The following is a 144,179-nucleotide window of genomic DNA, read 5'->3' as shown; positions in this document are numbered from 1 at the left end:
TGACCAGCTTTATTAGATCCATCTGTCCAACTCTTTGCCTAACAGAACTGAAGCCTATTTTGTTAATGATCTCTTTAATCCTTTTTTCCTACAGAATGGACACAGATCTTCCCCCAGTGTAATGTTTAAAGCAGAGCATTACACCAGAGATATCACTAGGCTTGTATTGCAGCTCTTGTATGCAAACGCAAGACTGCGTTGCTGAATGTGTGAGTCTTTCAGAAGGATTTTATGTGCTGAACGCTTGTATAGCAAGACAAGCTAAAGAGAAGCCTGATGCAAACCTGGCTGCAGCATGTGGAAGGCTGTCAGGTGATTGCAATGGGTAGTATTCAATCTCAACTTCATTTATTTAAGTCCCTGGGATTTTGCAGCTGTCTTTATGGGCTCCTAGATTTTGGCTTTCCACACTTCGTCTATGAGGAGTCATGAGGCCTTCCTATGCTCTTGGCTTTGGTTTACTGAAGCTTCTTTACTGGAGCATCAGCTGTAATTGACCACGGAGTCCAGAGAAGAAAGATGTGGTAGTGCATTTTGGAAGAGCTGCAGTTTGGCTGTTCAGTATGACAACATGGGAAAGCATCATCACTGAGCTATTGCTATGCCAAGAACATAGAAGATATTAAGATAATGAATTCAAAATGTCCTGAATTTGTATTCGTTTCACTGAGATAATCTTGATTTTTGCAATAAGAACTTACTGAAAACACTGAAATAATAAATCCATGTCCATTTCCCAGTTGCATCAGATTTATTAACAACTAAATCTGCAAGATCCTAAGAAGATTTGTCCAGCAGAAAGCTGGCCACATTACAGCTTGTCATGGGAAAAGAGCCTATTGTGTCAGTCTTGCTCCAGAGGCATCCCACAGCTCTTCTGAGCAGCAGAGGTGGCAGAACGAAGAGGTCTCATCCTTGCACAGCTGGACACAGAGCATACAGAATTTATTCAGTTTTCCTTCCTTCTGCTGGCAAATACCAGCTGGGGAGGAATGTTGGGCCCAGTGCAGTGGGGGAAAAGCCTCCTCTGATTGGCAGGTGAGGTTGGAAAAGAGGGTTAGAAATGATTATTTGAATGCATGCGCTTCTTGGCAAAGTCAGTGCAGAAGATCCTCCTCCTCTTTGCTCTCAGCACACCTAACCCAGCTGGAACTGCAGTTTCTCAGACAGAGCTTTCATCACTCAGACTTTCAGACCAACCAAATTCACACTTGCCTGTGCTAAACTGTAGCCCTGAGCCCTGCATGGTAGTGTGGGAGGAGAGAAAAGCACCTCTATTTCTACAGCCTTTTCCCAGGCTTTTTAAATCCAGTTGTGGCCCCGGGTGTAGCTGTGCATCCAAGCTGCAAATTAAATCTTCAAAAGAAGCTGGTGTGAGCTAGTACCTGTCCAGTCAGGCAGCTGGGAAAGCCACAGTGCAGAAACATAAGCTGTTACAACAAGTAATCAGAATGCTTAGGGTTGCCTGAGTCATTGTCATACCTTCCTAATGAATGTACTGGGGACTCAGCTAGTGGCAGGCAAACTCCTTTGGAAGTCAAAATTCTACAGTCCTATATTGACTTGTGTATAGTTACTAGTTCTTCTCCAAACTTGAGATGAGTAGATGTGTGGACAAGATCACAACCATCTTGGGGCAAGCGTGTATGAAAACTCACAGGATTGACTGAATAGAAAGACTTTAAAGAGAGGCTACTGGCAAAGGATGCTAGGATGCTGCTGAGGTGTCCAAGCAAGATGCAAGAATTGAACTGGTTGGACTGAAACTCATTCTCCAGTGAGCCCACTCAGCTCCTGAACTTTATCTCCACATCACTTGATTTTTAGTCTCATCACAGAAACAGCATAAGAGACAGAGAGGCAAGAGTCCTGGTGTCTTAATGCTCTGCACCACACCTCCTCTTCTGTGCAGTGATTCTTCCATCCATGCCCACCTTCAGGCACCAGAGGAAGGAAGAGGCCCACAACATTGTACTTTGGAGTGTGGAGAGATGATAACTCCTTCCTCTCCATCTTGTGTGAGACCTTGCTACCCCAGTAGCAGTGGGTAATGGTTCTTCCCATGCAGCCCTGAGACAGGCAATAATTTCCCACAGGGAAACAAGAACACTGATATGTGCCTCTGTTCAGGATTTTTATCACTTATCAGCCGTGCTTTGAGTTTTTGTGGGTTAATCTGCTGAGTCACCAAGGTTTTCCTATGGGCCAAGAATCCCTGTTCAGGATTACTGAACTGGGACTGACTACTGGGCACAGATTCACAAAAGCTATCACAGAATCATAGACTGGTTCTGGTTGGCAAGGATCATTAAAGATCATCTAGTCCAATCGAGTGAATTTTTCAGGCATCTAAGCACTGCTTACAACGTCAGTCAACCTTTTTCTGCAGCCTTTGCCAGAAGTGCCTATCTGCAGGGTTTCTGCAGGCATCAGTCCAGATGGACCAATGCTGAACTTGTGTCAGATTGTTCTGGAATCAGTGCATCTTGCTACAGGAGTTATACATTGCCAGGAGGATGCTGACTCGTTGTCTCCTCAGCTGATGGGGAGCTGACCATAAATCAGCACGTATTTAGCATGATTCAGCTTCAAAGCCCTGCATAAATGTTAGCTGACAGCTCCCTGCCGTTCGTGCTCCTTATCTGAAGCGGGCAGGGTGAAGGTGTTTGCTTCATGTCTCCCAGTGAATCGGTGACAGAGCAGGGACGTGCACCAGGGGGCTCCGGCTGTCTGAGTCACTCACGGGCCTCCCTGCATCTCATGTTAACAGCTTCCATGCACCGTGAGCATTGCTGAGAGCTTGGAGTGAGTGTAAGAAAGTCGCCTGCTAGGAATCTTTGAAGGTTCAGAGAAGCCTCGTAAAGACAGGGCCTACAGGAAATGCCTGAGTGATGGGTTAACTGGCTGTGCTTACTGCATGTGGAGTTTGCTGGGTACTCATCACACGGATTATGCTAGCAGCATCTTTTGAAGAGAGGGCACTTTTACACCTCTTCATGCAGCTATGTGTCTGAAATGCACTTAACCAGGTAGAGCCACTTGCCTGCATTTACATCCAGATCAAAAGCTGTTCTGATATCTGCGCATATTCGAATCACAATTAAATGCAGCAGCTGGAGCAGTCGGGTTCTGAGTTCAGGCAAGTGAGTGGGAGTCAGAAAGTGCCTGAGAGCATGGGGCATAGAATCATAGGACAGTTTAGGTTGGAAGGGACCTTATAGATCATTGAGTTCCACCCCCCTGCCATGGGCTGGCTCCCACCCAGCAGCTCAGGCTGCCCAGGGGCCCTTCCATCCTGGCCTTCAATGCCTCCAGGGATGGGGCACCCACAGCTTCTCTGGGCAGCCTGTGCCAGGGCCTCACCATCCTCTTGAGTAAAGAATTTCTTTCTAATATCTAACCTAAATCTCCCCTCTCTTAGTTTAAATTCATTCCCTCTTACCCTATCACTGTTAGCCCACGTAAAAAATTGTACCCCTTCCTGCTTATAAGCTCCCTTCAAGTACTAGAAGTCTCATGCTCTTGTCTCTTCATATATATATATATCATATATATATATATATATATTTTTTTTTTTTGCTATACCTTTTAGTTTAAAAGAGCTTTTTGCCTTTTCTGTTTGACAAACTCTCTGTGTCCCACATGCTGCCTAGATGAGCTCCATGTGAAAGCCAGTGCTTTGTGTTTACAAACATCCTGTAGCTGAAGATGCAGTATTTGGGCCTCTTCTCTGATTTCTTAACAACGCGTTTCTGTGAAATGCAGTTGCTTTTTTATTATTTATTTATTTATTTATTTTTTCCTAAGATAGATAGGACTTGTGAAAGAACATGGGAAAACTCTTGGACGTAAGAGTTGATTGAGTTCAGCAGGGATCTGAGCTGTGCATCTTTGTGTGCCTGGGCATGTCAGTGTGCAGTGACCGCAATGCCAGGTTGCAGCCTGTAAATAAGAACCACAATAACAAAGTAGATATAAACAGCTCGTGAGATCAAAGAGAGACACTCTCAATACATGTGAAACGCAGTATCAGACAGCACTAAGTAGGATCAGCCTCAAAACTCCAACCACTCCTGTGCCAAGTCCATGGCTGGAATAACTTCACGGAGTTTAGTGGTGAACCAGGGATGAGTTTGGCATGTGTAAACTTTTTGTTCTCGGCTAAGTTGTGACATAACATTGAAGCTGTTGTTACTCAAGTATAGCTGCCTCAAATTAGCTGAGGCTCCAAGCAGGAGCTCGGTTGTTGGGAACGTAAACTGCCTGTAAAGTTAACCAAGGCTGGTTCAGACAGCCATTGCTTGCAGCTGATTAAAGTAAGATAACCATCCTGCTGAAAACCATAACTGAATTTCCACAGCCATTCCTGCTCACAAGGCTTCAATTAGACTACTGTGCATCCTTTCTCTGTGTTGGCAACCATGCTGCTCCTCTTGGAGCCACCTAGGAGCTTACATGGGCTGCATTTAGGGCACCCCTACTTCACTGCTGTGTCACCAGCACAAGTTGTACACATCATGGATGCTTTGCTGGAGCAGTGAGCAATGAACCTCAGGGCTTTCTGAGATCAGAGAAATGATCCGAAAAACAGAAGTACTGGCTCTAATATAAACAGACAGCTTTGGGCCCTGGGGAAAATGTAATGATTCAGAACCTCGCAAGAAACATAGCCCCGGACTCTGCTTATTTCTTTGTAAAACAACAAACCACTCCATTGCACATCCGAGTTTTGCAATGCATCCTGTTCCTTGGAATCCTCATCGAAGCAAGTACCAATGATCATAAGTTTTTGTTTGTTTGTTTGTTTTTCCTCTTAAGGTGAAAAGAAAACATCATCTCAGTAATAAGAGCTTGTTTATGGAAGAGGCTCCTAACCTAGCAGAGCTGTACAGATACAGTGCTGCAATTCCTCAGTGGGAACACACTGTGGAAAGGCTCTGCAAGGTTCCCCTCGTGGCAGGTACTCCTGGTGCCTGGCTGATTTATAGGCTGCCCTAAATAACTCTGCTTCCCCTTGCTGACAACAACAGTCTGCTTTCCTTAGTCCCACTGCAGCAGTCAGTGTCATCTGTGCTTCTGATGAGTGCTTACTTGTGGACTGACTGATAACACATCCTCCAACAAAGCCAATACTGACAAAACAGTAGTTTCTCTGCTGACAAAGTTATTTTAAATACAAAACAACAAGGTTATGTTACATATTATTGGATCTTACAAGAAGATGCGTGAGATCTAATTTCCATGGTGTACTTCATTGAACTTATTATTTCCTAACACTGCAGTGATTATGTCCCAGCTGTCTCCATTAGCTTCAGCTGAGTGCTTCGGCGTTATGTTGGTACTGAGCTGAGTCTCAGCATAGAGAACAGGAGATATGTGGCTTGTTGGTCATCCAGTGATGCACAGACTGGAAGAGGGAATGAAGGCTAAAGAGAGGTGCAGAGTATAAATAAAGGTGATGACAAAATATCCTGTTTTCAAGGCTTTTCTGGCAAAGTAAGGCTGCAAGATGTCACGTGAGTTTGTTCGTTTAATTTTGCATACAGACATACTGATTGCACACATGGCTCCCAGCTGAAAAGGGTTGGATTTTGGCACCTTCAGCAAGGAAGGTTTTCTCCCAACTAGGTTTAGAATCTGCCAATACTGCTAAAGAATTGCAGTGCTGTATTAAGTAATCTTTTGCTTTTTGGTAGCTTCCACTGCAATCTTTTGTTTCTTCAGTCATTTTGGTGTGGCAGTAGCCAACTGTATGTTGCTCTGAACAGGAGCTGTGGCAATGTATGGACAGAACTTTTGTCAGCATTTTGCTATGAACTGTTTGAGCATCCACATCATTTTTTTTCTCAAGAAGTACTAAAAAGGCCCTTTTTGTTTTTCTGCAGTTAAGGAAACTGCATTCTGCAATTAACATTAATCTTATTTTTCCTTACCCTGAACCATTTTAATTCATGCAGCTGCCATCTTTTTTTATATATATATTTTTCTGGGAAAGGTATTTGTGGAAGAAAATCCATTGATTTTTATCTTGGGTGCCATCTAAAAGAGATACGCATGGGTTTGCTCACGTCTGCTGTTAAACCGAAACGATAATTTGGAAGCCATATATTCAGAATGTAAATGACTCATCTTTAGGTGAAACTGACCCTAATTAGATCTAGATCAGCCATCATTTGACAGAGAGAAAGAAAATTCATTTTCTCTGAAATGTGGTAATGGCTAGGAAACTAGCCCCAGAACCTTAAATTAAAAGCAGGTTTTAACATGCTGGCTCCATGCCTGCCTTCAGTATCAGCCTCTGCCTGTTTTAGTTAAATAAATGGTAACAAAAGAAGACAGGCTGGGTGACGTTAAATAAAGAGAAATTTAAGAGAGTAATTATAGCATTAAGCAGGGCCAGAGGTGAGGAGCTGTAAACTTTGTGGAACAAAAATGCGGCATGGCAGTGTTTCTCCAGAACTCTATTTGCTAAAACCCATTTACTCCTGGTCACATGAAGGTGTCTGCCAGCTCAGGTGCCTATCCCCAGCATCACAGTGCACTCCTGGCATCAGTCTGCCCCATCTCCTGATGTGCAGCTGCCCCACATGGGTGGCTGTGAATATGAGATGGGAAATGATGGAGCAGTGGCTCTGGAGGGCAAGGAGAGGTCCTGGAGGGCTCAGGCATCCCCAGAACAGTGCCTCATGCTGCTTTGCTCTCCCATTTTTCACCACATTTTGATAGCACGCTGTTCTTCCCCTAACTGCTGGGTGAGTTTGGCTGGAGAATGGACTCTGCCTCCTACATCCAGATTTTGAAAGATCTGTGTTAAGGATGTACAGTGAAAGAACGGCTCATCTGAGTCCTGAAGAGTCCTACAAGAGCAGTGCGTGCCATCAGCTATTCTAATAAAACCAAAGATACCCCTGCAAAGCAATTGCTAAGAACATACAGCGGGGAGAGCTCAGAAGGTTGGGGCTTAATTCATATAAGCACCCAGGAGAGGTGCATGGAAGGGAACTGAATTAAAAAAATAAATAAAAATAAAATCATCTGTGCCTTTCTTGTCTTTGAAATGCGATGCTCTTGTTATGAATGAGGCTATGTAGGCATCTGTGCTCTGCGCGTGTGGGTGTGTATGTGGAGTGACACATAAGAAACATACTAATGGCCAGAAAAACACCATAGCCTGTTCTTGGGTGATTCAGAGGATAGAAAGACTGTTTCATGCTTCCTAAATGTTGCTGCAGGAGCTAGAGGAAAAGGCTTAAACATCCAGCAGGCTTTGGGTCTGCTGCAGGGTCCTGATCTTCCCCTTAACAGCCTCAGGTGCCCAGACTAACCCAGCTGTCAGACCTGCTGCTGGAGATGAAGTGAAGAGCAGATCTGTGCTCCAGAAGCAGGGATTGCCCAGTGCAGTACAGCTGTGCTTCCCTGTCCCAGTAAGCCCTGTCAGGGGACAGAGAAAGCATTCCCAGTCAGGCATTCCCACATCAGGAGCTGCACTCAAAACTCGGGAGTTTTCTGGCATTACCAGCTTCGATACAGCTTGCTGTTGCCTTCTGCTTTCATACTTTTTCAGCTGCAAGATTTCCAGCTTTTTGCTACATTTGGGAGTCTAAGAAAACAAAACTTGTCAATTAATTACATAAATTTGGGATCTAGGGATTTAGGAAAAAAAAAATGTATTAAGTACTGTGAGAGTTGGCAGTGTTTGGTGAAAGCTATTACAAGCTCCAAGAATCTAATGTCTATTTCAAGAATGTCCTGTGTAATACTAAGTTAATTTGTTGCTGGATACTGAACATGGTAAAAAGGAGAAGGGGGTAGAATATTTATTTCAGCATCTTTTTATGGAAACAAATACCTTTTCTTTTTTAGAGGAAAGTAAGTAAAAATGTCACCGTCGTTTTCTGATGATACTCTTTCATTCAGCACATTTCTCCGTGATCATTTACGCAAGGTATTACACTCAGTTTAAAATGAAATGTCAGTGGGAAACTACTGTATTTTCAGTGTGACTTTTAAAATCAGTTCCTTTGAAAGACTTGGAAGAAAGTATTCTAAATGTCAGAGTCTGATCATAATTTTTTTTATCATATGTTAAAGCCTGCACTTCAGCTGCCTACCAAGAAAGTCACAGTCAGCTTGCTTAGAGATCCCTGCAAAGGGAATACCTGCACCAAGGCCTCTGGTGGTTTCTGTTTCCCTTGTGTTTTTATGGTGACTTTTACAAATGCAGAACATGCTGAATTTTACAGAAGTCCTGCTGGTTTCTGGGTCCTGACACCTTTGGCTATCTGAAGTATTTGCATCTTAAAATATTCCAAGGAAGTGGAAGAGCAGATTTTATGGTCCTAGTGAGTTGTTCATGAATTTCAAAGTGTTGTTATCAGGATTAATGCATAGGTCTGGGGAAATGTCCCTTTTCCACCACCCAACAAAAGTGGAAGGAGAATATACATTGGATTCTTTAGGGAAAATGAAAGTGCTTGTGCTGATCTGATAAAGTTTCTTTGAACAAAGGAATAACTCTGTGCTCACTCAGTTGCACTGTCGTGGTGGGAACTTCTTCCCTCCTGACTCTAAGATTTCGCTCAGGAAATTCCATTTATTCCAGTCTGTGGTGTCACTTGACCGTAGGCAAAAGGAGACGTGTAGGTCAGCTTTTATGTGTTTGGGATTTTTATTTGTTATTTTTATTTTTTATTTTGGAGGGGGAGAGTGTCTTCCTTCAGTTTACAAAGATTTCTCAAATTGCTTCTATCATTTATTCCCATGAATCGGTCACTCACCCCATGGTTACATTGCTCCCTTTAGAGCTGTTGTCTTGAATTCCTGAACCAGCCTCTTGTTGCCCAAGTCGGCAGAACCTTCTGGTTTCCCAAGGCAGTGATGCTCAGAGACCGCTTCATCTTGCAGGTAAAGACTTGGAAGTCACCCACTTGCTTTGAAGAGTTTTGCCAAGTCCAGGCTCTTGATGTCTTAACTGGCATTTCTTGTTTTCATTGTTGTGAGGCAGTGCACTATAGGAGCTCTAAAAATCTGTTCCTTAGCTCAGCTGTAAGCAAGCCTTGTTCTTACTGCAGCTTGTTGTGTATAGCACTGTGAATCACAAGGAAGCCCTAGCTTGTAGGACTATGAGCTGTTGTTTCAGTTCTTATGTGCACAGATGTGACCAAGGCTTTCAGAGAATCATAGAGTCAAAGAATGGCTTAGGTTAGAAAGGACTTTAAAGACCATCCAGTTCCAACCCCCTGCTGTGGGCAGGGTTGCCAACCACTAGATCAGGCTTCGAGTCCAGTGTGTTGGTATATAGATAATGAAATGCAGACACAGTGTCAGATGCTACCCAAATAGCCAACAATTGCAAGGCAACTATGCCCTTGGCTGATGTCCCTGTGACACCATTTTCCTGCTCTGCACTGATGGGAGGTGGGAGACACAGTCTGGCTCTCATCCCCAGAGCTGCCTGGTGGCAGGTCCTGCTGTCTCACACTCTGGGCCCTGCCTTGGCACAGGCTTGTAAACTCTGCAGCATCTGTTGGCATGCTTCACTCCAGCCATGCTGCTGAGCACTCTGCAAGCTTAAGACTTTTGCTGCCCATCTAGGAGCTTCCTTAATTAAATGCTATCAGTTTTCATATGCGTATTCCATGAGTATGGGCATGTTCACTGTTCATTTGCAAACTACCAAGAACACAACTTTCTCTAACATTGAAACCAAAACTGTTTGAAAGGAGGGAGCTTGTGTGCTGGGGCAGTGATCTACAGAGCTTTTAATAGCAGCTTTTTTCTTTTATGATTTTACTGTATGCATCTGCTGGAGAAGTTGATGTTCTTATATAGCAAAGGACAGGATACATTAGCAGAAGCAAAGGGAATTAAATCTCTTGTTTATAGATATTAACAGTTCTTCTGGTACACGCACACTAAGAAGGGCAGCCATGTCAAGGTAATCTCCTTGTTGTTGTTGCTTTATGTATGTCAGCTCTTCCATGACTAATGTGTCCCATATTCTTATCATTCAAATCTTGACGTCAGATGGTTCTTTTTAGAGCGGGATGTGTGATTAAGGCACAGAGAGTTCGTGGATCAGCTTACACTCCTAAGTCCTCACTGCATTAAGGTAGCAGTGCCACTGCTCTTGTGGAGCACTAAAACTGAGAATTGAGTGCCAGCTTTCTTAGCCCACCCATTTTAGATTTATCTACAAGTCTTTGATGAAAAATTCTTATAGGGAGAAAATCCCATTTGTCATTTCTCTGTAGGACAAAATGCCAGGGATTTTTCATCTAAGAAGTGGGGTGAGCTTCAAAACCAAATGTAAGCAGGTTTTAAGGGATTAAATACTTTGGAAATGAAATGTTCCATTAGGAGTTAAATCAAAAGTTCCAGTCAGAGCCCTGGTTGCATTTGTCTTTTCCTGCTTTTTTTATTTTACTTTATTTTTATTATTATTATTATTATTATTATTATTATTATTTTTTTAATTCTACAATATTTTGTAGGTTATGTTTTTTATTTCAGCTTGTTTTTCTCATCAAGCAGAAACTGCAGTTTCTAGTCCAGTACTGGTGATAGCCCATGCTTGGATCAGTGCTGTACAAAAAGCAGCAGTGCTCTATCTGGACCGGAGTCTGGTGAATACTTCAGAAATGGCTTTGTTGGTTAGACTTTATTTCCACAGAAGTGATAACTGCAGATATTCCATTTTAAAAATCACAGTAAATCCCAGGAAGGAGCGGCTCGTAGTTAAACATCTCTGTTTCACTACTGCATTTACTGAAGTAGGAATGACTAACCAAAATGATGAGTGACACTCCATGCTCTAAACCATGTCCACTGTGCAACAGCAAACCTCAGAGCTACTGGGACATGCTCCCTTGGCTGTGCCTGCTTTGCTGCCAATCACCTGCCACTACAGAAATGTCTTTGCTTCATTGTTTTTCTGCTATGTGTTCAATCTTAGCTTGGATGTTCCCAGTTGTGAAGGTCCAGCTGTGACATGGCACTTTCGCATCTATCTCCTTTGCCTTTGCTTTGCTGTGGTTAGGTCAGGAGGTCCCTATTCAAACAGGCAGACCCCAGAAGGACACCAGTCCCTCCTGGGAGAGTTGGCTCAGCCACGCTGCTTTACCAGACTAAGCATGGGACACACTGCCTCTGCATCAGCTACTGGGTTCCCCTAAGGCTCTGATTGTCATCGTGATTTCTGAGCTGGAATATCTGTGAGGGTTTGGGGAATGGATTAAGAAAATAATAAGGTTGAACAATTGCAAACAGTCAGAAAGCACCACGTGGGAGGTATACATAGTCTGAGTTCAGCCCCTCTGCATCCCCGTGATGCCTGACACCCTGTAATTACAGGCTCATAGACATAACTTGTACTTAAAGTTTCACTTCAGTTATAGATCCACAGAGACAGCGCCTCTTTTTGGAGTTGCCATCCTTAATTTCATTGACCTAAGCTTCCCAACTGTCTTTTTTGACTTTGGCTTTTATTACAATTCACTCTTTTTTCTCTGTTTCCCAAATAGTCTGTGGAGCCAGACTAATCGCCACTCATCAAGTGCCCATTGTGTTTCAATTTCCCTGTCCCATGGTAACAGACACTTTTATTGTGATTATTCATCTGTTCTTTCATTAATGAAACATTTAGATTTCACTGCCCCAGGGGTTTTTCGATTGCCTTATAGCATAAATACTGTTTCAAATTGAAACCTTTTATTTTGTACTCTTAGCAATGAACTTGAGATTCTGTTCTAGCTTCTCCCTTGACCAGTAAGAGTAAGGAAAGTCCACTTCAGGAACTGATGTTCTCCGTTCTTTCTTAGGTGCACAAGTTTGCTGCATCCTTGATGCCCTTGAGCAGACAGCTCTAAGAAGAAGGACCACCCTTCTTAGCGTTCCTCCTACCCAGTGAACTTTAATAAGAGGATAAGTTTCCCACACTTTCAGGAACTACTGATTGACTCCGCTGGTAGGGTTACGTCAGTATTTGTTCTGCCCTGTGCCAGATTGTGAATATGTTGCCTGAAATGTCATTTAGATCGGCCTAGTATGAACATATGAGGAGTGTATTTATCAAGGGAATTCCTCTGCTGCCTCAGAATCAGGGCTGTCATCACTGCTGGGTCCCTGCTGGGCTCCAGGTGGACCAGGTGTTTTCCTGCCCAGCAGGCTGTGTGAAGATGAACTCTCCATACTCTTTGGATCAGTCTTTTCCTTTTAATTAAGACCAATCCTGTTATCTAGAACTGGAGAAAACAAAGACATGTTAGCCTTGCATTGAGTGTGTTTATGACCACTCTTGGTAGCATAAAAATGCCTTTTCCAGGAGGACTGTCTCCTGGGCTGCTTACCCTCAGGGACCATCTATTTTTATAGGTTTGTTCTGGGGGCTGAATGATTTTTACAGGTACAGCGTCTGCCGTATAGACTGAGTTATGGACTATGCCCTTTGCCTGAGTTATCTGAGGTCTGTAGTGATAACAGAAAAGGAAGAAAATCTACCTTTGGGCAGTACCCATTTTTATAGATCATATTCCTCAAAGGAAAAATTCCGTCAGTAGGGAGGTGATGATGGCAAGGTTGTTGTTTATTTTAAATTCTCTGAAAAGCTCTTCTCTGCTTAATCCTCTGAGCAGGATTCTGAGCCAGTCCCCCAATAAGTTCCTTGTGGTCTTCTGCTGTGTCTGTGTTGCACTGAGACCCTGGCAGTTTTCTGGCCTGGACTGTGCCCCTTCCTTCTGGATGGCTCCTGCATTACATCCAGTCTGTTGGGTGTAATAGCACTCGTAGTTCAGCCAGGTTCTCTGAGAGCCCAGGACTGCTCAGAGCAAGCAGGATGGCTGTTTTCTGCTTGTAACACAGCAGCACTTCCAAGCTCCCACTGCAGAGCAGGTCTCTCCTGACAAACATCTTCACAAGATGGTGCCTACCTGAAACTGCCTATAATTGGAGTGTAAGGTAAAAGACCATGAGAGAAACAACAGGTTCACAGCACACAAGAAACTAGTGAGGTAATAGGAAGGGAGTAAACTTACATAGTGAGATAATGAGCCTATGGTGAACTGTAATGAGATTATTCCCTAGAGGCTTGTCTTTATAAGAACCATAAGGTACAGTCAAGGCTTTAATCATGCTGCTGCTGCCCTGCAACAACCTGGCTGGTTGCTCATGGGTTTGCAGAGGATAAGAAAGAGTGAAAATTTAGAGCTTCGTGCAAGGAGTTTTGTGCAGTGTTTGTAGAGGATGCTGAGAGCAGTTCTCGAGGCAGCCATGGGGAGAATAAATTCAGGCTGCTTGGCTTGGGCAATAGCATTGCCTTTCAGAATTCAGTCTTTCAGCACAATTCTCACATTTTAGCCAGCTGACAGCCTGCTCTTTGAAAGGGCATCTGTGTAACTGTGTGAACATGGTCCTTTCAGATCCCCACACTGTTGTGCGCTGCCCTGTGAACTCAATACACCAAGGTGGGAGTTCACTCAGATCAGCACCTTTTGTAGATTTCACCAAGTGCATCAATTTCACTTTATAGCAAATCACCTGAATTTGACCTGAGTTGTTACAGCAAGGGATATTCTGCAAACTCGAGGCCAATAGATCTGCTTTCTAAAACAAATCTATGTTCTTCCCTAAGGCTTGCAGTTCCTTCCTCTGTACCCATAATATGAATTTCTGGTGGCATCAGCATGGCCTGTATAGAAAACATTTACTTTTGAAGATCTCAGTCTTGACTTTTCTCTACGCTGCTATCTCTGCATGGGATTTATGGCCAGAATGACTGCTCACAATTGTCCTTCTGGCTAAAGAAGTGTCTGCCCAAATACAGTATTTCTGGGGCATTTCTGGGGTTATTTGACATTGTTCCAGTTCTGAACTGTGAATAATGTGTGTGTGAGGGGCTGAAACGCTCTGGAGAGAGCAAGCAAATTTAAAAAACAAAGAGGGGAAAAAACAACATGAGAAAATCCTTGGTTGGTTACGAGCAGGGACCACGTGAACAGACTGGCACTGATGCTGTGATGGACCCACAGGAAAGAACTTCTGTATTTCTCAAATACTTCTTTTTTTAATTGTGGAAGCTACTTCACTCTCAGCAGTAGCTATTTATGAACAGATCAAACATATCATCACGTACTTTATCTGCATGATAATATGTGATATTTTAGTTTAACTTGGAGCTGTGTGTTGCAAGAGTATGCTTATTTAATTTGAGAAGAATATATTTCAATTTGTTGTCATCCTGCCCTGAGCTCACATGAAGTCAGATAGAAAAAGACCTGTCTCAGTGGATTGCTGAATTAACCACATGCTTTCAAAGCAACCCGTCCCATCGGGTGCTGTTCGTAAGGCAGTTTTGTAGGCATCTGTATCTGAGTTGGTCACCACTATGTGACTATCTGTAGTCAGTGAATCTGAGGCACAATTCCTTCCATCCTAAATAATATGAGTGAATGGTATTAGTTGAATTATATCATAAGAACTCTTCTCCTTTCCCATGGCTCCTAAGCAGAGATAAAGGAGACAAACTCAGCTGAAGATATCTAGGCTCCTAAACTGTAAACCCAGGTAATGCTCCCTGTTGTGCCCATGGTGAGCTGTTGGTCCTCTGCCCCAGGTGCTGGTGGGTCTATGTGGGGCTGAAGAAAATAACTTGGAGGGTTTGATTGCCGCTAATAGGCAGCATGAGCAATAGCCCCAGGAGGGGTGAGAGCAGGCAGAAAAGGAATGTAATGCTGAGCTGAAGTGAGGTTATCACTCTGACATTTCAGTTTGCTCTCATTGGGAGCACTTCTCTTCCCTGTTCATGATGTCCTATTCATAAAAATATAGAAAAGGACATTCCACTGGAGTAGTGCAATGTTCAAGTCACTGCTAGTTTTTAAAGTCTGTGAATTTTTCTCCTTGTTATTCATCCCCTTAAGAAAGAGAAATGATTAATAAAGCAAAATGGTTTCTGGATGTCTTTCAGATTAATAAAGAAAGCACCATTCTGGAACTTTTGGGAAAAGATGTGGTTCTGGATCTTACAGAACAGGGAATCCTGCAGCTCCTGCAAAACAATGTAAGGTCCAGTGTAGAGCACCACAGGTGAAAGAAACAATAAAAATCTGAGGCTCCGTGATAGAATTGTTTCCCAAATTCAATAACAAGCTCTAATTAAGTACTGAGAGAGCTTTTCAAGTTCCAAAGGCTTCTTAATGTTTAAATTATTTGGACATTCTCCTATTATCTGAGATATTAAGGTAGTGAAAGCCTGTCAAAAATGTGAACTATGTCTGCATAATTTGCATGGTGTTATCAGTTAATCCCAAGTCTGCTCAAGGAATCCAGTTCTTAGTCTGGGATTTAGAAAGATGACATTAATGTTCCTTTGCCTCCTACTCTGCATCCTTGCAACCCATTACATTTAATTACAGCCTCTTCCAGCTTGATTGCTGGAGATCTTTGCTCTTGTGCCTCCTGGCACTTGTTGTCTTCCCACCCACCACCCAGCTAACTCAGTCCTACACTCCTTGCAATTCTGCCATCTATTGCTCACCTGCTCTGGGCTCCTCTGCACAAAAACTCACCTGCAGCAGCTGAATGGTGCACCCTGATGTAACCCAACAAGCTGGAGGGGGTACTGTTTCCCTCACAATAGCCACCCCTCATTTCTCAGGCAGCAAATGGCAAGAAAATGTGGAGAAAAGAGGAAGAGGAGGAAAGGAAAGGAAAGGAAAGGAAAGGAAAGGAAAGGAAAGGAAAGGAAAGGAAAGGAAAGGAAAGGAAAGGAAAGGAAAGGAAAGGAAAGGAAAGGAAAGGAAAGGAAAGGAAAGGAAAGGAAAGGAAAGGAAAGGAAAGGAAAGGAAAGGAAAGGAAAGGCAAAATGTAAAGCAGTTCAGCTAAGATTAACATCAGCAACCAACTGGAAAGATACAAGTCTTATAGAATCTCAGAAATTTTGTTAAGGAAAAGGAAGAGAGAAAGAATAATCCAAAATCCTTAACAGTGTTTAGAATATTTTTGTAGTGTCAAAGAGGGAATGGAGGTGCCAGTTCACTGGGAAAGATAGAACAAGCCAGAATGGTTGTTGAAACTCAGCATCGCAACAGCTGGCAAGACAGAAACATGCAGCCTCTATGGAAGGAGAGCAATTGTTCAAGGCTGACTGAAGTAGAGGAACTGGGAGTAAGGAGATGAAACTGAACATCAGATTACTCATTACTGATTAAGTTTCATTGGAGTCACTACTTTTGTTAAGAGAAGAGAGGCCCCAGAGGTTGAAGGGCTTTACAAGGCAAAAATGGGCATCCTCTTCTGGAAGTGGCTGACAGGCATCATGAGATGATGACAAAGAGTCCTTTGGCGGGGCCTTGAACCAGCTTGCCCAGCACACCAGCAGATTTCCACATGCTGACAAAATGTCCACGACCTGAAGATATCTGTCAAGCTCAAAGGAAATGTACATGTTTGCAGTGGGGAACTTCTGTCTGCTTGTCATAGCAAAACACTATGCTTGTCTCTTGACACTTTCATACAACTATATGTACATATATATAAAGGAGTAATAGGATTAGCTGGCTAACTACATTGCTGAGACCAAAGCATAATTAATGATTCAAACTTATTCTACTTCTAGGTGAAATTCTTTGACCTGGTGTTGCTTCAAGGAAGATAAATCATTTCTAGGGGCTGGAAACTCTACATCTCTACTTTGATGTCTAACAGCAACCTCTCGTGGTGTCAGAGGAGCTTCCTGTGGAAGTTTTTTAAGATTGTATTCACCTCCAGATTCTTCAGTGTTGTAAACAAAGTTGCTTTACATAGTTATATGAAAAGAGCAAAATATACAGTGTTTTATTATCATTTAAAAGGGGAAGCTTTATTTATTTATTTATTTATTTTACATGGCAGGCTGGAACTCAGCTTCATTTAGTGACCTGAAGTGAGCAAACATCAGTTCTTACAATTATGCAGTCTAAACTTAAGACAGGCTTCAGTTGCACACACACAGTATTTCTGATGTTTTAAGGGAGAATGAAAAACTAAAATGAAAACAGACTCTAAATGTTGTTTTATATATTAAATATTTCTATTAAGAGCATTGCTTTGACTTGGCAGATCATAGTAATGCATTTGATGAATGCAATATGTGCAATACTTCCTGGTATTTCCTATTTCAAGATAGATCACAAGTATGATTGTTATCACTGTAGCCTATGAAGTCAGAGGCACAGTCCAAACATATTCTTCAACAGTATCTCGAAATGAGATCCTTTTGAAAGATACTTCTGCCAAGAGAAAAACTGGTTGAAGATTCTGCAGACTTTGTCAAGATAATACAATAATACTTAAGGTACATGGTCTTATCAAAGCGGCAGCAGCTTTAGCAGTTTGGAAAGAGGAATCACTGCAAATGAATATAAAACCACAAATACAGCATCTGGGATTCAGAGACTTGTTTTGAACCCTTATTACTCATACACAGTAGTACATAAGCTGTGCTCCCTGAATTCAACACCAATACTGGCAAAACTGCCTGCCATACATTTTCTGCTTAGCTTACCAGGAATGGCTCTTTGGCAGCTGGAGGAATTTGCCAGGGGCTGTCTTGGAGCTGCTGCTCACCCTGTCCTCTATTTCTGTGCCAGGCTGCAAAGCCCATCTGGGAGGTGGGATGATACCTATCTGCTGTTTTTTCCTGTGTTAAACTAAAATTCATAGAGCAAAACCAGTACAATTCTTGCATATGGCACGTGAGTTATTAAGCACAAATGACTGCCACAGAATGAATGTTATTAAACTTTGGTGATCGTCTCTCTAATTGCAATACCCCTGGATTATAGAGAGCACCAGTTGCATCAGAGAAGTCCAGGTTGATCAGCTTCTGAACTCAACTGGAAGAAATATGCAGTGGATCACCAGTAAACTTGTTCAACAGACCGTCTACCAAGGGGACAGAACATGGTTTAGAGATGTGTGTCAGGATTCCAGGAAGTAGGACAGTGCTGAACAAGAAGGTGTCATTGAAGCAAAGGACCCAAAGAATACCAGGGTGCCTACTGCTGAAGGACCCTTGATATACTTTTCTCTGCAACTACTGTTGCTTTGCCCTTTGAGACAGCAGTTTCAAACACATCACTTGAACTTCAGCCATGGGATGCATATTGTTTGAATTGATGAGGGAATATTTTCATGAGCTCTCTTATCAACAACGAACTGAATTATATATTTGTTTAACAGTCACTCTTGCATGAGATGGGATATTTTCCATTTCCTGTCTCTTGCCTATCTTCTTGTTTACAAACAGTATTCAATGAAAAGAAGATATTGCTCAAAGGAAGGATTTAATTATAACTGGTTTTTCATTGCTTTAGAGTGGAGTAAACTGCATTTTATCCTCTTGTGTCGGTTACTAGTCCAGATACTTTGATATTATTCCCAAATTAGTGATTTGGTAGTAAATAAATGAGTAGTGGTCTATGCTGCTATAGAGTGAAACAAGGTAATTTCAATTTAAATAATTGCACAGTTGATGATATTGTAAAACTGCATAATCCAGAAAAAAAATAAATTGATCACACAAACATTTTATTTGACTCATTATGAGATATCCCTTTACTTCTCATAAGACCTTTTAAATATAATATACTAGCTTTCAAAATGAAGTGGTTTGAAAGAAAAACACAGTTTCATTAACAATATCATAGAATCATAGAAGCAGTAAGTCATTAAGGTTGGGAAAACCTCAAAGCTCATCCAGTCCAACCATCAACCCATTCCCACCATGCCCACTATCCATGTCCCTCTGTGCCACATCCACATGGCTCTTGAACACCTACGGGGGTGGTGACTCCACTGGGGCAGACTGTGCCAATGCATCACTGCTCTTTCTGAGAACCAATTTTTCTTACAATCCAGGCTGGTTTAACTTCCAGCCATTATCTCTTATACTATCGCTAGTTATCTTCAACTTTCCCGATATTCTTTTTCTAATCTTCACTTCTGTCCAAAACTATTCATTTAATTGTATCCTGAAAGTGATCTGTTTCTCACTGAAGCACAGAGAATATTAACTGTACCGAAGAAAGGAAGCTGTGCATTGGAGTCCCTAGTCAAGACTCAGGATCCATGCACGTGACCTGATATCCAGCAGAGATAAAACTATTTTTGTACTGGGTTTGATGTTTCTTGATGAAGTTTATAAGTAGTTGAAGACTCCAGGTCCACATATGCTGTGCTGCTGTAGCACAGGTAATAGATTTGACAAGTTGATTCAGCATTAGGTTGTTTACTCCTGGTGCATAACAGCATGACCATACCACAGCTGAAGCAGAGGAAAGCACTCATGGATCCTTCTGTGAGAAAGCCTTGTGTGCACAAAGAACCCCTACACACCCAAATGAAATGAAAGTAACTCACAACTATCATGACATGTGTGGAATCAAAGACTAAAGACTCTTATCTACCAGCGTGCAATCATATTCAATTCCAAAAAGCCCCTTTTTTCTCCTTCTTCCTGTGCTGATTATTACCCAGAGCAGGATCATCCCACAGATTTTGATCCATATATGGTGATGGACTGACTGGAAGAACTTTCTGCAGTCTGCGTGTTGCTGACATTTGATTCATGCCCGCTAAGGCATTTCCCCAAGAGGAAGTCTTTTGGTTAATTTCTGTTGTGATGTCTTGAGGGCATTTTCCTTCTGTGATCTCACAACAAAACAGAGCCAAATATGTTTGGCATTTGGCTAGGAGACCTCATGGAAACCTGTAAGCGAGAACTGCATGAAGTTCTGCCAGTGAATCAGCAGGAGTGCTCTGTGTTGAGGCTATTGGTAAACAAATAACATAAATGTACATGAACATTTAAATGTATGCAAACATGGAGAGAAGCCAAATTATCTCTTTGCATCTCCAGAACCCTGTGCTTACTGTACTGTGGTGCTGCTGGAGTTGCTGCTGGACACATAACAGCGAGCTGGCAGATGCAACGAATGATCAGAAACTTGGGTGATGTTTGAAAATAATCTGGCTTCCAAGGTTGTACAGCCCTCAGCCTCAGCCTTAATGTTGTTCAAGGAGTGCCAGGATTTTTAATTTGCTTTATCATTAAATAACTCCTGCCAATTTGCACACAAGCAGACTAGAACCCCGTGGCGCATGTTGCCTGGGTTTGTGTGGCCTTGGTATCCAGGCTTAGATACGCTTCTGCCAGCAGAAATGAGACGCTCTCTCCAAAAAACCCCATTGTTGTACCCACACTAAAGAGTTAACAGGTCATGGAGCTTTCCTGTAACGGATTTAGAAAAGCAGAAACCAGGATTATTTACTGTTCCCACACTCTGCGCTCAGAGCAGTTTTAAATTGCTAGGTTAACTAGTCGTTCCTGAAAGAAATTTTCTGTGCCCCAATGTACTCTTTGTGGTTGAAGCAAAAATTACTTACAGACAGTGCAATGTTTCTTGCAAGGGAAGGCTTCGGCCAATGGAATATTTTAAAATTCAACTGTGATATTGGTTAGCTGCTTCCTGGCTGAGGGTTAATTCCTTCTGTACTTTTCATGCAGACATTTTGAAGAAATGTCCCACTTGCTGGGAGGCATCGCAGTGGAGATATGATGCAAAGTAGAACGTATTTAAAAATTGCCCCCAGTTCTATCCTAGTTACTGTTAATAGCACTGAGATGTAGTGTAAGCACACATCAAGCCAACTCCTGATGTCAATTACACCTATGGAAGCAAGATTAGAAATTGGCCCTAGTCTATAGGTTTAAACGTGACTGCCTTGAACTCCATTTTCAGGACAGATAATGTTTTCTAGGAAAACAATGCACTCGTTAATTTAACAGTTTTATCTCAGCACAGTTTGGCACCAGTTTTAATATATTCCTGGCATTTGGCTTTATTTTACTGTCATAGTTCCTGAGCATCAGCACAGCTCAAGAAGAGTAAGAAGAGATATTTCAATCAACAAAATACAGGTTTGAATTCGAAGGAAAAATAATGGGAGAAATGTAAACAACTGACATTGGTCATGATTTTCATATTATGTGAATGACTTATTTTCCTCTCTGGTAGGTCTGTATCAGGTCTGTTTCTATCCCATCTGGTATCCAATATTCGGGCTGCTTATTATTAGATGTAGAAATCAATAACACATTTCAAACAGATCAATGCTATCAGAAAACCCGCCATCATGCAGAAGTAAAACAATCCAACAAGATAAGAATGAATTTATTTTCTCTGGCAGCTGTAATCTTTTTGGATACCCAAAGAACAATGTTTCTTTGACCTCTTGATTGACTGATGTACTTAAAGAAGAGAAGCAACATTTGTCCTGCATTTGAAATATCTTAATACAAACCTGAATCTTCCCCAAGGAAAAATAGTAGGGACTGATACTGCTGAGGCCAGCAAAAGTCTTGGGTGACTTAAAGCTTCCCTTGTACCTTTCCTTTGAGCCTGGACAAGGGGCTTCTGTACTGGTCTGCAAGAAATGCATCATAGCTGATGTGAATGTTACTAAGCTAACCCAAAGTTCAGGCCAAAGATTTGGACTGACATGCCCATAACAGACAATATGAGAGTTTGCAAAGACCACTTTTAAAACAAAACGACAACAAAAAAAGGCAAGATTTCTTCACAGAATATGAAAGTTCTTAAAAAACAGTGTGCAAGAATTCTAGTCCAACCCAAGTCAACCAAGAGCAGGGAATGAACCAAGGAACATGAATATGCAGGAAAAGAAATGAAAGGTCTAATCACTAATAAGAAGCATTTACTCCTGTGCTCATTGGATTGTGTGGTGATCCTCATTCACTTTTTTTTTTTTTTTTCCCTTTTTTACTTTTTTTAAGTATTTTCTGTGCTATGATTCACAACAGCTGGAACTAGTTTGTGTGTATGTGTGCCTATGTGTATGTGCTGGACAAAAGAACATTACCAACTTGAAAAGGAAAAGGATAGGCACTGTTTCTGGAACTTGGCCGTGAAAGGGATAGGTAATGATATGAGAAAGATTAAGTAAGCGGAGGAGGCTGGGAGATCTTCAGGCCACAAGGCTGCTTGCAGTGTGGGTGGGCTCAGAAAGGGTCTCAGCACATCCTGTCCTACCAGTCCCTGACCCCAGCTCAGAGATTTTACAGCCCTGTGGTGTAAGAGGGTGGATATGATCACTGCAAAGCTTCCTCGGCCAAAATATCTCCAGGCTGAGGCCTGGCCAGTGACTGATATCTGCGAACAATATTTTCAATTTCTTTTACATAAACATAATGAGGCGTAGTTTATCATGGTCCCGAAAGCCTTGGAGATGAGATATTGGGAAAAACAAACGAAGAGAGAATCTATGAGCTCTATGAGAAGTAAATGATTCCTCTTGGCATGCTCTGACTGGCCATTTCATTTTAACTTTGCTGAGTCAGCTTGATGGGGAAAACTCAAAACTCATTGCCAAGGTCATATGGCAATTTTTCCTCACCACTGTGGTCATAAACAGATGCTGTTGTCATTTATCTTGGGAACCAAATATTCCTTGGGGTAGGTTTGTAGGATGTGCAGATTGCTCCAAAATCAGGGAAAGGTTGAGGGTTAGAGGTGTGCTCAGGGGAGGAGAGCATTTGTGCTTCACATCTAACATACGAGTTCAGTTGAAAGCTTACATGTGAAGGTGGCCAGTGAGACAACAGACCACATCAGCATCTATGTTAAATACAGCTCTGTGAGTGCTGGGTGGAGATGTGTGTCTCTGATTTTTATCTCATGAAATACCACAAGTGAGTGAGGTATGTCTAAATTAACCATTTCCCCTCCACTAGGGTGCTACAATACAAATCATCAGCTGGGTCCTAATGGAAGGAGTTGCAACAGGAAGTCCAGTTCTCAGAGTTAGCAGAGAGTTGGTCACAGCAGAAGCTACCAAGAGAATTCAGTGGTGTTCCTCCAAAGGGCTACCACCAAAGTCCCATTCTCAGCCGCAAAGGAAGGCAGAGGTTGTGTCCAAGGCCTTGCTTCAGCCTTTTTCTGAGGAACATAGTATCACCACAGGATAGTGTTCCTTGGGACAGATTCAGCGTGTATTATGTTAACTGAAACAAGAAACAAAGATGCGTGTTTTCAAGCATGATATTTTGAATTGCGTACAAATATGCCCTACTCAGTATTCAGAAGAGTGTGAAAGTATTTACTTGTACTTCTTTAAATGTAATCAAATATGGTGCTTGCATTTTACAACATCTTCACGTTGCTAAATGGGTCAGTATAAACCTCAAGAGGTACAAGAGCCACAGCAAATACAGGTGAGAAGTTGTTTATACTGGGATGTTCTTCTCATGATCACACATTAGAGCTCCTGGGATAAATTACCCAAGAAAAATATATGTCCAAACAATTGACTGGAGAGGAACCTCATAACAAACTTCACATCCTTTCCTGCCTGCTTAGCTTTGGCAAAAATCACCATCAGAAGCATACATTGCTGTCAATGTAATCTCTTTCTGCTCAGAAGGTATAAACACTTCTGCACTGACACCCTGACAATGGGCTATCTCAGCTATGCTGTACTAAGAGGCTGTATGGAAATCTTCCATAATGTCAAGGCATTAATTGGATCCTCCAAAATCTCTGCCATATCCTCTTATCCTGTGGTGTCCTGTAACCATTAACCCCCTGCACCTCAAATCAGCCCAGACTTCCTTTGCAATTGATGTTAGCTGCTTAGAATCAGTTGTCCCCACATCCAGAAGAGCTGTTTCCTACAGAAAACCCATAATGGGGATCATGGTTTCTGATTAATATATCCGTACATTCTTTATGCCTGAATGCATGCCATAATTTGTGAGTAACAACAAGGATGTGTTCTCCAAGGAAAGTAATACTTGACTAAATTGTTCTCTTGACGTAAACCTGTAATTTAAAAATTATATATATTTAGAGTGCAAGTCAAAACAGGAAGTGCATTCCCAAAGTGGATAAAGATATTTCTGAACCTAAATATCTAGTGATACAAAATTGCCACGAAATGCCTCTCTCTTCCCCGCCTAACAAAACCACCCCTTACCAAATAAGTGTGCTATTTACAGGATAGCTTTGCTGCACAGACAAGCTAGCTATTGCTGCCTTTTAGACTGGTGAGACAGAGCAGTTTCATAGTTTCAGGCTGTCCAAAGAGCATTCTGACACAGGAAAGTAAAAGCATATCTGTCAAAAGCAAAGGAAACGTGGCATCAAGAGAGCATTTATGAAAGATCAGATAAGAAAGACTGTATCTGGGAAAATCAATACAAATCATTGGCAGACAGCTGAATATCCAGTGGGAGATTCATCCAGCTGAATGCGGAGTTTTTCATCTTCCATCAGCTCCCTCCATATTCCATCGGGAGCCAGTCAGTCTGGGCAGCGGGGCCTGGGCTGGGACATGTCCTGTGTCCAAGCTGATATATAAAACTGGGGAGCAAGGAACATGCTCAGAAGCTGCCTGCAGACAGCCATGTGGGGAATACTAAAGTTAGATGCTGTGACACTGCTGCAGCTGTGAATCTGAACACCAGGTGAGAGGCATTAACAGGAAAATAAAATCTGAGTGTGGAAAATGAGATTAAACAGTGTCAGGCATCAGCTGAAAGGAAGCGGTTACTGTGCTATCTGACTCCCTTCCTCCACTTAAAGAGCAGAAGCCTGTGCCTGAGCCCCATCCCCTTTGGCAGGCAGGCATTGTGCCTGTGCAGCAAGTGACATGGTGAGATGCATGGATTCTCTCCATTACAGAGTTTCCTGCATGCAGCATGCACCACCAAAACAGAGTAGTCTATTTCTAGAAACATTTCCAGATTCATAAAGTAGCAAAGCTTATCATGTAGGTCTACACACACACACACACACACACACACACACACACACACACACACACACACGTATATATGTATATATTATGGGTTTTATTTATAACTTAAGGTATTGGTTAGGAACTCATATAGATGTTAGAGCAAGACCACATGAAACATACTCCAACAGAGAAGAGTCTGTATGGCACGATAGAGCTGGGTATGGTCACACCAGTTTTGCTAAAGCCCTGAGTCCCAGTGCAATTTCTGATTCACGATATTCAGATACATAATAGCTGAAGGAGTAACTTCAAAGAGTTAGAGCTGTTGCCTCAGTGTCATTTCCATTATTTCATGAGACATACAAGTTGGTGTGGAACTACAACCCGTAATTAATTCCATGGCAAATTCATATTATTATTGTGCTTTTCCATGCAATTGTAAAACAGCAGATTCTTTCAGCTGCATTTCCATGAAAACCATTTAGTCCAGGCATTGTTTCATGACTACAGGTTGTTTTCTTGGGTAGGCAGGGTGGAGAGCTCACTTCCTTTAAGACCTGAGCTCACCCTGAGTTCACCTTTGTTTCTCCAGAGATCTGTCCAGTGCATATCAGGCAGCATATGGGAGATGACATGGTCCAAGATCTGCCTTGGTAGCAGTTCCCCATAATTTCAGAGCCATTGTGCTTCATGTTTTAGGCTGTAGGGGCAGCATGGCAAGAACCAAGTCATTTTACACTTGTCTGTTTGCTCTCCAAAGCAGTGTTGCAAGAAATATTAAACATCCTCATCCATTTACAACTGCAGAGAAGATTTCAAAGATGCCCTATGCCAGCACCTGCTCTACAATTAGGTTGTGCTCTGTTGAAGAGGTTCAACTGTGTGCTCTGTACTGTTGTGGCCATGGATACACAAACCAGTCTGAAAGATCCTTCCTTGCAGGGCACATCTTCTTTAGTTTAAATGATGTGTAACCGAGACCATGCTAGTGCTGCTGGAGTGCTCTATTTATGCTAGCTTAAAATATCACCAACATCCTTAGTTACCACATTCTCAATGAAACACAGGGTTTAGTGTTCACTATCTCCTTTTGATTTTTGTTGTTGTCAGAAGAATATGTGCTATTTGAAGTTCCCTGCCTTCCTAACTGATGTTATTCATCCAATTGTACGTATTTTTTATTCATTTATTTATTTATTTATTTATTTATTTTTTCATGTAAGTCAACAGTATTTTGCTAACTGAAGTTACAGCATGTCTTCAGCATGCATCAGAAAGTAACCATTCAGGGGAATGCCAGAAAATAACAGAAAAGACTTCAGGCACTCTAATTAGTTGGATTTCACTTAAAAAAGCTTACACCCTTGTCTGATGGTTTTACAGCCCCATTGCACAATAACATGTTATTATGTGACTTTTTTACCATACTCACCTAAGGCAATAGGAGCTCTTATAATTGGAGTGAAACACTGAAGCAGTTTCCTACCAGCTGCACCATTATGAGGGATACTGATCTACAGCATTCTGTTTTTAGTTCTTTTGTAGGGGACAATAATAAAAGATTCCCACTAGCTTGATTAATGTGTATCATGAAACAGAAACACCAAAATCAAGGTCAAGAGTATGTGAGCATTTTAATTTCCCTGGTTCTAGCCCATAGTAAAACTCCTCAGGATATAGTCTCCTGGTCTCCTGCAAGTCATTATGCATTTAATTTTCTCCCTGTAAAGTGCTTTTCTTGAATGCAAAGTCTGTGTACTCTAGAGGTAAACGCATTAAGATAAAAGGTTCGTAGACTCTTTTTGTAAAGACATCTTAAAATGTCTCGTAAGCTTCCTTATGAAATTCTGAGGCAAACTCCAACCAGACTGTCTTCAAAAGACTTCCCAGTGCATTCTCTATATTTGCACAAAGGAAGGAAGGAAAATTAAAGGGAAGAAGGAGAGGAAAACTGTGGTGAATGTTATGGCCGTGCAGATTGCTGGAGTCAGACGCTTCGGAACCTTGGAGTGTAATGGACATGGTGGTGGGCATGGTGGTGATGGGTCAGTGGTTGGACTGGACAATCTTAATAGTCATTTCCAACATCACCAATGATTCTACAAAAGATATACTTGGCAGCGCACTGCATGGGATTTTGCCTGTAGCTACATGTCTTGGCTTCCAGGGCCTTTAGAGCACCTCACTCCTCACACTGCCATGCTGCCAGCTCCCCCAAGCACAGCACATCCATAGCACGTTTTTGGGTGACCTGCTGCTCCCTCCCATCGGGGTGGAGTCTCCAGTAGAAAAAGCCCAAAGCTCACCCACTCAAATCACTCTTTCACCAGCAGAGCTACCCTAAAAACTGCATTGGTGTGACGAGACTCCTGGCTGACGTGCTGCCCAAACCTGTCTTACTGGTTTCCCTTGCTGTCTCTCAATCTCCTTGTTTTATCTACCCATTATCCTCTGTTTTATTTTGAGGGCTCTTTGAGGAAGGGGTTGCCTTCACCTCCTGGAGCAATGAGCCCCAGGAAGAGGCACCCCAAAGTGCTGATGCCCTGGATGTCATAATAAATCTAAGTAGTCATGTGAGGAAGTTTAGCATTTAAGACTGTGGTAGGAAAGAGAAAGATGAGGTAGATAAAGGATATTGCAGCAACCAGATTTTCATGCAGTTTGGCTTTATTTTGTACAGGATTTTTGTGAGGCTTTAGGCAGCTCTGCCTGTGGAAGGGCTCACCAACCCCTCTGGTTAGGCAGGCTTGGTTACTCTGCAGCACTCAGAAAGTGGCAAAGGCATCCTTCCTAGAATTCTACTTTCTGCCAGGGCATTCTTGCACTCCCACGGACTGGCTTCTGCTCCAGGAAGGCTGCGCTTCCCCTCATACCTATGGCATAAGCAGTCAGTCCTGCTGAAGTGCAGTATAGGTTCAACATCTTCAACCTTGGCCCAGCACCAGATTAGTCCAAACAAGCTGCTCTCTGGGCACAAAGGAGTTGTTGGTGATTTTCTGAGCTAAAAGGGTGGTGAAGCACTTTAGGGATACAAAGGGCTGAGGGCCTTCCTCTGAAGGACCAGGTTGTCTTCTGTTGTCAGCAGGAGACTGTGCTAGCCTCAGGTGGTCACAGCATGGTGGCCCTGGCAGGGACAGGTTAATGCGGAATGCAACAGTCTTCCTGGCAGATGAACATGTGTGTGCTATAGACTGTGAGAAAATGACTCGAAAGTGACCTTTGTTTTACCTGCAGGTATACTGCCCTGCTCTGTGATCTTGTCAGATCTTGTCAAGCAATCAGTGCTAGGGCAATCTCAGATGATAAAAGCCAGGGAAGACCTCATTGCTGAGGGAGTTTGTGCCTGTAGGATCACAAAAAGTGGAACAGTGAGGCACCAGCATCCTTTATTTCTCTATTTTATGAAGAACTTTACAGGAGTCATTAACAGTGCATTACAGATGAGTTGCAAAGAGGCCCCACATTTGAGATCTTGCAGGAGAGAAACTTCTTGCTGAAAGCTGGGCTGAGCTAATTCACCTTATAAAAGCTGTTGTGTAGCATGCTTCTCCCTTTCCCCCCTTCTTTATTACCCTAGCTTTAATGGAAAACAGCGTACACTGTGCTAGAGTTTGCAGCTGTTTTCTGAAAGAGATTTTAGGATGGCTTTTTTAGCAGTGTTTTTGCTGTGCCTGTCTGTCCCTGCAATGCACTTCTGATGCTGTGCGGTGACCTCTGGATTCCTTACAGCTCAGCCTGGGGAGAAGGTCAGGAAGGCAGTGCGCCAGGATGTGCCTTCCTCCTAGAGCCAGGGGATGTTCCAGACAGTGGGAGCAAAAGAGACACAGACCTTGGAAGAGATGGAATATCAGTGTCGCCTCTCAGTATCACCACACTCGGCACCAGCAAGAAGAGTTTCTTTCCCAAAATTTTTGATAAGCAAAATTAAAAAAAATAATAATAATCAACAGAGATCTACGAAGTAATGGCCTCTGTGTGTGATGGTAGAGCACATCTGCTTGTGGAAAGAAGACCTGTAGGGATCCAACTGCCTTTCTGGAGGGGGAAATCCAAGTCACCTCACTTAGTTCAGTTAATCTCCACTAATTGATGGAATAAAAGCCAAAGCCCTGAGCACCGAGGTACTCCAGATTCCAGATGTTTTAAATATTCTTGGTGGCTATAAAGCTACCCTGATCCTTTAATACTGAATCCAAACAGTTATTTTCTATTCAAGCTTGAATGTTTGGAATTCACTAGGTTAGGGTTAATTACAGAACAACGGACAAGGAAATGTTGGTGAAACTTGGAAAGATACAGAACTGGATGTAAGTCTGAAATATCACATCCCAACTCTGCCTCTGGAATCTTTTGTTTAGAAGCCCTCAGTTCCAATACTCAGGGCACAACACCCTCAAGCTGAGTTCACACAGCCCATCTCCTCTTCAACCTGCTACCTGAGAGCAGAGAAACATGAACTCCAGTGGGGGGGTGAATGTGGGTGGATGGGGGTCCAAAGAAAGAGCACAGATCAGACCATGGGATAAAGCACTGCTAGTGAAGACAAAGGTGAAAGAAGGTCATTCATGTTTGTTGTAGATCCAGGCATAAATGGAAGAAACAGTACATATGACATTACCTTTGGAAACTGGGCAGAAGTGCAGATGTTGAAAATGCTGGAAGAGAGCGTCTATAAGATACCCATGTCAGATTTTCCTCCAGAAGCATTTCTAGTTACTGGAGTTTGGAAAATCAATTCATTTAGTTTGTGCCACGTTAGATTAGATGCTGTTCACACTGTCTGATGGTGCTGTGCAGTGAGCTAGTTTCTGATTTCTCCCTGTACAAACCCTGAGGAAAGGACCAGCTTGTCAGATGCTGATGTCAGCCCTGGGGACACATTACAGCAGGGCAGGATCTGTTCCACAAGGTTTTTCTGCAGCACTCTCTGAGTGCGTTGCAAGAAATGAGCTTGCCAGCAAAAGCTGCTCAGTACTGCTGAGTGTTCTCCAGCACTCAGCACTCCTTCTCCCACATCCCTGCTGTCGTGGTGAGGCAGCTCAGCCGGGAACAGGAGTCTGTGGGTCTGCTCCCTCATTCTCCTCTCTCCTCCCTACTGGAGGTGCATGAGACCCACACCCAAACTGAGCGGCATCTCTTTGCTCTCACTCAGTTTTGCACAAGCATCTGCACCACTTTTGTTGTTTACTGGTGCCGACTTCCCACATTTCTAATAGTTGTGCAAGGAACCTCCCTTAGAATAAAGCCTGAGCTTCAGAGGGTTGGGGTGGGGTTCTTAGGTGTAAGTTGAAATAAGAATTTCCATAGCTATTTTGGATTTCCAAACCAGCTTTCCTGTTCATAAATATCCAAGCAACTGAAAACGTGTCCTCCCTCCCTTCTTTCTCCCATGAGATGGTCCCAAGGCACCCGTGGAGCACATTCTCAACAACTTCTCTCCCCACTGCCCTTCTTGCATCACACAGCAACCACTGTGCGACAGCAGCTTAAAGTGGCTGGAAAAGCAGTGTCTGGCCTCTGGAAAAACAACCAACCCCAGGAGCTCCAGGGTGGAAGATGCTATTAGAGGTTTGCCTCTGGCCTCCTCTTGGCTCTGAAATGCTGAGATGGGATTTAAAGACAAAAAGGATTTTACAGCAATTGTGGATAATGGCCTTCTTGAGATGCTTTCACCTCCAGAGGGTCATATTCTCATCTTTCCCTATTACTGTCTTCTCCACAGACTGGCCAGGTGCCTGTTCCCGGGGAAGATCACCCTGTTGCTTCACCTCGTTGATGTACAGATGAACAGACACCCTTCCATATCCTGCCAAGATCCCACCTGCACACCACCGCAGCCCCCACTGCCACAGGCTGGGATCCCCAACACTCAGAAAGGGAAGGCTAACTGTGCTATTGGTGGTTCCACCACATTTTTCACAGTTAAGTGCATGAAGGAAAAAGCCCAGGGATTTTCCACTGAGTGCCGAGGTCTTGGTTTTGTGGGTGCTCGGGGCACCAGCTGTCAGCTAATCAATCGAGGCATCTCTGAATGTGGCTGTAGATAAACCAATTTTAGGTGTTGACATTTCACCTTTGACCTTTCCCTTATTAAAGTTACCCTAAATGAGGCCCCACAGACCAGATCTGAGTACTGCTGGCACTGGCTTTGGACACAGTGCATGCCATTTCATGGAAAAACGATCCCCATGAGGCAGGGCAGTGCTGCTTTCAGTGCTTTCACCTCTTGGTGGCCTTTGCAGTCTGTCCAAGTGTCTGCCGGGTGACTCCTCAGCTCCAGACACCCTTTCTCCAGTGTCTCGGAACTTTCCTGGTCACAGTCTTTTGAGCCAAATGAATAGAGGGAGGTTTTCATCATGGGAGCTATACCCTTTGATTATGGCTAAGAACTTCTTTATTAGTCACTTACCCATTTCAACTTCTTTCCAAGGCAGAAAATGAAGTAGGACAAAGTTCTAGAGACCAAAAAGCTCAAAGACAAGATTGGAAAACACATGTGTGTAAGAAAATCCCAAGGAAAGAAGCACCTAGAGCTTTAATTTAGATGTGTGATTTTTTTTAGCAGCTCCTTTTGTGGACAATTACAGAGAAACTGGGTCTTACAGAGACCCACAAGTGTGAGCAAATTGTCGGTTTAGTAAATCAGGATGGGAACAGCAGCCAGTGAATAAAGGCTACATAGAGAAAGGCCAAAAGAAAAGGCAACAAAAAGAAAGCAGGCAAGAAGATCAGTAGACTCAATTAGGAAGATGAGAGATGTGGGGAAAAGGTGGAATCCAAAACACAAATGCAAAGACGTGGGGTTTTCATGTAGAAAGGAGAACTACAGAGACTTTCAAAGACTGTAGATCAATCTGAGGTGAGTTCCTCCAGAAAGGAAATGATATCAGAATTTTCCCCTTGGTACCTGGCATCTAAATGCCAGCTCCAGCAAGACAGTTCAAGGCAGCACAGCCCTGAGCATCCCCAGGTGAACCGACAGTGGAAAACTGGCTCTGCACATTTGGACACAGCTGCAGTGACAAGGCTGCTCCAGCAGGCTCGTGTAGGCTGAAAGTCAGTGTGAAAACTAAGAGCGTGGAAGTGCTGACAGGATAAAGGCATCCTTGCAGCGTTTGAACCCAGTCCAAGACTAACATGAATGAAAACCTCTGTAGAAGCTGTTCTTGTTGAACTACAAGTTGCTTTCTTCCCCCTATTTAAATAAGGCCAAGCAGTTAAATTGAGGTGATAAGCATCTGAACTGCTTATCTGAAGCTTATCAGTGAATTCTACCTTTCAAAAATAGTTATTCAGATTCTTACTTCATCAGGTTTTAGGAGCTAATGGATTTAGAGAAATGAAATGTGAAAAAAAATCAATTTGAAGGTGCTTCATCTGCATGGCAATGAAATGTTCTTAAGAAAGGCGTTTACTTTTAATTAGTAATAAAGCAAATGCAAACCACCACAGGCCACATTTGAGAAAACACTCCAGTTCAAAGTGAGAAAAGACTCTTATTAAATGAAAGTGTTAGTGAGTACCATTAAACGAATGTCAACACAGCCATTAGAGTAATCTATCAACCAGCAAAAGAAAGCATAAAAAACACACATAACAGGGCAGGGCATAACAGGGCTATGACTGTATTTTTGCACTTTGACTCCAGAAGAGAGGTCTCCACAACAGAAAGCAAGTATCTCAAAGCCAACCCTAGCCCAAACCAGGAGGGGCTGGCTCCAACCTTGCACATGTTTGGAGATCCTTACTGCATGAGTTAGCACAGTGTGCATGGCCAGCTTGGTTAATTCCTGTTCTGGCATTGTATGAACCATCACCATGCTTTGAGCTCATGCCTCCACTAATGCCTATCCCTACAGAACACTGTTCCTTGTGAATCTGGCCACGGATAAGGTGCTGCAAAGAGCAAGGCTTGCTGATTCTGAGTCAGAAGGTGGACAGCTTCCATGTCACTCTTCATTTCTATTCTCCCTCCTGGAGCTAGAAGTTATTCCTCAGGTCCAGGGCTGTCCCTTCTTGAGTAGGGGAAAACCTGTAGTGTATCATGGGTGCTGCTAGCAGCCAATACACACAGTTATAAAACCAGCAGATTGCTGGGCCAGTTTCCAACCCCACTGCCCACATGCCTACACTTCTAGCACCACAACCCACACTATCACTGTAAACAAAGTTTTACCATGAACAAAATGAAAAGGAAAAGAATTGAAAGCGTGCCTGAGTGCACCCCTCCCTGCAGGAGGTGTTTAAATTTCTGAATTTAAGCTACATCGAGAGAGGAGGGGGGGGAGGGGAGGGAGAATGATGCTCGATCTCTTTACTTGCTGCTCTGTGCTCTCTTTCCATTTGCAAATTGAGATGATGGGAGCTGCTTTCTGGGAGGGGCAGGGAGTGTAGGCACTGCAGGAGGAAGTGCTGAATATAAGGGTGGCTAAATGGGAGCTTGGTGACCTCAACTCTGTGTGAAATGATAGGAAAAACAAGGGTTATGTTCAGCTCCACTGGGCTTGACAGCAAGGGCATGAAGTCCTCTGAGTGGGCTAAATGGCTCCAGCCCCAAAAAAAGACAGTGGAGTCACTGAGATTGCAGTTAATTGGCACTGTGGGAAGCCTGCCTCTCTGCAATGCAGCCCACACTGTCCCCTTGTACAAAGCCTTTTCATCTGCTACAGGAGATGTGTTGCCAAGCATCCCAGCAAATGCCAGTGCTGTAATGTCATCTCAGGAAGTAGAGGAGCCTGAAGCCACCAGGACAGTCTCACTGCCCTTGTGGTCCATGCCGGCCAACCCTACCCTGTCTTTTCCCACCTGGGACAATTCACCTCTGTTCCCCGTGCTCCAGCCCCAAGACAACCCCCAATGCCAGTGATAACATAGGTAACACTTTCATCTAGAGTAGGACTTGGGTCTGTCCTATAACATCATATCTCATATAATCATTTGTTCGGGATGCAGCCTGGCAGGGAAAGGCAGTGTTACAGCAAACAACTGAGGAGCAAGGCAGTGCAGACTGCATACCCAGAGCAGCTTTCTGCACAGCTATCACATACATTCAGCTTTTCTCTATCTGCTACACCATCAGTCTCAGCATGACCACCAGCCTCTGAAATCTTGGTCAGTTTTGCCACTGATATCCTCCACCTCTCAGTCACCAGAAACCCCCACACACCACATGCTCTGTATATGGACTGCAAAATCTGGAAATGTCAGTTAGGGGTTTAGGGCTTTGTGTTACTCTGAGAGACTGAGAGCAAAATAGGACTCTCATGTGATGTTGAGGTATTGAGATGGGTAAACAAAATCACTGTTTTTTCTTCCTGTACATGTTTACCAAGCCTAAAAACATCCATAGGTTTTTTTTGCAAGCTTTCTGTGTCTCTCATACACAGAGCAGGTTACTAATACAGGGTGTCTTGTGACAAGTGGAAAGTGGGCTAATAGAGAGGAGATTTAGACTGGATATAAAGAAGTTTTTTTACAATAAAGGGTGATGAGACACTGGCACAGGCTGCCACAGAGGTGGTGAATGTCCTGTCCTTGGAGACATCCACAGTCATGCTAGATGGGTCTTTGAGCACCTCATCTAATGTAGGTGTCCCTGTTCATTGCAGGGGAGCTGGTCCAGATGGCCTTTAAGGGTCCCTTCCCACTCAAGTGATACTGTGATTCTATGGTTCTATGATTCTATGATTCAATTGTAGGGCAGCAAATCAATCATTCCCTGAAATAGGCCCTGGACAGAGCTCACCTGCAGATGCTATCCAATAGACAGTGCAGGGGTCAAGCTTCCCATAGAATTTTTCACTTCCTGGCTTAACTTCTGCATGGGACAGTAGGAGCAGAAACTTGGCTGGGCCCCACTCGTGTATTCGCTTGTGTGACTTGAGTTGTATGAGTGCATGGACATATGCATCCTCTGTATATATGTGTCCAAATGTCTAATTTATATACAAAGTGCCAGTGAAGATCCCCCAGACAAATGAGAACACTTTGGGGTTGATGCATTTTTGGGGGGTTTCTTTTCTTTTCTTTTCTTTTCTTTTCTTTTCTTTTCTTTTCTTTTCTTTTCTTTTCTTTTCTTTTCTTTTCTTTTCTTTTCTTTTCTTTTCTTTTCTTTTCTTTTCTTTTCTTTTCTTTTCTTTTCTTTTCTTTTCTTTTCTTTTCTTCTCTTTTCTTTTCTTTTCTTTTTTTTCTTTTCTTTTTCTTTCCTTTTCTTTCCTTTTCTTTCCTTTTCTTTCCTTTTCTTTCCTTTTCTTTCCTTTTCTTTCCTTTTCTTTTCTCCTTCCTTCCTTCCTTCCTTCCTTCCTTCCTTCCTTCCTTCCTTCCTTCCTTCCTTCCTTCCTTCCTTCCTTCCTTCCTTCCTTCCTTCCTTCCTTCCTTCCTTCCTTCCTTCCTTCCTTCCTTCCTTCCTTCCTTCCTTCCTTCCTTCCTTCCTTCCTTCCTTCCTTCCTTCCTTCCTTCCTTCCTTCCTTCCTTTCTTCCTTTCTTTCATTCTGATCAGGCTTTTATGTGTGGAAGGTGTGGTACAGTTGATTTAGCAATTTTGTTCTCTGAAGGAACAATTTTACTTTTCTTGGTTTATTTTCTCAGCTTTGAAACCTGAACCTAAGCTCCTTTTTTCCTAACCATGCCTAGAAAATAAATGACTTACTTAGAGCCAAACGCTGAGTTGGGATATCCATAGGAACGCTTCATTTTGTTTCCTAAACGCTGCTTTTACTGACAGCCCACTCTGAGGATGGGCACAGCACAGCAAGTTCAACTGGGTTGCTTCCAGGGATCATTCTAGCTGAAATTCATGGTTTCACGAGGCCAGCTGGTGATACGGTTTTTCTCAAGGGAAGGAACTCTACTTCAGCTTCTCAATGGAGCTGGGAGCACTGGGCAGGTGCCTGGGCAGCCTAGGGAAGAGCCAGCATTCTGCAGCTGGGCCTGCAGACCCTACCACCAAGCAGGCCAAGGCCTAGAGCACCCAGTGGGGTTGGAACTGGTGGGATCCAGCAGGGAGAAAGGCAACATCTGGGGTTGTAGCTACCATGTATAAGTCATGGAAAACTTCCCTGAATTAAAGTACTAGCTGGGGTATGCAGCGGGTGGTGAGAGAAAAGGTCCTCAGAGCAGAGTACAAGAGCTCTTGGTCTTGCTCTGTTGTTTTTCAGCATTCTCACAACACTTGGTCTCTTGAGCTCAGCCTTGCAAGCTTCAAGGCACATCAACAAGTTCAAGCATGAACCTAATTCAAGCTCTGTATAAAACCCATACTTGACAACTTTAATTATTAGGCTGATGCGTCATATTTACATTAATTTGAGAACTACTTAGATTCAATTACAATAATTCTTCTATATATTCATTCCAAGAGATTTCAATGACTTAGCAGATAGCATATATCATCAAAGCCGAGCTAAAGAAACTGGTTTGCTTTCTACTGACAATTTTTTTCCTGTTTCTGGGTGCTGACTCCAGTATCCTGTTCATGTTCTTGCATCATAGAATCATAGAATCACAGCATGGCTTAGGTTGGAGGGGATCATCTAGTTCCAACCCCTTGCTGTGGGCAGGTTTTCCACCCAGCAGCTCAGGCTGCCCAGAGGCCCATCCAACCCAGCCTTGAACACCTCTAGGGATGGGACACCCACAGCTTCTCTGGGCAGCAGTGCCAGTGCCTCACCACCTTCTGAGTTAAAAATTTCTTCCAAACATCTAACTTAAATCTCTCTTCTTTTAATTTAATAGTTTAAATCCATTCCCCCTTGTCCTATCAGACCATATAAAATGTCAGATCCCCTTCTGCTTGTAAGTTCCCTTCAAGTACCGGAAAGCTGCAGTGATGTCACCTCAGAGCCTTCTCTTTTCCAGACTGCACAAGTCCAATTTCCTTAACTTTTCCTTACAGGATAGGTGCTCCAGCCCTTTGACCTCCTCTGGACCCGCTCCAAAACCTCTGCATTCCTTCTATACTGGGGGTGACAAAATACCTAACACTGTCTTGGCATTTTGAACACAAGTGAGCCAAAGGACAGGGACCAGAATGTCCATGAGTCTTGGCAGTGCTTCCAGGAACAAATCACAGTCCCTGCAATGGGCAATTTGGGTCCGTCTGGGTACATCTTGCATGTATTTTTGCAGTACTGCTGAATTCCCCTTTGGCTACTCATTGATCACCCTGCAGCAGTGCCCAGGACAGACATTTTTTTGTCATCAGCCAGCAAGAAGGCTTATTTCATGTGGGATGTTACTCATTCTCCTACCTCTTTCTCTGTGCCTCTTTCAGAAACCACACATTAGCCATGCTGTACTAGCAACTCTCTACACCATACCTCATTCCACTCTATACTCCAATGTAGAGCCTATGCTATCAGTGAATGATAAGGTGCATAATGACATGTTTTCCTCAAAGTGGGGAATCTGTTTCTTCCCTTCCCTCACCAACACTGCAGGACAGTATTCTCATACTCATGAGTGCAGTACAAAAGCTCCTACCCAGATGCTCCTGACCCTGATGTTTGGGTTTCTTCCACCTGATGGATACAGACAGTTGAGATGTATGGCAAGGAACTACTCTTCTCCCAGGCTTAGGAGATGAGAACAGACCATGAACAAACTACAGAATCATAAACATTGGAAAAGACCTCTAAGATTACTTCACTCAACCATCAGCCCATCACCAATACTGCCCACTAAACCGTGTCCCTTAACAGCACATCTACACATTTCTTGAACACCTCCAGTGACAGTGACTCCACCACCTCCCTGGGCAGCCTGTTCCAGTGCCTGACCTCTCTTTCAGAGAACAAGCATTTCCAAATATCCAAATCTTATAGTCCAAGCTCTGTTTAAAGACCTATGTCCTCCCAAAACTCCTCAGTATGTTGTTGTGGGACAAAAGCAGAAGGGACTGAGGTATGAACATAAATTTCATTCTCAAGGTAGGAGATAAGCAAATAGATTGAGTCTTCCCCAAAACTCAGCAAAACCTTTGCAAGTTGTGTAACTACTCTGTAGGACGTGGTGGTGGAAATTAGCCTCCTAAGCAGTCACCTGCCTTGAGGAACATCTTGATTTCCAGCGAAACAAGCTGTAGTTCTGAAAATCACTGCATTTCTGTGCCCCTTACTCCTGCCAAAACTTCTTTTTAACTGATCTGACCAAGCCCATTGTACCAGTGCACTGCAAACCCTCTGTCCCTGCAGAGTGGGGGACAGCGTGTCCTGAAAGGAACAAACACCCCCCTTTGCACCCACTGTCATCCCGCTGCAGTGGGGTGTTTGCTCCACTCGAGGGAGCTCCTGCTTTTGAGTAGCTGAACATCAAGCGTCGAAGCATCTCCAGGCAAAACCCAGTGGGTGACAAGTCCCCAGGGCCACGGGAAGAGGATGAACCCCAGTGAGATGCTGTCCCAGAGTTGGGCTTTTCCTGCCTGTGCTAAGGTCGCGTTTGAGCTCTGGCTGTTGCCACTAGTTCCGCTTTGTTTCACTCCCACGTGTCCCAGGTGAAGGTGTGGATCACAGGACATGCAGGACGGGGCAGGCTGATAAGGTTGAGGAGACCACAGAGCAGTTTTAAAAGTAGATTTCTGGAAGAAGACTTGCTTTTCTTGTTGCTTTATAAGCAGTCCTTGGTCTTACTGTGCCCTACACTGGGACTTGGCACAGCAGTCTGCATTTTCCCCAGGAAGTTGTCTGCTTGTAAAGGGAATGGCTGAGGGAGATCATTTTGCTCATGAAAAATCCTTATCTCGCATATCCGTGCCTTAAAACATAGAGGCAAAGCCAGGGCCCAGTCAAGTGCTTAGGAAGCATCTGCAGCTTTGTCAGGATAAGAAGGAAGGACTCCGCGTGGAAAGAGCTGCTCCTTGCACTCCTGTTCGGCAGGGACTCCCAGAAGTGCAGATGCTTTTGGAGAAGGCTGAAGGGCAAGACCCATCCCCGGCTCCAGCAGAGACAGTTAAACCTGATTCATCCTGTCTCCAGCCACTCCCTACCTTGTTTCCTGAGCACCAGGCACACCGAGGCGTTCCCCAGCCAGGGTCAGGTGTCAGAGACAGATCTACATAAAATTCAGCTTCTCCAATGAGCTGGTGTGAGTCAGAGGGTTTGGGAACCGCTCCAAGCTATTGGAAAAAAAACAGCTCCCAAATTAGCTGGGGTGGCTCCCAAGCGAATCCACCTCCGCAGGGAAGGAGGTGATCTAATGAAAGCGTGCGGTCAGAAATCAAAAGAGCCTGGAAAGCATTCCAAGCTGCATAATAAGATTTCACATTTCATATCTTCAAAGCATTAAGTGAACATTATCTAATTAATCCTCACAACACTCCTCAGAGATATTATCCCTATTTTACAGACGGAGAAACCAAGGCGCAAAGCTAAGTCACTTGCCTGGGGCAGGAGAAGGGAGTGTCAGGACTGGGATTAGAGTCCAGGAGTTCCTGGCGCCCAACTTTTTCCTCAGACTACTGGGTCATGTGTCTTCCCTGCAGGGAAGATAATAATGAGCCTATAATTACCCATACAAATTCCCAGTGACCAGGCTAACTTGTCTGTATACAGCTATTAGTAATTCCAATAAGCACGCCCACAATTTAGCTGCCTCTCCATGAACAACCAGGACTCTCCCAGCTGTAGGGAGACAGACCCAAAATAAGGGCTCTTTCTTTCCAGACCAAATCTCATCTCTGACCCATTGCATGGGCCAATGGAGAACATTTTCCTACTTGTACATCCCTGGTGTCCATCCACATATGGTAGGAACACTGCGGTAGGTGCAGTGGAAAGGCAAGTTTTGTGGGAAGAGGGAACAGAGTTACTAAAAATGGACGAGCCCTTTGGGCACACATGTCCTCTTCCAAGCCTGGCACAAAAACAAATACTTTGTGCTTCATACAGGCTGAGAACAGCTCCTTACTGTCAATTAAGAGGTTCTGTGATCAAATACATAGGTCAGCTTGATCAATCAGTCTCATAAAATGAATGACCATTCCACATTGCCAGCACAATACTTGGAACTGGCTCTGTGCAGACTCACTGCAGTGTCACTAGAAAAATCGTGGCACTCAAAGTGCCCACAAAAGTACCCACACCTTCAGCTCGTTCCCCTCTTGCTTGCTCTTGTTGCATCCCCGTTGCTTGAGCTCTTGTATACATCAACTCTCAGGCACCAGGTATGCCTGGACCTCATTCTGCTCTTACAACAGAATGAGTCTCTGTGATGATGCCACATGTGTGAATGTGTGCTCCTGTGCCTTCACTCTGTGATGCTGCATTCACCTTTCTACCGCTATCTTCTGAGAGCTGCCCCATGCTGCTGCTCTTCGAATCACAGAATCACAGAACCACCAGGGTTAGAAAAGACCTACAAGGTCATCCAGTCCAGCAGTCTGCCTGTTACCAATAGTTCTCACTAAGCCATGTCCCTCAACACATCTAAATGTTCCTTGAACACCTCCAGGGTTGGTGACTCCACCTTGGACAGCACATTCACTCTTTTGGAGAAGCACTATTTCCTAACAACCAACCTGAATCTCACCTGGCGCAACTTTAGGCCATACTTGCTCAACTTGCTCCTTACAGGAGTACAGTGAGAGCTCAGGAGGCAGTAAGGAAGCAAAGAGCAATGCTTGGATGCCAGAGATAGCCACCATATCCCTGCAGAGTAACTTTAAGGAGCCCTTCTTCCCCAGTGCCCCCCAACAAACATCCCTCCACACCAGACATCTTACCTCCAGCATCCATGCAATAACCCAAGGTCCCTCTCTTCCATGTGACACCAGTCTCCCAACCTCATGGAGCTCTCCTATTTGTCCCAGAATCTTGTAAATACCTGCTGTCCCACCCCAGAGTGTTGCCTTTTGGGACTCCAGAGATTAGTAGGGGCAAGGAAGAAGGAACAGCCCTTGGGGAGACACAGCAGCAATGAGGTTTGCTCCAAGTAGGGTTGGATGCCCTGTCTATCTAAGAGCTGTCCATAAGCTGGGGTGGCACCTTGTTATTGTGAAGAGGTGAACACAAGGACAATTCCATGACTTCTTAACAAACAAACAAACAAACAAACAAAAGAACAACCCCAAAAGCATGCCTGTTGATCCTCAGGATACCACATCACAACCCAGAAGGCTGTGGGACAGGGTTATAATGGAAAATGAGAAAACGCACAGCTCTTCTCAAGCCAAGACTTGTACAGCAGAGCTGGCTGCTGAGTGATGGAAGAGGGGCAGCTTGACACTTAGGGCCATATTTCTCAGAACTTGATCAGAACTTCTTATGGTCCCAGGCTGTTAGTGTACCTGGTTGTGGAGTCTCATTGCAATGTCTCTGCTTTCAAAGTACAGAGCAGTGGTTTCTGGTGGGGGCTAAGTGCTTTGGACAGAGAACTGTTTCTGTGCCATGCTGGAATGAGAGATGTTGCTCTTCGGAAAGTCTGTTTTTTCCTTAATTTTTCATTTTTCCTTTGATTTGTATAACCGCCTTTATTTGAATATCCAGAATCATCATTAAAAGAAATCAAAGCCATATTTTGTTTACTAAAATACTTTCATGCAATTTAAAAAAAAATATATATATATATATGGTAAACATCCACACACACATTTGAACTAACTCTTACATTTATGAGCAGACTTACTCTTGTGAAGAATCAAATTGCTTTTTCCTAACTTCTTTGATCTAACGACCGAGAACTCCTGTGCAATAACGTGTGTGATCAAGATATCAAGTGATAGAAATGTTTTCAGTGTAACAGTTACCAGAAGTTCAGAAGAATTTCCTGTGTGCTCATCGCCTACAGAGCTGTAAAGATAAAAACACACAAAACGTGGATGAATTTGTAGACCTTCCCCCACAAGTGAAGATTCTTTTTTGAAGATAGTTGACAATAAGTGCTGACAAACAGGAGTTACATTATTCCAGGAATACCAGTGGCTGTAACAATAAAACACTTTTCTTTTTTTGTGAATGGTGGGATTTATGATATAAAGCAGTAGTAATGAACTGGCGTGTAAGTGGCTCATTGCAGACTGACAGCATTGCAGGATGCTGCACTGAAAAATAAAAAAGGCATAAATGCAAAGACATCATTAAAGGAAGACATGAATGAACGGTTGAGACTGTCTGCACATCTAATTCATTGCCTGGTAACTGCTGAAGTATCGACTGATCAACACCTTCCAAATTCAATAAACTCAATATAGCAAGGGAAAGATCCTTGGGATCTGGGCCCACCGTCTCAAGTTACCCATTTTCCCTTAAATTCCCCAGCTTATGCGGCATGTGTTTTGTGAAAAGTGTTCATATGTTTGCCATGTGAGAAGTGGCCTCCAGTAATCAGTGTAACCACCTTCCCTCCTATCTCTTAATAGATGCAGTCTAGCAGACTTTTCACTCAACATGCTCAAGGATGGTTTTGGACATGAAGAGACCCTGGGCTGCAAAGGGAGACTCAAATATTTGCTGAGGATATCATGCAGTAACAGGGAAATACACATGGAGTCGATCACCCAGACTCCAGATGCAGCTACTGTTTGACATCTGCTTCTGCTGTTTCTAATTTTGTTTTTCCCAAAGCCGAATTGCTGTACCTTTGGTATCTGTGGCTCCCAGGTGTTGGCACACAGACAAGGAATGCAGGAGGAGGTGACCTGGTGGTATTTGTGTGCCAAATAACACAAAAAGATTAGAAAAGAAACAAGCCCAACCCAACCCCCAGCCTCCTACGCTGGAGCCATGAGCTGATCCGGTCTGGTTCCTAAATGGGGACACTGCTGATTCTATCGACCATGGCAAAACAGAGAATGCTAAAGCGGTGAGTGACCTCCAGGCCAAGATAGAATCTTTTCCTCCTCCTCTGCTGCAGCAAAACACTGCAAAATACCACTGCAAGCAGAACGTAGAGTTGCAATGTTCTGTGAAATGCTGTTACATTTCTAACAGGACTAAGGATTGAAAATGGGAGTGTCAACAAAAAGTCGCAGATGTAAAATCTTCCCTTTATCCTAAATTCCCAAATTCAACCATTCTTCAGTACCTTTTCATTAACAAATCTGCATTTTCCATCTCTGAAGGCATTAGAACCTGACACCTGGAAACTGGCCTGGCAATGAGCATCAGTGCAGATGTTCTCCTAATATTTCAACTACTTCAGTCTCTCAGGACAGAAAACCTGAAGGGAAAAAGTGTCTCTAGGGGAAACCTGATGAAATCTAGAGAATCTGGACAAGCAAATGCCATATGAAAAGGAAACTCAATCACTCTTGAAAGCAGGATGATTCTCAACGTTTAAAAGTCCAGCAGCAAAGTTAAATTCTTCAGCCTTGTATTTGTTGAGCATCATCTGAGCTGTACGTATGCTTGGAATGCCAAGTGATGCAAAATCAAATTACTTTACATGTCCTATGACCTAATCTGCAGATAAGCACAGACAACCCCTTCCTCAGCTGATCTGGTCTCAGCTGACATGGGAACACAGTGAGCTCTAGCAACATGATGGTTCAAGCCCATGAGGAGCTCCCTGTGGCTATCCTTTCACTTCAGTGGATTTTGGCTTGGGCATTGCTGAACTGTTGTATCCATACGATGTTTTTGACATGGAGACATAATTTTCCCTTTGCATTTAGTGTATTGCAGGAAGAAAGCCTAAACACATGAACACAGCAATTTTTGCTGTTTCCCATTTTCAGATGCTCTGTGGCTGATTGGGAAACAAAATAAAACCCCACGAAATTTTTCACCAAACACTTTTGCTCCTCAGCAGCAGTCCTGTTTCCAGCAGCCCGTTTACCCAAAGTCATCCTTCGACACATATGAAGTCTCCCTTCCTCCTGCCAACCCACAGGGAATTTTACGGGCAATTACTTGCTGCTTCTATCTTGAGCCTAGGACTCATAGAAAGATTTATTTCTGAGCAAACATAGGAAAGCTTCACCAATTGTGTCTAAATATTTATATTCGTGCCTACATGGTAAAAGATTGCATCTAGTATAAATGAAAGGTGTACAGACAAATAAAGGAAGCCGCGGTGACAAAGGAAAGTGATGAAAGCAGTCGATCAGTTGGAAGGTTAAACAAATGGTTCCTGAGTTGTGAGCTGCATTCCTGCTCAGATCATAAGACTGTAACTGCATTGTTAACATGGCTAATTGTGATTTTGCACAGTCTTCAGAGAGGTATTCTGCACAGCGCATCTTTCATAATTAAAAGGAAAATGATTGTCTCTTTTCCAAGTCAAATAAGCCTTGTTTATCTGGAGAGGTATGGGGAGTAAGTGCAGTGAGCTGCTCCAAGAGACAATTTTGAAACTTTAGATCCAGAGGAGTCTGAAAGTCTGAGTTGGGGACAAAGGACTCATCTGCAGCTTTCCATAAAAGGCCCTGGCACAGAAGGCTGTTGGGATCCTGGCTGTGAACACTTGGGGCATGTTGAAAGCCTAAAAACAATAGACCTGGCCCAGCACTGGAGAGCCAGAGGGCACTCGAGTAAACCCATAGTGCAGGATCACAGTGGAGGGAATGGAAGGCAATGCGAGCTGTCCCCACCTGTTGCCCTGCCATCACATCTCTGCTTGCGCAGCCTCCATGCTCACCCCTGAAGAGCTCTTTGGAGATATGGGAAGTTGTATTTTTTGTCTCATCTGATGGCCACGGAGAGGGAATGCACAGATCTGGTTGGATTTTGCAGTCCATTTCCATGCACTCAGCTGGAAGTCTCCCCTGGGCTCTCACTGCACTGCCACACACTGCACCTCACTGTGCTGAACATGGTCAAGGAGGAAAAAAGCTCCAAGCAACATTTTTGCCACCAAGAAGTCTTGCAATTATAAAGATGAGTTTTAAAAGCGGTGCTTCTGGTGATGCGCTTGATCTCCCTTCTTTCATGTGCTGGGCTCCAGCAGTAAGTCAGTAATTGTGGCCACTCACACAGTAAGAATGGCAGGTTCACAGTGCCAAGTGGCATTTATCTTTGGCGACGAGCAGCAAGGTTTGTGGCTGGATTTAGGCTAAGTCACTAGCAAATTCCAGTGCTGACTCCACTGGCAGACCTTCAGAGACACCCTCTGGGGCTGTTTTGGATTCAGGCAATTGCTGGTTTGGCCTCTCTCACATGTCTTCTTGGACATGGCTCCCCTTTGTCTTTCTCTCTGTGACATTTATCCCCTCTGGAACAATTAGGACCTTCACAAGCTCTTTGTTTCTAACTTGGGGCAGTTTAGCATGAAGTATATTTGTGCTAATTACATACTGAAAGTGCACTGGGCTCAGCTTGACTTTCCCTCAGCAGGACTTTTAAGAAGCTATTTTTTATTGCTATTGTCACACAGTTGGACCTAGATGATCCTAGTGGTCTCCCCCAACATTAATGATTCTGTGATTCCAAGGTGATGGCAGCAGAAGACTGAGTAAGGTTTGCAAAACCTGTCCCAGAAACAGTTTATAGAACCTGTGCTTCTGGCCTCGGTGATCTCCCAGCTGCTGCTTAGTGATGGAAGAGCTGGTGAACCCAAGCCTTCAAGCTCTGGCATCTGCAGCACAGCAATCATAGAATCATAAAATCACAGAATGGTGTGGGTTGAAAAGGGCCACAGTGATCATTGAGTTTCAACCCCCCTGCTGTGTGCAGGGTCGCCAGCCACCAGACCAGGCTGCCCAGAGCCACATCCAGCCCGGCCTTGAATGCATCCAGTGATGGGGCATCCACAGCCTCCTTGGGCAACCTGTTCCAGTGTGTCACCACCCTCTGAGTGAAAAACTTCCTCCTAATATCTAACCAAAACACCCCCTGTCTTAGTTTAAAACCAGTCCCCTTTGTCTTATCACTATCCACCAGCAGACGTACTCCCTCCTGTTTACATGCTCCCTTCAAGAACTGGAAGGCATCAATGAGGTCTCCCTGGAGCCTTCTCTTCTCCGAGCTAAACAAGCTCAGTTTCCTCAACCTTTCTTCATAAGAGAGGTGCTCAATCCCTCTGGTCATCTTAGTGGCCCTCCTCTGGACTTGCTCCAAAAGTTCCACTTCCTCCTTGCTCTGGGGGCCCCAGACCTGGACACAGTTCTACACATAAGTAATGAGTAAGTAATGCTCCACAAGTGCAATGTCTCAGATGTGTCTGTGGGCCAAGAACTGTAAAAGCTTTGTAGTCAGCTCTGGTCTTCCACTGAGTTTGGGATAGAAGCTAAACCACCTTTACCTCCACCACCACTCCCTGAGGGGCCTGATGGGCTGGGGTGGGATGGCATGAAGTCGGACATGCTGGCCCTAAGCTTAACTTAACTCAGTATCTGCAAGTTTTGCTTGTACTGGCTGATATGCTTTCAGCACTTCCAAGTGTGCCAGAAGGAGCAGAAAATGGCACTAGGATGGCCCTTTACACCTTAGGATTTCCTGTCAGTAGGCAAGTCAGTGGTTACATAGTTTTCTGTTGGCTTTACTCCCCAAAAAGTTGCAGTCATCATCCAGCCCAAATATTCCAGAGGTATTATATTCATTTCTCTTTTAGCTTAGACTATTTCAATTTCCCAAGCCACATTCAGCCTCATGAAAAGAAAAAAAAAAGGCACCTTGTAGCCCAAAAGGACTCGTTTGTTTGAAAAACTGAGTGGCAATGGGTGTGTGCTGCTGGATTTATGGCTGTGGAGGTAACGCATAAGGGCTGCCCTGCGCTTTGATAGCTTAGCACTTCTCTGATGTGTGAATGAAGTCCAGCAGGCCCGGGACCATGTTAATCTCCCAGTTTTGATCTCTGTCTGTAATGAAACGCCGACAGCCTGTACTTCAAAGCCTGCATTGATACAGATAATCTTGTGAAAGGTTCTCTGAATTTCCAGCCAGCTTGTATCAGGGATTACAGCAACAACGGGAGGAGATGATGGAAGAGGAGATGCTTGTTTGATGGCACTCCTTCAGTTTCTTTCTCATATTCCTTTTGTTTTTAATTAAGCTGGGGTTCCCCCATCCCCAGCTCAGACAGAGCTGTGGCTGTTGGGCAAGGGAGTAGCTGGGATGATCTGTGAAAGCTCGGCTGTACGGCACTGGGGCAGCAGATGCAGCACAGCCCTACAGACTTACAGCTGGAACAGGGACAGGGCAGCCTTAGAAACTGCATGGGCAGTGAAATGTAGCATTCCAGCATTGCGAGGTTCTTTCTTTCTCTGAACTGTTGCAAGAAAGTAGGGGAGAGGGTAAAGATGACAGGAGACCACAGGCTTTGAAAAGCATGTTATAAAGCAAAGTGAGCATTAGTTCCACATACACAATTATGCTTTATGTCGAAAGTATATAATTTTCAAGGCGTGTCTGACCAGGAAGCAGAACTGAAATATTTTCATGTTGACGAGCCCTACTGATCTAAGAGAAAAACGGTAAAAAAGAAACAATTGTAAACGTGTATCTTGCCTCCTTCTCCAGCAAGAGCACTTATAGAACACCAGGGCAAAAAAATAGACTGAATTTAATTGGAATAAATAAAAGTTAATGCTCAGGACCTTGGCACCAACCAGCTTGTTCTTAGAATCCTTGGTGAAGGCTACTCAAACATGTATTTAAGTACAGTTCAATAGATATTTTCCAGTCCTAAAAAGGTATGATGTGAACTGGGTCTATATTGCCTGTCTCATAAGGATGGCAGGACTGACTACAGGATGAGAAGAGAAATCAGAGAGGAAGCAAGAGCAGAAAAGCGGATATATTGAACAGATTTAATTACTCTGGTGTTCTTAAAGCATCATCCAAGAAGCTTGGATGCTGGGAATGGGTGTGAATGCTACATCCCACTGAGTCAGGTATAAAAACATAACAGGCCACTTAATGCCACAGGTACCAGAATCCTGAAGGCATCAAAGCCACTTCTGAACACTGCATCAACATACAGGGATCAAAATGCCTGACAGAAGTCTGTCTTTAAGACTACCATGGTGCCGAGGTAATGCAGTGCTAATGCTAAATGCAGTGCTCATGGAAGACAAGAAAAGGTCAGTGAATTCTTGGTGCCCACAGCCACTTGTAGCAGAGACTGGGAGATGCCCACACAGGAAACTTCCCCAAAACTTGGAAGCTTATGTGGAAGAAGCTATGATAGATATGATCTACCTGTGAAAAGTTAGAATGGCATCTGGAAATCCCGTTTCCAGTCTCTCAAAATGGATAACAAACATGGTGACAAAGGTCATCTAGTAAAGTTTCTCCCCCCAGACAGTTTAGGGAAACTGAGGATCTGGAAGGGAAAGCATCCTGGCATGGGGACTTGGCTGAAAGGAGCAGGAGAAATGGTTGGTTCTCTCAGTGGAGGAAAGATACCCACGGAAATTTCAGGGATCTGCAGTGAGGTCTGTTCTCTTCAGATTGCTCATAAATAATGTGGAAAGGGCACAGGCAGCGAGGGACAAAGGTCACACATGATACAAAGTTGTTTAAAGTAGTAAGGGCAGCTTGTGACAAATGGTGAAAGGATCTTATGCGACTAAATGAAATGTCAGGTAAAGTTTAACGTAGCTGAAGATAAAGCAATCACACACCCTGAAAGCCAGCCATAGTTTCACATGTCAAATTTTGGTCCTTGAGCTGACCATTTCCTATTGGGAAACAAAGTTTTGGGATGAGACAGTTCCATAAACACACAACTGCAATGCTGATCAGCAAAAGGCCTTCAGGAAAGAAGCAGAAGCAAAAAGTAAATAGAAAAAAATCATTATGCCATTGTAATGTTTCATCCACACCATTTTACTCAAGAATTTTTCAGCTGAATGCATCAACAGTAAGCAAAGTTTTGGACCAACTTCCATATGAGAGCTCTTTAGGCTGAAGAACAGCATTAGAGGGTTATGACAGAGGTCTACAAAATCATGAGTAATGTAAAAATGAAGGACAGCTCACTGTCTCATCTCACATGCAAACCAGAGGTCACCAAATGAAGATAGTAGTAGGCATGTTCAAAGCAAATCAAAAGACCTAATTTTCTTTATCTTGGATGGCAAAGCTGTGGAACTCCTTGCAGAAGAATGCATAGGACAGGAGTTGTCACAGGTTCAAGGGAAGACTGGACAAGTACTTGGTAGGAAATTCATTGCAAGTCACTTGACAAATCACAATGGGTTCAGAAAATCATCTGACATTAATCAGAGGCTAAAAGCAGGTTAGGGGGAACCACCATACTTGCTTGTCTTATTCATCTGCTTTCCAAGCCATTTATGACTGCTATTAGAGGCAAAACAGCAGGCTAGGGATATGTAATCTGGCCTTGGACATGGTATGAACCTAACACTGAGTTCTACTGAGTTTGTTCTGCTCTAGTCAATTCAACACTTCTGATGAGCTCCCTGCTCCTTCTGTTTGACCCTCCTAAATCTAAAAACCCCTTGAAAAGAGATTATCTTCACTAAGCCCGTTTTTCAGAGGAGAAGGTGAGTCTTATAGCCATCCCAGTCACACCTTGACTGAATGGGGAGAAAGCCCCATGCTTCCGCTTTCCTTCTGCCCCACAGACCATTCTGCCTTTGAGCACCTTATTTGTGTGGTTCTTGGGGGCCTCCTGGGAGGAGTGAAAACATTTATTAGCAGCTGAGAGACTATGGGACTGGGAGGAAAGAGGGACCAGGTGAAAATAAAGCAACGGTGCCTGCATGGAAGAACAGTTATACATAGCTGATATAGAGTAGCTGGGTTACTGCTTCTGTCTCGCACCACATACTTGTGGCATAGTTAATGTTAAAAACATGGCATGTCTGGAGCTGTATCTCACAAACCAGCGAGGGATTTTAAAACAATGGTATGAGATAATTGCTGCTCGTGAAGCCATATTTGAGGGCAATGAAACAAAGACTAGATGTATCCAGTAATTACAAGAGACAGAAGGGCATTTTTGTTCCCAGTGAAACTGCAGGTCTGTGCTGGGCACCAGTGAAAGGGGTTCAAGTGGGGCTTAGCTGGGAAGTGAACAGAAGTTGACTCATTGGGAGGTAAGTTGACTGGAGGAAGCCATGGCAGGAGGAGCAGCTGCCTGTGCACTGCAGATACAGGGACACTGGCAGATTGTCTGTTTCACTGTGGGAATCAAGCACAGTGATGGAGGCAAGGAGGTCTAGAAGGGAAGAGATCTGGGGGCAGTTACATTAGTATTGATACCTTAGTAAATATCTTGATGGGATTAGGCATGTTATATAAAATGGAAGAGAAAGTGAGTAAGAGGAGATGAGAAAGTATAAGCCCTTACGTGCAGAAGGCTTTGAAAAAGTACAAGAAGAAAAAAGAAAAACCTTTGGGAATATAAAGCCATCCAGCAAAATTAATAAATAAATAAATAAAGCTAACAAACAAACAACAACAGCAAATAAACAACAACAAAAACAACTAAACAACTACCAGGGTAAAAAAAGAAAAAGAAAGAAATAGGCCCTAGGAAAATGAAAGATTAGCTGTCACCCATGGAGTAAATCATGGCCATGGACGCAGAAGTGAGATGGATATACAGCTGAGGACAGACTGTATTTGTTTTCAGTGATGAGTTAGGACACATCTGCAGTACCTTACATAGAGCTATACATTAAGTCACTCTGCACATCAGACTCCTTTCCTTCTTCAGAAAGTTCTGCATGCATCCATGCCCCAGACACTTACCTGTGCTCACACAGGCACAAATACAACCCGACAAATCCCTCCCAAGGAAGGCTGCATATCCCTGTACAGGCAGCCTGGTGGGACTTGCTGGCACATTCACCCTCAGGCCTGATGTGCCCCAGTGCCCCAGGAGCCTCCCTAGAGGTGCAGATGGAGGAAAGACAAGAAACACGGAGAATATTTTTTTCCAAGTAGGGATGTCTCAGAAGCAGCTGTACTGTCAATATTAAACTGAGAAAAATACCAGAGGAATGCTGAGGTTCATAGTCTGTGATTATAGATACCCTAATTTATGCTTGCCTGTATCCAACGGATGTCTGCTACTCAGGGCTGAGCCTACCAGCTTTTGCTCAGAGAGCAAAAAAGAAGCAGATGCCATCAAAGCAATATACTGGCTTGGTTCATTAAAACCAGCAGCTGCCACAAAGAAAGTTTCCTGCAGGACCACAAGTCAAACAGCACCTCCTTTCAGGCAGCCCTGATGGGAAGATAAATCCCTGCTTGAGTGCCTCCCTTTGACTCAGCTTCCCTTGGACAAACCACGGGGCCTCCATGGAAAGGGGATGGGGTGGGAGGAGGGACAGCAGGAGGAAGCTGGAAGGGAAGCTCTCCCCTTTCTTCTCACTGTTCTGTTCCCCAGTGCCACCCTGCTACCAACGACTCCTGACCTCAGAGCAGCAATGGCTGGGGATGTGCCATAATCTCAGCAGCTAACCTTCCTCCTCCAAAGTGAAAAACTAAAACAGCAATGGGAGGTGCTTAACTATTTTTAAACTGAATTTCTTCAGATGTGAATAAAGAAAACAGATCATCAGAACTACTGTCTTCCACCTAGTCTGGTAAATGATCTTCAGTCCCATTTCAGTAGGGGCAGGAGTAAGGACTTGTTCTTTGGGAGTCAGCCAGATGTCTCTCCATTAAGCAGGACAAGAAAGGCAATGAGCTAAATGACCGTCTCTTGCTTCAGAAGAAATCAAATAACAATTTTTTATAGCACATAGTAAAGAGAATTTGTTTGTGTTGAGTATTATTGAATTCTATTTAAACTGCTTTCCAAATATATGCCTCCATCCTGTCCTGTGTTTCTGCAAGTTGTCTATTTATGTTAATTAATATACCTCCACAATCATAAAATGCTATCATTCTTACATCAAAGACTTTCTTGAGCCTTAACTGGAGATTTTCATTCAACATTTTACCTCACATAGATTTTATTGCACTGAAGTATCTTCAGAACTCTACAGAAATCTTTCTCCAAGCTTTTATTCTGTTGAAGCAAGCACCTGCAATATATACACACACAACTATTTTCCTAGGAGACAGGCTTATCACAACTTCAGCCAGAGGGAATCTGTGTTTTATCTCACCTGATGCAATACCTTATGTTAGTCTTAATTCACACTTCACTTCTGGTAACCTCTGGGGCACCTTTAATGGCTACTGGAAATCTCTTCTAGCAGGCTGTACATTTTGGGATTAAATTCCTTGACTGAAATCAATGGCTTCTGGCTTCTAAAAAGGGTTTTACTTCTTGTTTCCAGCTACTGCATACTTGGAAAGAGTCCCAAGTGCTTTCTAGCTGTGTAGTGGCTGTAGAAATGCAATTCAGCTTCCAGTGGTGCAGCCATAAAGCCAGCCTAAAATCTCAGCAGTCTTCATTCTCTCCTGCTTTATTTGCTTTGCATGCCACCCCATCCTGCTAGTATCATAAAGCATGCGCTTGCTGGCAAGGTAAAATGTCATACCTAATGTAAGAATGGAGAATCAATTTTGGCAGCCAACAAACAGGGTTCCTGCCCAGACAATGGTCTTGTAAGAGGTCCCACACTGTTGGCGTTTTGTGTAGAAACACCTATCTTCACAGTAGGCTCCTGCCAAAGGCATATTATATTTTCCATCAGGACCAGGAGTGTCTCCTCCATAGGAAAGCATGTCTGCACACTTGAATTTCATCCACATATGGAAGAATCCTCTCTATTTTGCAGGTGAAGGAGTATTAAAGCAAAAATCCAATACCTGTTCTGGATCAGAGTGGGTCAGTGCTAGAAACAAAGTCAGTTGTTCTGACTCTTCGCGCTATGGCCTTGTCTTGCTCTTCTTTTAGACCAAAAAGGCATTGCTAAACGAGAAGTAAGATGAGCCAGAGTTATATTACTATTGATCAACTCTTGAGGTCACTCCAGACAGAACAGAGGCAGCTATGAGGCAGTGAGGCTGCTCTGCCCATGTATGGACAGGCTCCACCAGCCCAGGGATAAGGGCAGCCCAGAGAGCGCCGAACCCTGTAAGATGGCAGGGCACAATTAGATGCATGTTTTACTACTGCTCAGAATGTTTTCTCAGTGCGCTTCTCACCTTTACAACTAAGGTTTTGTGGGGCCCATCTTTAGATGGATCCTAGGATTTAAAACACAAATAGAAAAGAAAAAAGCTGGAGCTTCTGGCCATGGATAAAGTAGATCAAAAACAGTATTCTGGTACATGGAAAATCCACATGGAATTTTCCTCACGTAATTAATTTGTGAAGCGGTACTGGTAAATCAGGGAAGATATTAGAAACTAATAGAGCAAATAATCCGACACATATGGGGAAAGTGAGAGATTTTCCTTCGGAGACTTCCATTCTTAAGAGAAATAGGGGATGTCTGTCAGCTCAGAAGTTTTCTATGTCTCTTTTCTGCATCATTAAAAAACAACCCTTTTGTGATCGGGGAAAATGGTCAGAGTTATTTAATTTCCAAATCTGCTACAGAAGATGGAAGAAAGTAAAGAATGTTCACTTTTTAGGCAAGCCATTAGCCAGTACTAGTGTAATTCTGAATGTAGGAGGTCTCCATCACAAACACCATTATCACACCTTTTGTCTGCCCTAAGATGTCTTGTCTGCATTTTAAACATATACCCATGCAGCCTTTTTGAGTGTCGAATTCTACCCTCTACAGCATTGCTGTTATCCCTCTGCATGCTTCCTGCACGTTCAGAAGCTCAGCAGAGCTCCTCACACCTTTTCCTGCCAGATGAGAAGGTGCTTGGTCTTGGCTTGCTTGTGAGTACCTAACACCACATCTTCTAATCTAAGACCTCCTTGTAGCATAGGGACAGGGTGGATCATATACTTGTACAGTGAAAGGATAAAGAAATAATGCCACGACTCAGATACACAATTGGAAAACAGTTGGGCAGAAGTGACTAATGAAGTCTGACCTGAAAGTCTCTATTTTCATCTCTGATTTTTTTTTCTTCTAATTTTATTTATTTATTTATTTATTTTCTGTGCTGTTATTTAGCCAGAATGGTGTTGCAGACACCAAACTGACACCTAAGGAGAAGAAAATACTTCTGATATGTGAATACAGACTGGCATTTAGCAAATATGAAGTGAAAAATTGCACTTAGATGTGCCCAGCTTACACAGGCAAATACTTGGGAATATGACATGGGCATTCTTGCCCAGGTGGCCAAGAAGGCCAATGGCATCCTGGTTTGCATCAGAAACAGTGTTGCCAGCAGGAACAGGGCAGTGATTGTCCCCCTATACTTAGCTCTGGTGAGGCCGTACCTCGAGTGCTGTGTGCAGTTTTGAGCCCCTCAATGCAAGAAAGACACTGAGGCCCTGGAGTGTGTTCAAAGAAGGGCCACAAAGCTGGCGAGGGGTCTGGAGCACAGGCCTTATGAGGAGCTGCTGAAGGAGCTGGGATTGTTCAGTCTGGAGAAGACTCAGGGTAAACCTCATTGCTCTCTGTAACTTCTATAACTAAGGGAGGTTGTAGTGAGCTGGGGGTGGCCTCTTATGTAAATGCTGGTAGGATTAGAGGGAATGGCTTCAAGATGCACCAGGAGAGATTCAGGCTGGACATTAGGAAATACTGCTTCTCTGAAAGAGTGGTCAGACAGTGGAATGGGCTGCCCAGGGAGGTGGTGGAGTCAAAGACCCTGGAGGTGTTCAAGGAATGTTTGGATGTTGTGTTGAGGGACATGGTCTAGTGAGAACTGTTGGTGGATGGTTGGACTGCATGATCTTGTAGGTCTTTTCCAACCTTGGTGATTCTGTGACTTTAGCAGGTGTGGCACAGATCCATACCTTCAGGTACTTCACTGAAGACTGAGTTTCTTACATATTCAGGTGCGTTTTCCCTTCACTATGTGCAATGTGGATGTTACAGCAGAATTTTCAGTTTTATGACATTTTGCATCTTACTGTGAGAATGAATCCTTATATCTAATGCAAAATAAATAAATAAATAAATAAATGAATAAATAAGGTTTGGTTTATTTGTAGTACTATTAGTTAATTCATATTTCAAAGATCTCTGGCTCATATGTGGAGTATTAGTAACCTAGAAAGGAGGAAACTGAGAAGTAGGAGTAGAGCACATTTGATCCAAGCTTGTGAATATGTATGATATCATCCATCACACCTAAACATCGATATCATCCATCACACCCAAATATAGCCATCCAAAATATAGGGTCTGGTTCATGAAGTTCCTGCTAGAGAAAGGGATCCACCAAAGGCTGAATTATCATCCTACAGCAGAATTCTGTGCAGTGGGTCCAGTTGGATGAGCATGGTCAAAAAGCCTCTTTCAACTGTTTATAAGTAGTACATTCTACCTCTTTTCTGGCAGATGCTGGTTTAGGAATCCCATTTTTCAGAGCAGAGTTCACTTTTCATTGAATGCCTTCTATGACCGTTACAAACCCAATATTTTAATTATCCCTCTGGAGATAATTGGAACTTAGCACAGCACATGATCACAAGACAGTACACAACTGCTTTCTCTCCACTTCATGTTTTGTATTTATTTATGTCTTTTTTTTTTTTTTCCTGGATTTTTAATTGCAATTTGTTGTTCTTTAATGAAAACACTCTGCTTTCTTTTTCATGCAGTGATGAAGAAATGCTAGAGTCATTGGATCAACCTTGTAGATTAAGCCTGTGCAGTTCTCGCACAGACAGAAATAGAAGTGCTCTCCATATAAGGCCAACACTCTGTGCCTGGAAGCAAGAAAATAAACTGGGAAACAAGATATCTGAAGCTGCAGAACCAAACAAAGCAAAATTATACTGACAGGATTTTATTTTATTTTATTTTATTTTATTTTTGAGCAGCTAGTTAAGGATGCTGGAATTTCCACATTGTTCTAGATCTTACTTTGGAACCATCTATTCAACACACAGTGTTTAATACTGCTAAAGCATCTCTCTCTAGAGCTGAATCAATAGTGGTTTCCTCTGGGACAACTCACTTCCAGTTGTGCTCAGAGCAGAGGCTGCTGTGCAGCTGGTGGTCTGCTTGCAGTCCGAAGTGTTGCTGCAGATCCTCCTGCACAAGGACACAGAGGTGGTATTAATACCAGTGCTACCAGAAACCGCAAGAAATTATTGTGGTTTGCAGTCTCATTCCAAGGTCTCAACTCAATCCAGATGTATGCTTCAGGTCTGCGGAGTTTTTCAGGAAAGTTGGCCAGAATTCTTAAAAAATTGAGTTACTTTGCAGTTTGTGGCAAAATAATAATAATAATAGAATTACAAAAGGAGGAAAAGCCTGGTGGGTATAGTCAGATTTTTGGTTTCTGTTTGCATTACACACAGTCACACAATATACACTTTAAAGAGATAGAAACAAGTACAGTTTTACTAGAACAAGTACTGTTTTATTAGAACAACTGATGTACTTTGAAAAACACTCCTGACCAGATCAGAAACAGAGACCACAAGCTTCTGTCAGATGTGTGAAATGGCTTGAATCTGCCTGAGCAGCAAGCTAGAGGCCTGCCCACACAAAAGCCCCCCACAGGCAGCACTGCCAGCACCTGAGCCCGACCTGCTGGAAGGCACCCATGGGAAAGGGAATGACTGCTGCTCACCGGCATGCAGTCACACTGGCAATGGGAGACATCTTACCAAGAGGAAAGCTTTTCTCATCTAACATCTGCCTTAGCCCTTCCATCCTGGCTCTCAAGAGAACGCTGTGAAATACTTTAGACTCATGAACCTCCACTGCATGTTGAACATTGTGGATTTAGCTGGTAATTTACATCAGCAGGATTCTCTCTTCAAACCTCACTCCAATTCCTGCTCTCTCTTCTTCCTCTATGATAACTACATTATCATCTCTTCTTCTGTAATATCCAGCCCTTTGCTCCACAGGAGCCAACCCCATTTTTAAGAAGGTGGACTATTCAGTTGCCATATCTAGAGAAGCAAGGAAGGTTGTTCCTACGCTTGTTACGCCTCTTTCAAATGTGATGTTCAGAATACATCAGGAGATAGGAATGCATTATCTGCCTTGGATGTTTGTTCTACAAGATGCTCACCCGCACTGGGTAAATTTGTTTCTCTTCCTCCATTCAGTGATTTTTTGTGAGAGAGCACTTGAATATCCCATGAAAACTCTAATTTTGCAATTCTAATTTGTAATTCTGCAAAATCATCAAATCTGTCTTTATACAGAATAACTGGTCAGGGTGAGCAGTTTAAAGTTTCTCACTATGAGGCATTATCTCAGTCTCTAAAATCTTTCTTGGACTCTTTTCTGCACCCCATAAAGTGACCAGACCTGGAAAGGATTTTACAGGAGTGGCATGATCAGTGCAATATAGAGATTTTCAGCTCTCTTTTCTATCTTCTCACTGTACTTGTTATATTCGTGTAATTTGTTTTTGCTGTATTTGTTTAATATAAATTCATGCTAGTCCCCATTGCTCTACAGCCCTGCTATACTGAGTTGTTTTCAACCACAAACTCCTAAGTCTTTTTCAAAGACACTGCTCTCTGGACACCCCCTACTCTGCTTTTGCTGTATGCTTCTGCTTACAGCTAGAAAACCAAACTTTTGCCATAATAAAACAGATGAACACTTGCATGATTTTGTAATTGAATCCCACATCAGGTTTTCCATGCTAAGAAATTCAGACTAGCCATTGTCCAAGCCCTCTGAAAATCGTTTAAAGATATAATCCAATTAATGTTCTCTGGCACTATTGAAATTAAGATGGTATTTCAAGACAAAGCAAATAAGCATCAACAAATGAAAAAAAAATCATCTGCCAGCTCTTCAAAATATTTATTTCTAATAGCTGTTTTCCACCAGCCTACTTAGTCCTTAATAGAATGCAGTCATTATTACTCTCATGTGGTAGTAGCCCATTATCTTGCTCTTTCCTAAAAGAAAAATGATAGTATTCATTGGATGTTTTGTTCCATATAATTACAATATCCTTTCAAATAATGCTCCTGTACCACTGCTTCATACTTCCTGATTTAGGGAAAAACTGTTCAGTGTCCTTTGCTTCAGTTGCTCTATTTGTTCCTCCTTGCCACACCTCCAGTGTTTTCTTTGTCCTCCTTCAGCGTTGTCTGCAGTTTCCAATCATTGGCATTTCAAGAGTGCTGAGAGGATATTTGGAATTTATTTTATTTATAAGTAGTGTTCTCAGTTCATCACTGGACCAAAATGAGCCCTTACCCAAAGCTGACATCCAAAGCTTTCACACACCCACTCTTACACCACTTGATGCACTCAGGTGTATGGAGGGAGAGCTACAGAACATATCCATTGCAGCTCCCTTCTACCATTTAGGGATAAATTATTTTCCATCTCTGAGGGTGTCTTGTTTTTATTTTTTAGCCATATATATATTTTTTTAACAAATCGTTTCCTTTTAGTTGTGATTTTCTTCCCACAGAGATCAGACTCAAAAAGTTTCTTTTCTTGGAAATCCAGTTTTCCATTAATACAACCGAAGATGATGGAAGATGCTCAGTCCACACCACAGGCACAGCATGTTTCACTTAAATGCTCATTAAAGAAAGGAATTATGGACTTGGTCAAATTCTATGTGCAGTCCTACTCAGCAGCTGCTCTGCACTGGAAGAGTACAGAGAGCTACAGAGAGGAAGGAGATAAATGAGTGAGATATCTTCACAAGCAAAATATAGCAGTGCCTGTAGTAAGTTTGGAGCCGCATTTGCTTGTCTGTAGGGAGGGCAAACAATGAACAAAATTGTTTCTGTAAGGGATGAACACTGCTACCATGATATTTGGGATTATTCTGCAGAGAAATTCCAACACAATTTCATACAGAGCCATCACAACTCTGCAACACCGAGACGCAAGCAAAGTCCAGCCCATTATCACAACACTGCAAACTGGATAGGTCAAATGGCTGGGTGGGAGTAATTCTGCCTAGCATTTTTATTTGGTCTTCGGGCATGCACTCAAACTGCAGAATTTACTTTGTGATATAGTAAAGTCTAAACACTTCAAAAATTTTAAAGTTTCCTGAGGCTTGTCAGAGCCCTGTCCCATTTTATTGAGTAGCATGTTTAACTTCATGGGTCTATCAGATGAATTCTAAAGTAAATAACATTTGAACAAGATGAAGAACATAAAGTTGCAAAATAAAAAGCTTTTTTAAAAGCACCCTATTACTCTGTTCAAATACCCCAGCATTAGAGTGCTTGGAAACCTCTTAGAGCTAAGTATGCATTTTAAATAATGCCAGTTGTGCGGGATGCAGTTACCGAATTCCAGCCTGACATCGAGCACTTAAAGAGTTTAGAGAATCCAGACTCTCTTATCAGCTTGCAGACAAGGGCACTAAATGTCATGTGGGCTTCCTTTTGGCTTGTAGCCACAAGCTGCACGTAGTATTTAATGTAGTCTCTGGTGCTTAAAGTATTAGGAAAACCTGAAAACAAAGTGCCTGCCATTAGTAAAATCAGTGCTGTCTTGTAACATTCTACAGTGTGTATTTCTGGACTGGTCATAGACAAAACTTCCCTAAAAACAGAGTTCTGTGGGGTTGTTTTGTTTCTGTCTGTGACTTCTTCACAAGGTCCTGAGAAGTTTTTTCTGGGTAGGATCCTGGAGATAAGTGTTCCGGTTTTCCATCCACACACATGGTGCGTTCATTAAATAACCCACTTTAATATGTTTCTTAATGTCCCACACTTTACCAGAAAATAATATATGAATCATGTGTATTGTAATAGTATTTCTGGCATACCTTTTGTACACAGTAAAATATTTTAATTGTGGAGCTAAATTCACTGTAGCTTAATGCTTAAAGAAAATAGGAAGGGAAGAGAATAAAATCATTAAATCTCCTCAATATACTTTTTTCTACATAATTCTTTTTTCTTGCTATAATAAAAAGCACAGTGCTGTAGAAAGGAAAGGATTATTCTTAAAAGCTCTGTCAAAAATAAACAGGTTATACAAAGATTGGCATAGAGAGCTACAAAAAGGTAACAGCCTATGTTAAGACAAACCAGACCAGTTTAATCTCAGTAGTAGCATTAGAATCAATCAGTGGGGAAAAAAGTCAGAGATATCGCCAAAATTATCAATCACAAGGGAAAAACAAAAGGATGGTGTTCTTATCACATCTCTAACCGTGAACACTTCTGACAAAAATTGGATTTGTCAAAGGTTTTGTGCGAGTGATATTGATGAGTTGTCTTCCAAAAGCCCTTGTGACATTTCTTTCCCTCTTTGAGCACTACATTCTCAGATCCAATCCCAGATTTCTGTGTCTCCCCATGACTGCCTGATGGTCTCTCTTCTACCCAAGCTGCCTCCCAGCATTCTGCTCTACCTTAAGCAACAGGCTGGCTTCTGCTTTATAATAATCTACATAAATTCTCGGCTCTATCCATGTTTATCTCCACTCCTCTTATGTGCTCTTTTTTCTGTAGCCTTTGTCTATATGAAGATATACCCTGGCCCAAAACGAAGGGAGCACAGGTGAGGAAAAATACTCAGAGTTTCAGAGAGACTAGAAGAGGATCTATGAATTGGGTACAGATGGAAAGCTGGTGGAAGACTTTCAAATGTGCTTTGTAGGTGTTTTCCCACAACGCAGCCTACAATGTTAGAGCCATGCTGGAGTGATCCACAAGGGAAAGGTGATGTTCCCACTTAAACATCCTACACGTGACTATAATATGTACTTCAAGCAACCAGTGTGTTGAGAGACGTGACTGGACATCCTTCCATAACCAGGGGCATCTCTCACGTCATTTCTCTTGGGCTGAAATTTGGATCCAAACTAGAGTAAATAAAATGCTATAACATGTAATATAGTTAACTGGGGAAGACAGTTCCAGGGGTAGCTCACTGCATCCTAAGAGAAGGTTCTTCCCAGAATTTTTAGGCACTAAAAACCAGAAGCAGCAACACAGGCTAGACTTATGCTTTAGTTAAATCATGGAGTGAGCATCAGCTGTGTCTAACGCAAGAAACTGAGTAACTGTCTGCGTTTACAAAACAGGCAAATTTGTAGGAAAATTACATGTTCTGAAACTGATTTTGTTGAAAATCTGTATTTCCTTTCCACATATGGCTTTCTTACTTTCTTTTATGCATTTTGACATTATGTACACAAAAGAGCTTTAATTCAATTACTTCTCTCCGTATTAAATTATTCTGACATTGTTTATTCCATTACTACTTCTACAAATTTGAGGAGGGTTGAACACTGGTTTTAATTCTGCCTGTCAGTTCCTGATTCATTGCCATTGCAATGTACATCATTTGAAGTGGGAAATATTAGCAAAAGCTGGAAATTTCTTGAGGGCATACTACTGGATGCACCCAGACTGACAATCCAGAGAGAGAAGGGGAAAATAGTTATTCTGGTCACAGAAACATCAGGAGTAGAACATAAGAACAGAAGTGAAACATTTACATTTGAATATAAATGGAAAGTTAATGGTAACACGTGAGTTATAGATTGAAAATGGAGCCAACTGATAAAAGTGACGGAAGACAAATTAATGAAATTTCAGCCACTAGTAGCATTAATAAATCACTGTATATAAATATGTTAGGAAAAAAGGAGCTCAAACAAAGGATCTGTATACATTAAATAGATGTTTTTCCCTGCAGAAAACAAAGCAGAACAAATTCAACTCTTAGCACACAGGCACTGGAAAGCTAATCATCTTTTGTAAAGGAGGATTGAAGCCAGCATCTACTAAAATGAAATGGTCTCAAATCAAAAGGACCAAGTAACTTATCCCAGTGGGTCCTAAGGGCCGGGGAATTGCTGACATTAATACTTTTTGCAGTAAACACATTGGCATTTCCCCTGGCTTTGATGCATTTTTACTTTTCCAAGACTGAAAAAGAAGGAGAGAATCTACCCAGGAACTGCTGCGTTGCTTCTCTTCCCAAGCAAAATAATGGAACACATTCTCTATAAAAAAAGATTATGAGAGTAATACAGAACTAACACAGGCATATACGGTTTCATGGAGCACAGATCTTGTCAAACAAACCATTTCTGTTTTGGAGAAGATGACATTTCTTGTTGATAAAGGCAACCACGTTGACCGATGCCGTTTATTTGAACAAAGTGTTTGGTTTGGTACCACACTAAATTTTAACTCAAATATTTATACAGAAATAAATGGGCACACCCGAGATTAAAAATCTGGCTCTCTTATGATCTCTGCTTTATTAGTATTTGTACCAGTGCAGTTCAGTGTTGTGTGCAGCAGAGCAGATCCAGCTCACAAAACGATGGATTCTAAGGGAGAATTGGGATGGGATCTGTGCAGGTGCCACCCTTCAGAACAGGGGTGCAAGGGCCAGGACACTTGAGACCAAACCAGTAGTGGAAAGGAAGGCCTATGGGAGGTCCCTGGGGTCCCTTCAAAGATGAGGAAACTGCAAATGGACTCAACATTATTTGAGTCTTCCATGGCAAAGGTACCTGAGGGTAGGGAGAGCATGAGGTACTGCTCACAGATGTGGGCTTCTTTGCTTTTATTTCAACCTAAGAACCAGCCAATAATGAAGAATAACAAAGTTTGGCCTCATCACCTTTCTGGGTTCACAAGATGATCCGGGCCATTCTGTGAACGTGTGCATTTGTGATAGAAATACACATGAAGTCAGCTTGTAGGAGGAAAAAACTTGCAGCCTGTGCACATAGGATTTCTCATCAGCATGTCTTGCTGTGGTTATGTGGGGATATCAGTTCTGTGTCCCCAACAGTTCTGTCAGTCTATGTTTCCTGAGAGCTCAGGTTTGTATCTCAAATGCTCTCACAGACTTCACTGTGAATGTAAGTGTGCAGTGACAAAGAACTATAACCCCAAATCAGTGTAACTCTCGTATTCCATACACGTTTTACATCAAAAGCTTGTTCTTTCTTTTCCAAATTGGGATTTTTTACTTAAGTATTCTAATCTTGTGAATTGCTGTAGATCTAAGGAACTTATGTAAATAGTTAGCTTTACAAGACATGTATGTACGTGTACAGGAATGGTGAAAGTTTTGCTGCTCTTTTATTTAAATACAATGCACTAATAACATTGCGTAGCATGATGCACTAAAAACTACCTTTTTTTACATCAGTTTCTATCTGGTTGCATCAAACAGAATGGCAGTAAAACAGGTGCTAAAAACTTGAGCTAAATTTGGACTATCCATAGAAACATCTTCACAGTTTGCATGCTGTTGCTGTTAGAAAATAGAAGAAACAGGCATGTGAGCACAGATGAATCAAATACCAACACAGGAAATAAAAAAACACACAGGAGGCAAACAGTCTCCCTGATTCTGGATTTTAAGGAACACCTGTCCTACACTCCAGGGTTTGCATCTGCAAACACAAGAGGATAAAAATAACTTCCTATTTCCTTGGAATGCTGTTAAATTTTCTCATTCTTACATCAACCTACAACATTTTCAAGGATGGATTAAGCTCAAACTTCTAATGCAAACAAAACATTTTTACACTCCATAGATGAGCAAAAAATAATAATAATCCCTCTCCTTTTCTGCTTTATGAATCTTCTCTAACAATCAAAACCAAGTGCAGTGCAGGAAAGTTAAGCTGATGCCAATTTCACCTTTTGTCAGAGAGCTGCATTTAGATAATGCACAGAGAGCAAAAATAGCACTTACTTAATCTTACTGCCTAAACCAGAAATACTTTTGGTTAAAAACCCCACTAATATACAAAGGAAGTAAACATGGGAATTTAAAGAATGTGAGAGCAAATTGATGTCTTTTGCTATGGAGAACACTGGAAAAGCTTAATGGAAGGGAATTCTACACATGGCTGTTTAGTATGTGTGATCCAAGCGTTGTTTTTATGTTCCTGGTCTAAAATGTTTGTGCTATGCAACCTTCATGAAAACAAAGACAAACAGTGCTAGAAGCAGGTCATTATGTTGGGGTCCCATCAGGCTGCACAAGGAGGTGGTGGAGTCACCATCCCTGGAGGAGTTCAAGAACTGTGTGGGTGTGGCACTGGGGGACGTGGTTAGTAGGCATGCTGGGGATTGGTGGAAGCTTGGACTAGATGAGTTTAGTGATCTTTTCCAACCTTAATGAATCAATCATGCTGTAACCTAGTTCCAGCAATTATGTTGCATGGACATTTGAAGATGTCACTGATGGCTCACCTGATAGGGAACTGTGAGCCATGTCTGGCTCACAGATGCACCTTGATGGGTGCTGGTCCAGGGGGCTGCCTTGCATCATCTGCCCATCCATCCATCCATCCATCCATCCATCCATCCATCCATCCATCCATCCATCCATCCGTCCGTCCGTCCATCCGTCCATCCGTCCATCCGTCCATCCGTCCATCTGTCCATCTGTCCTGCACATGAGCAGTGCCTGTCCAAGATGGATATCCAGCACTCACCCCGTGCAGAGAGCAGTGGCTGCCCTGACAGGACAAACTGAGCAGATGGGATAGCGGGACCACCACTGGTCGGCTGCTGGGCTATGGCACCACAGGTCACAGGTTTGGGAGTGGAAGAGAGGATGAGTCTAAATTTCCATGACTTTAACAGGCTGCGATTTTACCCGCATCATTTTAATACTGGCAAATGCAAATAGCATTTCTCATCCCTTATTTATCTTCAGCAGCATTTAAAGTAGGTTTACCCTGCTAAGTAGGTCACAGAAGATTCATTTCAGTGCCCAAAGCTTAATGAAAAACTATTAAATGCTAAATCAAGCATTAAAACCAAATTTCTCTGCCGTATTTCACAGATGTATAGCATTTAACAACTTAAGAACTCTTTCTTTCCTCTTATTGAATTTCTCTCTTCTTTAATTGCTGGAGCTAATTAACATGAGAACAGTAACAGTGAAGTGGCAACCACTACTTAGGCAGCATTAGCGAACTGGTCACCCTGAAGTGCCATTAAAGCTGGTTTACTTTCTCTCTGTTAACAGAACAGCTGAAACTTCACAGAAAGCTTTGCTTTTTAAACATACCTGCTGGCACCAGTGCATCGTTTTTGGTATTGGCTGAAGATGTTTAGGAAGAATAGCCTTAAGGAGCTGAGAAATCACATTGCTCTGCCTTTATGATCACCCTGTCCACGTGCAGCACCATGCAGCTTGCATTTAGATCAGACCAAAAGATAACTGTTCCTCTAGGCTCAGTTTCACATTATTTTTCAGGTAGTTTATTGAATTAAACTTTTTGTTATGTTCTGCCAGGGTGAGTGACCTTAGCTAATAATCAGCTCTGTTTTATTTTTAAGAATTTACTACTCCATTTAATTAACTTTTTGTAATACTGTACCTGGTGTTACTGAAAGTTTTAACCAGCCCCAGATTATGTGTTTTCCTCCAAACAGGAAACTGGAAGAGTGTGGAATGAACCCAATGGCCATACTGCGGCAAAAAGCAAAGAGCAGTTTAGTGGTCAAAGTGAATTTTTTACATTAAGGGTGGTGAGGCACTGGCACAGGGTGCCCAGAGAGGTGGTGGATGCCCCATCCCTGGAGGCACTCGAGATCAGATTGGATGGGGCTCTGAGCACCTGATTCAGTGTGGGTATCCCTGTTCATTGCAGTGAGGTTGGGCTAGATGGCCTTTAAGGATTCCTTCCAACTCAAACAATGCTGTGATTCCAAGTTCAAAGCTCAGTGTGTTAGAGCAGACAGTGTTTGGAGAAACAGAATGAGCAATAGAGGGGCACACACCGAGCTGCCTCACTGATGCTTGCTTTGTTGCTTTGTTTCATGCATGTTTCAGTCTAAACAGGGAAGCTTTGCCTTCCTCTCTGACGTGTAGTTGGTGCCACCTCAACCCTGGAGGGGCAGAGGGAGAAATTGCCATCCTAAGCCCAGAAATTATTTATTTTACAATGAAAATAAAACCAGTTTGATAGAAGAAAACCATTCCCCCGCTTCCACTGCCAGAATGGCTGGGAGGATTCTCCACAATTATCCCCCGCTCATCCAAACCAGCAGTGTGGCTTTTTCTCTCTTAATTCAGTTCAGCATTCAGCTTTGATTTTGGAAATCCTATCATCATCATGGCTTGTAAGGAGAGCACAAAAGTGAGCAAAGCCTGCTTTGAATTAGGGAATTACAGAGAAACACTGCTCATTTAGAACAATGAGCATGTGATCTTTTTATCTGGTGTGGCTGGATCCCCAGCGACAGCTCGTGTGTGTCCAGAGAGGAGCAATAAAGGTGCTTTAACCCTACAGAGCCACATCTTGCACCATGGGGATGAAGGCCAGCCTGCTGGGCAGCTTGTCTCGATTTGGAGCATGCTCCTTCCTCTGTTCAGCTTGGAGAAACTCTCCACCAACTGTATCTAGGCACTCTTCTTCACAAAGCTGGAACATCTGTAGGCTCAGCTGTGCCACCACTCAGTTTTGTATGGCACAGTGTTGCTTAATGTCAGCACATGGCAGGAGTCTTGGGACTCTGAAAGGCATTTGTTCTTCAGCAGCTGGCACCAGAAATACCTTGCTGTAGCTCCTCCTGTCAGTGCCAGCTCAGGGTCAGTGAATACACAGACCTGAGCTGTACAACTATTCAAAATGTTGTGGCACAACACAATTGGGCCTGTGCTTCTTTTGATCAAGACACTATGCTGGTAACTGAAACAAAGACCCTACACCACGCACACAGAGGAACCTTCCTGCTTCCCTATACCAAGTGATTTACCCAGTGATTTGCACCTTTTCTTCTCAGCTAAGCTATTTTGTATCTACCCAGCTTGTCCTGTGCTTGTCCCAGAAAGAGGAATCTCAGCTACTAGAGCTGCCTGGCAGGATGGCAATGGTTCTCATCAGTGCCACAGTTACAAGGCTATGTCCCATTCAGAAAGCAATGTTCATCTTTATGAATCTGAGGGAAATAAACTAAAAGATTAATTTAAAAACAAAAAGCAAAAACAAAAAGCAAAAGTAGGAAGAAAAATCCCTACAAAACATTTATGGTGATTATGATCCAATTAAGCCCTAACTAATGCTTCAGAAGCACCTTAAAGCTTGCATGCATCTGACTTTTTTCCAAATGCATCAATAAAAGAAACCCAATTATACAGATAAAACCTACACACAACGCTGGATTTTAAGGCTCAGACAATTCTGCATTTTTCTATACAACAAAATATTATGCAAGTAAATCCTATCATCATTCAGTTCTAATGGCTCTTACCCCAACAGAAGGGTTGCTCTTGTTCTTGAAGCTAACAACAAGCATTTGTTCATCAGCAACTGCTCAGACTGTCTGCTTCCAGACATTATTTTCTGGTAAAAAAATTGTCTTTTGAAAACAACATTATAAGTGTACAGAACAAAGAGAACTATGTGCATGCGTGTGGGCTATGCTCTTTGTGAGATGTATGTGGGTGAAGCAATGAATAGGTGCTTACCAGTTTGGTGTCCAACCAATCCTGGCAGAACCAAAGCAGCACAGACATTGTTTAGCACCTGGGCAGCACAACCACATGCAGAACAGCTTCCCAAGACTGTCCCTGTCCGATCATGAGACAGATTAATGCTTGCATACTGGCTTGTATTTAAGCTATAACTCAGCTGTCATGGACCCAAACACACCAGTACCACAAGTGAGGAGCTGGAAAGGCTAAATGGCACCAAAGAACAGTAGGGATAAGCTAAGACAGGAAGCAGAGATAGCATCAGCACAAATCTCTGGTTAGTCCTAACTCTGTCACAGGCCTGCCTTGTCAGAGTTAAAGGCAGTCTATTCCCAGCCTATTTCTAGCCTATTTTGTAGGCTAGAAGGAAAGGTGTCCTTTTCCCTGTTACAGCTTCTAGATATCAGCAGTGTGGCACCTAATGCATCTGCCATACTGAGAGATGGAGTCAACCATCTAAAATTCTACCTACTCCAGGACAGGTGATATGGGATATGAGGGAATTGCCCTGCTCCTAGGTAAAGGATGACTTCATGCTGTGGTTTAACCCATCAGGCAGCTAAGTGCCACACAGCTGTTTATTCACTCCCTTCCATCAGTGGGATGGCAGAAAGAATCAGAAAAAGGTTGCAAAACTTGGGAGTTTAGACAGTTTAAAGGGACAGAAAAAGAAGGGATAATCATAATAATAGAATAATAATAACAGAATATACAAAACAAATGATACACAACACTCATCCTGAGTCCACAGGCAGCAGGAGCCACCCCAGCCAACCTTCTCCAGTTCTATCATTCACCACGATACCATATTGCATGGGACATGTGCTTGGCCAATTGGGGTCAGCTGTCTTAAATCTGTCCCCCCACAACTTCTTGTGCACCCCCAGCCTACTTGCTGGCAGGGCAGAATGAGAAGCTGAGAAGTCCTTGACATAGCATAAGTACACATCAATGACAATTAAAACTTTAGACTGTTATCAACACTTTTATTTTCTCCTAAATCCAAAACACAGCACCATAACAGCCACTATGAATGCTATCCCACTGAAATCAGAACAGTTCAGACAGCTGAAGATACAGGTCTAGGGTTCTTCTGGAGCCCTTACATGGATCTACACCAGAAAATGCTGTTTTTAACTTCTAGTTAGTTTCCACTTCTGTTTTGAGTTTTTGGTACCGCAAAGTTTGGCTTTGTCACCAAATTCTGACCTCATTACTTATATATTATGCAAGAAATATCCAAGCTGAATAGCACCCATAACAAACGTGACTTAAATCTCAATCTATCCATCTCCTTAGACACTGAATAACATTAAGAAAAGTCTCATTTTAGCAATAACACTAGAACTAGTGGCACAGAATAGCACATATTACCTCCCCATTCATGACCATGGTAATACAAGTTGAAAGTGGCTGAGAGTTTTTAATCGAGTCCTCCAGACAAAGTATGTCAGTCTAATTGAACCCAGGTGATACCAATAGGGAGAAAAAACTGTGCTACAGTAGAGACCATTGAAAGCTGCACCCCCCAGCAGAGACTGTCTGCAGGAGATAAGAAATTCTTTTAGCTTCAGCTTGGCCAGTTTTCTTCCCTGCTGTGATAAAACCAATGGCCAGAAGACAGAGATGCAGCAATATTTCTCTACAGAATAACAGGATTTGACAATCAAAAAAGTAACATAAACAATTAATTTCCGATTCCTGGGGGTACCAGGAATGCTAAAGCGGTGATGTCTATCTTCCTACCTTTATGGCAGTGCTGAATTACACTGGAGTAAAAACATGCATAGCACATGGAAGCATACCCAAATATTTTCAGCCCCATGGAGCCTCCCAACTTATTTTTCTGGCACAAACCAACAGTGGTATTAAATACCAGATTTAGGTACCTGCTGGTGCAATGGCTCCAGAGTCCAGGAAAGACAGCTTCTCAGAGTCAAGAGTGTTTTAATGACTTAAGAGTCTAAACAAACCACGCTTGTTATTAAAATAGTTATTCAAGGGCATAGATTATAGCTTAAGCGTGAAGTCTAAGGCCCTGTGTTGCTTTTCAGTTAAAGACTGTCACTTCCCAGCTCTGTCACAATTAAGATTAGACTTGCAGAAACTAAAAATATCACAGAATCAGAGTCATTAAGGTTGGTAATGACCAATAAGATCATCACATCCAACCATCAGCCCATCCCCACCATGCTTACTAACACACACCCCTCAGCGCCACATCCACGTTGCTCTCCAACTACTCCAGAGACAGTGACTCCACCACCTCCCTGGGCAGTCTGGGCCAGTGCACCACCACTCTTTTGGATAATAAGATTTTCCTAATATCCAACTCAAGCCTCCTCTAATGCTAAAGGGTAGGATACAGGTAGATCATTCTTGTTATAGCCAGAATAGTCTAGAAAGTTACAGTGAAGGATCAGTTTTGTTCACGGTCTTTCATTAGGATTTAAAGTGGTGTCTGGCCCCATAAGAAACCCCCAGCGGGTCTATGGGCTTCTTAAAGTGGTCTTTGTTGTATGAGCCACTTACTTTCTTCCCTTATGACTTAGAGATGAAGGTTCAGGTTATGCTTGGTGTTGGAGGACCTAAAGCAAGCAGACAAATTGATCTTGCTGCATCCTGCAGGACACAGCCACACACAAGTGGGATGAAGTTACTGCAATTGATAGTTTTATGCTTATCTCAGGGCAGAGCACACTGGGGCTATGGTTACAAAACTTAGACAGGTTATTTTTTCAGCATCATGAAGAGTCCAGAAAGGTAGGTGTAGGACTGACATTAGGGGCTTTTTAAACCTGAAGTTATACATTACATTTTAAGGTGCCAGTTTGTCCAGTGAGAAAAATCTCATTTTAATGTTAGACTTGCCTCTGGAGAAACTAACAGAGTCAAAATTACTTTCAGAGCTGTGACAACCCCATAAAGCATGGATTTTTGTTAGTAGGCTGGAGACAGGAGTGTGTTTGTCTGCCTGATGACCTACAATACCAAGGTAGGTAATACATTCTCTGGTTAATGTAACTTTAATGTAACTAAAGGCGTCATACAGACGTGAAGGGAGCAGCCATGAGTAAAGTTGAAGGGCTTAGACTGAGTTTTAGTTTCTGAACTGAGTGTGAGTGCACTCCAGGTTAGGGTTACAGAGACAAAACGTCCAGACAGGTGGTTTGGGGTTGATTTATTTATTTATTTATTGCATTCTTTGGGTGGAGCAGTGTTACAGAGAGGAATGTTGTACGTGAGGTCCAAGAAGCTGTACATGACTTCAGGTACAGTCTGGCCTCCAGAAGACCTCTCACCTTGAACATACGTTGTTATTTTCAGAACTAAAAGCCTTAAACCAATGTTGCTTTAAAGTTGGATTTTGAGAAACTACAGAAGGGACAAAGTCTCTTCTTGCTGTGCCTTCTTCATTCCTGGAAGATAGGGACAGGATCTGGATAACCAAAGGCTGGCTATCCTATGTAGAAAATAACAATACAAGGACTAGAGGTTTTTTTTTCATCCCTTTTTACCTCCCCTGATGTCATCGCAGGGCTCAGGGCTGCCAACCAATCCTCACCAGATATTTCTGATCTTTGCACTCTTGGCAAAAAAAACAACTTGCTTGGCTGCTTCCAGCTCCTCATCCCTGCCTCTACCTGGAAGTCCCAGCCTGGGATGTATGAGGACTCTGCACATATGCAAAGGTACAAGGGACAAACTCCAACCCATCACAAGGTTTTCTTCTTCTGCCTGGGCCCCACATCACCACACAGGGAAAGCATTTGCTTTTCACAGTCAAAATCAGTAATAACAAAAAAGCCATGTCTACCTGAAGTCATAATAAAAGGATCTGGTCCCACAGATGTGACGCTTCTCCAAAAGAAACTCTCCTAGCTCTGCAGAATAAAGTAAGAAAAATTTGATTCACTTCTCCAACCTAAAACATAGACCTGACATTAACTTACCATGCTCTTTCAATTGTGATGAGATCTTTCCTTGGAGGATGAAAGATGCTGGATGCAGTGATGTGATGACTTCAGACCCTATAGCAGAATCTTTCTTTCCCACAGCCTTGTTGCTTCAGAACTTAACAAAAATGTCTTTAAATATGCTGGGTTTTGCAACCCACAGCCAAGGTAGTTATGTAGACAGGACCATATTCTACCTTACTTGCAACTGTTATTCCCTGCCTTTGCAGCATGCAGGAAAGACAGCCCCTGTAGCTGCTTTAGGTTTCCTCCCTAGATCTAACCATCGCCCTGAATGTCGTAAATATACTCCAAGAGAGCCCCAGCCTTAAGACCATAAGCAAATGTCTCTGTGCCCTGCATAAAAACACTGTCTAGATACTTTATGTCCTCGTATCGTAATTGTAATCCCATCTTGAACATCATAACTTCCCAGGGGACCATCAGATACATTAAAAGCCCTGGTTCACGTCACTATGAATCCTCTCTGTATCTTTCTGGTCTGTGAAGATACAGCCAGTATAACTTGTTTGGCTGCCTAATTTTCTCCAACCTGAAAGGTATTGCAAAATGAGATGATATAGTAGGACACAATAGCCTTCAGCCTCCATGGTTTATTGCCTAAGCTTTACAAGGTGCCTCCATAAAAATGTCTTTAATGCATTAACTTCTGCAATGACAAATCTACCCCTAAAGTGATATGCAGCTCATGGGGCCATCCCATTCCTGAGATCAGTTAAGTCAGAGTCAAAAGCAGCCAGGCAGGTTATTCCTGTTACAACCTGCAGAGGTCTGGAAGGCAGCGAGAGAACAGGCTTCAGTGGGACACTCCCTCACGTCATGATTTACAGAAATGGCTGGTCCCCTGGGTACATTTGAGGCTATGGTTAGAGCTGTTCAGGAATCCAGAGCCTAAAGTATTTCAGATCATTACTACAGCATCCTACTGTGACTAGCTAGGGGGGGAGACTCTTAGAGGAGACTGTTGCAAACTGGGCCAAGGATCTCTTGCTGTTTGAACTGCTACCCAAGTATATTTCAGCATGGGGACAGGGTCAGGTTTAGCATTTCAAAATCAGAGGTAGGCAGAAAAGGTCTTCTTGCTGTTTCAGGCAAAACACAGAAAGACAGTGAGTAGACACTTGTTGGAAGTTGAAGGTCTCATCTAGTGCTTTAAAGGTAACTATCACCCAATGATTCAGAACCAGTATTGTATTAAGAGTCATAAATGTAATGTTTTCCACAGCTTATACAGTAACAGCAAAGTCTCCTGCAAGAGAGCCTGGGGGACTTCTGTAGCCCCTGACAATGCTCTAGTGCCCTGGTGTGCTGCCTGCTAGGGAAGGGATACATGCTGGTCTTTCTCTCACTAGAGCCATGGACTGTATTTAGGGTTTGTTCCCTGCTTACACTGGAACTGAGTCTGGGGTTTGGGTTAGCAATAGGGGTTATTTGCTTTAAAAAATACCTTCTTCTGATGGCCTCAGTCCTGCAAGGGGCATATCCATAAACGCTGAATTCTTCCTTGCACGAGTATCTTCATTGTGGCCCTTTAGGATGTCTCCCAGCTGTGACAACTGGGGGAAGTGGTGGTTCCCCTCCCCTCTGTCCCATGCCTGCAGCACTCTGGCTTTCCGCTGTCATGGATCCTGTGTTCCTCCCTCTGCAACCCGCCTTGGGTGTGGTGATGTATGTTAGACATCGACTCCTGATTCTCACAGGTCAGCAGGTAACCTTTGTAAGTAAACAAGCACCCAAATTAAAGACAGGCATGTTTCAACAGGGGATCTCAATCTGATTCCAAAGGTGAAAGATCAAGTTTATTAACTAAGCCACCCACCTCCCTAGGAATATTACATGAATTAAAACCAGACTTCCTGGTTTTCTATATGCAATGCCTGTCAACAGCATAAATTACGCCTGGAGAGGTTTTAGTTACTTTTCTGAAAAATATAAAAATTTAAAATTCTTCTTTTGATTTAAGGCTTAGAAAGTTTTTTTTTAAGGTTTATGTGAATGATATCCTGTCTTTCACTTACAGACTCAGACTGAGAAACCCTCTTTAAATTGGACATTGAAGATGAGATAATACACATCTACAGTTCTCCCTGAAAGGATAAAAACTTTATTGAAAAAGAAAGACTCAAATTACTCATTACTTTATAACTATTAAAGGCATTAGACCACATACTCACTGGCAAGTCTCATGCAAACTCTAAATGCTAAAAGTCAAACCCAACAGCTGATCTCCAGTATAACCAGTGTTGGAAGTTACTGCAAGGACTAGAATTGCTGACGGTTCATTTACAGCACAAAGAAGAATTAACATACCATTCATGACAGACAGTATGAACTAATAAGAGAAAGGGCCTTACCTCCAGTAGTCACACTGATTGGGCATCTTTTGTAGAACTTCCTTGAATGCAGATGAGCATTAGTTACTTAATTCGGTTCAAGCCGGTATAAATCAGGACTAATTCAAATTTAATCAGTGCTGTTAGGTTGATCCAAATAAGTTCATTATATTTTAACCATGATCAAATTACTGCATGTGAGCTTCAGCATGTAATTTGTACTAGATTCCCAATCAGTGCTCAGAGTAAGAGATCACAACAATAAGTGTAAAGCCTACCTCCAGATGAATTAATCTCATAAGCTGTTTGCTACTGCAGTGCTCACATGTACGTTGTACATGGCATGGAGAAGAGGCCACATAATGTACCAAAAACATTATGGAGAAATTGACAGCCATCTACAGTAGTTCCCTGGCTTCTTCTTAAGGAATTATAAAAGAGTGAAAATAAGTAACCTACATTTAGTTAGTTAGTTATTTAAAAAGAAAGTCACTGATCAGTCCAACTGCATCTGGGTAAATTTGCAATTCGTAATTCAATGGGTTAATTTTACGTGTACTCTTGATTTAACTGAGAACAGGTCAAAATCCCCAAATAGATTCATTCTTAATATATTCACTATTACTTTCAAAACGCTCTCATCTGCAAAGGGTGACGACAATATGAACTCTGGGATGTTAAAGGTAAAAATTCTGCACATAAATAAAGCCCAGCCTGACCAGCCAGGTCTTTATAAATTCACTTTCTCATTGTACGTCTGATAATTTTGATCCTTGTATATACTATTTATTGGAACTTCACTATGAGCAACTGGTTAAAATAAGAGTGAGAGGTGCCTGTGCTCAGCATGTTGCTACCTTTGGGGCCATCTCCCTCCTTTGCCCATGGAGCTCTTCCATTTTCCCCTCTGGGGGAGGTTTTAGTGCATGGGGCTTTTGTCTCTGATCTGTAACTTTATTCTGGAAATGAGCCACACACAGCAGAAATACACTTACTCGGGGTGCAGAAGTGTTTTGTTAGCAGTTTGATATTAGCAGTGGTCCCAATGCTTCTCACTCATGTGCATGCATGTATGTAAGGGCCAACAGCAGAGCTTCCCAAAATATCCAAGAATGTGCTTTTGCAGTTTTCAGACATGGCTGCAGGACTCCATAGAGCTTCAGACCTCTTGTTTTGACTTGTGTACACAAACACACAATTGCAGGGATATAAGAGTCATTTGTCCACATGACCTTGAGACATCTCAAACAAGGCCGCGACTTGAACATCTCAGGGTACAGAGGGAGAAGTGGCAGCACCAAAACCCACAGTCCCCAGTGATACAGCACAAACAAAACAGAGTCACCAAGGCTATGGGACATTTGTAGCCCTACACGAAACCGCCATCAAGGCAAACAAAAGGAAACTGTTGGGCAGCACAGAGCTGGCGTCTCATCGGAGCAGTCCAGCTTTGCCGGCGGCGTGGTTGGGCTCTGTCCCCACCCACACACCATAGACTGGCACCACGGTGTCCCTAAGAAGAATATGCCTATTTCTTAATGAGAAATGCAGTGATTTGTCTGATAAGCGAGCAATTATCTGAAGACAATATCATCGTTTGTGGGTGGGAAGCCGTCCTCTGTCATGCCAGGGATGTGACCAAGCGCAGTGCGTGTTTTACTTTAGGCTAAGGGCTCCCTTTCATCTAGGCTGTGGTTTCCTTTCACAACCAGTGACTGTAACTGGCTTGCATAAAGCTACCTTTCATCTGATTTCCTAATAAATACAGTTTTTAATTCACACAGGGTCAGTTGCTGGTGACTAGAATATTTTCCAGCCCTAATCTCCATGACAGGAACATGTCTGAGCAGGTATGCAATGCAGCTACTACCACATACCTAGATAAAGAAGGAACGCTACAGGAGTGTATCACAACCATGCATCTCAAATGATGCGGATTGGCTGTGTGAGCCATTCTCTCCCATATTCCCTCCCATATTCCCAGAATTGCAGAATGGTTCAGTTTGGAAGGGGCCTCTGGAGGTCATTTTGTCCAACCCCCTGCTCAAAGATGTGAACTGAGCTGTGAACGATCACAGACATCTGATTTATGGTTGTTCTGTTAGAAGACATTTCTAAAAGAGCCTACTTCCTCTGAAGGAAGAAGGTAAAAACCCCAATAACCCCCAAATAAAATAAAACAAAATCATCTATACTCTTGAAATTGGGTAGAGTTTCTCTTGTTGGAAGAGAGTTAACAGGTCAGAACATGTGCCTGACTGTGAGCTCCTTGTCCTCTTGTGAGCCAAGGCAGATTTTCATATATTTCTAGGCTGTAGGTGACCATATTCCTTCACAGCAGTGCCTGGAAGTGGGCAGAACTTGAAGGTCCTTGGAGTGAAGGGCAACACCTGTATGCTTTAATTTCAGCATGCATTTAAGTAGTTTGCTGGACTGAGATGACAGAGAGTCCTTCAGAACTGAGTCACACCCAGCCAACATCCTGCCATTAAACTTTTGGTCCCTTCCTTACAATGAAATAGAGGCTTTTCTTAAACCATTTATTTCAAATCATGCGGCACACAATCCTTAACTTAAGGAACATAATCCAAATCCCACTAGTTTCTACACAAATTATTTAGTCTTTATAACGGAATATGACTACACACAGAGCTGGAATATATATGGCTTTAAAATAACCTTCAATAAATATATTTACTTGCTGCAGCTTAAGAAAACTCTCTACCATCAGATCTTAATCTCTTCCCACAGAAAACAAAGAACATATTTTTCAGCATTTTGCCTGTTTCCTAGCTGCTATTACCAATGCACTGGCACTAGTTTAGAAGAAGACTGTCCTACTGAACATGACTATCCTTTTAAAAAATAATTGCTGGAGGCAACTTTTAATAGGCTCAATGAGGGCAGAAAGGGAGATGGGGAAAGAAGAGAATTGCTGTTGTTTTGATCCATTGCCCTCACTCTCCCTCAAATCCTCTTTGATTTAGTTTCTTAGACTGCTTTCACCATCCTAAACTGCCATAATCAGAACCTCATTTCTTCTGTGCAAATATTAATTCTCAAATTGAGTCTCAACTACCAGCTCGATCTCCATTGCATTTTTTCATTGTATGCAACAACATATCTGTGACATAACTTCATAGGCTCCATCAGGATAGTTGTCCCAGTAGCACAGCAGATCTTGACTCTGATACTGGGCTTTCTCTATTTGTTATTTCCACATGTTGGAAATATGGGATATCTAAGTCTGGAGCTTCTCCTGCACTCCATTCAGATAGTTGGAAGGCACTCTATCACCCTCCTAAAATCTGTATTAACCTGGCATTGAGTTTGAAGCCATAGTTTTGAGGTAAAATATTATTAAAAAAAAAAAAAAAAAAAAAAAAAAAAAAAAAGTTAAAAAAGGTTAAAAAGAAAAAGCTATGGGAAGGCACAGAAAGCCTCCTTGCAGTAAACAGCTGATTAACATCTTGTTTGCAGTCTCTAAATTTTTAAGACATCTGCTTTTTTTTTCTTAATCATGTTACTCGAGAACAAACACAAATGATGACAAATTATCCATGACAACCCATAACAGGAGAGGAACAGGGAGCAGGAATGCTCCAAGTGTCCTCGGGAAGGAGCTGGGCTCTCTTGGAGTAGTACACAAGTCGGGCTGCTCCCATGGGCAGTTTATAATCTTCATCTCAGGAAATCGTTGAGAGAGATTAGTGGGTGGGAAGGGAAGTACTTCTCTGTCAAACAGCTGGATAACGTTCTGCAGCTTGTATTGAGGCATTGCCCAGAGCCGCAATTTATTCCTATCCCAATGACAGGTTTTCCAAGGAGGCAGCTCTGATGTCAGGAAAAAAGAGGCTTTCCCATTTAGCAAGTTCAGAGAGATACCAGTGAGGAGAGAAGGGTCTTTGTCCCATGGTCTGAGGCATTTGGTCTACGGCTGTAGCTGTGATGGAGGATGCCTGACTCGCCAAGTACCACTCTCAGATAATTCAGTTAGGATCTGGATGTACTAGTTTGCCCAAACTCCACCTCCCTGAGCTATATGAAAAGCATCAGTACTGACTGGGGGCTGACCTGCTGGAGGGCAACTTTATGGAGGAAGACATGGGAGTCCTAGTGTAAAATGGGTTGGCCATGAGCCACTGTGTGCCCTTGTGACCAAGAAAGCTGATAATATCTTAGGGTGCATTAAAAAGAGTGTGGCCAGCAGGTAGAGGGAGGTGATTGATACTCCCATTTTTCTCTGCCCTGGCAAGGTCACATCTGGAGTACTGCATCCTGTCTGTGCTCCTCAGTTCAATAAAGGCCAGGAACTGCTGGAGAGAGTGCTGCAGAGAGCCACAAAGATAATCAGGGGCCTGAAACATCTTCCTTATGAGAGAAAATGTGGATGGGTGAGACTTTTTGTTGGTGCCCAGTGATAGGACAAGGGGCAATGAGCACAAACTAGAGTACAGGAAACTCCATGAGAATGAACTTATTCACTCTGAGGGTGACAGAGTACTGGTGCAGGCTATCCAGAGAGGTGGTGGCTTCTCATGCTCTGGAGATACTCAGAACCCAGCTGGACACTTTCCTCTGTAACTTACTGTGGGGAACCTGCTCAGCAGGGGGTTGGATTTGATGATCTCCAGAGGTCCTTTCTAACACCTACCATTCCTGTAATTCTGTGATGATTGCCTGGATACCCGTGGAACAGGGCCATGGTCCCTGGCAGACAGCAGCCATGATTTTCCTGTAGGACATACCTGAAAGACTGCAGGGACAAGGGCCACTGTTAGAGAGGGAGCAGGTGTATTACCACTGAGTGACTGGGTGAGGGGAGCAGAAGAGGTATTTCAGTGTGCAGGTGACTAGCACAGACGTGATGGACACAGGTCAGGGAGCTAAATTCCAGCACCACAAAATTCAGCATTAAAGCTAGAGTAGTTTTTTGCCCATGAGTTTGCCTCTGTGGGATGACAGTACTGAGATAAAGGTACAAACAGTGCATCAGGAAGCCTGCTTCAGAATGCTCCATCAACTCTCTGAGTGCAGAAGATATATTCCAGTTCTTATCATCCATCAGACAACTTCTGGCCCAGGAAGTGAAGAAGTAGCTCAAGAAAAGAAGAACTCAGAACATTTTATGTCATTCAAGAACTCATTGGAAAATATTTTGGCATGAGACAGGCAGACCTGACCTCCTGTCTGAGGCCCTTCCTACTCTTCGGAGCTCTGCCACTAACCTCCGTTAAGCAAAGAAGCAGTTTATGGGGCTGATGAAAATAATTGTTTTCCAGAACTGTTTGAATCGCTGTTTGCATGGCTTTTTCTTGTTACTGTGTCCACACTTCTGCTTTTGCTGGCATTCTTATTACAGAAACAACATTTTAAAGAATAAAGCAGGCTTGGGTTGCAACAGAGTTTTTCCCACAGCTGCTGGGTTGGTACAGCACTGCCCCAGGCTTCAGTTAGGGGAGCATTTTCCGTAATAGTAAAGCTTATTTAAGAAGCTCTTGCCCCTGGCCTGTTATTTCTGTCCTTGTGCTATATTTCAACATCTTTCTGCCTGTACCAGTGCAATTGTTTGTTAAACTAAGCCATAATGCAAATCATGGAGACGATCTAACTCATAAACCTTCCAAGAAAAAGCTGGGGGGTGGGAAGGGAGGGTGGGGGGGTGTCTCTAATGTATCATTTCCCCGTTCTGGTTGACAAACCCCTGCAAACAGTTATAGTGACACAATGAAGGAGATGGTGAGCTGCAGTGCAGGCAAGAAGTGATGGCTTGGGGTGGGGATTTTTTAAGCAGCATGCTCTGTAAAATGGTTTATGGTCTCCAAGCACTGCGGGCTGTGCTCTGCCCTAACACAGCCCTCTGCTCATGTGTTCTACTCTCAGAACATTTTATCCACTCAGGACATTCTCAGATGCCGTAAGCGTGCAGCCTTCCACCATTTTCTTTGCAGTTTTTTTTATGATACTGAATTTCTGTGTTTTTATTTTCACCATGCCAGGTGTTCATGTAAAAGGGAAATGGAATTCATGCTTCAGCTTTTGTGATATTTCTACTCTTAAAGTCAAGTTCCCCAAGAGAACCTTAACTCTTCCAGGCCCTCAAGCATTGCATAATCCCACTGTAGATGATATCTATTTAATGGCCTGAAAAGCAACATCAGGAGGGTGCCAGTAAGAGCTTTCCCTCTGTCACATCAACAAATCATCCAATAAAACCACACAGACAGATCTAACAAGGGAGAAAAAGAAGGGGGGAAAAAAAAAGAGAGAGAAAAAAATATTTTCAGACCTTCTTTATATACAGGATAGAGAAACAACAGAACATGAAATCAGTGTATCTGTTTCCTGCACAGGTCTTTAAAACAGGTATCTTGTCAGCTAGATTAGTCATGAAAAGGAAGGAGATATATGATCCTGGCTGGATTGCAGGGACATGACAGTCAGATTCCACTGCTTTTTCATGATGGGTTAATTTGAAAGAGAAAAGAGTCTCTCTGAATGGCCCTCATGATAGTCTTGTGAGAATAAGCAACAGACTGAGTGGAGCCCATCTGGGATTTTACCAGTTAGGCTCTCTCAGGGCAAAGACCTCATACTGCATAAAAATATTAACTCAAAAGACACATTTGATGCTTGCAGATGCCATATTGCATGTATTAAGCTGAAGTTGCATATAACTTTATGCCATTTTTATCAGTTACTTCACAATTGTGTATTTTATTCCTGCATCTAAGGAATTAAAGGTCATTAATTTAATTTCATCTTATCAAGAAGCAGCCAAACAGATGGTAAGCAAAGGAAAGGAGAAGAAAACAAAAAGCTTTTTCACTCTAAGGGCTCTGCTGTATGTCATGGGGCTTACATGAGCTCACAAATCACTGGTAATAAAATAGATGCCTGGTAGAAACCAAGGACATCAGTCCACGAAGAGAAAGAAAGCCAACGGTGTGCAATAGTTGCAGCAATTGACTTTAGGCCAGTTCTTCACTGCCACTTGAAGTGTCCGTACTGGAAACATAACTTTTATCATTTATTCATACTTGGAGGGTAGTACTGCTACAGCAATTGTCAAAGAGGGCTACCATGTAGAAAGACAGGACCAGGCATGCTGGACACTCCAGGCTTACAACCCAAGCACACTTGCAATTTTCACTGAATGCAGAACTGCAGCATCTTCTTACACAAGCCTTCATAAACAAGCTAGCTTCATTGGTGTTTTATCAACAAATGCATAAGAAATCAGATATTTCTTTGTTTAAAACCCTTTGTAAGAAGAATTTCTGCCCTTGTTGTTTCACTGGACAATTTCTGTGCTGAAGGAGTCTTGACAAGTCAGCCACACACAATGGAGTAGATGACCCTTGATGCAGATATTTTCAAGGGTGACAGTTAAGTATTTCAATCAAATGGCATCAGACTAAAAATAGACAGCTTTTAACAGTTCAAGTGATCAAAAGCAACAACAGAGAAAAACAGGAAATCTTGATTCTAGAAATGAAATTCTCTTCAAAGAATTCTCTGTGTTTCCATTTCTTCACTATACCTAAACAATACAGCTGAATTCAAGCCATTTAGGGCTTTGTCTTGTTTCTCTGGATATCAAATGGGATTTATTGCTTTTAACAAATTTGGGGTATTAGTGTAGAACATACACAGACCACCAAAGCTGCATCACAAGATCGTTGTTATCCTGTGGTTCTGTTCTACTATGTAGCTAAGAATGGAAGTTTCCAAAAAAGTTTCACTTTATTTCTAGGATCGACCAAGTATCAGTTTAGTCCAGTTTCAGGTCTCTGACCAAAGTAAGGAGCAGATGCTTCCAGAAAGACTGTAACAGGGCAAGTATAGACTGGTTCTTCCCCTGGAGTGGAACCATTAGAAACTTCTCAGGCCAAAATTACTGACAAGCTATGCCATCATTAATCTAGGTTAAGGGGAAGGAAAGCACTTTTCTCTCACTTTTGGAAAAGCGTAAAAGTCATCTACCTCTCAGCTTTTACAGGGTCACACTACAACTAGGAAGGGCAAACCATAACCAACTCAATGTGTATATCGCTTGTTGAGAAATGCCATGACACCTCTTGGGAGACTGGAAGGCAACCCTGCTAACATGTTAATGAATAGTTTGTTGTGTTTTTTTTCTTTTCCTCATCCATAACACTGATGCCTGTGTACCCCCCAAAAAAGCCCAAAAGGTGCTGTATGAATCTCTGGTGGCACTTCTGCCGTGGAGGTAGGAGCCATGCTAGGTCAGATGCGGGCTGGTCATTATAAGACCACAGTCTCTGGGTAACTCAGCACTGACTCATTGTGGCCTTGAAAAGCCACTCACACATCTGCTCTGCATCAATGTGCCCATCTGGTTCATGGAGATAATGTTGTTTACCCATCTTCATAAAGTGCTCTGACTGATGAAGGTGGAAAAACACTCATAAACTATCATGCTTGAAGACGCCAAGCCTAGATAGAACATAGAGATAAACACCAGATGTTATTGATGGTCTGGCTGCTCTTGGGAAGACTTCTTAGAGTGATGTGATCAGATATGACACTGGATGAAATAGAAGCTGAGTACAGAAAACAGAAGCTAGTAAAATATTAGGGGTGACAGCAACACAAAACAACAACAACTAGCTTGTAGAAGAAAGTTGCTAGTTTGCCTATGGCAGCAAAATCTGCCAGCAAAAAACCCAAGGAAATGTTGAGTACATGAAGACTCGTTTGCCTTGAGTGCCTACAGTCCATCGATTTTAATTTAGCAGCATTTACAAGAAATTGTTCTTGGTTTATTCCCCCATCAATTTATTTGAACCAGTAGATCTTCAAAGTTGAACAAATGTAATAAAAGAATATTTTCCAGCATATACTGTTGCAACAAAGAAGAGAACAGTGGAACACATTTTTTCCCAAACCATTTACTAGTCTCCAGGGAGATATAATTTCCTTTCAAACTGAACTACATTTCAATTCACAGGACATTTTTACTAGCCATTTTGGACTAAGTAATTGACTCTTTTGGAAGTAGTTCCCCCATTGTCACAGTATCAATTAGTCAATGAAATATCACAAGGTAAAGCGAGAAACAGACAAGATAACTGTATATTCCACTCGGAACTTTGAATTAAACCCTTCAGCTGTTTAGCTGCTGCTCAAAACTTCATATGACCATATTCAAATGAGTAATAATTCTTACTTTAGATGGAATTATGGAACATACAGTGATGTGTAAAAACCAACAAAAGCATTTCACTATCATTAGTACAGACAGGGTATGAAGTGGAAGACTGCTGTGTGCTGTGTTAAGTGGTCCTCGTTGACCTGTTGAAGCAGGTGCAGTGATTCACCCTGGACCACAGAAAGGACAAGTGCTTACTTCCATCTGAATGCTATTGCTGCTGCTCAAGGATGCGGATATCTTCATGTTTGGGGGCAATACAGTGAATACTCAGATCCTTTGAGTGGCTGATGCAGCATTCCAGACTACCACTACCACTGCTGATGTAGGGAAAAAATGCTAGAAGATGAGGGCAACGGTAGGCTGAGCTCTTGAGAAGAAAACCAGTGAATAAGCAGGAGGTGGAGCCTCTGGACCCACCAGCTATGTACAATGAGTCTGCTTTGTGCGACTCCACAAAATCGCTGCTACCCACTGGGGATTTGTGTGCAGAGTGATGCATGGACACGATGCATTTGGGGTTGGCTGTACTTCCTTTCATGCTCTGTTGTGAAAGAACTTACTATACTGGGTGATGAAGGTGTATAGGAACGTTCACAGTTAATGACTAGCCAGGCACTGCTGCTTACTTTTATATTCATCCCTCTTCTGTCAAGGAAAGCTCAATAGCACATGCTCTGCATGAGAGTAATGTAATCAACACCATGTTTTGAAAGATTAAACTTCTCCTTTATCAGGAAGTATCAGAAAAAGTAATTTGGAAACCTGAAAAATCTCTTGGGCAGTGGAGTGTGTGAACTATGTATTAGAAAGCCCAGAAAGAAAATGATACGAAAACTTCATTACTGTGGACTGGCCTGAATCACCAATATTCTCATGACATGATCTGACATGACATATGACTGTTACCAACTGAAATCTGATTAACAACTTCAAGTACAGTAGCTGTATTCAAACAATGAGTAAGAATTAAAAATCCAGGCAAAGTTTCACAAAGCAAATAATTTTCTTTTAATTGAAACCATTCGGGCATAGTTTTGGATGCAGTGAACACTCCCAAGTTTTTGTTTCTTTTGAACAAGAGTGGTTTTAAGCCTATTATTACTTGAATATATTGTGCTACATCCTCCGCTTGAAAAAATGGCATGGAAAAGGCAGCAGAAAAATACATTTCCCTCATCCCTCCCAACCTGACTGTGGCATACCAGCAAGCTTTTGGCATGGTAGCATATATTAATACTACACATCTATATGGGAATCATATACCACATTTTTATGTTGCAGCCTTAGCCAATGTTTCCTTCTTGTAAAACATCCAAGGTTTCTGGTCAAAGCTTTATTACAAAAGTTGCATTGTTTCCACTGAGTTATGCACTAAGAATAATCAGGAAAAACTGTGATATTAACCCTAGTGGAAACAAGACATCCCTTGTTATCTGCCGCCAATGAAACTTCATGATTTGATGAGACCCCAAAGTACCGTGAATAGCTTCAGGAAGGTAGAAACATTTATTTCCATGTCTACATTGTGCACTCTGCCTGCTCTTAAAATGAGATATGATCCTTCTGGAGGCAGAAACTCTGTCAGCTGCCAATCCTGCTCTTTGCCCCAGCATGGGGATGTGGATGAGAGTGAGGGAGCGGGGCAAGGTGATGCAGTGGGGTAATGGTAACTTACAGTCTGCAAAGAATGCACTGATCACATGAGAGTTTGGTTGTTGCCAGTTGCTAGATGTCGTTAAAACAAATTTAAACATTTGAAATATTTTCCGCACATTGCTTTACCATTGCTGTGGTTACCAGGTATGCTCTGTGATAGATTCAATGCTCTGGTCAGTTTAAGTGGAAAAGCAGGCAGTAGGGTTTGAGCAAAAAATGAAAGTGGAAGCACTTGTGTCCATGTGTAGCTGACTTACAAGTCTTCTTTTGTTTTGTTTTGTTTTGTTTTGTTTTTTTTCCCACTAGCCCCATAGCACAATGGTGTTAAAGAGCTATGAACAGAAAGCAATGTGAACAGGGAAAATGTGGCCACATAGTGACCGCTGCCCGTGAAGGGCTGCAGCCTGGGCAGATAGAAGTGTCATGTGTGGACAGCAGGGCCACTTGTTTTCTTCAACACAGTTAACTAAAAAGAGGTCTTTAATGAAATTTCAGGTAACAGATGCTATTATACTGTTCACTAGCTCAAAACACTGAAAGTACACTGTTGGTCCACACAGAGACGCAGGCATGGACACATCTGCACGGTTGGGAAGGATCTCTCTCCTTGTTCAGAACAGGAAGAGCTGCCATTGTGTGAGCAATCTGGGATTAGAACAGCATAGAGAAGAAGTTGTGCACTCCTTCAGAAAAACTTAGCTAAAGACATGCTTGTGGGGAAAAAGGCAGTTAAAAAAGCTAAGGCTTTCCTCTCTGTCTGCAGCTAATCCCATCAGCTTTAAGGAGGCAGTTCCTTTGCATTCAAAGAGGAAAAGATGTGAAATAATAATACAAATGATCCATGACTGTGTTCCAAGCATTATACCTCAGATCCAATTCTACACGTTTTTCAGCAAGTTTCAGTGATGCTACCAAGCTATCAAGAACGACATTCTTTGAGCTCACAGGAAATATTTGTAAGCATAAAGCTTAACAAATATTTAAGCAACATGTTTTGCTAGGAACTCAATCCTATGTTTTTCTCTATTTTGCAGTAGAAGTTGCACATGGCTCTAAACTGCATAACAATCAGTTCTGATAGCCCCCTGACAGATAGTGTCTGTGGCAACCTTGGCACTACATAAAAATCATATGAATTATCATATGAATTGGGTCAGGCTCTCACTGATTAAACACGGTGTTCATTACTGTGGTAGGCATACTTACTAATACTGTATTCTGCTATTGACTTTCCTGTAGAAAGATTTCTTATTGAAGAAGACTGTTTTTAAAACAACCATTAAAAGGACACCTGGGCAATTTGTAACTTACACAGCACAGATGATTCTGCTGCAGCTTTCAGATAAAATATTTTGAGACCAGATGTTCAGATACTGCAGAGAAAGCATAACATCAGTTCAAAAACCCAGCTTGAAAGCTCTGCAGTTTTCAAGGCTTAATGCAACCTACAGCCCTTCTGGAGACCTTCACATTGCCCCTTGCAGCTGGTGGGACAGGGAGGTGAGGGAAATGCCTTTTTCTCCCCGTACAGCTGTAGCCCGAGCTGTGCGGAGACTTTGAAGAAATTCCCTTTGCAGGAAGGGAGACTGTGTTGAAACTGAGTCTGTTCACCAAGGACAAATCATAATTGCCAGCAAATCCCATGACCTCTACCCAAAGATGGAGCTATTACAAAGCCCAGCCTGATACTCCAGCACAGTTTGTACAAAAAACAAAATGACAATAAAATCAAGGCAGTGCTGAGAGAGAGGTCTTAGTATGGTCAAACTGAGATGCTGGTCTTCATATTTTCAGGGGTTGGTACTCTAAGACATTAAATAGCACAATGTCAATTATTGTCACTTTTTAGGCTGCAAAAACCTGTAATGCACCTACAGCTGGACATTACCTTCCTGCCTATCCTAGCTTGGCTGATGAGCTAGGTGAGACAAACCTGTCTGGCTGAGGTACAGGCATGTTCCAGCAAGAAGCCCATTTGGGTCCTATCATGGCTTTTTATTGCACTTCTCTGATGTGCACAACCCAGGGCTGTTATGGGGAGGGAAGGGGGCAGGTACGGATGAACAACGCCTTAGTGAGAACAAAAAAGGTTTTCGATCCCACCAGTTTGTCAGATTACTCACATCATTTGATTAAATGTAAAAAATGTTTCAACTAATCCTTCTGCCACCCAGACCTTATTTCTAGGCCCTCTTCAAACAAACAAACAAACAAACAAGAACCTTAAACTTAGTAATTAACTACTTAGTTTCCTCAAATTTTCATTTTTCTTTCCATTGTGCAAATCTGACCCAAAGCAAAAAGGTTCTGGTTAACTTGAACCTGAAGTAATACCATTCCAAGCCCTGTTAGGATAAAAATCAAAACCTCACATCCGGCTCTTGGAATCCTTTTAATGCCCTGATCCGACATTTTCACAGCCGACTGCAGGCATGTCTCCCACACCTCTCTGCTTCATGCCCAGCAGCTCCACAGAGCCGATCCCCTTCCTTCCAAATGGATTTGGTCAGCAGGGCGCTGACTTAAATAAGGTGTGTGATGCCATGTGTGCCATAAAGCAGCATGACAATGTGATTCACATGCTGCCTACAGATTTTCCACAATCTCTTTGTATTGCCGGGCTCGTAATCATTCATATCATTTGGATGAACTCTTGGAATAGTGATTCGGTCTGCATAGCTGGTTTTTCCATTTCTGTCATTAAAGCTGCTCTAAGGTCCATGCTGAAATTGCAATGAAAGATTTTCCCACATCGCAAATCACTGCAGTATTTGGTGTGCACTATATCAATAAAAAGATTAACTTACTTAGAGGAAAAGGATGACAAAGTCCACAATTGTCCAAGCCACGAGAAAAACAAAGTTCTGTTTCAGCTAGTTGTAATCATGTCACTTTTTAACCCTCAGCTTTTCAGGTATGGTACAAAGCTCACAAATGGGTACTATCTTATGTATGGTATTAAACGAGTGTTGTTAACCTTGCAGGTCAGCCTTTTGAAGTCAAGCAGGCATTTTGCTATTGATTTCCAGGGAGCCAGGATTTCATATTTATTTCCACTGACTATTTCAAAACATGAGGAAAATTTTCTGCTTAAAAACACAGAGAAGAAATGTGAAACAGAAGGATGTGGGGAGAGGGATTTCTCCCTTGGTGGAAAACCAGCATCTTCCAGTACTATTCCAGCTGACAGCAATCTATGCCATCTCTGAGACAGCCCTGCAGGGACTGGCAGATGTATCTCAAATCCTCACGGAAATCAATTCTAATGGCTTTCCAGGAGTGAAAGAAAAAGTGACAGGCAGATAAATGACCCAAATGAGGCTGAAGCAAATATAAATGGGGATGAGGTAGAGTGGAAGAGGTTAAAGTCAAAACTGCAACCGTGCAGCACTGAGGAGATGGAGTGATTCCCCAACATATCCATGTTCAAATATAGGTTTGTAAAGTTCATGAGAACAATTTTGAATTTGGGAAAGAGGTCATTTATAATCTGTTTCTATTCACTGAAATAGGATAAGCACCAGACCCCCTGATTTTGTTAGTCAAGCATTTTAAGGAATGCTAAGAGCTGATAGTAAATTTCCAAAAGGTCTGGCTTCTGTCATGGAGAAATCGTATTTCTTAAAGGAAGAAAGAGCTAGCACTGAAAATATATATATGTATATCAGTAGTAAGAAAAGAAAAAAATAAGCAGTACAGGCAGCCAGGGACTGGTCACAGCAAGTACATGCCAAGGAGCTACTGGTGCAGGGCTGTCATGGACTGGAGTTACAGCAAGTCATGGGGCTGTGGAAGTGACCACCAACATGTGAGAATGGGCCTTCTACTGAAATGCAGCACAGCACACATGAGGCAAAAATTTGGCTCTGCATCAGAGTTTCCAGTTGGATCACATTCATGGTATCACTGAGGCCAAGACAGCCTACCTACTCAGATACTCAGGGAGATCTACTGGGGCCCAGGCAGCCATTCTGCCCTATGAGAGTGCTGGCCAAGATCTGCAGGAGCTCCAACTAGCTCAAAGCAGTGGCACAATTTTCCATTCCTGAATACAAAATGGAAAAGACCTGTTTTTATTAAGTATGTAAGTAAGCTTACAAGATGCTTTAAGAAGGTTTGCATATACTCCTTTTAGAGGACAACAATTTCACAGCCATTTTGCCTTTGTCATTTCCGTAGCTCCTGGGATCATGTTTAATCGGTAACTGAGGATTTGAATTTGTTGTGACAGACCAAAATAGGAATTCCTTTTTGTCTGTGCATTTCCTTCCAGGCAGCACAAACCCAAGTGAACAAGTTTGCTGTTCAAGTGAGACGAAAAAGGAAGGACTTTTCAGCTGCCTGTGGGAGATCCCCATTGTATAGTGGATTGGGCTTTCGGGTTTCTTAATTTTTGTTCAGAAATATGAATATGGTTTGGGTTTTTTTAATCACTATTACCCCAGAGTTCAAATGAAAGCTGAGGCTCTCAGAGCAGTCACACATGTTGAAGAGGAACCAGAGGTTGTCCCTTTCTCCTGGATGCCAAATATGACTTGATATCTAGATAGACTGCTGAAGCCCCCAGGCTGTATGTGCATACTTAACATGGCAAAACGACATAGCTCTAGTTTTCCTTTTACTGGTTCATCTTGCCAGAAGTGGCTCACTGACCTCAGCACAAGGTAGTGAATGATTCCACATCCTGAAAATGCATTGTAAAGAAGGAATTATGCATCTTAAGCATTTAGTGCAATACCACAGGTAACAGACTGCCCAGAGAGGTGGCAGACTCACCATCCCTGGAGGGGGTGGTAGGAGATGTTCAAGAAATGTGGAGTTGTGACACTGGGGGACATGGTTAATGAGCATGGTAGGGATGGGTCAGTGGTTGGACTAGACGATCTCAGAGGTCTTTTACAACTCCAATGATTTTATGAGAAAAGTGGTGATGTGCGCTGCAATTTGCATGAGGGTATCAGGCAAGCTATGTGACTGAGCAGTCTGTGATTTCTCAGGGAAAAATGCCTTAGCTCACTTGAGCTGGGGCTTAAACCCCTCTGCCCCAGGCAGTCTGCTCTCAGCAGTTTCTGAGTGCTTATTGGCCATCTCCCTGCTGCTTCCCAGGCCCCATCACAGCATGAACTTTCTAGGTTTGCAGCCCCAGCACCTCCCACCTATGTCTCCTATCCCCATCCTTGCTTTTCTGTCCTTCTCTCCCATCTAGCCATCTTAACTTGCCCCTCCCTCATCCCTTCAACGGCAGGATTTAGCCTATCCCTTAACAAAAAATAGAACACAGAGCTGCCCCTGAGGTGGAAATGGTGCAAGCAAAGAAAAGAAAACAGGAGAAGGTGAATAATTTACAGCGACAGCAACCAGTGTGCAGAAGGAGGGGCAGCCCTTGTCCTCCTCAGAAGGCAGGGATTAGCACTGCCCCTTGAGACCAGCATCCTGGAAGAGCCCAGGTCTGGCAGAGGACCAAGTACAGAGTGTAGCAGCCATACACACAGCAGGGGGAGAACACCCAAATAAAATAATTGCTCTGTGTCACTGCTGTCCTTTCCTGAGCCCCCACATTGTCTCAGGGACACGCACAAGGTCTCAAGGAGCTCATCAGCCCAGCTGGGCCCTGTGCTCTGTGCAGACTCTGGCAGACTCATCACCAGGACCAGTTTGGCTCTCCACTGAGCTGCAGCTTGCCAAGTTGCAACTCCATTGCACTGGACTTCTTTCCTGCTCTGGGGGCATCCTGGCACTGTTTTGGAGTGGGACGCTGTGCACAGGGCAGCACACAGGGGAAGAGGAGGGTATGAAGGTGCAGGATGCTGCATACCACTGACACACGAGTCTGTCCCACACCAGTCACACACAGCACAGGGACACTGGAGCTTTAGAGAACAAGTCCCTGCTTCAGTGTTGATTTGATGGTTGTCTCCAGTAGCAAAGGAACACTGTTTTTTCTAAGAACTGCCTGTGAAGTGATCTGTCTTGGTTTTGAGGACGCGGCTCTTTCAGAGACAACCAGCCAGGTCGAGGCAGGCACCGACAGGGAAAGTTCTGTACGAGTAGTTACAGTTACAGCACGAAAGGCAGCCCTATCATTAGGGCTGGGAGACATCCATCTAGCAGGCAAAAGCCTGCAGCCTGTCTCCGGGGTCTGCTCCCTGCCAGCCCCTCTGGCAGCTCCACACAGGGGCTTCTCCCTGCCCCTGCTCGCATTCCTACCAGCTTATGGGTCTCCATCTACAGCTCCTTTGCAAAATCTAACAGGTTATGTCCATCAGCTCCTCTGCCCGGCTATTTAGCAGTGTATTTTGAAGAATTCCATTAGCTTCATTAGACATGATTAGCTTTCCATTAAGATATAATATTCCTGTATAAGGGTGCTGTTTACTGATGCTATTTTACCTCTGAGCTACAAAGTTTTCTGAGTTGGCAGTGTGAGCATGCGTGCTTGGCAGAGTTCGATTCACACGGCGATGAGGGCATTGTAAATACCTAGACAAATTAATAATGTAGCACCAAAGAGGCGCACAAGTCGGTTAATATTAATGCTAATATCATAGCTGTCTAGAGAAGCAGACAAGATAATTTTTCTCATTGTCAGGTATAAAGGGAGAGCAGCTCTGCCCAAGTGCAGATTGCACGACTTGGCTTTAACAACTCTAACTATTGAGAAAAATAATTCTAGTTCCTCTCTTTTAAAGAAATGATCAATGCTCTCTGTCTCTGACTTAGTAAAGAAACTAGAGCTGTGCCCTTAAACCAGGGCAGCCCATTTATCTTGACAGACCTTGACGAATACAATTACAGAGCACCTACCCTGAGCAGTAGCCGAGGGGAGAAGTTAAAACGAAGACCTAATATTGGAAAGAATTGATCAGCCTCCTCTCCTCTCCCCTCTGGAGCCTGCTCAGGGCTCATTTATTGGAAAGACTGATGGCAGCGCCGAGACTGCAGGGCTCGCCCAGGCTCGCCTTGGATGCACTTAAATGATTAGGGCCCATCGGCCACCTGGCTGGAGTCAGCTGTTGGTCCTGCAGCGGGCTGGGCGCTGAGTGCTGCCGACAGAGCCCCGCTGGTCGATAGCGCCGGGCCCGGCTGCTCGCTAAGAGCCGGAGAGACGGGCTGGTGCATATGTGATGACTAGAATTTAATTATATATCAGATTGATTTTCAGTTACAGCCCCGAGGAGAGGCTCTCCCGAATTGCAAGTTCGTGAGAAAGGCCCCGTGTCTCCTCTCTGAATTCTTCTCTCCCCGTATTTCTGCACTTTGTGGAAAATTTTACAGGCGCTCTACCTTCAGCTCTCTGTCTGGGGATAAACAGCTTCAAAGTTTCCAGTAATAATGAGAAGATCAGCTCTATCTGAGGCTGAGCCTATTCGGGGCTGGAAAAGGAACTTTTAAGATGTGGAATGAAATGAAAAGTCTGATTATAGCGGGGATTTTTTTTCCCCTGAATGTCTGTTTCCCAGTGCTGAGTTAACAAGCAGAACTTACTTACCTTCACATTGAGGGGGTTCAGTCTTGGGTGCAGCACCAAACAGGGCTGAATTCTGTCCTGTCTTTAGAAATGGGATTGTATGAGTAATTAGGCATTCTTGTTTATGAACCCATCTGAACATTGTCCTGGATGGAGCTGGAAAGACTACCCATACTGGAGCAACCAAGCTGGTCAGAGTCCAAAGGCTTTCATGCAACCCTTTTAGATCAGCTTTGTTTCCTTTATGGATGTTCCTATGGCTGTTAACATCAGAGATTTTAACAGGACTTTTAATGAAGCACAGTTGATTACTTCACATTTGCTTGATATGTGAAGTGTACAGTGGGGAAATGCATGAAAAAAAATGAGGATGGAGCTGGATTTCAGAAAGAAAAGCAATATTGTACTTCTGAGTCTGATCTACTTACCTCAAAATACTGAGACAAAATTTGCCAGTACAATCCTAATTCATTCTGAAATATTCTTAAATGGTATAAAGTGAAAATCTTCAGGGGAAAAAAGGAAAGGGAAGGGAAGGGAAGGGAAGGGAAGGGAAGGGAAGGGAAGGGAAGGGAAGGGAAGGGAAGGGAAGGGAAGGGAAGGGAAGGGAAGGGAAGGGAAGGGAAGGGAAGGGAAGGGAAGGGAAGGGAAAGGAGGGGAAGGGAAAGGAGGGGAGGGGAGGGGAAGGGAAGGGAAAGGAGGGGAGGGGAGGGGAGGGGAGGGGAGGGGAGAGGAGAGGAGAGGAGAGGAGAGGAGAGGAGAGGAGAGGAGAGGAGAGGAGAGGAGAGGAGAGGAGAGGAGAGGAGAGGAGAGGAGAGGAGAGGAGAGGAGAGGAGAGGAGAGGAGAGGAGAGGAGAGGAGAGGAGAGGAGAGGAGAGGAGAGAGCAAGTGAATAAAGAACGAATGATAGCAATCATAGAGTTTAGATACATGTCTGATGCAGCTACCTCCACATACACCAGGGAAATGCAGAACATCTTTAGAAGGCACATCACCATAAAGGTAGGCATAAGCTATACACACTTATATATTAGTTCAGAGTTCTGTAGCAAAGCTGTTATAGAATAAGAGGAGAACCTGGGGATCCTGGTCCTCCTTGGCCATGGGGATCCTAAGGTGAATTAAAAAGAGCATGACCAGCAGGTTGAAGGGGTAACACTCTCCCCCTGCTCAGCCCCTGTGAGGCCAGATTTAGCCTACTGTGTCCAGTTTGAGGCTCACCAGTTCAAAAAGACAGGGATCTCCAAGAAAGAGTCCAGCAGAGGGCCACAAAGATGATAAAGGACCTGGAGCATCTCTCATATGAGGAAAGGCTGAGTAACCCTGGTCTGTTCAGCCTGGGGAAAAGAAGAGTGAGAGGGGATCTGATAAATGTTTATAAATATCTAAAGGGAGGTGAGAGTCAAATGGATAAGACCAGAATCATCTCGGTGGTGTGTAGCAATAGGACAAATAAGTTTTATTATATGAAGTTCTATACTAACATGTGGAAGAACTTCTTTATGGTAAGGGTGATGGAGTACTGGAATGGGCTGACTAGAGAGCTTGTATTGTCTTCTGTGGAGATATTCAAGACCCATCTAGAATGCCTATCTGTGTGACCCATTGTAGGGTACTTGCTTTAGCAGAGGAATTGCACTTGATGATCTCTTGAGGTCCCTCCCAACCCATGCAATTCTATTATTCTGTAATACATTTTACCAGCTATGTACAAAATGCTGTACTGGAATAATATATATGTTATAACTAACAATAAGCAAAGGTGAAACCATTCATTAATAATCCTGCAAACTGCTAAATACATGCATCATCCAGATCCTTGTGAATAATGATACTTGTCTATTTGAATAGCAATATTCCTGTCACATATTCTTATTTAACTTCCTTAATTTTTTGCAGACCTTACCTGGAAATATTAGCGATGCATTCTCTACAAAGCCCAGCCCTTTTCTCCTATCCAGTCACAAGCCATCTGATCTCTCAAGACATCCTATCCACAATGTCTGACAATCAGCTCAGATATGGTTTGATTCTCAAGTTTTGAACCTACCAATTGGCTAAGTCTCCATGTTCTCATGATGATCACGATTTTATTAACTGTATTATGCCTCCTACATTATGTTTGTCCAGAAGGAATAGTTCTAGCTGAATTAGTCTTTCTTTTTCAAGCCTTTAATTAGTCTTTTTTCCCCTTCACCTATGCTTTCTAGTTCTATCCTATCCTTGTTAATCTGTGGGAGACCACATTCACACATGAAGCTCATCACCCAGGCACACATTGTGTTTCATCCTGATAATTCCTGTTCTTTCACTGCTCCTTTAATAATAATTCCCAACATTCCGTTCACTGTTTGTGATTGCTGCCACACACTGTGTTGGTGTTCTGAAAAAAATATCTACTGGCACTAGATTTCTTGAAGAATGATGGAAGAGCTCAGGTTGGAATAGATTTGGAGAGGCCATCTAATCCAACCTCCTGCTCTGTGCCTGAGAGAACATCAAACCCAACCTCCTGCTCAAACCTGCAAGGAACTCCCAAAAGCATCTCTCCTCTAGGCTGGTCTCCAGCCTGTCCATGCGAATGCTCCAGCCCCCGCCATCCTGGTGGCCCCCCCAGAGGGCTCACTTACAGCTATCAGCATCTCCCTTACATGACGGGACCTAAACTAGATACAGTGTTCCAGTTGAGGTCTAATAAATTATCAGGAGAACCCTTCATTTGTTGGCTACACAGCACTGATGATTTATACAACTATTTATACACCCTGGCCTCTTCTGTATTTCTTTTCACTTGTCAGAACTGAAAAATTCTGATACTATTTGGTTACTCAAACACTCAGCACTGTGAGATTCCTCTGCATCTTGTCAATCAAGTTTAATTCTTCTAAGATGATCCCCACAGTGAACTTTGCCATCTCAGTCTCAGCCCATTTCTCTAGATTGTTTTTAAGTACAGCAGTGCATTATGATTCAAGTACTATGACAGTCTGACAGCAGAATTTATCCTGTTTCTCAGTTTCGTAACAGAAGAAGCCATGCCTTCAACCAGAGAGTATGATTAGCCCCAGCCTTTCCCCATCCCTCCAGCAAAACCAGAAAATACAACACCATTCATAAGGGATGTGGAAATACCGTATTTCCCTTTCCTGACGTACTCACAGTGTTTATCCATAGAAAAAACCCTTCAAAATATTTACTGTTTTCTCTGTTCCTGTGACTGTGTTTTTGTTTCAAAGTGGGCCCAGCCAGCAACAGAGCATGCCTATAGGCATCCCCATTGTAGCCACAGAGAAACCTACAACTACTAGCACTGCAACCAGCAGTGAGCATGCAAGGGATGGGGTTTTCAGCACTGAATTTTCAGGGACTGGGTTACAGCAGCAATGCAAGCACCTGAGCAGCGGGGGCAAGAATAATAGGAGCATCTTGTCTGTGTCTGGGCTCCTGAACAGCATACAGATCAGGTGCACAAAGTTCACCTAATCGCCGGGGTCCATCTGTAGAGCAGACATATGTGGCTGTAACAGATACTGCCTTTTATGTGAAGGTGAGAAAAATTCTCAAAAGGGGGACTCAAATGAACTGAAGCTCGTTGGGCTGTCACCACCACTGCTTCAGAAGCCTCCATTATCTCTTTTGCTTCTGTTTCTCAGATTTCCCTTGAAAGCTTGATTCTGGCTTTGACATGGAGATGCTCAAATGAAAATGGAAATGTGTAATGCTTAGAGGAGGAGGTCACTTGAATTCTTTCAGGAACTAAGTGAGACAAAAGGAAACTGTAAATTAACTTCACTATGAGATGAAGAGCACCTCTTGACCTGGGCTTTGTTTCTCTCCTGAGGACCAGGCTCCCTTCCAGACAGGTCTGATGGCACAGAGTGCTCAGGGTGTGAGGAGGACGTGGTGGGGGGCTCAGAGCTAGGGTGGCTGCATCCCTCCTGGGACAGAGGCTTGCTCAGCATTTCAGTTCTCACTGCAGTATTTCCTGAGGCAGTCAATGTCAGATGCTCAAACTGCCTTTTAACCCATAAAAAAAGGGTTTCAGTGGCTGCTTTCACTTTGGAAATAAGGTCCAAGAGCCCATGGCTTTTCATGGCCACCTCTTCTCTTACTTTATTGCACAGTGCCAATATCACATCTACTGAGCCTTGTGTTCAGTACGGTAACGTAGTGCGTGTGGGAAGACCTTGGGTTTTCCTCTAGGACAGCACTGAGTGCTCTTCAAGGGAACTGCTTAAAGCTTTTGTGGTGAGAGGAGCTCCAGTTTTAGGAAAACACTGTGGTTACATGTACCAACAAATGTCAGCTGGTTCTTCTCATCTTGAGTCCCCTGAGCCTCCTCCATCTAAAATGAACAGATCAAATCCTTCACATTCATGCATTCAGTGAGTTACCTGTGCTTGTGGTACCTGTTCATAGACCACATGGACCCTCCTTTGTGGTCTATGTGCTGCCTGTGCACTGTCTCCAGAACCAGAATATTTTTCTGCCATTCTGTGGGTTTGTCTCTGATGCAAAAATCCTCCTTATTTTCCAAAATTTTGATCTTGAGGTTGCTTTATCTTTTGAGACTCTGGTATTTTACTTGTTTCCAGTCTTGCAGTCCTGTGAGTTCTGTTCCCTGCTCTGTTCTTTCACTACTTATTTTCCTTCTTCATTTACCAGCTTTCTGGATCTGAATCTCAGAATGCATTCTTCATTACTCTCTTCAAGACAGAACAATTTATAGTTGCACATTTCCCACTTCTTCCACAATTGACTCAGCTTTTATGTAACCTTTCCATAATCTATAATAAACATTTCTCCCTCTGCCTGTGTGAAAGTTACATTACCCCAAACTTTTCCTGTCTACTCGTCACTGTCAGATTTTCCTCAGGACATTTTACAGGGAGGATGGTATATAAAACATTGATTGAATGGTATCCTAAGGAACTGGCTGTTTTTAGTGTTATCAGTGGCATTGTTAGAATGAACAATATTGTAGGGAGGCTTGATGTGAGTTACAGAAGCCAAGTTACAGATCTATTCACATCAAAGAGAGAGACGGTGAGACTTGTAACATGGGGAGGGAATACATGACCACATCCTGAAAGTCTCATAAAAGATTTCTCTTTAGCCTTGTGTAATCTGAAATAGTAATAGGTCCATATAACCCAAACCTTTGCGTCTTTACCATGTGCTAATGAAAAATTTCATATGCCTCTTGCCACCTTTTACATTCAAGCCCTAGAGTGAATGTTTCCAGAGACATATTTTTCCACTTTTTGTTGTTGTTCTTACCTTGAAATCATTGCATGCCCCAGGAAATTAATTCCTTGTGACAATCACCACACTGAGTACCATAAAGAGAAAATAATACATGGCTTAAAATGGGCAATGTTGCAAACTTGCAGTTCCAAAACTATGACACCCGGTTCCCAAGACAGGAACTGAAAATCTGTAATCCTAAAGCTGTGGTTTGCACAACTGCAGAGAAACCTGCCTTGAGGAAGAACAAGGAAGGGATGTGCTAACTTCAGCTGAAAATCTTAATTACAATGAGCTTAAAACCAAATCTGGCACTATTCTCTGCCAGCACCAGATAGTTGGATTTCACCTCATCTCCACACAAAGCCCTGCAACATAGAGCCCTCTGGGATCCCTTCAAAACTGTAAAGAAATAAGGTGCTGTGAAAAAAATCCTGTTTTATACCAACTGCAGGGACACGGTCACGGTGAGACCCAGCCCCATGGCTTCTTCACCACAAGGGACCCAAGACAAGAGGCCTCCAGGCTCTGGGGCTGCCCTGCCAGCAGGTTTCTGAGCTGCCAGGTGAACAGCCCGTAGGACAGCAGGAAGGCCCCTCCATCAGCTGTGCTTCAAGTCTTTCTGCCTTGATTTATTACTCTTTTTACTGCATGAGGCCCAGAGCCTCAGTCAGGAACAAGAGTCCACATAGCGCAAATACAAATAAATGTGAGGAGCAGCATGGAAACATCACAGAAGTGCACTCACGAAAGCAAACAACTTAAACTTTCTATTTTTAAGATGCCTGCAATTTTTCAGCCTGAATCATTTGTATTTATTTATTTATTTTTGTGAGAGGCTGAATTATTTGGGAAGAAGACAGTCATGCTGTCTAGCATTGGGCAGCCAATAGCTGTGTTCTGAAACACCCGTGGAGAAACCTCTCTTCTTTGACAGCCTAGGAAATTTGGCTGGTTAAAGTGCCCTGATTCATCCTGCAATTAAATGCCTTGAAAAGGGATTGCAAAAGTGCATGTGAAGTTAGGATATTTATCTGGGTCAGTGCTGGAATGATCATGGGTCTAAAGAGCCTCTGTGCTTCAAGAAACTGTGGTCTTATGGAGCTGGTTTGTAAGCCCATCAGAAAGGTATGTATGCACAGCTAGAAGATTGAAATAGATCATAGAATCATTAAGGTTAGATACCTGACTTTGTATCCTGACTAAAGGCAGTGGCACTAAAAGCCTCCCCAGAAGTTACTGTGGTTTGGTGACAGATGAAAGCCACAAGCAAGGAAGACTCAAGAGGTACAAGGAGGCATTATATGAGGAGCAGCTGAGGTGCCTGGTGTGCTCAGCACAGAGCTGAGGGGAGGCCTGATGGAGACTGCAGCTTCTCACATGGAGCGGAGGGCAGCGCTGAGCTCTGCTCTGTGTGACAGTGACAGGGCCCGAGGGAACGGCATGGAGCTGTGCCAGGGGAGGGGCAGCTGGGGGTCAGGGGATGGTTCTGCACCAGAGGTCAGTGGGCATGGAATGGGCTGCACAGCGCTGTGGGCACGGCCCTGAGTGCCGGAGTTCAAGGAATATCTGGACAATGCATGCAGATGCTGGGTTTGGATTTTTGATGGTGCTGAGTGGATCCAGGAATCGGATTCATTGTTCCTTGTGGGTCCCTTCCAGCTCAGGAGATTCCATGATTCTATGGCTGGCTTCAGTGGAGAGCAGCTTGCATGGAAATAAAGAAGTTTTTGCTTTCAGGGAATAGATGATAACATCAGTATGAAGCATCTGAAAGTTCTGAGATCCGCTGTAGTGGGAAAATACTATTTTTATTATTTGATATTATTCCTTAACTGATTTGTGACCTGTTCTCAGAGTGATTTCTGACCACTGAGTGGCTATTTACTTCTCATGCGATACAAACTCCTCGCGATAATGTAGTTTTTCAGAGCCAGTATTAGTCATTAGCTGGAAGGAGATTATCCATGTGAACCAATGAATTCTCTGGCCATGAGTTTCCTTAAGCTTTTTTGTTTTGTTGTTGTTGTTCCACCTGGAACAAAAAAACACACACATTTGCACACGCTGGAAATATAGTGGAAAAGATCAGCGGTGTCTATGGGCTAATCTGTGCTTAGGAATGGATGCATTGTTGAAAAAAAACCAAAAGCATTCCTTATAGTAAAGTATCATACCTTCTGGGGGGCTGTGTTGCTAATGAGGGTGGATGGGTTGGTTCATGTGGGCTCTGGTGCAGTAGAAATACTGCTCTCGCACTAAGTGACTTTTGGACACAGGAGAGCTGGATAGGGGAGAACTCTCATCCTTGCTATCCCATGTTTCTTATAAGGTATGGAACACATGCTGTGTCCCACTTTGTAGCTTTGTCCATTCTCCTGTAAGAACTGTGCTCCTCATCCTCATCCTGATGTGTTATCCTGATCCTCAGCCTGAGTCTCAGAGCCTTCACATCTGAGACAGGATGGATAGAAATGTTTCCAGGCAAAATGTGAAAGGTTTTTACAGAGAGTTGCTTTAGTCTTTTCTTGTGGGGAAGTTCTGTATGAAATGCTTCCTTTCCACAGAAAATATATGTAGAGATTTGTTTTAATAAAAAGCAAATACTTGAAAACTTTCCCTAATGCTTCCCTGCAGTGCTGATCTGCAGCCAGACTTTACTCCCCACAACGCATCACATAGATGTTTCCCCATGATGTGTGACCTGCTGTTGTAAATGTATTTTCTGCCCACCTCTCAATCCATTTGTTTTCAAAACAATCTCTGGTCCAAATTCACATAAGCTGAAACCAAGTGGAACTATGCAGGTAGACTGCAGGGCTCTGAATCCAAAGCACAAAAACCTCACCCATTTCCCCTGGCTCCCCAGATCCTTGCTGCACTTCCTTTTCCAAAACAGGAGGGAATCTCATAGCAGGGAGCTGTTATTCACCTTTTCCCCTTTCTCAGTGATGTCAGGAAACATGGCAGCCTGCAGACTTGCCTGTCCCACATCCCATGCCATCCCCATGTCCTTGGGAGTGCACAATAAGGGCAGGGTTAGTTTGGCAGCTCCAGCATGATTGTCCTCTTGGAATTCCCAGGTGGGGCAAGTAGGATTCACTGCAGTAGGCAGTAGTGCCAACAAGATCACACCACTTGTTGGCTTTCCTTCCTGCTCTGCCATCAGGATGGTTCCAGCAGGAGGCTTCCACAATAGCTCTCCATCCTGGATACATTTTTTCTCATGCTGATTTTCCCTTTCCCCGTTGGACAGTTTGGTAGATGCTGTTCTATTAACTTCAAGCAACAAGAAATAAGCATCTCTTCTGAGTTTGCTTATACCCTTATTAATGCTGCTGCATTGCTGGGGTGAGAGGTGAGGCAGGTTTGGCAGGGATGGACCCTTGGCTACCTGCCCCCAGACCATGGGATTGCAGGAGGCACAACACCGACTGCCTCCACCAGCTCCACCCTGCTACCATGAGCAGCCTTTTGGGCTCCATGTTCACCATCAACCTCTAGGGGAGCTTTGACAAGGTCCAGGCTTTGCTCCAAAAGATATAGAGATGGTAAGGTCACACCTATGGGTCAGAGGCTAAAGGCAGATAAAACACCCTGCCTGCAGAAGCAAAACCCAAGGGAGATCAAGTCAGCTCCCATGAAGGGGTAACTCATAGACTGAGTTCCAATGAGAGGATGCCATTGTCCTTCTTCTAGCAGCTCCGTCCTCTTTTTTTCAACACATGCTAACAAAATATATTCAAGCACAAAACAAAGCAAATCCAAATGAAAAATCCAGCCTGCCTGCTGAATGGCTGATTTAATGGAATTCATGTTTTGCAGGGTTATCGTTTAATCTCTTACTGAGGTCAAATGAAAAAAAAAAGTCTTTACGCACAGGAAAGACAAAATTTGCTGTTGAATATCTTCTTTAAACTACCCAGGGGTACAACTGTTCTTCTGACTGGTGATTTTAAGAGAACTTGGAACAATAAATCAGAAAATGTCAGGTTTCAATTAGATGCATTAATGAAGGGGATAGTGGCAAGTTGTGGGAGGGAAGAATAAACCATGAAAAGCAGAAACACGGGTAATACAAAACATATGTAAATGAGGATCTAAGGAACCTCTTTAGTGTACTTAGCATGAAACTATTAACACTTCGATAGGCAGAAAAGGCAGCTTTGAGGCATCCCAGCTGGAGTGAGCCAGATGCAGACACATGTGGACTTTTACATACTGAGACATAGGCTGTGAGAGAAACTTTCCCTCTGGTTCTGAACCAAGGGAAACACACGTTCAGGTCATTTAACACAGGGGCATTGGACAAGAAGGGCAGCTGATATTCTCATGTACCTGTGGGCAGCAGGATCCCACAGCAGCTCTGCAGAGATGAGCACACCAAACCAGAACCTGCAAACCCTCAGCTCCGATACTAACACCAGGGGACTTGGCTTTCATATTTTCCCTTCTCTTAGTTCCTGTTTTTGCCACAAATAATTTAGAGTGCACTGTAGGAGTTAGGTGTTTTCTCATATTTACTGCTAGTCTAGTTTTACATAACTGTCTTTCCCTTTTCAGATTCATGCCCATAGATCCAAATCTTCCTTCCAATAGCAGATGTGGAAATTTTACCATTGACTTCCCTCAATTTCCAGCACTTTTCCCATACTTCTGGTTTTACATTCAGATGAGTTTTAAATCCTCAAACTGCTCCGTATAAGACCAACACAAGGAAGGAATGAGGAAATTCAGTTTTCAGCTTAAGCAAGACATTAGAAACTCATGTGGGTTTATAAGGCCCCTAGGCACTAGAGAAAGGTTGGTGTGCCATCTTATGCAGAAATGGAAAATATGGGGAACAACCAACCAGTTTAACCTGGGTGAGATACTTCAACAAAGTATTAAGCAACTGCTTCATAGCAAATGGGAATAACTCTGATAAAAAGAACTGGTTAACTCAGATTTATGAAGAACAAAGAATGTCAAACCACAGTCTCTTCCACTGAGAGGGAAAATGTTTTACTGTCTGGGAAGAATTCATTGGTTCAATTTTGAGTTTAATAATGTGTTTTCTGATATTTCCCTTGCTGCGAAGATAAGTTTTAGACAAAATTTCTCCCAAATGGGTACACAGCTGACTGTAAAATATGCAGTCAAGTAATAACATTCAGGGCATCAGGCTCAGAAAACATACTTCTTAGAGCAAAGAAGGTATCTCCTGTGCTTTCTTGTACTAGATTTTTAGCCATTTCTGCTCCCTCCGGGTCTGAAATTTAAGGTGACAAATAGCACTTTGCTATTAGAGGTGTGCATGAAGATACCTACACCAGCCTCACACAAGCAGAGCTGTTAGCTCAGGCATGAGAAGGTTTACTGGCACAGGTGCCCAGAGAGTTGTGGATGCCCCATCCCTGGAGACATTCAAGGCTGGATTGGATGGGGCACTGGGCAGCCTGATCTGTTGGGTGGCAGTCCTGTCCATGGCAGGGGGTTGGAACTGGGTGTTCTTTAAGGCCCCTTGCAACCTAAGCCATTCTATGATTCTGTGATTCTATGATTCTATGATAAGGTTTCACTGCATGGACTGCAAGTTGTTGTGCAGCCCCTCATCTGTGCCTTAGGTCTGCTTCAGTGCATCTGTGCTGGGCTTCAAGCAGAGCTGGCACCAGGCTGCATGTTCCATGTAACACAGGTTACCCTCTGGGCAGGCACTGCCAGCCTATGGAGAGCACACTGCATCTCTCCATATTCTTGAGATGGAGGAGCTGGTCATAAAGATGACTGTAAGGGAGTGTAATGTAGAACTACATTTCCCAAGTCACAGGTCATTCCCCACCTGTGGGGGAAAAAATACATCATTATGTATACTTGAAAAAAGATGAAGAAAGGAAGGGAGGGTGGAAGGAAAGGAGAGGGAAGGAAGGGAGAAGGGGTGGGAGGAAGGGAGAAAGGAAGGAAGGATGGAAGGAAGAGAGGAGGGGAGGGAGAGAGAAAGGGAGAAAAGGGGGAGGGGAGGAAGGAGGAAGTAGAGATGCTTGTTATGATATATTTTAGTGAATGTTCATTGTTTGATGCTGTAAGAAAAGTTTTCAAAGCGGTGAAACAGTCAGTCGTGCTTTCAGTATATCTAGGACTAAATAGCCAACAGATCTCTACAGGCAAAATACAGATGTGAATTTTGTCTCACAAGGATCAAAATCAGAATTACAAGCAGAACTTCTAGGCTAATGGCTGATAACACATCTTGTAAATCATTATGTTGAGCAAGAAGCCTTCTGGGATTTCTTCTCAGCATACAGCTGATCATCAAATCTCTTTTAGGTCTTTCAAGGTTATTTTGAAGTTAAATCAATACTTAGCTCAGCTCTGCTGCTGTCCTTCATTGAATGCATTCAAAGGACAGAACCCTTTTTCCAAACAAAGGGAATCCTTGTCCTAGCTTTGACTAAAAACTCTTCACTCCAGTATTTGGAATATTGAAATATTCCAGGAAAGCTCCTAAATGAGTTCAACAAACAGTTGCTCAACCCTTCCGTCCCTCATTTTGGATCCCGGGTGCTGACCTGGAATTCATTCCCTGTTTGCCATGGGGAGCTCTGCAAACCTAGTTTCCATGGCAGCACTAATCTGTGAATGAGGCTGTCTCCATCCGTGGTCACTGAGGACACACTTTGTCCTTCTGGTGTCCCATTGCTGGCTGCTTCAGGAGACAGAAAACAAGCACCTTCAGCAAACATGACCTAATGAGCTCTGCCAGGAGCCTGGGCAGTGCTGTGCAGGGACATCCTCACTCCTGGGTTTTTCCACCCAGGTCTCCCAAAGGCTTCCTATCCTTTATACTGATTTTTATTTTTTTAGATGCAGGTGTGACTGAACAAGAAAGGAAAACCCAGTGCTGCAAATCCTTTTCCATCAAGTCCCAGAAACTGATGGCAAAGGGTTTCTGCACATGAACAATGAACACAATTAAAGTCTACACCTTCCCCAAACATCACCTAACTCATTCATTTTATTCCTAACAATCAAAGTCAGTTCTTCTGGGCAGTAAAATGGTTGTTCGCAAAAATTGTCTAAGAGGATGACAGAGAGAAGTGTTTCCAGATTACACTTTTTGAGCTGCTGAAAATGGCACTGTTTCCATCAGTTGGCTGGAAAACTGTCTGAAATGCATTCAAACAGAAAAGCTGTCTATTCTGAGTATAAAATCTATATATTCTTTAAAGTCTAACTCTTTCCTGTCTCCTCCAGGTTTCCTTCCTTTGTTCTGGAGTACTCAAGTTGTGCTATTCACCTTCTTTTAACCAGGTTTGTAATGAGCAACACAAAGGCAAACGTGCTGAGCACCATGTGCAGGCATTTGGCCTTTGTGTGCTGTCAGTCACTGCCACAGGGTTGTCTGATTTCATGTGTTTGCCTTCACGTAACACAGAATGGTTGTCACAAAAATTCTGATTGTTATCTCCAAGTCCTGCAAATACTTTTCAGAGAATACAGAATACAGAGGGCTAAGTCTCTTATTTTGGGAAAACTCCCACTGCCAACACGCAGTAGATGTTTTACCCACAATTAGCAGCTACAATCATTTTATTTATAGGAATTCCTCTGAAATCGAAAACACAGGCAGCCTAATGGGGTATGAAAGAAAGAGAAAGGAAGTGATTTTCGGACATGGCATGCATCCACCCCACGAAACTGAGGTCGGACAGCTAAGGGACCCCTGGCCCAGCGTCCCATCAGTTACTTTAATCCTAACCCAAAGAGGAATGATACCGAACACTCCACAGAAATGCTTCCAAACATTGCCACAGGAGAAAGGAAAAATGTTAACTCTGCCTTCACTGATGCAGCTTTGGTAATGGACAAATTCCACTTTACATGGAGTAACATATAAACATAAAAGACATACCCTCCAGTGAAAATCTTGCACAACCTCCTAGAATGAGCAGAATTAATCATAGGGAATAATTATGGTTCTAAACAAGAATATTTATGACATTACATAAGCACCATTAAAACAAACTGAAAGGTAATAATTTTTCGAAGGAGGGAAGGAGGAAGTGAGGTGGGGAGGGGTGCAAAAACCAATCAAAGTTTATAGTTAAAAAGATAAAAGCTCGTATGTGTCAGTCATCTTGGAAATTGTTTCTTCAGCCATCACTTGCGCCTTGTTTAATTCCCTTAATAAAATGGGGAAAGAATTTTTTTGTTTATAAAGTTAGCCAATATTTGGAGTTTAAAGCAGTTTTCCTTAAAAAGAATCTTTCAAAAGGAAGAAGAAATGTGGAAAAGTTCTTTCCACAATGTTTCAACTTAAAAAAAAACAAACACCAGAAAACAGAAACAATTTCAAGACATTATCATCCCAGAAACCCTCTTTTCTTTCTCCTTCCCTTTTTTCTCTTTTTCCTGAGGCAGAGAAGGATGAAGAGAAGAGGGAGTTTTCCTCCCTTGTCACTCAATGAAGAAATTAAGACAGCTGTATTATTAAATGAGAAACTGGAAAGAGTTGCAGAGAAAGGCATTTGGGAATTTTCTTTTGCAATATTCTTGAAGCATTTTTCTAACCAGTTCTAAGTATTAGAGCTGGGGCAAAAGCTTCCTGTGCCTTTTACACACCAGATGCTGTTCTGAAAAAGAGTTGCAGACGTGCCCCTTGCAGTGTGGAGCTGCCTGAGCAGCAGTACCTGAGTAGCAACTGAGGGCACATCTGCAGGCCCAGAAATCTCCCCATCATGTAAGCTGCTGTTACCCTCCCTTGGATTTGGGTTAGACACAAAGGAGTGCCAGTGTGTACCAGGAACATGTAGAAGTAGTTTAGAATTGTGTCGTAAAAAGAAAAGTTTTGTTCAAGATGCTCTTTCCCTTTGTTGTCTATTTGGACTTGGGCATATTCCAGCATCAAGAAATAGACGGGAACTGGCAACACCCAGAGCCAGAAAACACATTTATACCCTTTAAAATTCCCTCTTTAAGGAGCTGGCTTCTGGGAAATGCAGTCCAGCTTCCTCCCACAGAGTACTAACCCAGAAACATATGGGGGATTTTTGAGCCAGGCAGGATGCAAGAGGCTCGTGTTGGAGCCTTGTAGTGATGAGGGCAGTCCGTGGATGTGCCATGGGCTGGCACTCAGAGACAGGGAGCTGCTAAATGTGGATGTGCACTTGAAAACTGGATGTGCTTCTGCAGTAGATTTTGTGGAAATGGTCTCCTATGGCCTCCCTCCGGACAAGCATCAAAATGTTCTCAGCTGGCTGCAAGCTGTGGGATCGATATCAAGTCTGTGATTTGTACACAAATGCTGTAATCTAATTGATGCACATGGGCAACAGATATGCTTTTGCAAATCAGCAGTGATTACCAGGATCCCTCATAGGACTCAATAAACAATGTCTGGCTGCTGGGCCGTGGAACACACACAGGGCTACTCAAACCTCCCAAACAATTTTCCACTCTGCCACCCAGGCTCCATTAGCCAAACACTTGTAAAAGAGAACACGACAACACAGATTGCTTGGTTTTAGTTGAAAGCCCCGAAGTACAAAAATTTATTCTAGCCCAATTGTTTGAAAGTACAAAAACCCATACAACCCAATTGCTTGAAAATACAGAATCCCATCTAGATGAACACAGTCTGCCTCCAATTCCTCTTCTGGTGCAGCAGAATGCTTCAGTTTCCATGTTGTGTTGGGACTCCTTGTGTAGGACAAGAAAGATGCAGAGCTGTTGGAGCGGGTCCAGAGGGATCAAAAGGATGTTCAGAGGGCTGGAGCACCTCTCCTATGGAGACAGGCTGAGGGAGCTAGGACTGGAGAAGAAAAGGCTCCAGGAATACCTCACTGCAGCCTTCTAGTACTTGAAGGGAGCTTTGAAGCGGGAGAGGAGCCATCATTTTACACAGACTGATAGTGATGGCACAAGGAGGAGTGGTTTTAAAGCAAAAGAGGAGGGATTTAGGTTGAATGTTAGGAGGAAATTCGTTACTCATAAGTTGGTGGAATGGGTTGCCCACAGGCATTGTGTGCCCCCAGTGGCGCAGTGGTATAAGCTGCTGCTTGCAGCACTGGAGGGCCCGGGTTCGAATCCCTCCCTGTGGCGCAGGGGTAGAAGTGCCACTTTGCTACACAGGGGGCTCGAAACCCGGGAGTTGGACTCGATAATCTCTAAGGTCCCTTCCAACTCGCACGATACTATGATACTATGTCCATTCCCCAGTGCATTCAGGGCCACACTGGATGGGGTCCTGGGCAACCTGATCACCAATACCATGGCAGGACAGTTGGAACTACACAATGACAAAGTCCTTTCCAACCCAAACTACTCTACAATTCCATATTTCTATGACTCTGTGATTATTCTTCAGAAACAAGATATGTCTACCTGTTCCCCATTTCCCAGGCACAGTCTGACCCTTCACTTGGGCCTGCTAGCCCATCTGGCCAGTCAGAGGGAGGTGACATGGCCGGGGGCCCTCCTGCCTCTGTTTTTGCTTGTGGCAGCAGCCAGGCGTGGGGTCAGGCACATCTCTGCTCCACCGATGTGCTCATCAAGGTGTTGGGGAGCGTTTGTGCTTCTGACTTCAGTAGTCAGGCAGCATTTTTTGAACCAGAATGATGGTTTAAGTGAGGTCCTTCCCCTGACCTCCCCGTGACACTGTGCTCATGAATAACCAGGTCTGTTGCTGCCCCTCGCGCTTAATTTTCTCTGAGGAAATCTTCTGTTAAGGGGCAACAGTTTTCCATTTCAGTGTACAGCACTACCCAGCTGCTTGTTATTTCACTTGGCTGAGCCTGACAAGCTAATGGTATGTTTGATTTGCACTACCAGTTCCTGCTAGAGACATCATAACTTTTATTACAGACGTGGTTCTTGTTAGAGACTCAGTTGTCCACGGAAGAAAAAAAAAATATGCATTTATTTCACTCAACTCACTGTTTAACTCATTATTTGCAAGCACAGCACTGGCAGGGATCACGCTATCAGCTACATTTCTTTTTAGTGTCCTTCACTGCCGTTTCTACAGCAAACAGGGAAATTGTTCTGGCTTTTCTCCTTCCAGCAGCTTTGATATGCGCTGCCATTGCTGTCCCAAACCCTGGGAGGACAATCATGTTTCTGATTGCTACAACACTTGCTGTAAACTTTCTTAGGCACTGAGCAGCTAGACCCAGACTGACAGTTGCCATGGGGAAACAGGGATACAGAAGGGAGATAAACAGGAATACACTGAATTGGGCTTAGCTTAGTGCAGTGTTTCTGCTTTGGTTTAGGGACTAGTAAAGGAAGATGGTATTCAAACACACATCATCACACCACAGACCTTTGTAAAATAAACCTCACTGAAATACAACATGTAAAACAGAACGTAAGTATATGAGTATATGTCTCTTGTTGTTTTTTCCAGGGAGCCAGAGTAGAACTGTAGAATCATTAAGGTCAGAAAAGACCCATAAGATCATCTAGTCCAGCTTCCCACCTACCACCAGTACTGCCCAGCAAGCCATATCCTTTAGTATCACATCTGCCCCTTCTTTAAGCATCTCCAGAGATGCGACTCCACCACTCCCTGGGCAGCCTGTTCCAGTACCTCACCAGGGTTTGTAGTGTACAGAACCTCCTCTGTGAGGTATCCATTTGCAGTTTTATCGAACACTGTGAATTTCAAATGCAGAATATACTCTGAAAGCTGCTGAACTCTTGGTCCCCAGGGCAGCCAGTCTGAGGAGTTTTCTTCCCATCTTTGAAGTCCCAGCACTCATAAAGCTGAGCAGCACTGTTTGTGAGTTTGTTTTCCATCCGTATCTCTCTCTTGCTTTAAGACCAGGCAGAAGATGACATTATTAGCAGGCTGCTCACAAGCACCTAGTTGTTTAGGGGCAGCCTTATTACTTCTGCTTTCAAGCAGAGATGAAAGATTGTAAAAACCTCTCTCTCTTTTTTTTTTTTTTTTCTTTTTTTCCTAAGGGAATTACAGCTCACAAAAGTTCTTATAACTCCTTACAGCAGCTATTTTACTACTCAGAGAGGATATTTACTGGGTCACTTTCTTCCTGCAGCAGGCCTCAGTGTTAATAAATGGTGTCTGAGAGTTACTTTATGCTCTTCATACTTTATTTTGATCTAGCTGTGTGTTTAAGGAGCTAAAGAGAGTGTGTCTTGATGAACTGCTTACACCAGAGCCTTGCTCTAAGCCAAAATGTAGAGAGGGCTTTTTTTTCTCTGCTTTATTTTTTTTCTTTTCTGTGAGTTTTTGGAGGTGCACTGAAATCTGAAAAGCAGGGCACCCTGCCAATGTTGCTCTGTAAGTCTGTTAGCTGCTGCTCACTCAGCACTCACATCTGTCTTCACTAAGTGGGGACAGACCCCAGCACCCTGAGCACAGCACGCTCCAGAGCCACTTACAGACAGCAGAGCTGGGGGATCCTGTGTCCCCCACCCCCGGACAGCAGTGCTTTTTTCAGTCACATCAAGTCATGGATTTGTTCCAGGAGGCTGTGTCGCAGACCTGCTGGCTGTGAGGCTTTGGTACCAAAGACAACAGAATGGGGAGAGCCAGGAGGATGTAGCCAGCAGGAACCCAGAGCTGGGCTCTCTCTCAGCCTTGCATCCTGTTCAAAAGGTCATGTAAAATACAGCAGAGAGTCTTTTTTTTTTGTCAATTTCCAAACAAGCAGTCAGATGATTTTAGTAAAGGATTCGAACTCAAAGTGCAATATCCCTGGAGGCCAGTTACCCCTAAGCCCTCAAATGAGGCACGCAGTCATTACAACATCAAGCTCAGTGCTAACACACCCAACACAAGGCAGCACCGCATGCCTCTGCGGTGAGGTTGCACAATAGCTTTGAATTAACATCTATGTGTCTATTCTGCAAGGAAATCAGTTCTACGGCCATGTAAAATACAAGAGTCTTACCCAGCCTGTTTTATCAAGGTCAAAAATCACACAAACATGCCCTGTTAATGTCCATTTGTATGTCTTACGTGACAATTCAGTGTGCTCTCCAAGGCTGTACTCATGGGCAGCATTCAGCAAGTCAGAGAATTCAGGGTCACGTCCTTGAGGTGAGAGCAGCATCCCACTCTGTACTATGTGCAAACCCAAACGAGCTGTCACCTTGTGGCGAATCACAGCTGGCCTCTGGAGGCACATCTTCAGCACAGGCACCTTCTCATTTTGCAAAGCAAGGTCCTTGAGCTGACAAATTTCCAGGTTTTCCTTTGTGCACTGCATGCTTATATGCCAGCCACACAATCAGCAGAGCCTGGATTTATGGATTTATTGGCTGTGACCAGTCATGGGCTAAGTAAACAGATTAATATGTATTAACATACCGCATTTGTTCAAAGTTCAGAACTTGTGTGCGCATGTGAACTTGGTATTTATCCCCAGATCTTAGTGAGGAAGCTGACTAAAACCAAGATCGTGCATAGTAAGCAGGGCATTAAAAAGACATCATTAAAACATTTCTTTTTTGTTACTGAAATACCCTGAATAATGGTTGCCTGATTTAATGGCTCGTCAAGCTATAACCCTCACATAATCTTCCAGGGTTTGGTGGTTTTATGTTGTAACTTGTAGTGGATGCTGCAAGAAGTGAAAGTTCTTATGAAATTATTTCTGTGTTGTTATCCTTAAAGACTATCCCTAAGACAAGTCATAATGCCTCACCTACAAAAGGCAAAGGAAGAGAAAGGACAGTCATGTATTGGTCACCTCATGAAAACGAGGTCTCAAAACAGAAGCACTGACTTATTATTATAGCACATATTTTTTCTTAAGGTTTTGGCTTGTGGTCTTGAAACCTTTGTATATGTTCTGTCTAAACATCGTGGGACAGTAAGTTAACTGAACTCCTGTTTTATAATAGCAGTAAAAAGCTCCAGGTGTGTGTTAACACTGTCAGAGCAGCTGGCGTTAAGTGCAGTGGTACAAGCTGCTGCGCACCCCCTCCCACAAAGCCCTGACCTGGTTCCCTGTAGAGCATCTCCACTCCTGGCTCATCTGTGACACAGGGATCCTTGGTCAGGACTGAAGAAAAGGGTTATTCTGCCGTTTGCCCCTGAGGAATCCTTCACTTTTTCTAACACAACGTTAACACAAAATTGGAGATGAAGCAGGAACACAACATTTTTTTCATAGGAAAGGACTTCCATGGAAGTTCCCATTGCTGTCCACTGTAAGCCATCCACCAAATCCTCCTGCTGGGGTCATGGACATGAATCAACATTCATTAGGGAAATTATTAACAAGAACTTTTTGTTGAACATTTGTAGGAAGGTCTTTCCAGCACAAAAGCCCCTTCCCAGCTGGAGGAGGCAGAGTGTAAGCTGGGTGCTCAGCAGTGCTGACAGCCCAAGAGTTCTGTGATAAGATGATCAAATTTGTTACTTGGACTCTCAAAAATAAATCTAACCCCTCGCTCTAGTGCCTGAACAGCAGCTCTCTTTTATGCAACTTCAGCATGAATTTTCAAGACAGATTACTGATTTAAGATGTTAATTAACAGCTTTCCCGAAGAACCATCCTACTGGAAAGCAAGAATCTAACAATTTATTTCTCTTAGCCTCGGTCTGACTTCACTGCAGCTTTTCTGTGCATTCTGTAAATATCTTTATAACCTAGGGGTGAATGAGTGCCTCTTTCTAACTTCCAACATCCCATAAATTCTAATTACTTCTGCAACACAGAACCAAATCAACAAATAGGTGGAAGAAAACACATCTCAGACTGTCTCAGACACTTCCCTGGGGTGTGCGAGGGCCTGGAATCCAGTGAGAATTCAAAAACAGGACTCTCTTTCCCAGCACCGATGGATACAGTACAGACCAGCAGACACACAGCCCAATGTCAGCAGCCCACACAGCCCAGTGTCCTCTGAGCCTACCAGCTGGCTCCCACATGGCGAGTGAAGAAAAGAAAAAAAAGAAAATAACAAAGTAAAAAGAAAATAAAAGGTGGTGGCAAGGTATGGCGGTGCTCATCTGGAGCTCCCTGCAGCCCAGAGAGGTCTAGAGCAGGGTGTGATGGCTGTAGACATGCTGCCACAGGGATGCTGTAAGGTCTTTAAGCATCTACAGAGTTGGGCAAGTTGAAAGTAGGCTTTCTAGGATTTGGCTGATGAATTTAAGCACTTAATGTGGAACTCAGAGTTTCTTAGTGGATCTTTATCAAGCATGGTGAAAATACAGGTTGGTCTGGCTTCTTACTCAAGTATCATCTGGAATTATCACGCAGAGCTTCATTGTAACTCCATAAACAGCCTGTGACACCACTAGCACCGCTTGTCTGTCTTTTCCAATTAAGCACTTAAGAGTTTCCCAAGGTAAATATTAATACTTTAGAAAGGAAATAATAACATGTACAAAATCCTTTCCAACCTTTCTGCCTAAATAGCTATCATTTTTTAGTGAGGTCACAGCATCCAACTTTTCATAATAAAAAATAAGCAGGATAAGTAGTTTTACTCATGTCAAAACTTGAATGCAATTTTATGTTTTTCTTTGACTTACCCTATAAATATTTTTACTACAACATTCAAAGTTTATGAGATCTCTAAGACTTGTAAAGAAGTTGAGTAACTGGAAACCAAAGGCTAATACCTACCACAGGGACTTGGGGGTTCTTAAGAAAGCTATTTATTAATATTAACAAAAGTTGTTTTTTTTTTACTGATGATCTGTTTACAAAAGTGAGTATTATTTTACCTTTCCATTCCAGTGTAAACAAATCAGTGAGGGGGGGGTGAACAAGAAACAGCACCGCAGTGCCTGACGGCATTGTTTGAGGGATCCTTTCTCAGGTTACAGCCTTCTGCCTGTATCCCTTGAGCTGAGCTTCCACAGTCAGAACTCTGCTGAGTCCAAGCTCAACTCAGGAGCTACAAATCATAGCTTTGCTGAACCAGAGGAAAGAACAGAGCAGGCCATTTGTTGTGGATGCCTTTGACAAGCAGTGTCCTTTTTCCTGTTTATGAGTCACTCACCTGGACACTTTACCTTTTCTAATGCATTTACTATCTGTAATTGTAGTTGCAACAGTTATCCACCCTTATAAGAAAATGTTCCCGTGCCTGAACATGAAGAAGAGGAGCTGTGTCACAGGCCAGGAGGTAGGAGATTATCTGCCCGTATCCACCATGGCCGCAGGAGAACACGCAGGTTTCAGCCCATCTGCTGGCACAGCTGAGCAGAGTTCTTTGCCACTGCCTATTTGCTAGTCACCATCTTAATGTTGGTCCCAAACCATGATTTACTGAAGATTAACTATTCCAAAAAGTTTGCACAGGCGAGCATCCCAGCCTTTTGTACAAACGTTTGTGGATGGTCATTAAGCAAATAATGTGGGCCCAACTAAGTAACAAGTCAAAACACTGAGAATTTGACCCACTCCAGTAGGGCAGGTCCTGGCACCTTGGTTTGGTAAGTCCTTATAGGCTTTCCTCTAGCTGCTCCTTCAGAACCATTTTTGGGCCATGGCTGCTACCGACTGTTTCTAATCCTCCTTTCTTTATGGATTAAAGAATTAATCCATAAGAGGGATTAAACCTTTCCCATACATAAACCTCCATGCTGGATTCATCACACACTTGTATCTCCCTGCCTATGCGTGCAGGTCTCTGAGCAGATGATGGGGAATTAAATCTCATCAAACACCTAAAGATTAAAAAACAAAAAACTCAAATTACTTCCTTTGAAATACATGCAGACAGTTTGTGTACGGCCTTGCGCATTTGGGTTTTGTTAGTCATCGTCTGCTATGAATCTTCTCAGTTGGCATGTTATTCTGTTTATATACAAGAGATACATCTCGTCTCTCCACTCTTATTCACTGCTGCACGTTCCTTTTATGCCAATCATACTTAAATGATGTGCATGGATGTTTCTTGGTCTGCACATCATCGTAGGATGCCACAAGTATTTATGTAGGCTTTTGTAGGACTTTTAATGGACTGCAGACATCTGACTTGTTAATCTGATACCCAGCTGCTTATCAGTCGCTACAGAAGACCTCATGACCACAGTTACATAGCAAACATAGCCTGACTTCCTATTTTTCAGGCTGCATAGCATCACATCAGTTTGTAGATGCTATTTGGAAGAAAAGGAATCACTGGAAGAGACTGCAAGAGGTTGTTTGCTTATTCTAGCCTCTTGTGCAGTGCCTGTATCAAGCTAAAGTTGGGTTTCCGTGACTGATGTGAATCAAATCTGCTGTTAAAATTGCCCAGTGCTGGAATTTTGCCTCTCTGATCCAGTGTTCTGTCATTCAGACTATAGCAGAAAGGCTCTCGCTGTACAACTCTTTGTTGCTGAATATTGTTGTGTTTTTTATTCAAGGATCACATGAATTAAAGATCTGTCATTTCAACTTTGGGCATCTAGGAAAGTGAGCCCTAATGTTGTAAAATGAGAAAATATTAAAACAGTCTATTTTAATAGGCAAAAATCCTGTTGTTTCAATACAAACTGTATCTGCTTCCATGGCATTCAGTGGCAGAGGACAGACTTCCAAAGTGGACTTTGCTACCAAAGAAAGTGTGCATAGGACAGCAGCTTTTGTGCTATGCTCTGATCTGCTCAACACAAATGCCGTGACTGTGATAAGGGCAATGATTAATTTGAGTGCAGTAATGCCTGCATGTTTGTAGCCATGTGGGTGGATAGACTTTGGCGGCAGCTTGCTGGAGATTTTGATTGCAGGACAAATAGAAGATAGAGGCAGAAAGTGAGCAGACTTTGATTTGGAGTGGTTTTGCTCAGTTTGATTTCCCAGACTAAGAAAAATGTTTAACTGTGACAAGATCCTGAGCTCTGTGGAGATGCCAGTCTTTCCCCACTGGTTGTATAGGGATCCCGCACAAGTAGTTCAGACCAATTGCCTTGAAGACAGATTAAATTAGAGAAAATGAGACAGACAATGATAAACATTGTTTTTCCTCCTTCCTTTTGAGATGCCAGTTCAGGACAAGAACAGGCTTTGAAAACACTACTGTTCTTGTATAATCATGGGAGCAAAGCACCTTACCGTTATGTGGCCACAATCAACCAGCAATCAGTTGCTCTTGTCCAAATTCCCAGTTGTCCACCTCTGCCAGTGTCAGCCCTTTTCAGGCCTATGGTACCCAAAGAGGAGTTGGATTCCAAAAGGCAATGGGGAAGGTCAGAGGAAGAACAATATTGCCACTGTACCATTTGATGTGAACTGGGGCTCAAAGGGTAAACCCTAGCGAACAGTTTCCCTTTACATGGCCCATATCAAACTTATTGTTGCATTATATTCTTGTGTGGTGCCTACAAATCAGCGTATCAGCTTAAAAACACATTATAAAACAATCAGAATTCCTTGGTAATTGTTCTGCTACAGTAAATACTTCTGACATGAAACATGGTGAACTTCTTGGCTTCTTTGGTGCCCATTTCTTGAAGGGGACCATGACAGGATGAGAAAGAAAGGGAAATAACTCTGAAAAGAGATGATCAAAGTCACCCAGGTGATCGATCATTATGGGATTTGATATCACAGGAAAATTAACATTTTTATGATTGGCCAAGCAGAAAAGGAAATGTTCTCAGCTATTCCCAAAAATAAGCAAGCATTCTAGTGCATCTCTCCCAGTGCAGCTGAAATTGCCATGCAGGACATATTTATTATTGCTTCTGTCTTTAAGAGGCTTGGGGTTTGCATGTGTTCCATTTCCCCATCACGTTCCTCTCCCTTGACTCAATCAGCAGCACCCTTTCCATTGATTGCCCAGAGGTGTGCAATAGGATTTTGGTGGTTCTCCTGCAGACAGAACTGAACTTGCCAGCATTAGTAGAGGGGAGACAACTTCAGATTCTCCAAAGATGTCTACATAGGGTTATTGTGGTGGCTGTGAATTCGCTATGACTTTATCTGGTTTTGCAAAGTAGTATTTCATGGCTTCTAGCCAACCATTTAAACAGAGATGACATCTGGTCAAGACATCTGGTCAAGATGACCAAGGAGAAGTGGAGGGCACACAGGTACAAAGAGGAGTTGACAAGTATGAAGCAGTGTTGTGAGGCAAGAGTGGGAGAGCTGCCAAAAGGAAAATAGGAATGTGCCCATAAATTGAAAACAAACACACTCCCTACAGAGTGGAGCTACTTCTAGTAGGGAAGGTTTATGGACTGCAAAGTTGTCCCATATCCCTGTGGAAGAAGAGGTTTTGTTTTAAGGCACTTTGTACACACAAGTCTCAGTTTATCCAGGGTTACACTACTCATTAGATTCCCTGTCAGGATCACTGTATACGATCACTGAGTTTGTCTTGAACCTGAGGACACTTCTCTGTTCAGAATGTATTTTAGGACATAAAAAACGTGCCTGTTTTTCTCTGCATTTAAATTAAAAAAAGAAAAAAGAAAAAAACTAAAAAAAAACCTTTGACGATTTGCCTCAAACATTCCAAAAGAAAAAATAAATCTGCTGTGGCTTCACATTATATATGAAGTGTTTCAAGCCTAACATAGATTTGGGGTTTTATGTTTAGTGGTGAAGTTAGAAAATATTTCAGTTCAAATTTAGAATACATCGCTCCCTATAACCTTAACCCCAAACTCCACAACTCCAAGTTTAGCTCATAATAGGCTCTATCTACAGAATAAGCTAAATACCTTGCTGCAGTGCTCCTTCGGTTGGCTAAGTCAAAAATTGAGATTCTCAGAGCCCTTGCTCAGCTTTATGCAGGTATCCAAGAGTAAAGTCCTTCGTATGAATAAGTATAATTTTTCTGGGCTTGCATGTCTGAGCATTCTAGTTTTTTTCTTCTCAAATTATGCCTCTTACATAGACTAAGAGATAACCTTGTCCTGGAGCAGGTTTTGGATGCCCTCTCTTCTAAGTACTGAAACAGCCATTCTCTAGAATCAAACACTACCTTGGTATGTTCAGCCTAAATCAGCTATCCATAGGAGATCTCTTGCTAGGAAAAGTTAGAATATCTGAGAGTTTTCCCAGAAAATGTCTGAAACGGGTTCAAGTCCCTCCAGGTTGGTTTGGGATTTGAGCCAATGTGCCTGGCACAGCTGATGAGTGCTGACACAACCGGACAACCAGAGCTGACAGAACACAGAGGAAATGGGGGTAATGGTGGAGAGAAAGAGGATAGAGCAGTACCCCCTCTGGTTCTGTTTGCCCACCCTGGACTTTCTTCATCACTGTGGCACACTCTGAGACATCTTACATTTCAGACACTGTAACTTACAAAGGAAGAAGTAATCTAGATTCACCTGAGGAAGGATCTTTAATCTGGAGGAGGGGAAGCAAAAACAGGGACTCCTTTGTACTCAAGAAAAAAAAAGTGTTCAAGCTCAGTGAGGGAGCCAAGAAAAAGACATTCATATAGATATGTTTATTATTTTGCCTCTATCTGTATATTCCCTGTACTACGTAAATGGTAAAATTAATTTAATTTCATAGTTTTGAGGATTTTCTTGGATCTCTTTTGGCTTTCTTATCTGTGTTTGTTCAGCGAAGCAGAAAATTCTGAATTCAGTTCAGCCACAACACTGGTGCTCCAGCAAAAAGGATATTTAAACCTCTGTCTTTAATGATGGAGATCAGAGTGAAGCCAAAGCAGGGATGTATACCTTTAGAAGAGAGCTCTTTCTAGCAGGCTGAGCATTAGCTGTATGCACAGGCTTTCATACTTCCCCTGCTCACCGGGTAGCAATATTACTTCCTCTCTGACACGTGTCCAAGTCACTGAAAGTCTTGTGCTAGTTTACAGAATTGAGCCTATTTTATCCAGTTGCTGGAGGTCTCCAGGTCTCGCACTGACACCCGCAAAGAATGAGACACCAATTTGAAGACAGAGACAAAAAGGCTGTGGGTTGCATTGCAGTAATAGTCACTGAACTCTTCTCGGAGTCAAAAAGTAATCTATTAGGGTGTACTCTTGCCAAGATTTTAGTATTCATATAACTCAGAAATAGTCTCCAACAGCAAACTGAATAATCATATCCAGAACACAAGCTTAGCTTCCACTTTCAATTGACATTCAGTAAAGGTCAAGTCCTGCTTCCCCTGAACTCAATGTAAAAATCCTAATTAACTTCAGAAGAAACTCGAATGGGCTCCAAAGAGTTAACGGTAGTAGGATATAAAACAGAAACAAAGCAAACTCTTAATCAAAAATTTATGGCACGCAGCTAAAAGCAACGTCTCTGGGGTTGTACTGTTCAAAATAGGAGCAGAATTTCAGCCTGTGACATTCACTGATACCATTCAAAATGCAAAATTTGTCATATTTTGGTTCCAGAGACAACACATTCCAATATGCATAACATTTTAGTTACTTATCTTCTATGAGTTGCAGGGCATGATGTTTTTTGTTTAGAAATAAGTCAGCTCTGAGTCACTGCTTAAAATCCCTGAACTAAACTGGATTTCCCCAGCTAACCTGGACTGACTCACTTAATTCAAAAAGTGCAAAGAAACCACAGAACCTGCTTTGCAGCCATCAGTCTGTGCCTGCTGCCCCATGGCTACCTTGTATGGGGTGTGAAGAGAGTGCAGGTCAGCTGGGGTGCTCTGGGGAACCCCAATCTGGTGGACATAATCACAGGACAAGAGGCTCAGAGCCTGAAGCAGAACCACTCTTACAAAGCTGTTGCTGTCATTTCCTCCTTCCACTAAGCAGTGGGACATTTCCAGATTGAAACCCTTGCCATTGATTTCAGACTCTCTCTGACTTTCAAAAAGCACTTAAAAATCTCCCACAGTCCCAGTGCCCAGTACCACATGCAGCACGTTATCAGGCAGATCTAACATATTCATTGTGGCTGGAACGTTTGGATGCATGACTGGGTTTCCTGGGTGCTGCACACCTAAGTACTTCAGCTAAAATCTGGCATTTCTAGAGATCTGCAAGGCTTGCTTTATCGTACTGCTTATGCAGGAAAGGTTTGGACACAAACTATGCAATTTATGTTCTTCTAATGGAGAATACTTCCACAAGTACAACAAGTTTCTTCAACCAGCCCATTCATGCTTTAACTTTTGTGCCCACTAATCTGAAAATTGGTTCAGATTTTACAGCTTTGGCTTTATTCTCAAGGCTTCTAATTAATGGTGTAATTCAAATTGCACTTGAGTTGTCACCTCTGAGAGGGTGACTGCGTTGCTTCTTCTCCGTGGTCCTGCAGCACACAGTGCAACTGTGCTGGCCCTCATTCCCATCACTCCTGAGGGTCCCAGTTCTGTACCACAACCTTTGCAGACAAAGGGACTGGAAAGCATCGCAGGGAACATTTTGTACTTTGTGAATCTTTAGGAAGATCTGAGGCTCCCTTGCTAAAGCATAACTGAGACCAGGAGGTGGGCTGATCATAACACAAGTTCCATGAAAGCTCCTGCTGAGGCCGTGGGGTACACAAAGCCTTCTTGTCAGAGCCTTTTCTTCTGCCACTCATTTTACTTTATTCCTGGTGCATGGAGTTGTTCTCTGCATCACACTTCTCATTGTTGAACTTCACAAGCATCCCATCAGCCCATTCTTCTAGCCTGTCACAGTCTCCTTAATGACAACATAACCATCTGATACACCAGCAACTCCTCCCAGTCCTCCATCATCTGCAAACCTGCAGAAGGGACATTATGCCCTGTTGTCCAGGCCACTAATGAAGATGTTAAACAGTGACCACAGTATAGACCTTTGCAGCACACCACAGTAACTGGCCATGAACTGGGTGTTATGCTGTTGGACATCACATTATGAGCCAAGTAGTTCAGCCAGCTTTGACCCCACCTCTCTGCCCATTCATCTAGCCCATTCCTCTTCATTTTCTCTAATAAGGATGTGTAGAAACCAGAGCTGAAAGTCTTGCTAACGTCAACATAAACACTGCCAGATCCTCTCCCCTTGTTCACTAAGCTAGCAATTTGATTTTAGAAGGTCAGGAATGATTTCACCTTCATAAAGCAGTACTAACTGCTCCCTATCACCTTCTTGTTCTGGAAATGTCTGGAAATTGTATTCAGGTTTAGTTATTCCATCATTATTCCCAGGGATAGAAGTGAGACTAACTGAATTGTACAGCTCTTGGTCCTTCTTCCTCCTTTCCTGCGGTCTTCAGGAACCTCTCTCAATTTCTGTGATCTTTCAGAGAGTATGGATAGTAGCCTTACAGTCAACCAGTTCCCTCAGCACTTGTGGATGTATCCTGTCAGGCCCCATGGATTTGTGTATGTGTTCCTGATCCAACTCCACTGAGGTAAGTCTTCTTTGCTCCAGACTTCCTGCTTGGTATCATAGAGCTGGGATTCCAGAGGACATTGTCAGTAAAGTTTGAGAAGAAGAAGTCATTAAGTATTTCAGGGTTTTTTTTTTTTTCCACATCTTTTGTCACCAGATCCTGTTCAGCCAGCGGATCCATATTTTCCTTATTCTTCATTTTTGTTGCTGGTGCAACTGTAGCAGATACAACTCCCTTACCAGTTTCATCACCAAAAAGGCTTTGCTTTCCTAACACTACACTTGCATACTACATACTGTCTGGGTTAATTGGCTCCACTTCCACTTGTGAGACAATTTTTTTATGTCCGGGTTTTGTCAGTAGCACCTTGTTCATCTGTGCAGGCTTCCTTTTGCCTTTGATGATTTGCACATCAGCACTGACAATTCTTGAGTCTGAAGGAGATTATTCTTCCAAAACAACCAGCTCTCATGGACTTCTCTATCTTATCTGTAAGCATATACTGGGGGGGGAGTGAGGTTCCACCTCACTTTTTTGTTGGCTTTGAGGTCTCTTCTGTTCACTCCCAGCTTTCCTTTACATCCGGGTCTACCACTTCTTCACTTGTTTGCAGGTTGTTGTCTCCCTTTCCTGTCATTCCTGGTTTAAATCTCTTCTCTCCAACTTTGCCAGCCTGTTGGCAAAGACATTTTACCCCACTTGGTCAGGTGTATCCTTTCTCTCATTAGCTATTCTGAATTCTCAGAGAGTCCTACAGTCATAAGCATCAAACCTCTCTAGCCAACTTACTATCTTACCATCTGCACAACCGAGTGTTAACCTGTGGGATCCATCCAGTCCTCCTCGAGCCCTTCACTTTCCCTTCCAGGACTGAGAAGAAACCCACATGGGCATTGGGCACTTGACCTCTATGCTGGAGCCACACCATCACTCTTGTTCCACTGCACATCGCCAATTAGGCCAGACCAGAAAGGTGAAACAAAGAAGTCAGTTTTCTGAAGCTGTTTGTATTTTAAGGGAGGTAGAAGAGCAACAGAGAGATGGGAAGATGAATTTCATTTCCTTTCCTATACCCAAATATTTGACATTTGCAGAATCTTTTATTAGGTTTGCAAATCTGCTCTTCTTGTAGCCCTGAAGGAAAAGGGAAAAAGAAATGTGAATCCGCAATTTAAACAAAAACCATTCCCTGTCATTAGCATTTCTTTGATGATCCTTTGGTTTATTGTTGCACATTAACTTCTGTATAATCATGTAATTACTACAACGTTCATATAAATAATGCATTTGGAAGAGAAAGTAAACAGTGTGTCACATTCTATTCTCCAGTGAGTTGAGCGAGACCCTCTGGCTCGACTTTACTGATAAAGCTGTTCTTTTTGCTTGGAGGTGGCCAACACCTATTAATGAAGTCAAAGTGAAAAGGAAAATAAAAGCACTTTCATTTTAACGTGGAGTAAATGCATTGGGTCAGTCCCGAACCCCTCACTGAATTTACTTTATGACAAAAATAATGTCTTGTCTTTGCTGTATTGCTGCCTCAGGAGAGCTGTTGTGTATTAGCAATTGCAAGCAAGAAAGACAAACACCATTTGTAGCCCCCTTTCCTCAGGTCCTCTTGGGTTTTTCTTTTATGAAAGTTTCTGGTAAACACTTCTGTAAAGCTGCAGAACAGAATCACTCGGGTCTGCCAGCAGTTTTGTTGGGTTGGGTTTTTTTTTTGCACTACATGAAAATATTTCTCTAGTAAAATCCTCTGTTCTCTATCCCTTTGCAGTTAAAAAGAAAAAAGAAAAAAGAAAAAAAAAAGGCAGTTTTAGTTCCAAAATCCACAGCCAGCTTTTAAAATTGCAACTTCTAAAAAGCTAGTTTTACAGCTAGAAAAAGGTCACATCGTACTGACAGAGATAGAGCTGGAATAGACAACTGAATTTTGTACCACAAGCACCTGGATTTTGCCCAGATACTTGAGCCTGAATTTCACCGGCTTTTTGTAACCAGGTATTTCAAAGTCTTACAGGTTTGGTGAGAGTGGGATGGGAGAAGAATCTGCTTTGGGGTTTTATTGACGCAGGCTGTGGACTGGTTCTGGTTAACTTTAGCATGTCAGCATACAGAGGCACGCAGGATGGAGGGAGGGTTCATAAGAAGGGAGTAAGGTTACTTGGCCATGGATCTGTGAGGTCTTTCCTTTGCAGAATATGCTTACATCCTGCCAGTCTATTTGACTGACAGGTAGGATCTGAGCCTCTGTGCAACAGCTCTCATTGAATCTAGAAGGAGGAAAACATAAAGTTACCACTGGTAGAGTTCTGTCCTACTCTTTCTCAGATATTTTCTATCTGGCATCAAATTGAGTGATAATTTAACAATAAACTAGAAGAACCTTTATAAAGGAGAAGGATACTGCTGTGAAATGATGGAGCAGCAAGTGAGCCAGGAGGACCCTGAGGAAATGGGAAGTTCCTCGTGAGACCACGAGGACTTCTGGGAAGAAAAGTCAGCATGCAGTGTCTGATAAGATGCCATATGCAGGGGCCTGAATTATCTCTATATCTGAATGTCAGCAGACATTCAAGACATGTCTGCTGCCCAACCTCATGCTCTGGTTTTACAGAATCATTTTTTCTCTCTATGTCCTAGGACTGGCCATGCACTTAGCCTCATAGACATGTAAACTTCTACACCACAGTGGGAAACACCTAACGTGATTGCCTTGTATAGAGATAGCCCAGAAAGGCATATATTTCAATGGAATACTTCACATTTTTGAAGTTTCTTCAATTTTCTATCTAACTTTGTTGTCCTGGTCAGGGTATCACTACTCTCTCTGTGTTCTTCTGAAAGCACAGTTGTGTCTGTCATCGTCTTTGGGTGATAAGATCGGGTTTTGAACTTGGATTTGTTACATAGAACCACATGGTAATCCCCTGCTCTATAAAGGACAAGAAAGATACTAAAAAGCCCTCGGGACTGGTTCTCTCTACTTTTGTCTCCTCTGAGACTCATTAGGCACTTAGCCAGCAACTAGTCAGGTACAAAGGGACAAGAACTCAGAAACAGGCCTCAGAGGTCCTGCCTTCCATCTGTGAGGGGTAAGTGTGAACTATAAGCCAAATTCATTTAGTTCCTTTTACATAATTGTCAGCTTCACTCAAAGCGGTTTCTTCTCCTCGCTTGCAAGGGAAGACAGTCAATTGTTGTTTCATTCACTTCGCCACATAAACCCATTTGACAGGCATGACAGCAACTGCTTGCTAATTACGGAGCAAAATTTGCAGTGCAAGGTTTGTTGTGCCAACGGTCCCCGGAACAATCCTGGGATTGTTTTATGAGAAGATTGGGCAGTCAGGGTTGAGCACTTTCTCTTCAATTATCCCCATGTGCTGTCACGGCTTGGAGCTGCTCTAGTGGAATGAAGAGAAGAAAATGAATGAGCTGTGCTCCAACCCTGGGAGCAGTCGTTGAACCCTAAAGAGGTTGGTTGGTTGTATCTTTGTTAGCTGTTATTACAGATATTATTGCCTGTAGTGGCACTGGGACTGCGGGTCCATTAGCATTGCTGTGCTATGCCCAGGGATTTATAGCTGTGCTGCAGAGACTGCCTCTGTAGTGAAGCTCAGCATGTGGGCTCAACTAAGCCCAGCTCTCTATTATCCACTACTTTGGTGACCTAATAAAACTCAGATATTGCTGGCACTGGATGTAGTTGGTTTGCTGATTTTATCCAGAAAAGGAATTGATTTTGGGGTGAGGGCTGACTAACAAGAAAGTTAATCTCACTGGGGTAGAGTTAAAAAAAAAATGAATCAAAGAATCAACTGCTTAATGCTGGAATCTGAATGATGTGCAGAGATCTAAAAAGGTGGTCTTGAAAAACAAAATGTAACTAGATGGTCAAAAATCAGAACTTCCGCAGAATTTTCTACAAGAAAATTAATTCCTACAGAAGTTGCTGGGCTCACATTCTCAGCACTGCACATAACTCGGGTTTGCAAAACACCCTCGTGAGCCCCATTGGCTACCTTGCTCAAGAGTTTCCTCTTAGTGACCTGGCTACACTCCCGTGGCTGTTGTTTCCAGAGCATCTTCAGGGATAAACTGTGAAAAGAAAATGTGGGGAGGGGTTGTGTTTGTCTGAGTACCCCCAGCACAGGAGAAGTGTCCCAGCGCCAAGCCTCTCCTACACCTCTTGCTCTCATGGCATCGCCTACAGCACCTGCCAGGTCACAGTGGGACCAGTTTAGCTCACCAGCCCACCAGAAAACTAATCAGTTCCTTCTACTGAGTTAGTTCCCTAGCAGATGGCACATTGCATCAGCTCACCAGGCTGTCTGACAAGCCAGATCCAGAGGACTCTCACAAGTGAGGGCAGCAGTGTGAGCATGCCTTTTGTTTGTAGCAAGATATTAGATCAAACACTTGAAAATTTAACCACATCCTCCTGTCTCTGCAGATTTACAGTATGGATTTGGATGGCAGGGAAGGAGGAGTTATGCCCCAGCTCCAATAAAAGTGTTCCCAGAGCCCTTCAGAGCATTTAGGAGCATAGCTCCACAACAGCTACAAATACTTGTCTGCCATAGCCTGAAAGGGCTTTTGAAGGAACTACTCCTCTCTTATAAAAATGAATCGCAAAGCAAGGTACATCTGAACTGCAGGCAGGTTATCCATCTTTATTCCACTTCGGCTGAAAAGGTTTGGAGAAGGTTAGAAAAACTGCAGAAAGTCTGAGTTTCACCAAATCTATCTGAATTTCAATGAGCCAAGTCTCTTTCTACCCATCTCCAAACCCTCATACACACAGACATTACCTTTTCAGAAACATCTTCTACAGGTCAGTGGTGTTAACTGAAGGCAGGTAGGAGAGCAGAGAAGAGAGAAATAAAGCAGTAGGTGTTCACCTGTAACTCGCAGCACAGGCCAGTTTGGTACAGTGCCAGGTGAGTCCAAGCCCAGCAGGCACAGGAAATCAACAAGAGAGACCAATGAAAATTCTTCAGTATCTGTCCTACTTGCAGCTGTAGGACACTGTAAAAAAATGGTGCCTCAGACTTGGTTATTTTCCATAAGTGTGTCAAAGTTCCTCTAGTTCTCTTCAAAAGAAGAATGAAGAGATTATTCATCCACTTTCCAGAAAAGAATTTAAGAAGGCTGAGATAGTGCAACTCATGGGTAGCCCAGTTCTCATGGGATGCCGCAGAGTGCACGTTAATCCAGTTAAAGCAAAGGCTATGAGTGCAAGCATGCCTTCAGCACTGCCATGTACCAAAGAATTCTCTGTCTTCGCTGTCCCTAGAAGGTCCTCCATTCCCTTTTCCTCCTCACTCTTGTCATTCCCTTCCTTCACCTCTGCTCTTTATTATTCATGAAGAACCAGTCCTGCTGGGAAACATCTGCTGTGTTCAGGTCAGTTCACCACAAGATCTACAAAAGCAGCACTGAGGTTGCACACACCATTGTTTGGGTCTGGAGGACACAGAACTCTGACTTGCATTTGTCAGATTAAAGCAACTGGAGAACCACAGGCCAGGTACTTACATGAGGTTAAAAGTAAGCCGTTAATTGCTCTTTAATCTGGACATCAGAAACATGATGAAAGACACTAGCTGGAATGTGGTTCAAATTCAGGTTGAGAGTAGGGCTAGGTTCACTGCAGTAAGTATTCTGCACCAAGCAACATCTTCTGCTGGTTAAATAGCTCTATATTATTATATGAAATAGTTGAATTTTAGGGGAATTCCTAACGCTTTCTGGCCCACAAATGCTTAACCAGAAGTTACAGGAGCTGACTCTGAAAATCCTGTGGTTAGGGCATCTCCAAGAGATCACAACTCAAACCTCTGCTCCAGGTGGGGTGGGAAAGGAGCACCAACCCAATGCCCTCCCCGTGAGGGCACTCACTACCAAATAAAGGTCTGTGATTTCGCATGATCGTGCATGTTTCAGGCAAGTCCAGAGACAAGGCAGAGAAATACATGGCAGACATATTTACCTGTGTTTTGATATGAGTCTGCTGATCCTGTTGCCCATGATATGAGTGTTCATTCATACTAACCTTGCCTACCAATAATGCCATATGAACGTACATGTTTAAGACTCAACAGATGGCTGTTCTGGAAGCACCAGCACATGCAGATTTTAAGCACGTAACAGACACTGTGTAAACTGAAGTCCTCCGTGGAAATCCATCCCAAAGCATCTCTGGTGGCTTCTGTTTCTAAACACACAAAGAGCAGAGCTGAGTACTTCAGCAGCGTACCTCCAGAGGATGTGGACTGTGTGGGACGGAGGGTCTTTCAGCAACAGCCTGGATTCCTTTCTGAAAGGCACACTCCAGTTCAGCCAGAGGTTATAGGCTTCATGCAGAAATTCCTCAGCTACAATCTGCGTTTTAATGCAGCAGGTCAAACTACCCTCATAATAGAACCTCTTGTCTTGTATAGATTATATGACATTTAAGAGGGGAAAGGGGGCACTCGAAGCTAAATCTCAGGATACTCCAACTTCTGACGGTGTACAGGTCTGGCAAATGGATTTAGACACTCTTAACAAGAATACTTCAGTTTTCACTCAGCCTCTAGCTGTTTTACTGCTGGTGTGAGGTAACTTCAAGGTTAGCTTTCCCCATTAGTTGGCCCAGATAGGGTTTTTCCCCATACAAGTTACAACAACTTTTCACCTACTCTAAACACACCCTTAGGTGCTGACCAAGATAAATGGTAGCATAAGAGTCACATCGCCCCAGAAGACCAATGGAGTATTACACTGTTTTGTTTCCCAAAAAAGAAGCAGGGCTTTTGGGGTAACACAGCTCTCTCCACATGTAGTAGGCAGCTTTGCAGTGGGATGTGAAGGGGAACATGGTGACAAGCAACAGCTGGATCATATAGCCTTGCTTTCCCCTCCAATGTCAGTGTGAAGGAAGGCCTGCTCTCATGTACATTACTATAGCACACGCATACATAGCTGGTGATGGGGACGAGACCTAGAAGGATGGTAACAGCTAGACTGGAGCATTTTCAGAAAACAGCACCACAAAGCTTTCCCTTTCTTTGTGCATATTTGGAGTCATCAAATCCCTAGAGCTGGAGATTACAGTAATCAAGGCATGAAATGAAGCCCTGGGCAAAAGCTGAGTCGATAGCATGTCATAAGGCCCTTTTTCTGAGTGGTTTGAACAGCTTACAGTTTTCCTATAGTTATTGCTTATTCAAAACTCATTGTGGAATTATTTCCATGAGTAATTCTTGGCCTCTGCATCCATTACGAGCAGCTTACTGTTAGTCAACTGATAGCTGAAAGTCAGGGCTGGTCAATCCATTTTGCCCGCTCATGTAGGTAACCCATTCTGCTGCAGAGAAGTTGCTGTAGGAGGGACTCACACCGAGGCTCACAGTGGCTGCATCTCCCTGTGCAATGGGGACAAGTCTAGTTTTGTTCCCTGACTGCACAGCAACCAGCACAGCCTTTGCTAATGCTCCTATTAGCCACTTAGTTTGCACTGAGAAGCCTTACATGAGGACTCCAGCCAAAAGAGGAAGTTAACACCACTGTCCAAGGAAAGCACTATCAGCCACCCATGCACAGCAGAGCAAATAGCCCAGCAGCATCAATCAAAGATAACAGAACCTTCATGTGGGACACAGTGAAATAAGATCAATACACACAGACAGCAGGCTGCTTTCAGGCTGCTTTCACAAAAACTGTTTTGTTTTAAATCATGCCTCAAACATACCTAAGTTGTTAATTACCGACCACATACTGTACGAGGAGACAAATATAAGACTCATGAGTTTCAGTGCCAGGATATCAGGAGGAAGAATAAATTGACTCAGTGCAGATAAGTGTCACCATTAGATGATATGAATAGTGTCTTTGTTTCCCCCAGCAGCTTTTAAAGCAGCTGTACTTTGAAGTGTCTTGTTCTGGGGTCTCTACCGCACCCTGAAATTCTGAAATGAAGTGAAAGCTGTTCCATTTTAATGAACTACAAGACTTAAAATTATAATTTTATTGCATTTCCTTTCCCAGTGAAGTTAATGAGAGCCTGGAAAGTGCACGCTGCTCATTAGGGGTTATTACGAAAGCATTTGGAAGCTGCACAGCCACCTTGGGCTTCTATCACTATTAGACCCTTTCGCAGCTATTCTGAGGAAAAGCAGCATTTCTTAAGCAAATATAAAATCGTTTGAATTAATATACCTCCCGTCACAGCTCCAGTAGTCCTCTAAGGATTTCCAAAGCTTTCTCTTCCCTTTGACATCCCAAGAGTCCTTAAAAAAAATTATATACAACATTATATAGGCTGTTGGCTGCTTCCTGGAAAGAGAGACCAAAACCAATCACATAAAAACAAGGGACAGAGGTACAAGCATTTGGGAAGACTGAAAATCTCATTAACTTGGTCCCGCTGTTCCATCCCACCTGCTATGTTTGCACTATGTCTGCAGCCCGTTTCTCCCTCTGCTCCACGCACTGTACTTGCATAATGCACCATGGGTGCTCAGTAACCCACTGTCACTGCTGGCAGCCAGTGCCTGCAGAGCTCAGCTCCTGTTAGGAGCTGCCTTGCTGAGAACCTTTCCACGTTATGATGGAAACCAAGTTAGAAATAACTCTGGAGTTGGCAAGATTTCTCTAAGTTTTCACTTACTGAAGCACTTTACTGCCAAGCTATGTTATTCACATCTTCTTGGGAATCTGCAGGATTATGATTTTTTTAATACAATTCTTTGGATGGGAGAGGTGAGAGATGTAATGTCTGACACTTGTAAAATCTCCACTTTCCAACAGGAGTCAGCAAGCTGAGAATTATCATCGTGAGCAAGCAGAGCTGCCATCCGTCATGTCACATCCATGTAGCTAGGATGAGCCTGATGCTTCTGCAGGGCCACATTTGGTGGCCCACTTCATAGCAGCTGCTGCATCTGGCAGTTGGCATCACAAGCCAGAGTAAGGCTGCACTTTGCATGTTTGTTACAGAAGGTACTGCTTTGCTGTAGGTAGGCACAAGGCTGCAGCCACAGATCTCCTGCCAGCATCCACACTGGCCAGGGAAGTCGCACAACAGCCACCTCCCATTCACTCTCCATGTGTGTGTTCTAGAAAGCAAAATTTGCTTCATAGTTATAAAAAAAGCATCATCAGTGTTGGATAACACCTAGATTGGACCTTGCACAGCAAAGGAAAGCGCAGACTATGTTGCCTCAATGAGATGCTTAACAGCAAAAGATCAGTGTGTGTGAAGAGTGTCTGGCTCACCCAAGGATGAGACTAAAAGTTGATCCGTGATTGTGTGGCCAAAGCCAACGCTTCATTAAAATACTGAAGGCTCAGAAAAGGCTGCAGCAGAGCCTCCAGAAATGCTTCATTATTTGAAGGAGGCAACACTGGTTCCCCTTGTGAAGCTACCACTGACAGAGATAGGTAGAGAACAGAGATGTACTGCTACAGGTCAGAAGACAAAGAAAACTTCCCTGCTGTGGAATGACTGGAAAGCTATGTTAAAAATACGCATATAAACCTCCCTGTCACTGACTGCATATCCATTAATCGCTGGCCAAAAACATTTCCAGCCAGAGCCTGCTAAACAAAAATGCTGTGTGAAAATTGTGCTTGTAGCACATTACAGAAAAGGTATGTATGTGTGTGCATAAGAAAATCTTGAAAAGACAAAGTTCTCAATGCCAGTGCAGTGCAAAAGGGAAAAATAAAAAGGTCCAGAATATTCCCACATGCAACACATCTCCTAGCACAGGCAGACACACAAAATCTGCAAGGAGCTCCTGGAACAGGGACCAGAACTAAGAACATCACTCAGACTTGCCCCTCTGGGCACTGAACTGGAAGATTTGGACTTCATAATCTGCAGCTACATGTTAGCAATGGAAAAATACTACTGAACAACTAATTACCAAAAGCATTGGGTAACAAAATCCCGATTAAAATATTTGCAGGAGGTAGACAGAAAGGTGCCAGCCTGGAGCTTGTAATTGCTTTTATTTCTGGCAAGCATCAGATCTAATAATAATTATGGATGCAGTATTAGCTAGGGGGATAGCTTAGGTATGGGATACTTGCTCCCAGATGCAGTTGAGACCAAATGAGGCAGGACATGTCCCAAAGTGGGTACAGGCAGGCATGGTGGCTGCAGGGGTTGGATGTTCACAGTGCTATGGCACTGCCCAAGCAACCACTGTGTGACTCTAGAGGCAGAAATGTTCCAGGCACCTCTCTCCCAAGAGCAAAGCATCACCAGGTGCCAGCCTCATCCTCCTACTCCTGCCCCGAACAGCCCCCATGTCCCTGCCTTGGCCCGTCCAGCACAAGTAAGGCAAAAGCCATGCTCCCAGCACCAGCACCCTCTGCTCAGAGGCAGGCCTGTGTTGATGGATTATCCCTTCTAGCATTGCCTTTTCCAGGCTTCCGAGGCTGCATTCAGTGCCTTGGGCCTTTCCAGCTATTCAGTCCATGGTTGAGTTCCACTCTTCATGATATAAATGATGTTTTTTGAGTCATTCCATCTTCCTACCACAGCATTCTCCTGGCAGCTTGCTAACGTTAATTATACAAGAAGCACACATCAAAGTCAAGCTGCCTTGATGCAGCAGTTTCCATATGCTGCTTGCATCCCATAGATCTCCGATTTGTCCCCCAGCCCCTTTCATTTCTGCAGCACACAAGACAGGCACTCTGCTCAGTGTGCTAGCACATGCCATCAGCGATACAGCTCACTGCTGTGCTTCCCCTCGGCAGAGCCCTGTTTGATTGCTGGGGCATTAAATGTGTACACTTACAGTGGCGTATAAAATCTGTAACCACATAAGCCACACTGTCAAGTTTAGGAAAATCCAAACTGAGTTATAGTGGGGAAACAAGTTACCACATCAGTTGAAAAAAAGAGTTTGAATTAATTGGAAACTTTACAGGCTTAGCTTCGGTTTCCAGGACATTCCCAGCCCATGTCCCTATCTGCACTGTGCCTTTTTTCACTTGCTTTATCAGTTCCTGCTCCTCTCTATGCCTGAGGCCTCTTCAAGGTACAAAAGCAAGGCTGAATTGCATTTCAGGAGCAGCAGTTTAACCACCATATTGCCTCCCTTCAGAAGGGTTGGAGGACAGACCTCAACCCATTCAAGGGGGCCCCTTCTTTGACGTCATCAGGATGGTGTAATGACTGACTGATCCTTCCACAGAGGCAAATGAACCAAGGAATTTCACTGCACTCCCATATTTCTTTTCCCAAGATCAGACTTTTTCACTTCAGTTGTAGATATTTTTTGCCTGCCAGAGACCCATGTTCACAGCCCTCGCTTGTATACATGTTGCAAGGCAGGGAGATTCTGCATTGTGACCAAAGGGATTCATAGTCCACCAAACAGAAGAGTGTAGCATGGAGCACAGGTGTGGGAGGATGAGCCAGAAGGCAATTGATGCTCAGAGCTCAGAACATGGAGTTTGCTGCTCTGCACAACCGAAGCTGTGCTGCAGAGGCGGCAGACCTGAGCATTCCTTGGAAGTGGCTGCATTAACCTCAGAAAGCTTCTCAGAGCTTTGGAAACACACAAATCTCATATTTCCTGACAGAGGTGAAGATTGTTCCTTTGTGAATGGTTGCCTCGTCCAAAACAACACTTGTGGGACACCATCTGATCTCAAGCAGGTGATCAAGGAAGACAGATCCCACGTAAAGCTCATAGGTCTTGCTGGTGAAAGGAACTGACTTAAGATCTGCATCCAGCATACCACTGCTGAAGTGCACAGAGTCCCTCCTTCATAGCACTTTGTAGCTACTAGTCCAGCACCGATCCAATTCTGCAGAGTCTAAAGTTGTGGGTCTTCTTCAGTGCATGGGAGCTTAGGGGCTTCCTCCAAAGGAACCCCGCACAGCACTCCTTGTAAGCATCACTTCTCATTACCTTTTTCAAATCTTTGTTTTAGATCAGCTCTGATAGATGAAAGTAGAGCAGGTAAATCTGACGCAGCAAACTCACACCTCTCTCCAAAATGCAGAGGGAAGTTCTGAAAGTCAGCACAACCTGCAGGCAGTCACAGATTTCACCCAGCAAGTCCTTTGGCTTCAGTTAGACTTCAGCAAAGCCATACTCATCAGAGCACAGCACACCTCTTGCCCGATGCTTGGTTGTACATCATTGCTGGCATTCATATTGCCTGCACTGACTGCTAAAGGAAACGAGCAGCAAAGTAATTCTGAGTGAGTTCGGATGTGTGCAAGGCTTAGTATGGAGAAGGAGAACGTGTTGTTTGAGCTTTATGAGCCTTACAGTCAATAGCTTAACCTTCAAGTTACTCATTTACATTACTGCTGGCAAAAGTCGCACCACCTCTCCAAGAACAGTCACAAATGAGACCCAGTCCTACACACAGAGCATATGAAGGACAAGGGAGGAAGTATAATTAAGAGGAGGACAAAATTTATGATGTAGCAAAAGGATGCAGCACAAAAGCACTCTACCTGCAGCGTTAAACTTAGTGGTATGTGGGCACAGCTCTCTCCTCCCTCTGTTTTTCAGTAATGCTGGGGACAACTTTGCAAACCTTTGGACACAGTGACTGCACCAGCACCACACTTAGGTTAATTTAGAATCCCTTAAGGGCAAAGTTGCCATTGGGGCATAGGAGTTTGGCATACATGAGCATGCATTTGGAAGATCTCATTTCTTCAGGTTACCTTGAAAAAGCCCCATTAAAAGCAACTGACTTGTTCTGAAAGTAATTTTCAGCATTTTTTCCTCTAGTATCTTAACATCTGAAATGCTTTTCATTCAACATCAGGTTCATGCCCAGCATGAATTCCTCAAAAAATCTTTGAACACATCTACATTCACTTCATTTATTTCTTTTAAAGAACGTATCATGTATCGGAAGGCTACAGCTGGCTGGCACAGCACAGAGGGAAGCTCTTCACAAGTGCAATAGCAGGCTTTATTTCAGGCCACTTTCCGAGTTATGTTTCTGCAATTCAAAATGTCTAATGAGCTTATTTGATTGTATCCATGCCAACAAAGAGATATAAACAGCTTTAATCACTGTTTCGCGTTGCTCTTGACCCCCCGCTTGGCTTCATTATTTTCCTTTTAGCCACATCAAGGCACAACACTCCAACTAAATCATTCGACTACTTGCTGAAGACCTGTCCACGTAATAAGATTTCTTTTTTTATCATCTCCTGTTGTTTTTTTTTTGCACTGCAGTTTAACAAGCAGCAGCCAAGCAGAGTGTTAGTTCCAAGGCAGCAGTTAGGTAAGGAATTACTGTCAATAGCTGTTGTTGGTTCTTGGTTCCTTTATTTTCAGATAAGTTTCTGAAATTATTGCCCTGAACTGATTAATGCCCAGAGACAGGGAGTAGGTTACAGCTTCTGGTCTCCTGTTCTGCCCCTAACAATGATGGAGGGAGGGCAGAACATGGAAACAAAAGGAAAAGGAAGCGTTAACAGTTCAAGTCACAGTAAGTGTTGGCCTGCTTAAACTAATAATATCAGACAATTCTCTATAGTCTAAAACACTCACAGTCCTCCTACAGAGCTCCAAGCACTCCATGATCAGTGAACCGTTTTAATGACACATTCTCTTGTAGAGCTTAGAGGTTTGAAATATTAAATCTTTTCTCTCATGCATGCTAACAGCAAATGAACCCGATGCCCATCCATTAATGAAGTTTGTCTCTTGATCATTATAACAAGGGCATTAGCTAACATTACTTCCCCTCCACACTTCTTAAAAAACGAAGAAGTATGTTGAGGAGTACACCCAATGTGACACACAACTGTAAGTTCAAAAGGTCCCTGAGGACAGAGGTCAGACAGCATGGAGAAAATCTGGTGCCTTCCTAAAATGTAGGTCATTTCCTCCAGCCCTGCACAGAGCTAGGAAAAATCCCTGGGCATACACGCAAATACCACTCTGTAAAAGACATAGCTGGAAAGTTGTTTCCTTTTCAAAAATACTTCTTTTTTCATTCTGTATTTTGAAGTGCTTCTTAATGCATTATTGACACATTCTGGGAAAAAGATCACAGAGTAGCAGTATGTCTGATTTCTCCAACATCCAGGTCTGCTGCTTGCTAAATATTCTAAGAGTCAGTGACTTCTGGAACTTTAAAGACATCCATTTTCCTATCTACTTGATTTCATCAGAGTGGTCCAATGGAGGCTACAGTGCGAGAGCAGCATGGGGACAAAGGCAGCAGCCTGATGTGGCACCCACACTGCAGGCATCTGCTGAGCCAACCCTCTGCCTCCAGGCAGGAGCCAATCACACCGGGCAGCCAGCTGACTTCACCACACAGACTTTGCCACAGCCTTGAAGAAGTTCTCCACCGCCTTAGTCACCTCACCCTTGCTATATATAGGCTGACTATATCTCATCTTACCCAGCATGGGCACAGAGAGGTTATTTCCTCTTCTCATTTACCATTTCTTGTTTTCACGAGGCTGAACAACACTAATTGTTTTAATCCTTTGTATAGGTCATTTCTGTAGACCCACGATCACTGTCTCTGCACTTTCCCAGATGTCCTACATTAGCACACAGTGCTGCCACTGAGGTCTCAGCTAGCGATAAACAGAAATTTATGGGTGTTTCAGGATATACACTTCAATGCACATCCTATAGCACATCCCTCCATACAGCAGTGCATTTCTGAGCCGAGGACCCTCAGTGCCATTTGAGCCTTTTGTGTCCCACTCCGAATAGAACAGCAGTTGCTGTTCCTATCTGGCAAGAGAGACACTGACTTTTCCACTTCAAGATTTTACAGAACTGCAAGTCGCTGCTCCAGCTGATAATAACTGAGTCTGTACTCATCTATTTCTACTCCCGTAGACAAAAACCTGACAATGTATAGCATATAAATTACTGTTCTTAATAAGCTGGCATGGGACCCCAGCCATAGGAGAGGTTCTTCAGCCTTCTGGGCACTGTGTGGTTAAAATATCACAGTAATTTCATATAGCTGCAAGACAGATCGTTTGGAACAACATGTTACTGTTACAGCTGCACTTCCAAATAGCTTTGCTGCAAGGGTTAATCAGAAATGCTTTCCATTAGCCACAAGTCTTGCAGCTGTAGTATGATAGGACTGTGGCTGCAAAAGCCCCATTGTTAAACCTAATCTGCTGTTAAAGTGCTTAATCGAGAGATTATTAACATTTCTGATGAAATACTTAGCTAAAGTGCAAAATGTAATCATGGGGCTTTGCTGTCTGGACTTCCAGCTAATATCACAAGCACCACAAGCACACTAAATACCTCAGCAGCGTACAGGGCTATTAGCCTAATCCACTGTGAGAGCAGACATTCCCTCCCACTGCTCCCTATACATTTCATCTTAATGAAAACACTAAGTATTTTGCAGCCTAGCAGGAAGGACAGATGCATCATCTCACATGGCAGAATGAATGCCAAAGCCATCAGACTGCTCCACAATGAGCGTCAAATCCTGAGCCGTGCTGAGCCTCCATCACTCTCAGTGCAGCCCATGGTGCTGGGCACTCGGCAGATTTCTGCTATCGTCCATTTCCACAGAGTAGAAGAAGCCTTTCCTGCTGTTAGAACATATTTTCTGATCAAGACAGGAGCTGGCTGCCCCAGGGAGGTGCCAAATCCAGCTGGGAGGGATTGTCTTTTGGAAGTGCCAGTCTCACTCACACAAATGCACAGCGATCTCAGAAGTGTAGTTTGGACCACACTTGCAGGCCAAGTGAATCTCAACCTATGCCTTCTGAAAGCCAGGTGTTAGACTGATGATCCTTGAAGTTCCCTTCCAACTCAGGATATTCTACAATTCTATGAAAGCACAGCTGAGGCAACGAACCACTCACCTCACGTGCATGAGTGCCCACCAGTGATGCACCCTTTCCTGGATTTCATGAAGCTCAGAATAGCCTTTGTGTCAGGGGCCCATCCCCTGTAACATGCATTTGGCAATGCGTTCTGTTTCTCCAGTTCAAAACTCCGTAACCACATGAGATTTTCCTAGCCCAGAACAATCGTAACCTCACCATTAGAAACAATGCAGTGTTTCAAAATCAGTGACAGGCATCCAAATCTGGACCAGAAGATACCTCCCAGAACAATGGCTGTGCTGAACCACGCTCGTGTTTTTTTGAAAGCAAAGCCGCTTTTGAAATAATATAAAAATCAAAGCTCTGTAATAGAACTCCTGCTTGCTCTAGTCTCTTTCTTCAGGTCATCATTTTATTTCCAACACGTCCAGATTAATGAAATTCTTCACCTCATCCTGTTTTGGTGTCACTCGAGTTTTATCCATCACAACCAATAAACATTTTTGCTTTCTGAGACTACAGATTTGTGGCAATCATCAGCCTACCGCAGGCAAAGCAAGTGGGGTAAACGGAGCCAAGTCAAACTGAAATACCACTGGAGTATTAGCTAGATTAAATATTAATAATGACTTTTCTCCTTTTGATCACTGAAGTGGCAACGAAGCAGTAGAAAGAAAGCCCAAAATGTTGACATACGTTTTTATTATCTTTAGTCTTCTTTTTTTTTGAAGTCTTGGGAACAGGCTCCACAAATACTTCCCAGGTTAAAGACAGAGAATTATGTTATTTATTTCAGCAGCGAGAAGATCGGGCAATTTTATTAATAAGGATAACTGGATTTATCCTTTCAAAAACTATCAGGAAAACAATCACATGAAAACTGCGAGAAAAAATAATTAATCCAAGTTTTAAAAGTCACTAACGGAGAAGCAGGGTAGATTAAAGAGATCCAAGCGTATGTCCTACAATAACCCTTCAACAATGGAAAGCCAGCTAAGCTTTATTCTCCTCACTTCTCTCGTTTTTAGTCATTTCTGTCTCCTTTGGTTCTGCCAGGACTGGGAGCAGCTTCCCTACAGCTTTCAGTGGGAAATGTTCATTCCTTTCACTCCCCTGACCAAAGGAAAAGCCAAAGCAATCCCACAAGAAATCCGTGCCTTCACAAGACTTCCAGCCAAATTCCCCAGACTACAAAGGATAAAGCTTTCTAAGAAACCCTAACCTTAAGAAGTGGATCTGAAACATACCTGATCCTTTACAGATTTGCCATTCCTTAAGAAGACCTGTTAAGATGTTGGCAGAAAAGGGAAAGGCTGAGAAAAAGTAGGAAATAGGAAATGAGTTTATATTAAGAAAATGTAAAAATAAAAGCAATACGTCACTCACAGCTATTTTTCTCCACCTTCTCCCCAACCAGGAGATTTTTTGGTACCAACTACAAGAATACTTTAGGGCAGAAAATTCTCTCATTTTAATTTAATAGAAAACAACTTCTCTTTCAATGGATTTCCTTATCTTGTGCCCTCAAGCCTTAGCTTTAAAAGAAAACAAACAAACAAAGCCACAAAGTTTTAGTGAACACTAAGGAGGTAATATGAAAGATATATGTTTTTCCCAGTGATTATTTCTGGATCACTGAGAAGTACACTTCTAGCAGTGTATATACTTGAGCAATACCTACCTCTTCTTTTGTGGGACCTAAAAGAGACTGAAGCCATCCAAGTATTTCTTGTTTTGCACTGTAAGAAACAATCAAACAATGGCAACCATACCTTCCTAGATGCAGTCCTGAGGGTACATGAATTTAACATAAGAGGCTGCTTCCTCAACAGTGACCTGCATCTTATACCAGTACTCACTAAGACTGCACCTGATGTACTAAGTGTTTTGCATTTAACCCTCACTATTTGCCGAGCTTGTAAATTCACTGTGACTTCTTGAGTTACCACATCTGATTCCTTTGCAAACTTACCCCAAGAGAAAATAAGCTACAGCAAGGCTACTTGACTTCTCCATTGACAAAACCATAAGCACCTGTGAACCAGCACATGCAGCCTTGTAGTTTGGCTACTCCCTTTATTCCAACGAGATTTAGTCTTCTGTACAGATGTGTGTTTGCATGCTGAACGTTGTGGGGAGAACAGGGGAGTACCTGGATCTAATGAATAGAGAAGAATGTAGCCAGCAGTAGTTTAGGTAGCTGAGTCTTTCCAGGTATTATGGGTTTGATTGCTGAATACAGCTCAGAGGAGGAGAAAAGCTCAGATGAGAGAATGGCAGAGTGCTCAGTCTGCAGTGTTGCTGTGGTCTATTGCAGAGCAGTAAAAGTGTTCTGCTTTTCCTCCCTCCCTTCCTCATAGGATTAACTCATAACCAATATAAAAGTGACAAAAAGCAAAGTGTCTCACTGAAAGCTTTACTGTGTAAAAGCCTGCAGATGTTTTCAAAAGTCCTTTTATTCAAACTATGGGGCAATTTGACCCTGTAATAACTTTGCAGTTGTTTACAATATGATTCCATCACAAGCCTCTGCACAAAACTAATGCTGCAATGAGCCAACCAAGGTGTTATTTCTGCAGTAGGTTCCCCCCCACCCCACCTCCACCATAAAATGTTATTCATAGAAGACTTGGAGTGCTTTTTCTTTTAATTCCAAATATTCATCACTCTCTTCTACCTCACTTTGGATCAGCTTCATTGCCTGAGTCACTCTGGAGAGGGAAATTTCTTGCTTAGCCCTCCTCCACGCAGACAGGAGTGGAGAAACAGCTCCCTCATTACCTGATAAATGATGCATTAGAGTCTGAGGATCTTGTCCGGAATATGAATCCAGGCTCTTCTCTGGGGTGCCTGGCAACAGGATGAGAGGCAACAGGCAGAAGCTGAAATAGTTTTGACTGAACATAAGGGAAGTTTTGTCACAATAAGGAGGTTTTCAGAACTTACGTGGATCCCTGAGCAATGTGTGACCATCTTGTAGCAGACCCTACTTGAGCGGGATAATGAAACTCGAAATTCTTTCCTAATTGAATTATCCAACAATTCTATGATTGTAAGTGTTAGCAAGGAAGATAAATGCACATCAGATCATTTCTTCTTGCAGGTCTGGAAATTGCTTCAGATGACCTAAACTGCCATCATGCAACATTGGTATGGACCATGTCAGCAGCACGTGGATTGAGGCAGATCACTTCTCATACATGTATAGTAGTAATTAACTTTAAAAGTTCTTCCTGGATTTTAGTTCTCCACAGGAGATGTAGGCTACTGTGTGAATGCCACCAGGAAGCTCACATTTAAATTACTGGGTGGAATTAATGGATCACCTTACCAGCTCATATATGTTCTGTTACCATGAAGGAGAGTTTTTTGGTACTAGGTAAGCACTGCAAACCCCTGCTTGGGATGCTATAAAGAGATAACATAGACTGTTTTGTTACACAGTCGTACATGTGAAATGCAGAATAGAACTGTAAAGCAGCTCATGAAGTAATCTCTTTCTGGCAAGTGAGTGGCAACTGGCATCAAAAGACGACATATTACTTTAAACTCACAGCAGAAAAGGCATTTTTTTAGCTCACCTCAGGAAAGGAGATAATTTGCATGTTTTAGATTCTGCTTAATTAGTTTTCATTATTTAAAATGAGTGTGTTCTTCAGTGGTTTCAGATGGCACAATTAAGGAGAGAAGCAACTGAAATGGTGACTGAATGTGTCAATATAGACTTGCACGATAACTTAGGGAAGTAAGAGGAAAACAGCTCTTCAGGTAGCAGTGAACTTCAGGAAAGTGACCAGTGGTTACAACACATTAAGGAAAAATGTATGTAGACCATGGAACGTGAGTTTGTCCCAGTAAGAAGGAAATAGGATAATATGTTTACATTTTCAAAAGAAGTATTTTTGCCTTCATAATTAAGTTAGTTATCTTCAATTTGATTTTCCTGTCCAACTTCCAGCAGCAGACTGTAAATGTCCTGAATAAAGCACTGCCATAGGAAAAATCTGGTATTACTTTGTGAACTGAGAGCTGAGTTTGGGTTGTTTTTTTATTTTTTTTATTTTTTTTAAAGAATGGGCATAAATGCTTCCATGTGCTGACATGTCCCTGCTAGCACTTAACTGTGTCCTCCTGGTTAACTCCCATGGCTGCCCACGCAGGCTCTTGGGCAAGGGACACCTGCTTTCCACACTCACCTTCCCTTGGTGGGTGTCCCCATCTCCATGCATTTATTGGTGTGAAGCAGGAGCATTGCGCCAAACCAAAGCCATGAGCTTTCCAATAAGCTCCAAGAGCACAGATCACAAGGCTCTGACTCTGCCATGGAACCTCTTGCTGGATGGCCCTCTGAGATTTGATGAAACCAAGAAACAGCAGGAGAGGTAAAGAGAGAAAGAAGTGAAGAAAGAGAGAGGATAGACAGAAAATGGAGCATGTGATGCAGACAATGTTCTTTCGCTGGTACCCAGACTGGGGCACTGGGGAAGGAGGTGACAGTGACCTCTGCCACCACCATGGTGCGCAGCAGGAGCCGGGCAGCCCTGACAGCAAATCCTGTACTTGGAAAATGCATCCCTCTGGCTTGAACGAGAGCCCCCCGCGTGATGCCAGGACGTGTCTCTTTCATGTAGCACCACCACTTCAGATTCAGCACAAAGGACACAAGAAAAGCGATGACAGCAATTCAAAGGCTGTTCTGAGCTTTTGCCTTCAGCAGTCCCTTTGAGCCTCAAATTATCTGTACTTTCAAAGCTTTATGTCCGAACTGCTGCATCCCAGCAGAGAGCTGATCCTTAATGGTCACTGCTCTCGTTGAGTCCACATTCAATTGCAATTCTGTTAGCACCAGGACACCCAGTGTTCCTGTGTGTTTTGAAGGTCTTGCCATTCTTCCACACAAATGGGGGCCCCTCCTTTTTAGGCTCCCCACTGTCCCCGCAACAAGCAGCCCACAGCATCTCACCTCTCCGAGGAGCTGGCTGCATGGCAGGGCTGCGGGCAGGAAGGGGAGAACAGGCTGCGCAACTGAATTGGACAAAGTCCTCCACAAGGACACAGCTCGTTGTTTGGGAGCCACCAAGTTCCAGACAGCACCAAGAGCAAGTTGTGCAGATGCTGATTTGGCCCAAAGGGGTATGGAGCTACTGCCAATGCTGTTCCTCTGGCAGCAACACCAATGGACTGGCATAGACAGCCAAAGCTTTGTTGCAGGACTTGTTTGTGCAGCAAAATACAAATGTGTTCACCTGGAATACATCTTTCTCACCATCTCTCCATCTCCTTTCCCCATCTGTGCAGGCATAGTGCATGCTGCTGGGAGGAGGCCAGAAGGGGAGGCCCTGGGGACAGAGAACCCATCAGTATGGGACACAACCAAATCCAGCAACAACTATCCAGCCAGAAGGTCTGGGAAGTTCAGAGTTAACCTGGCAAAGGTCTCAAACTGGTACAACTTCTTGTGATACTTACAATTTTAATTTAAAAAACTACTTTTTAATAAAGCTATTTACACCCTTGCAAGAACACCAACTCCCTCAGTCGCCTGCCAGCACTCTTTGCCATGATGGGAAGCAGCCTTCCTCTCATGGGCAGCGACATTTGGCTGCCTCCATTTATTTCTCCCTTCTTGCTTTTCCGGGCATTTTCCATCTCCTGTTCTTGTTTTGTTGTTAGCAGTATTTCCCTCTTCCCTTCATTTTGCTCACTTGTTCCTTAATTTCTCCATAGTCTCCAGAGTCTTACTCTAAAGGCACAGAGTTGATTCCACCTCCAGTATGTGCTTTAAGAACCGATTGCATGAAATACAAATTAGCTCTAAAAGAAAAAAAATAAAAATAAAAGTAAAGATTTTATTAAGTTATATGCCTTTCTGGCATTCAGAAATGCCCTCTTGCAGCATCCCTGGAGATCACACAGAAACGCATGTTCCTTCACTGGAAGAAATATATGACATTAGGATAATGCCTTTTAAACATTTTTGTAAGAACATGACACTTTAAACCATATTCTGCAGCTTGGAACTGGACCAAAAACAGCCTCTGATTTGAAACAACTTACAAGAGAATTTCTAGCCAAAAGAGGCATATTTTCTGAGTTCTGTGGTAGTTGAATTTAGCAGGCAAGCCCTACTTCTACACGGTCCACTACAGATGAGAACAGCCATGACTCCAAGTCCTTCTGTCTTTGTATACAGCCATCCCGTTCATATCCATTGTCCAAGAGCTCTGCGTTGCTCACTGTAGGGCTTTTCCTGCAGACCTTGCTGGGCAATGCAGGGAAATGCGCACCTTTGGTTGCAATGGTGATATGATGTCTCATATGATGACTAATATGAAAAGGTCAGAGACACAAATTTCACTGTGGAAATCAAAATGGTAACTACAGTGTCACTACTACTCTGCTGTCCTCCTTGAAAGATTGATGCATAGCAAGGGAAACCTGTTTTTGTTGTTTCTGCTTTTGGACCAACACTGAATTATCACTGAACTAATTGCAAGTAATTCATGAGCTTGAATCAAACCTCACAATACCAGTAGAATGTCTTAGCTGTGTGCTGAATTCACATGGGTGAGTCAAAGCAGTCCTATGGATCATCTGTTAACTGTTTGCACTGACTGACTGCTTACAGCTCGTGGTCTGCAGACTGCTCCTCTCAGGCACATGGCACTGCCGTTGAAGCCCAGCCAGCTGGCGATCAGGGATCTCACCAAGGACATGTGTATTCTTGCAGAAACAGAAGGACGACAGATGAGAAAGCTCCTGTGGTTTGTTTTTCCATGCAAACAAAAATGCTTTTTCATAAACACAACTGAGGATGCAGGGAGCTACAGTAGGAAAACAAACTTAGGAAAACTACTCTTGGCTGCAAAGTTTATTCTCCTTCCTCAAAACTATTAATAAGTTGATAGTGTAGTACCAAATGCTCTGCATGTAATGGAAGCAGAAGCAGAGGGAGATGTGTCTGGAGATGTCTGGGATATTTTTTACAGGAGCTGTTCAAACCACTGACCAGATAAGTTCAACTAACGTACAGTTTAGAGACCCTCCATTGGAGATCCTGACTTCTCTCTGCAGTCAATAGAGAGAGATTTGCTCCTCCAGAGAACATTAGTGTTAGATGTCTGGAGTTCCCAGAGGTATTGCTCCTACCATGCTGGGATGTGTAGGTCCCTGTTCCAAAGGCCACTTCCACACCTGGCCACTGGGCAGTTTCATGCTAGAAAAAAGGTGGAGAAAACCCTCTCTGGGCCATTTATCCCTGAGCAAGCAGAAAACCATCCCTGTTGGTGGACAAGCTGAGCACTGGGGCCCCTTATCATCCCTGAATGTGCATCCCTCAATCAGCATCCCTCGATGAACATCCCTTGATGATCATCTCTTAGCTCTTCTGTCCAGCACATAATACAATTAGAGTTTAGGACAATTATTCAAAAGCTCAATTATTGGTAACATACAACAGACACTTATCACACATTTCTGAGATTCAGCTTCCTTTTTAACACCCAAAGCACTTAGAAAATATTATATCTCCATAATGGAAGTGAAGTTTTATACTTTTCACTAACATTTTATGTAACATTTTTATTGCAGCACAACCCTCAGGGTCTCCTATGCCCTCCAGCTATTTGTAGCCTTAGAAATAGATATGTTTTGCTGCAGGATAAAGCACGTATCAAGACATTCTGATATTTTCAGGAAAAGAAAAAAACAAGATGTTTACAGCTGGCACCATTTACTGATCACTATTTCATTAAATGTGGGAATAGTATTCCTGCTAGTAAATACTTGCTGAAGAATTTACTTTACAATGCTAAAATATTGCTAGAAAACAATACTTCCCTTTGTTTTCTCATTCCAGTAGAGTTACTGTAAGACTGCAAAGGAGCCTTGTCCCAGTGGAGGGCTGCAGTGGGATTACACACAATTGTACATATACACACACCTAGATTATCTCTCCATATTATCTCAAATACATGATTAATAGCTCTTCTTTATCCAACATTTTTTGTGTTTTACCAATCACAAATAGGTCAGCCTATATCATCTAAATCTTTTCTCTAAGCAACAAGTATTCCTGTTTTCTAACTGAGAAGGTAAATATCTGAACCAGGACTGCAGTTCAACATTTATGCCTTAAAATAGTCGTAAGGGATAAAGACAAAAGTTTTTGCATGGGTCAAATGAGCACTTGGGAATAGGGAGCAGGATTCTGGCAGGGCAGGATAGGACAGGGACAGATGGCAGCATTTCCC

This window comes from Excalfactoria chinensis, chromosome 2, assembly GCF_039878825.1.
Source record: "Excalfactoria chinensis isolate bCotChi1 chromosome 2, bCotChi1.hap2, whole genome shotgun sequence".
Taxonomy (NCBI): domain Eukaryota; kingdom Metazoa; phylum Chordata; class Aves; order Galliformes; family Phasianidae; genus Excalfactoria; species Excalfactoria chinensis.
This window is presented reverse-complemented; position numbering follows the sequence as displayed.